General features: G+C 40.7%; 4 protein-coding genes across 6 annotated transcripts in view; 1 reads left to right on the forward strand and 3 right to left on the reverse strand.

Moving 5' to 3' along the window:
- The first annotated feature begins 876 nt into the window (after positions 1-876).
- On the forward strand, positions 877-42,774 carry LOC117405535 (relaxin receptor 2-like). Of its 2 annotated transcripts, XM_059030463.1 has the most exons (18): positions 877-1,108; positions 11,909-12,055; positions 13,154-13,231; positions 13,455-13,560; positions 15,050-15,121; positions 16,465-16,536; positions 17,194-17,265; positions 20,141-20,212; positions 24,712-24,786; positions 29,568-29,639; positions 30,423-30,494; positions 30,833-30,904; positions 31,210-31,281; positions 31,514-31,585; positions 32,847-33,076; positions 36,662-37,072; positions 37,512-37,730; positions 40,921-42,774. In XM_059030463.1, the coding sequence occupies exons 1-18, from the start codon at positions 1,018-1,020 to the stop codon at positions 41,172-41,174; spliced, it is 2,259 nt and encodes a 752-aa protein (XP_058886446.1). In that variant the 5' UTR covers positions 877-1,017; the 3' UTR covers positions 41,175-42,774. The 2 variants fall into 2 exon arrangements, with proteins under 2 accessions (XP_058886446.1, XP_058886447.1); XM_059030464.1 differs by lacking the exon at positions 29,568-29,639.
- A 9,260-nt stretch (positions 42,775-52,034) lies between these two features.
- LOC117406250 (uncharacterized) lies at positions 52,035-72,244 on the reverse strand. Of its 2 annotated transcripts, XM_059030465.1 has the most exons (38): positions 71,040-72,243; positions 70,841-70,959; positions 70,428-70,581; positions 69,875-69,999; positions 69,417-69,606; positions 69,082-69,206; positions 68,717-68,963; positions 68,502-68,626; positions 68,075-68,279; positions 67,834-67,955; positions 66,602-66,800; positions 66,396-66,520; positions 64,369-64,603; positions 64,164-64,288; positions 61,841-62,099; positions 61,634-61,758; positions 60,945-61,350; positions 60,740-60,864; positions 58,944-60,258; positions 58,741-58,862; positions 57,732-57,996; positions 57,528-57,649; positions 57,040-57,265; positions 56,835-56,956; positions 55,915-56,122; positions 55,697-55,818; positions 55,405-55,600; positions 55,208-55,329; positions 55,015-55,114; positions 54,697-54,819; positions 54,327-54,499; positions 53,988-54,085; positions 53,658-53,785; positions 53,239-53,419; positions 52,978-53,122; positions 52,759-52,834; positions 52,350-52,514; positions 52,035-52,192 (listed from the first exon to the last, which is right to left on the reverse strand). In XM_059030465.1, exons 1-38 carry the CDS (start codon positions 72,181-72,183, stop codon positions 52,062-52,064), a joined length of 8,295 nt encoding a protein of 2,764 aa, XP_058886448.1. In that variant the 5' UTR covers positions 72,184-72,243; the 3' UTR covers positions 52,035-52,061. The 2 variants fall into 2 exon arrangements, with proteins under 2 accessions (XP_058886448.1, XP_058886449.1); XM_059030466.1 differs by lacking the exons at positions 67,834-67,955; positions 68,075-68,279; positions 68,502-68,626; positions 68,717-68,963 and having other exon boundaries at positions 71,040-72,244.
- A 9,936-nt stretch (positions 72,245-82,180) lies between these two features.
- Positions 82,181-144,179, reverse strand: part of LOC117406249 (mucin-5AC-like) — an 84,218-nt gene continuing 22,219 nt past the window's right edge. The window contains exons 25-46 of the mRNA XM_059030580.1: positions 120,174-120,432; positions 119,970-120,094; positions 117,907-119,467; positions 117,703-117,827; positions 116,902-117,193; positions 116,704-116,825; positions 87,285-87,549; positions 87,078-87,199; positions 86,183-86,390; positions 85,963-86,084; positions 85,674-85,869; positions 85,477-85,598; positions 85,293-85,392; positions 84,955-85,077; positions 84,572-84,744; positions 84,258-84,355; positions 83,922-84,049; positions 83,502-83,682; positions 83,007-83,151; positions 82,810-82,885; positions 82,412-82,576; positions 82,181-82,297 (exon numbers count right to left, since the gene is read on the reverse strand). Of these exons, the coding sequence (XP_058886563.1) occupies positions 82,419-82,576; positions 82,810-82,885; positions 83,007-83,151; positions 83,502-83,682; positions 83,922-84,049; positions 84,258-84,355; positions 84,572-84,744; positions 84,955-85,077; positions 85,293-85,392; positions 85,477-85,598; positions 85,674-85,869; positions 85,963-86,084; positions 86,183-86,390; positions 87,078-87,199; positions 87,285-87,549; positions 116,704-116,825; positions 116,902-117,193; positions 117,703-117,827; positions 117,907-119,467; positions 119,970-120,094; positions 120,174-120,432 (4,701 nt within the window). The 3' untranslated portion in view covers positions 82,181-82,297; positions 82,412-82,418. The remainder of the gene's footprint in view (positions 82,298-82,411; positions 82,577-82,809; positions 82,886-83,006; positions 83,152-83,501; positions 83,683-83,921; positions 84,050-84,257; positions 84,356-84,571; positions 84,745-84,954; positions 85,078-85,292; positions 85,393-85,476; positions 85,599-85,673; positions 85,870-85,962; positions 86,085-86,182; positions 86,391-87,077; positions 87,200-87,284; positions 87,550-116,703; positions 116,826-116,901; positions 117,194-117,702; positions 117,828-117,906; positions 119,468-119,969; positions 120,095-120,173; positions 120,433-144,179) is intronic.
- LOC131737977 (uncharacterized) lies at positions 96,879-102,166 on the reverse strand. The gene is made up of 10 exons (XM_059030468.1): positions 100,961-102,166; positions 100,759-100,877; positions 100,329-100,482; positions 99,787-99,911; positions 99,326-99,515; positions 98,975-99,099; positions 98,621-98,867; positions 97,547-97,671; positions 97,118-97,324; positions 96,879-97,000 (listed from the first exon to the last, which is right to left on the reverse strand). Exons 1-9 carry the CDS (start codon positions 102,102-102,104, stop codon positions 97,118-97,120), a joined length of 2,436 nt encoding a protein of 811 aa, XP_058886451.1. The 5' UTR covers positions 102,105-102,166; the 3' UTR covers positions 96,879-97,000.

A 144,179-nucleotide genomic window follows, 5' to 3' on the forward strand; every position in this document is an offset into this window, starting at 1 on the left:
ATAGAACAAGGAAGAAGTGACATGATGAACTAAGAAATACAAGACAGGAGGACAAGATAATCTACATACATTTGAAAACATTTTAGTCATTTTTCTACATGATGCACTTCACGTCTCAAGTCTTATATAGTGCATATTACAAGAAATACTGTGTGTATTTATTTTATAGGGTGTATATTTCAATTGGCTATGTGTGGGGTCTGGAGTATAGTGGAGTATAGTAGGGTTTGACCTGTACAGACAAAAATAAATTACATCTTAATTTAGTGTATACAGCTGCTGTAGATTTTAATTGATAAATTAAAAGGTTTGCCAGAAAATAGCCATTTGAAAAAAGGAGATGTCTTTTTTATTGGAGTATATTCTTTACCTCTTGCTGCTGTCGCTGGATCAATGTACTGTGACAGTGTCAAGCAGGCTTGAGAAAGCGTGTGTGTCTGCAGCTGAAACTTCCTTAGGGATGAAAAGAAAGCTGTAGAGTCTGATACATAGACGTCAAATAGTATGTGAGAATGTAGTAAAAAAAAAAAAACAAAAAAAAAACCGTCAGCAGTTAAATAATTAGAATACAATTACAACTGCTTGTGGGATAAAAAAAAAAAAAAACCTCTACCTCGAAGGCAACGTTTTTCTATTTCAAAATATCAGTAAGCATGAAAAATGATACAGTATTTCAAAACTTAAAGGGGGGGGGGGGGGGGGTGTATTGATTACTCAAAATATTTGCTTGCGATTGTAAGTCGCCCTGGATAAGGGCGTCTGCTAAGAAATAAATAAATAATAATAATAATAACTGTATAGTCACATGTGTATTTTATGTTGACGTGTTTATAGTTAGTCAGGTCAGGTGACTGTTTTGGTTTCATCGGATTTTCGGTGTGTACTTGCATTTTGAGTTTTGTGATGTGCAGCTGCGGTGTTTTCGTGTGTGAGCATGCCCAGCAATGGAGAAGCGTGTTGCCTGTACTTGTTCATTGTGATCAGTGAGACAGCTTTGGAACTCGACAGCGCCAGAACATGGAATCGAACGCAGACCTAGACGTTTCCCTTATTTGTAATTTACCTGCGATGCTGCTATTATATCAGTTTACTCTTACACCACTTAAAGGTAAGACATTGTATTTATTAAGACTGTGATTGATTTATGATCTAAGAAAAGTTAAGCTGCAGCAGTGTTTTTTCTTCTTTCATTTTTCTTTAATTTATGATTAATTAAATAATCAGAAAAAAAACCTACAGATTCACAATGTATGGTGACATTGGGATTGAGACTATTTTTACATGAACATTTAAACTTTGGAAATATGTTGTTTTTTTTCAGAAGGAAAGGAAAAATAAATAAAGACAACGAAAGTTGAACCAGGTCCTGTTGAATTATGTAAATAACTGGTTAACAGTGCATTTTATTGCTGTCGTGTGTATTGATTTGGATGCTCACCTTGTATTGCTATACTTACTAGATTCCTTCATTTGATTCAAAGATTTTCTTCGCTTGTTAAAAAAAATAAAAATAAAATAAACTTTGCGTACTATACAGTAGTTCACTTAATTATTTAATAATATCAATTAAGCTTGAATAAAATATACAGGTATGTACAATACTTATATTAAGCACATTCAAACGTAGAACTTAAACAATAAAATAGTAACTAGTGTGCTATTTTGAAGTAATGATGCAGCGTAATTTTTGTTTGAGCATTTCCTATATGATTCTGTTATGTATGAAAAATATATCGATTTATCTGTAATGAATGCTGGTGGTTACTGTTCGTTTTTTTAAACAAAACAAAGCAACAACAAAAATAGATACATATGTTGGTACAGTATGGGCTGATTATGTTTAATACCGTATTATTGAAATGCTGTTTTCATAGTACATATGTGCTCTCATTTAGCAGTCAAAAATAGATGGCATGTTACTATCGATGATGTTCCTGTTGACTAATTGTTATCTTTCACATTGGACACTGCGCTTTCCTGAGTGTTGTTGTAGTGGCACTTTCATTTCTGAATGAAGAGCGTTGGTTCCCCCAGTGTGTAATGAAGGTTAAACTGTAATCGCAGGGAAGGAAGCGAAGTTAATAGCAAAAGTACCCCTGATTACGCGTATACTACAAACCCTCTACAATATAACACGCATTTAACCTTTAAATTAACCTAGTGCAAATGTTTTACTTGTTTGCTTTGTTTCACTCAGTAGTTGAAGCTTCATTTTTTACTTTTAAGCAGTCTAAAATATATTTTGAAATGGAATTGGGTATTTTCTATTCTAAAAAAGAAAGGTGTTACTGATTCTTAGTAGTTATCAGAGTTCTGTTGAAGTGAGCCTTTGGTAATTACCACTAACCAGACAATCTTGTTGATAGTTGTGAGGTTTTAAAAGTTGCCTGCAAATCCAGGATTTTATTCTAGAATTGTGCTGCTCTTAGAAGAACACAATGTTAATTCTGGATACCGTTTAAAATACAGGCACTTTAACTACATTGTAGCTGCACTGTATTTACACTACTGTGACATTATTTAATGTATTTACAACAAAATTACATGATCAGTAAAATAGCTTTGTTAATACATCTTTTATCCTCATAATTACAGAAATATGTGCTACTACTAAATGCTGTACAGTATTAGAAAATGTTAACTACAGTGTAATTACATGTAGTTGATGTACCTGTATTTGTATCCATACATTTTATGGCAGTATGGCAAATGTATTAAACAATATTAAACATATTTTTGGGGAACCTCTGTTTCTATTTTCTTTTAAAGAAAGTTTTTTTTTGCTGTTCTATTGTTCTTGTTATTGTTTATACAATGTCTCAGGGACACACAAGTTGACAAAGTAAAACATGCATTATGTATGTACCAATTACACGGAATCCCAATTATCATGATTCTTCTGCAAAAAAAAAAAAAATCGATAAATGTGAGTGATTCATTCTTCACTATTCTATAACAGGTATGGTATGCCCGAACCAATCTAGAATGGGTTAGAACCTTTCTAGAATAGATTTGATTTTCAATTTGTTCTGATAAATACTGATATAAGCAGTGCTGCCCATAATTATTTCAGTAGTTTTACCTGTTGAACAGAACAACAGGAACAACAAAGACAATAAGTACTTGCACTGTTGAGTGTCAGGGAATGGGTTAGAGGAAATGCGTAGTAAAGCATAGGAAAGTCATGGAAGCAATGTACAGTAAATCTCAGACAATCGCAGTGGTGGAAACTGTGATAGAAGCTGTGAACCTGCATTTCCAACACAGTAAGCTTGTATAGAGGGATGCCATGTGCATTGGTGTGTTGAAGTCAGAGTTAGTTCATTTTTGTGGTTTGGTTTATGGACATGTCTTCTGAGATGAGTAAGATGTGGAAAACATTTGATGACACAGATTCTAGATGCATTATTATTATTAATTTTTTTAGCAGATGCCCTTATTCAGGATGACTTACAATTGTTACAAGATATCACATTATTTTTACATGCAATTACCCATTTATACAGTTGGGTTTTTATTGGAGCAATCTAGGTAAAGTATCTTGCTTAAGGGTACAACAGCAGTGTCCCCCACCTGGGATTGAACCCACGACCCTCCGGTCAAGAGCCCTAACCACTACTCCACACTGTTGAGACATCCAATTATTACTCTTCACATTGGCTTGTGTTTTTATGGTTGAAAATAGTCCACGGGAAAATAATTCTCTGCATTGTGAAGGCTTAACTTTCCATGCAATGAAATGAGTTTAGAAGAATGTCTGGCACACTGGCACTGTGTGAAACCTATTAGTCATAACCCGCCCCCTGAGTGGTTCTGCAGTTAGAGGTAACAACTGGAAGTACCATTACCTACAACGGCCATTTATAATACTGAATTGTGAGACCGGCTTCTAAGCTTTTATTAGCCCAACCAATCACAAGCCAGGACTCATAGTTTCTGGAATTCTTACAAACTTGTGCTGATGCAACATATCTATTCCACGTTTAAGCTGTGTTTACTATAAAAAGATTCCAAATGGATAAAGCATTTTAACTGACCCTAGAGGTCTAAGCTCACTGCCATAATTCACTTATTTTTTTTCCTGGCTTAACGTGGCATTTTTCTGTCTGGTCACACAGTGGCTTTAAACCTTTATGTTGACATCTTTCAGGATAACTTAAATCAACAGAATCCTTCAGTAAAGAGCAAGCAATTTTTTGGTTTCTTTGTTTTAGTATTAAAAAAAAACTTGCAAATATTCCTACTCTGTATTCTTTACCATCTGGGATCTTTGTTCTAAACTAATGTATGCATGGCTGTGTTATTGCAAAGATCTTTCTTCTACATTGGATCAAGGGGAAATTATACAGGAAGAAACCCACATTGCTTTTCATCTTATCAGGGATTGTGTTCCTTTTTACCCTAGAGTGCTGGAGCACAGACACACACAGACATTAACAGACTGTTCCTTAGAATGTAGAAAAAGTGAGAGTTTAATTATTAGTATAGCAATTATATAACACTGCCATGAGCTGAAATTGAATTAATGACAACTACTTGTTAGACAGAAGCTGAAATAACAAATGCTTAAAAAAAAGACTATACTTATAAATATGATACAGGTCTGGTAAACTGTTAAGATCCAGATTTTTTAACCGGGTTCTCCTAAAATAAAGGAACTAACATTCAAATGCTGAACTACATTTGAATCCATCTAACGCATTTCTAAGATTTAATTTAGATTCAAACCTAAGTACTTAAAAAAAAAATACAGAAACAAATGAACATATTTGTGTCTTTTACCATAAAATGTTTCCTTGATCTTCACAGTTGGTTTATCTCTAATGATATGATTTCTCCAACACTTACAGTGTGATATTTTGTGATGATAGACTACACTCATTGACCCATATGCATAAAACATACCGTCTCTTTTAACATGCCAGTAATAGTGTTTAACATGGCAGTATTTCATCGGGTTTTTCATAAAGGCCATTTACCGTAAAAAAACATAATTCGTTGCAACGTTAGAATGACGTGCCCTTGGGGAGCAATTTTCTTATTAACATATATGTCTGATTCATTCATGTGTATGGTGCCGTTATTAACCCTTACAGGCATCATATTTACCATGTACCCCAGACCAAGTGGAGAAAAAGATGTGTTTTATCGGTCTAATATCCCAACACAATTGATCTGTTCAGCAACATGTATTTAAGCCAATAGTAATAATAAAAACACCTACATTTAATTATCCGATATTTAGGTCAATTATTTTGTTATTTGTAACACATACATAAAATTGTTAACTTGTCTGAACAGGATAGGCTACTTACTGTTTGGAAAACGTATTCATCAGGTTTGAACCCTATTCATTGTTCTAAGTGGAGACAATGGCAGGCTTTGGTGTGCTTGTGTGGGCTGTTCATCAAGATGAGGGAGATATCTTGGAAGATGATCCCTCCAGAAGAGTGGGAAGACCCTGCAGATTTCAGCTACGACTTGACCCTCTCGATTACTTTGCGTGATTCAAACAGGTAGCAACTTACAGGAGCACAATTATTCACCTTTGTGGAGAACGAGAACATGAGTGAAGAGTCAAAAGGCTGTTCCTGTATTAATGAAAGTTACAAACTCACTGCATGGTTTGAATTCTGATGCGAGCTAGTTTTTGCAGTTAGAAAACAACCACAAAACGCTATTTTTCATTCCTATATTGATCAATGTCACACAGCAAGGAGGTAGCACTTAGCTTTACAAAGTTATATTTCTTAATCTTGTCTTGTCCTGCGAAAACAGTTGTGACTGTTGTTTACTTTTTAACTACTGAAAACGTCTGGTAATTCATTTATTAAGCGTGTCAAACTGTTTTTTTTTTGTTTTTGTTTTGTTTTTATACAGTTTTTGCAGTATAAATACATTTAATTTTTGGCATATAAACAATGTACTGTATATTTACTGACTGTCAATCATTTTTCATTGTGAAGAGAAAATCACACAAATGTTAGAATTCAATAAAACCATGAACAGTAAATGAACAGTAACAACAACAAAAAAGTCAATAGAAAAATGAACTATATGGTGATAAAGCAGTAAACGCAAAAATGATGGGGTGATGCAATAAATGTGGCCACCACTGTTTAAGCAAGCAAACAAACAAATACGTAAATAAAAATGATTCATACAGTCAAGTAAGCCTCCTCTCGATCTTGTCCTATTAAAAATGGGCATGTAGGGATACACATTTCTTTGTTCCTAGCGCCTAGGCTTATTCAATAACAAGGCTCAGAACATATCCTGATGTAACTTTCACTATTATCTGCTGTATTATTGAATTGTGGTTTGTCACACTTGAGAATTATTGTATTTCTTGTTCTTATTGTATGACTTATATTGTAACACTTGAATGTATTTGTATTTGCTTGCGATTGTAAGTCGCCCTGGATAAGGGCGTCTGCTAAGAAATAAATAATAATAATAATAATAACGGCTGATTTGATTGCCCCACGGCTTATTATTGCCGTGAGACATCCCGAAAGGGAGACTGCATCATCTGTGGTGAGGCACCGACGTTAGAGCAGTCTGGCGCGTCGGGGTTAAAAAAGAAAAGACCACTAATATAAGTGTACAACAAAGAAAAGGTAATGAGACAAACGTGTTTCTTTTTTTCAGAAAGTAACTGTAACATTATTACTCAGATAAAAAATCTAACACTTTATATTATTACAGTACCGCGTTACGTAGGTAGTATGTTAAGCCCAACTCTGGAAGTAAAACTGTTAAGACAAACATTTCATATAAAACTAATCAATGCATTAATCAGGTGTGTTTGTCTACTTTGCTTTCTTATAATCCCTATTATCTAGTCTGGGGTAGTAATGTGAAATAACATTCATGTTCTTGTGCAGTATCAAGTTTCAGATTTAAAATATGGGTAGATCATGTATAAACCAGTCAGATGCCAAACTACTATAATATTATTATTCATTTAAATGCTTACGTTGTTTATTGCAACCATGAATTTATTGTATTTCTGAGTCTTGATGTTTTAAGCATTTACAGAGACAATGATATTCAGTTACTAGTACACATGGTACTAAATTCAGCACTTCAAAATTTACTGATGAAGTAATTTAAGAGCAAGTCATCCAAATGTTCCAGGTAATACTTCAAAGCAAGTTATTCAGGCATTGATAGTTCAGGAAGCAAAACAGAACTTAAATCAAAAGGGATAGACCCCTGGCAGAAGTCTGTGGATTTCAGTATTCCTATAAATAAAGAACTACAACAGTTAAGAAAAGAGTGCTGCTATTAAATTGGGTTTCTTTTTACAAAAAACAGAGCATTAAAGCACTGCTACCGAATGACCCACTTAAAGTACTCTATAACACACACAGAAACACTTAGAGTGATGATTAAGTGTTATATATTATAAATACCTATGGTATTGGAACAAACAAACCATGGGAAGCCATTTGTTAATAAAGAAGAAAACAGGTCAAACCAGAATCTATAGAAAAACAGAGGCAGATGGAAGCAACTGTTTTTATATAAATCAAAATGAACTGGAGCTCACTTTCAATAACTGCTTGCAGGAGGCACGTACAACTTAATACTTCAGAATTTTTGGATGAAAAAGAACACTTTTATATTATAGACATGCTATAAAATAGCTGTAACTAAGAGACGTATCAAGTGGCCCTCAACAATTTCTTGTTCTGATTAGGGTTTCTGGTTTTAACAAATGAGGAGGCTGTGTGGTCCAGTGGTAAAAGAAAAGGGCTTGTAACCAGGAAGTCCCCGGTTCAAGTCCCACCTCAGCCACTGACTCATTGTGTGACCCTGAGCAAGTCACTTAACCTCCTTGTGCTGTTTCGGGTGAGATGTAATTGTAAGTGACTCTGCAGCTGATGCATAGTTCACACACTCTTGTCTCTGTAAGTCGCCTTGGATAAAGGCGTCTGCTAAATAAACTAATAATAATAACACTTGAACACAGATAAAAGGTCCCCCAAAATGGAAATAATGAAACCAGTGTTTATCCTCTAATCACAAAAAGAACATTGGAGACTTATTTTGTTTTCCTTTAACACTGTTTATGATGCACTTTACTACATTTTGTTTCAGTAGTGGTTCAGTAAATGATGGCATTCCCATCTGTGTTGTTATTTGAGCAGTTCTTAGGATGTCTCAATACAGCAACAGTTTAGAATTTTTCGACAATACCAAAAAAAAAATGGTCAATTCATTTTTTGGATTGTATATAAAAAAAAGCTGTTATAAACACAGCTTTTTTTTTTACCATATTCAAGTCTATTTCTTAAACACCGAAAAAATAAATAACACTTTAAAGGAAACACATTTAATTATTTTCGGGCACTATACCTTTAGAAACGAAATCGCAGAGGGACAACATGAGTTTAACTGTTGATAATGTAAAAAGCAGATACAAAACTGAAATCCCTAACCAGTAATTCAAGTGTATTCTGACTTCTTCCTAACTCCCCCCCGCCCCCCCCCCCACACACACTTAAAACAGATAGTAGGCAAACACTGCATTAATTTTTTAAAATGAAAAACAAAAACAATTATGCATTGCAAATACCGTAACTAGGGCTTATAGTTTTCTGGTTTTATTTTTGATGTCTCTTTAAACATATTTTGAGCCAATTCGCTTTCTTAATCAAACACTAATTACCAAAGAAAGTTGTTTCTTTTTACCCTCATATCTTGATTGAGTTAACAAACGACGTGCATTGATCTCACCTGATTCCATTTGAACTGCATTTCATTCTGACTCTAATCGTCGAATTCAGTTTATTAAGTTCCACTGTGTTAGTCTCTAGTTGTGCGTCGCTAATTTAAACAATCTGGTATTCAGTTCAGGCTTAACAACTATTAATTAAGGTTTAAAGGGAGGGAGAGAGATGGAAAATAAAAACCAAAAACTAGAAGCCCTAACTGTAACGTATTGATTTGTAGCAGCAGTTGTGGTTCACAGTTCAAAGTAGCTTTGCCACTCCTTCTGTTCGTATGGCTGTTCTGTGTGACTTGGCATATAGTATTGGAAATCAATTCCATTTAACCTTACTGCTATAGAAAAACACAATCTGCTAAAACGTCTGCAGATATAAATGTAACAGTCTGGACTTATTTCTCTATGCTCTAAGACATCACATCATAGCTGTTTGTAATTAACAACTTACAAAACTGAAATGTTTGGAATTTTTTCCAAACATTTGGGTCACAATGTAAGCTGTGAAGAACCAAGGGTACCAGGATATCAGCTAAAAACTAGGTTGACATAAGTCCCCTCACACTAGCATGCCATTTTACTCAGCCTCACTCCCACATGCCAGGAATAAGGTCAATGGTCTCCCTGTTTCTGCACAGACAGTACAGAACAAACCACATATGTCTGTATTATGTACCAGATAGCAAACAAGGCTTATTTATACTGTGCCATGTGAACTTCAGTTAAGGCACTTGAGGTTTGTTCACTGTAATACAATTATACATTGGAAGTCACAACTTCAAAATTTGTCCATAGCTCTAGGTTAGAATGGTTTTGCCAAGTTGGGCCTTCTGATCACTCAACAGCTGAATTAATGCAGTAAAGATGTGAAAAGGTATTTAATGTGGATTATCTGCAGCAATACTAACGTGTAAGGATATGAATGGGCCTGTTAGTATTGTTGTGTAGGTGGTTGATGATAACGTTAGATTGCGGATGTAACCCTGGTTCCCTGAAAGAGAAGACGACCACCAACTAATACTTTTGGGATATGCCTGCCACAGGTCAGGTATTAACTGAGCATTTAATGTCAGAGCTGCCGATAGGCCCCTCCCAGGAGTGACGTCCTTGGTCCCACCTCCTGAGAGAACAAAGAGTCACTCCACGGAACTCACGTCCTCTTTTGCATCGAATCCGCGAGCAACCGATGCAACCTTGCAAGATTTGGTGGTCATCTTTTCTTTCAGGGAACCAGGGTTACATCCGTAACCAAACAGCACCTGTAGAACTCCTCTGTTTGTATCCTGGGACACTATCACCCTTCATTTAAATGTGCTTTATTTTGCTCTTATCCACCCCCTATTTTACTGCATTTAATCCTGTACTTCAGAATACTGTAATCTGCCAAGTGTTTAACCTGTAGTATTTTGTATTTAATCATATCCTGATGTAACTATCACTATTTAATCATATCCTGATGTAACTATCACTATTATCTGCTGTATTATTGAATTGTGGTTTGTCACACTTGAACAAAAGTTATTGTATTTCTTGCTCTTATTGTATTACTTGTATTGTAACACTTGAAATGTATTTGCTTACGATTGTAAGTCGCCCCGGATAAGGGCGTCTGCTAAGAAATAAATAATAATAATAATAATAACCTAACATTCCCTTTCAATTCGAAGACGACCACCAACCAATACTTTTGGGAAAAGTATACCAAAGCTGTTGTAAGGGAGCGTGAGTGGAGACAGCAGATGGGGGACATCTTGCTACCACAAAAACAAGTGTGCAATCTCAAGGACCCTTGTGCCTGATGAAGGCATAGAGGGATCTACCACATTAAGTCGGAAGAACCTGGTGAAAGTATGTGGAGTAGCCCAGCAAGCCGCAGTACATATATCAGCCAATGAGGCTCCTCTGAAGAGGGTAGAATGCACGGCCACCCGCCTAGGTGGGGGTAGGCCAGCATTAGTATATGTAGTTGAAACTGTGTCCACAATCCAGTGAGACAGCCGCTACTTCGAGAGGGCTTGACCCAGGGTTCTTACACCATGACAGATGAAGAGCTGGTCAGACTGACGCAGAGCTCTGGTTCTGCTAACATAACCTCTCAATGCCCGAACTGGGCAGAGGTAGTTTAGTCTCTGATCCTCCCCCGATGAAAACAGAGGGGGATGGAAAGCCTCTAGTTCCACTGACTGATTTAAGTGGAAAGCCGTAACCACTTTAGGGAGGAAAGCGGGGTTCGTACGTAACAACAACCTGTTTCTATCATCCCAAACACGCATACAGGAGCTGTGCACTGACAGAGCCTGTAGCTCACTGTCCCGGCTTAGCGGAGGTGATGGCTAACAGAAGACTGTTTTCATAGAGAGATACTTCAACTGGAATGCATAGGTTAAGACGGGGCCTTAGTGAGAGCCTCCAAAACCACATCTAGACTCCACTCGAGGAAGGTGTACTTTCTAGGAGGACGTAATCGCCGAGCACCCTTGAGAAAACGTGTCGCCAGGACATGAGCACCTGGGGACACCAAGTCCACGGGGAAATGGCACGCAGATGTTGCTGCCAAGTACACTTTCAGCATAGAGGGGGATTTACCTGCCTCTAGCAGTTCTTGCAGGAATTGTAAAATGACTGCTATCGGGCAAGAGATAGGATCATGACTCCTGGTTAGACACCAATCCTGAAAATACCTCCATTTGCACACGTACAATGACCTTGTGCAGTTTATTAACGACTGCGTTTGAGAGCCCTAAGGCAGACAGATGGTTCGTTCAGGAGCCAGACCCATAGTTGGAGTGCCTGGTTCTGAGTGCCAGAGAGTACCTTTCCCCTGACTGAGACAATCCAGGCGTAGTGGGATCTCCCAGGGCTGGCCCAAAGAAATCCATCATTGGCTGGAAAAGATAAGAGTAGGGACCTCATTTTTTCTTTATTTGTTTTCCACTCCTGGGGCTGTCTCCCCAGATTGACTATTCTTCCTCTGAGGAACAATGGATGGTACATTTGCATTTCTGGACACCTCTTATCTAGCACTTTAACAATACAAAAAAGAGACTTATACAGAATTGCAGAATACTGTATTAGGTCCAGCTAAAGTAGAGTTTATCATACATCTACGTTGCCAAGCTGTGCACTTTAGTAATGTGATCTAGATCTTAATAAAAATGTATTTCTTTCTTTCAGCAACTACAATGGTTGATAGCAGCCCTGTTGTTGTTGACTGCCCAGTTGGACATTTCCCATGTGGAAACCTTACAGTGTGCTTACCCCAGGTTTTACACTGCAACGGCATTGAAAACTGTGAAAATGGGGCAGATGAGGAAAACTGTGGTAAGGGAACTTGTTAATACCATTTGGTTGTTGGCTGTTACTTTTATTATATTTTTTTCATGCTGCTCGGCTGTGACCAGGGTTACAATCAAAAATAAAATATTTATCTCTTAATATCATCTCCAGTTGCTATGACTGTTTTCAATATAAACAAAGTACAGTCAATGCATTATCAACTGTCTATATAAACCACTTTACTGGCTGTTATAAACTGGTCTCATTATCATGGTCCACCAGTTTTTTATTTATGGAAATCTGCAGTGAATATATTTTCTAATAAAATAGAGTCCCTTAACCTATAGACCCCTTAAGCTGTAAAGTCTAGAAAGTCGGCTTACAGTACTTTCCACTCCAAACATAATAACTAAAAATACATTTAAAAAAAATTAATATACAAAAAAAAAAGTTTTATCTTGCCACCAGGAGAGATGTGTGAAAGAAAGTGAGTTTTCCTCTGCTGTTTAATAACAGGGTGTATAAGATATGTGTGGCTCAGTTAGGAGGAGTTTTTACTGAATAGAGAGAAATAGCCCCAAGTGATGTGTCTGAACATGGATCATAAAGAGAGGAGATACAATGGTTCTAAGTGGGTAAGGAACATTAATAATGAGGAAGTGAAGACATAAACACAGCAGGACTAGGTCCCATGTTTTATACATATCTTTACTCACACATACATTTTGTTTGTTACCCACGAAGAACCGTTGTGTTTTCTGTTTATCCCATGAGTAATTTACCATTTATTATAGATTTAATTAGTAAATCTTTGTTTTACACAGTTAACAGTGTCGTTGCTGTGGGGAACTCTGAATTTAAAACTTGGGGAAGCCACTTTTGTGACTGCTGCAAGCTGGCCATCGAAATGTAAAAAATACACGTAAATAAGCTTTTGAACACAGACCTTGGTTTTTTTCTAGTGGATCATAAAGGCACCTGGACGAAGAACCCATGCATGTTCTTCCCTTTGGTGTCCGATTCATTGAGGTTTTGCTGTATTTTATAACCTGCAATCTACAGCAATTGTGACACAGCAACAAATAATATGACCCCTTTGTTATGTACAGTACTGTCATGTTCTTTGTATGATTCATGATTTAGGAGATAACAGTGGATGGGCCGACTTTTTTGACAGGACGGTCAGGAAACCTGATCTCCAAGACTTTCCAAAGGATTGCTGTAAGTTATTCTACATGCACAAGTGTGCCATTGAAGATAGTTTTGAGTATTTATTTGGGTGCCTTTCATTAGTCTCATTTTAAATTTGTTTAAATTTGAACTGTCAAACAGACAATTGTGCAAACCCTATTTTTCAATGTCTTTTCTGCTGCAGCGCTGGTTAAAATGAATAACTGGAGTTAATGGTCGTACAGGATGTATCTAATTGCTTTTCTTTTTGTAGTTCTGCAACAGTATCCCGAAAGTTGTGAATGCATTGAAACAGAACTGGAATGTGTTGAAGTAAACTTAAAATCTGTGCCACTGGTTTCAACAAATGTAACTTTGCTGTGAGTATTTAAAGCCAAGGGGAACGGTGTCTGTGTCTAGTGTAACTGCTGATCCCATTAACGGTACTTTCTGTTTTAAGAAGAAATTAATGTACTAATGTGGATCTAATACAGTTGTTAAGAATACTGTGCAACTGTAACAAGAGTGAAACTGATTTGCACAGTTGTGCTAGCGTTTCAAAGCAATTTAGTCTGCTATTTCGATCTGGAGGCATTGTCATTTGTAACAAAGTCCTGGTTCCTTGGCTGCCGAACGCAAATACCTGAGCGTGTTGAAATGTATAGCTGCTGTATTTATCACATAGTTACTATGTAATTGCATTGTTATCAATGAGTACATATCTTTCTAATGTCTACCAGTACAGTATTTTATTTTTTTTATTTTTATTTTTTTTTAAATTTAGTCGTTTCCAATTATTTTTGATTATTTTCTCCCCAATTTGAAATGCCCAATTATTTTTAGGCTCAGCTCACCGCTACCACCCCTGCGCTGACTCGGGAGGGGCGAAGATGAACACACGCTGTCTTCCGAAGCGTGTGCCGTCAGCCGCCCGCTTCTTTACACTCTGCAGACTCACCGTGCAGCCGCCTCAGAGCTACAGCGTCGGAGGACAACGCAGCTCTGGGCAGCTTACAGGCAAGCCCGCAGGCACCCAGCCAGACTACAGGGGTCGCTGATGCGCGGTGAGCTGAGGACACCCTGGCCGACCTAACCCTACCTCCCGCTCGGCCAATTGAGCGCCGCCCCCTGGGAGCTCCCGTCCACGGTCGGCTGTGGAATAGCCTGGATTTGAACTCGCGACATCCAGGCTATAGAGCGCATCCTGCACTCTAGCGAGTGCTTTTACTGGATGCGCCACTCGGGAGCCCCACAGTACAGTATTTCTAAATCCCTGTTGAAATATATATATATATATATATATATATATATATATATATATATATATATATATATATATATCTATATATATCTATCTATCTATCTATCTATCTATATATATATATATATATATATATATATATATATATATATATATAAAGTAAGAATGGGTAATCAGGAAATATGCAAATTTCAGCATTACAAGAGCCAATCAAATCACGTGAAAGTCACCTAAAGGCTTCTACATTCACAGCGTTTTAAAAGTCAAAGTACAGAATCTGCAGATTTGTTTGGGGCTCATCAGTGCAGCGCAAATGTGCTTTGACTTCTGTATTTATATATATATAAATACAGAAGTCAAAGCTTCTAACATACCACATCTTTCACTTATGGTACGGCCAGTAACCAACAACAGTGCCTTGGACGATTTCAAAACCAAATAACCATTTTTAACTGTTGCAGTAAATTGGCATTTTAACTAGATGAACAAAGTCCCAACCATAATTACAGTGTCTAATACCTACTTATTAGCATAGCAGGAACATTTAATAAAAAAATACTACCCATTTGAATTATACAGCTACTACGTTTTAATTCTGATCATTACAGAACTCTTAAGAAGAATGACATCAGGAGACTGCCTGAAGAGGTCTTCATCAGATATTCAGAACTAAAGAAACTGTGAGTATCCAAGATACAGGCTTCTGAACTGCGATCAAAAGACTTTATAGAAAAGTACTGATGTCTACCAAACCTTATTCCCCTATCACCCACAGCAACATAGTGGATGCATGGCAAAGTACAGGCAAGCTTGACTAATCACAGCTAGGTAATGCACTGTTAAAACTATAGTTCTACAAGATGAAGCATGGTTAATGTGTATGGAAGCAAAATACCATGGTAAAGGAATTACTTGCATTTGTACATCTAAACAGTATTAAAATACCTTTTTAAGTTCCATTGGACTTCTCTGGAACCCTTGTTCACGTTTGGAATGGTGTCTGCATTGTTGAAATATGTGACATGTGTAATGTGGTGAACCTGTTGCAGCTGTTGACAGAATGCAACTTCTGTTAAAGATGTATTTGAAATAAACAAAGAAACAAACTAACAACTAAATAGTGTTACTTATATCGTGCATTATAAAGAATACAGGTGCAACTTCTATGTTGTTATAATGTCTTCTTAAAGTCTGAAGCAAGTTGTCTTTCCTTTTATAAAGTTCACCATGGTCATTTTGGCACCTTCTCCCATGCTTTTCCCATAGTTATACTGTACATTTACCATGGTTTACCATGGTTTGCCATGCTATACAATGCTTACCTAAACTATACCATGCTTTCATTATGCTTTATTACACTTTGCTATGCTTCTATTTTAGTCTGGAGTACCAGTGATAAAAACTGTGTATTCTACATAATAATGAGTATAGGTGTACTTTATATTGAAGATGTGCATGTATATATAAAATATGCAGGCTGCACCAATGCCATGACGTCCCTCTGTTTTCCATAATGATAGAATTGTTAACCCATTTAAACCGTATTGAAGGTGCATGTCCAGGAAAGCATACACTATGCTGTGTAGCCTAACCAAGGGAGGGTTTCATTTAAGTGGTATTATTATTATATCTGCTTCCAACATTTAAGATCAGATTGCTTTTGAGGCTGTAACTGCCGTGAGAAAAATAAGTAAAACAGGAGAAGAGTTGTACTTGTCCATAGAAGGCTTAGCTGGATATTTCATATCTGTGGGGAGTTCATTAAGGATAAAGAAGTTGAGGCATGAGAGTGCATCATAATAAGTGTTTTGTTACCAACACAGTTGTATTGTTTTTGTTCGTTAATTGTCTCTAAATTATGTTGGTTTGGTTTTTATTTAGCATATTAATTAAAAATGATTTTAAAATTTAAAATTTTAAATGGAAAGACTAAATAGCCTGATATCCTCTATTGACCAAATACTGATGTATGTGAAATCAACCGTAAATATATTATACAGCACATCTGATTACTTCTCAACAGATTCCTTCAGGATAACTGCATTAGAACTGTGTCGAGCAGAGCATTTGCTGGACTTTATGAACTTCGAACATTGTAAGTGGTTTAAATGTATACTGTATAATTGTCCGTTTTTAGATATGGAGTAATATGTCTTACCAGTTATCAGTAACACAGTGATTAGAACAAATTCACACTTTAAATTACAATTATTCCAGCATATTCTATAACACCAGTTTGAACTATGTTTATAAACCTAAATTAATCAAAGAGAAGGTTTACAGGAGTTTTGGAAATCCCCCCAAACAAGCTCTAAAATGGTAGTACATTTTTTTTTGTCGGTTTCACCACCCACATGGAGAAAAATAAGGGCAAAAGTCATCAAAATGTGCTTTTTACCCCTTTCTTACACTTTCTTACCACAGGTAGCATGAGATCTTCTTTTGTGTGCAGGTGACAACTGTCTTGGCACTATTTACACATCACCACAAATGGAGTAAACAACTCCTCATCGGATTACTTGAGCTCGAATGTTCACCACAGAGATTTTGTACTGATATTTAATAGAAACTGGAACAATTTGTTCAATGCTTCTTGTGCCAAATCAGGGTTTGGTAACAATGCTGCCTTATTTCCTATGTTCAGTTTATAAATGAATAATAGGGTTTTTGTTTTTTTTTGTTTGTTTTTTAAACATCTAATCATGTATCTAAATTATGTTAATTGTTAATAAAACCTTGCCATATTTCCTAGGTATCTTAGTAAAAACTGCATCACTTCCCTGAGTCCAGGTGTTTTTAGTCATCTTCATAAATTGCAATGGCTGTAAGTATGAAACACAAATGATAAATTAGCTTTTATAAGAAGTGCGCAAGATATGGGATATTTTAGCATTGTAAAATATTGATGTATAGAATGATGTATAGATATTATAATTGGTATACAAGGGTTATGGTAAAAATTGAATTACAATAAGAAACAATACCCTACATGATACAGTGTCAAAACTGTTTAGGCAGTTATATAAGTTTAAAAATCTGAATAAAGTTAAATATTAAAAAGTAAGAAGCTTCAAAAATGTATTTTTCTTCTTGCCTTTTTAGACAAAAATAAACACATATTTTAAACATTCCCTTAGGACTCAAAAGAAAAAATAATATATATTATATATATATATATATATATATATATATATATGGTCATTCTACAATTGTGGTGGCTAACAGTGTCTACTCCATTAAGGTGGTGCAAAAGAGTTTTCAAAATGCAAACAATTAAAGGGAGTCAATGTGTGTATCTTGATAATGTAGAATATATACAAATAAATGTGTCATAATTTTTCCCCCTCAAATAAGCACACTGGGGTATGGAACTGGATTGATCACTTAAATTTTGTACAATATTTGGACTCCTTCCAGTTTTAAACATTAGGCAGTACTCATATATGTTTAGTTTACTTAATAGACTATTTAAAAAATAAAAATAAATGTGTGTGTATATATATATATATATATATATATATATCTATATATATATATATATATATATATATATATATATATACAGTACTGTGCAAAAGTTTTAGGCAGGTGTGAAAAAATGCTGTAAAGTAAGAATGCTTTCAAAAATAGACATGTTAATAGATTATATTTATCAATTAACTAAATGCAAAGTGAGTGAACAGAAGAAAAATCTAAATGAAATCCATATTTGGTGTTACCACCCTTTGCCTTCAAAACAGCATCAATTCTTCTAGGTACACTTGCACAAAGTCAGGGATTTTGTAGGCATATAGTCAGGTGTATGATTAAACAATTATACCAAACAGGTGCTAATGATCATCAATTCAATATGTTGGTTGAAACACAATCATTAACTGAAACAGAAACAGCTGTGTAGGAGAATAAAACTGGGTGAGGAACAGCCAAACTCAGCTAAACAAGGTGAGGTTGCTGAAGACAGTTTACTGTCAAAAGTCATACACCATGGCAAGACTGAGCACAGCAACAAGACACAAAGTAGTTATACTGCATCAGCAAGGTCTCTCCCAGGCAGAAATTTCAAGGCAGACAGGAGTTTCCAGATGTGCTGTCCAAGCTCTTTTGAAGAAGCACAAAGAAACGGGCAACGTTGAGGACAATAGACGCAGTGGTCGGCCAAGGAAACTTACTGCAGCAGATGAAAGACACATCATGCTTACTTCCCTTCGCAATCGGAAGATGTCCAGCAGTGCCATCAGCTCAGAATTGGCAGAAAACAGTGGGACCCTGGTACACCCATCTACTGTCCGGAGAAGTCTGGTCAGAAGTGGCCTTCATGGAAGACTTGCAGCCAAAAAGCCATACCTCCGACATGGAAACAAGGCCAAGCGACTCAACTATACACAAAAACACAGGAACTGGGGTGCAGAAAAATGGCAGCAGGTGCTCTGGACTGATGAGTCAAAATTTGAAATATTTGGCTGTAGCAGAAGGCAGTTTGTTCGCCGAAGGGCTGGAGAGCGGTACACGAATGAGTGCCTGCAGGCAACAGTGAAGCATGGTGGAGGTTCCTTGCAAGTTTGGGGCTGCATTTCTGCAAATGGAGTTGGGGATTTGGTCAGAATTAATGGTCTCCTCAATGCTGAGAAGTACAGGCAGATACTTATCCATCATGCAATACCATCAGGGAGGCATCTGATTGGCCCCAAATTTATTCTGCAGCATGACAACGACCCCAAACATACAGCGAAAGTCATTAAGAACTATCTTCAGCGTAAAGAAGAACAAGGAGTCCTGGAAGTGATGGTATGGCCCCCACAGAGCCTTGATCTCAACATCATCGAGTCTGTCTGGGATTACATGATGAGAGAGAAGCAACTGAGGCTGCCTAAATCCACAGAAGAACTGTGGTTAGTTCTCCAAGATGTTTGGGCCAACCTGCCTGCCGAGTTCCTTCAAAAACTGTGTGCAAGTGTACCTAGAAGAATTGATGCTGTTTTGAAGGCAAAGGGTGGTCACACCAAATATTGATTTGATGTAGATTTTTCTTCTGTTCACTCACTTTGCATTTTGTTAATTGATAAATATAAACTATTAACATTTCTATTTTTGAAAGCATTCTTACTTTACAGCATTTTTTCACACCTGCCTAAAACTTTTGCACAGTACTCTCTCTCTCTCTATATATATATATATATATATATATATATATTGTAAAAACAGTGTCCCGAGATCGACATTTTGTTAAAAAAAAGCAGAAAAACAATAATCATTAAGCTCTTTGTGTGTCTGAAAAGATAAGACGTTAACAAATATTTTAAGATCCTGTATAATACAGAGTAAAGAATATGGTTTCAAAACGTTTTTCTAGCCTTAAATCCACCGCAATTGTAGAATGACCCATAAATGTCACCTTTATCTTCGTTTCTTCTGAAGAAGCTTTCCAAGCCGTTATTTATTATTTATTAAGCCTTACAAGCCATTATTTTTAAAAAAGTTATCAGTTGATTCCCAGAGATGTGATGATATATTTGTGGAAACTATTTGCACTTGTATATGTTGGAAATGTAACATTGTCTGGAATTTCAAGAAAATACAGTTTATCATCTCATCTCTTTTAAATATTTAGCATCAAACTACTTATGCGTTGTTTCTTAGTTACCATGTACCAAATATTTATGAGTAACAAAATCTTTTTGTTTGTTTGTTTTTTCACCTAGAATTCTTGATGAAAACCAAATAAAAATGATTTCTCAGCAGGTGTTTACAGGTTTAAAGTCTCTGTTTTTCTTGTAAGTATCAAACTTTAGACTTTAACAATATTAGATGTAGAAACTGTACTTTCTGATCAAAATTCAGATTTTTTTTACAATCATTTTCTAGCGCTATTACAGACATGATAAACCAAGTTTTTAGACATCACCATCAAGGGAGCTTATATGTTTTTTAGTAAATTCAAATTTGGCACCAAGCTGTATTCTATGATTCTGTCAGTGTGATACCATTAGAAGTGTAAAACAAGTTTCTGTGTAAATGAACTGCCTCCTTGTGTTAACCTCGGGCCATATCAATGAAACAGATCACATTTTCTTCCAATTTCCATTTTACTTCATGTTCACAGTCCATTCAATCAGAGATACATTCCCCTTACAGTATATCCCCAGTAATGCTTTGTTTTGTTCCCAAACACTTCAAGTGTTTTTATTTGTAATTTTATAGTAGTGCTTAAAAAAGGGGACAGCAAACATGGCCAAATAGAGCTTCCTTTCACCGCACAGTAAGCATTAAGCCCTGTGCTGTGAAAGGAAGCTCTATTTTATTTATAAAAATAGGGAGTTTTCAGTTTATAAATTACCTTTCTTCTTCATTAAGTATTTCTGTTGATCAATGTTTATCCTCTTGGATCCCGATTCTCCTTGGTGTGCTGTTTTTGACAGAGCACAGGGGAGGCAAACGGTATATTTTGCAGGCTACATTTTTTGCTTCGTGTAAACACACTGTTTTAATGTTTTGTTATGGTTTTGCCTATAAACGTTTTAAAATGTAAAAAAAATATAAAATAAAATAAAGTCATTCATAAGATGCCATAAGTCCAACATTAAAAATAAACAACTAAATAAATAAAACAGCCCCTACAGGAACATTGTTTTGAACCACCACAATCCGCTCAGCACTATTTACAACAGCTAACGTTAGCAGCGGTGTGACTGCAACAGAAGATCGTGGGCAGTTTGGATACTACAAAAAATGATTAATTAAATATAGGCTAGGTAATTGTTAGTTTAGTTTGTTTTATTCTCTATCAATGAAATTATATTCAGACAGTCATTTATGTATTTTATTTTAAATAAGGGCATTAGTAGGTTCCTGTGGCTGCGGGGCCATGAGAGGGGTTAAGTTCAACAACAACTCTAAATAAAATGTTACTGCTATTTAAGCACTGGTAATAATCTGAAGCAGTGGTATTGCAAAGTAACAGAATCCCGTTTTTACTTTAGAATTTTTTTTTCATTAAACACACGTTCTTTATTAAAATTAATTTTCAGCTTTCATATTGGGGTCAAGTAAGCTTATGTGTGTATAAATAATGACAATAGTTTAATCTACTGAATCGTAAGGTAATTAAACTGTTTGCTTATACTCTCCCCGCCACTCTGTGCACTGTCGCCCTGGTTAAAGATATAAATAATGTGCCCGATCCGAAGCAAGTGTAAAACTTGTGTGAATATTCAAGTAAAAAATACAAATATTTTAAAACTAGCAAGAAATGACTTGTTGCACCAGCAGCAGTTCCATTATTGTTTTACATTATCGTTTTGTCCTCTAACTCAATGGACCATATTTAGAAGTAAGCACAAAGGGCAAAGACACAATTTCTTAGAGCAATAAGACAATTTTAATGGTATGAAACAAGAAACAACTCTTGTCTGGTCCTTCCTGCAACTAAGTTTATACAGTTGAAATTGTTTTATTCAGCAAAAGAAAAAAAAAAAGTCTTTGCATTTGCTTCAGAGTGAAGTCTTTTTTTATATACCAAAACCGTGTATAAGAAAGTTTACAAATGAGAGGAGGCCATTCAGCCCATCTTGCTTGTTTGGTTGTTAGTAGCTTATTGTTACCAGAATCTCATCAAGCAGCTTCTTGAAGGATCCCAGGTTGTCAGCTTCAACAACATTATTGGGGAGTTGGTTCCAGACTCCAACAATTCTCTGTGTAAAACAGTGCCTCCTATTTTCTGTTCTGAATGCCCTTTTATCTAATCTCCATTTGTGACCCCTGGTCCTTGTTTCTTTTTTCAGGTCGAAAACGTCCCTTGCGTCGACATTGTCGATGCCTTTTAGAATTTTGAAAGCTTGAATCAGATCACTGCGTAGTCTTCTTTGTTCAAGACTGTTTAGATTCAATTCTTTTAGCCTGTCTGGACATCACATTCCTTTTAAACCCGGAATAATTCTGTTTGCTCTTCTTTGCACTCTTTCTAGAGCAGCAATGTCCTTTTTGTAGCGAGGTGACCAGAAATGAACACAATATTCTAGATGAGGTCTTACTAATGCATTGTAAAGTTTTAACATTACTTACCTTGATTTGAATTCCACACGTTTCACTATGTATCTGAGCATTTTTGTTGGCCTTTCTTATAGCTTCCTCACATTGCCTAGATTAAGACATTTCTGAGTCAACATAAACTCCTAGGTCTTTTTCATAGATTTCTTCTTCAATTTCAGTATCTCCCATATGGTATTTATAATGCAGATTTTTATTGCCTGTGTGCAGTATCTTACACTTGTTTCTATTAAATGTCATTTGCCATGTGTCTGCCCAGTTCTGAATGTTGTCTAGAGCATTTTGAATGACCTTTGCTGCTGCAGCGGTGTTTGCCACTCCTATTTTTGTGTCGTCTGCAAATTTAACAAGTTTGCGGACTGTACTAGAATCTAAGTCATTCATGAGGATTAGGAAGAGCAGAGGAACCTAATACTGATCCCTGTGGTACTCCATTGGTTACTTCGCCCCATTTTCAGGTTTCTCCTCTAATCGGTACTCAATGTTTTCTACATGCTAACCACTCCCTAATCCATGTGCATGCATTTCCTTGAATCCCTACTGCATTCAGTTTGAGAATTAATCGTTTATGTGGGACTTTGTCAAAAGCTTTCTGGAAATCTAAATAAACCACGTCATATGCTTTGTAATTATCCATTGTTGATGTTGCATCCTCAACTTGGGGAATAATTACTTTCTAAAGAACATTACTTGTTTTTCTTTGTTTGTTTAACACTTTCCTTTAATAAACTGCATGTGGGAATTCTAGGTGTAGCACGGTGCATGTATTTATATTTCATGCATGCTCATTTTATGTTGAAACATCTGCCCAATTTTGTTGGTTTACAATTACTGAAACCGTAACTTCACAACAGCAAGGTTTGCTTGGTTTCTTAGAGCTTCTTAATTGTAAAAAAAAAAAAAAAAAACATAATAAAAAAAAAAAACATTTGCGTCTCTACGCTCAGCAGTTAGTGTTTCATTTTGCCCCCCTACTGTTTAACAAAGTTAGGCGCCTATGATTGAGACACAAAATGCTTGATTTTGCCCCAGGAGTTTCAGTCAAAACGATCATTGGCCATTTTCACCCATATATATATAAAATGTGGGGGTTACTTTGCAACTTCTGTGACCCTTATCACCTGTGTAAAATGAACAGTACTCAAAACAGGCTGGTGCCTTTATATTTATTCATAAACAAAACAACCAAAATAAAACTCCACCTAGGAGCGCTAGCCAGACTTGAACAAGTTGTAACTAATAAACCGGACGGCTGAGCCGTTTACCAGTCACCCAGAACAACCCTCATACCCAGAATAAGTATTAAATACCTTTTCTCAGTCTTCACACATCTTAGGCCTGTTTCTATACTGCCTGCTTGATCATAGGAAGATGTCCCTCATTATATTATAGCCAACCCTGAGGTATGCGGGGGGATGCAGTCCTGTTACCCCTTTTAACCCTAAGGACTACATTTTTCCTTTGTGTAAATGACACGACTTTCTGTAGATGGCACGGGTTGATTCTATGATTGTATAACACCCCTCCCCCCGCCACCCCCCACACCCCAAAAAAGTGAAAAATGTCTAAAACTTTTGCAAAGCAGTATATATATATACGCTTGCATGTATAGTAAACAATAGCTGTAGTATGTAACGGTAAGTGAAGTTTTAATAACTTTCAGCTGGAACAATAAATTGCTGCTGGCATAACTAAGTCTACTGAGTCTAAATGGCACCAGCTATGTTGTAACTATGATTTATTTTCAAAAAAGGAATACGTTCACTTTGTTCAATTATTCATTTAGTCACACATTTTATTTTTTATATTTATTATGCAATATAGCCTCAGCAGAATTGGAACACAAAGTTAAACATGAGCTTTCCTTTTTAGGGAAAGTTATACCTTTTTTCTTTTACTGTTGTACTTGTTTCTGTTTTAATATTCATTTTAACTTTCATTATTCACTGCTTATTTCATGTTTTCTTTCTTTCTTTTTCTTTCTTTCTTCCTTTCCTTCTTTCACTTCTCTTCTCAAATGAGAGTACCCCTTTAAAAGTAATCTTACTGCGTTTACCATTATAAATAATGAGGGCCCTCTTAGCCAATAAAAGTTTATGATACTAATTTCTTCCAAACTCCCTGCATGCAATGGCATGTTATTGAAGCAAAGCATACATTGTCTCATTAAACAGTGATGTCATTTAAACAGGAGATTTAAAGGAATGTCTTTTTCTATTTTTTACAGGTCCATGGTAAACAATTCCCTTGAGCAGCTTCCTCAAATGAAAATGTGCTCAGAGATGCCCCGTCTTAACTGGGTGTAAGTGAACAGATCCCTTGTCTTATTTATGTTAGCTTGGTTAGACTGGTAAATCCCATGTGGAATATTTCCTGAGACATGCATTCATATAAATAGAGTTCTGACCATGTTTTATTTATAATATGTCTTTACTTAAGAATTTTATGAACAGTGCTAATTGTCTAACGAATGTACAAACCTGAATCATATACATGGTATTCTCTCGTGAACCTTGCATTAAATGTTTTTATCGTAGTTTTTGTTTATTTTATTTGAGCTTTGGCATGGTTTGGGAGGCAGTCATGAAATTGAATAAATAATGTGTGTTGAGTTCACCTGCTACCATTTCCCCAAGAATCACAAATGAGTGTTCTGCACCTTCTCAGGATAGTCTTTTATGAACTAAAGAAAAATCAACGGGGCAAAATGAAAGCACTACAGGCTTTCAAGGAGGTCCATAAATAGTCTTAAATATGCAATCATTGTATTGTAATAGTTTTCTAGCATGGATTGATGAAATGTGAGAAAAAGAACTAAGAACTCAAATACATTTCTAGTTTCAATTCTATGTTTTTGTTGTTGTTGTTGTTGTTGTTGTTGTTTTTACATATTTTTCCATTTTTACCAGACACAAAATTTACATTTTAATAGACATTTGATACTAAATACATAATCTGTAAAGTATCGGCAAACATAACATGGTGAAAAGAGTTGTTTGTGCTAGTGGAAGAATGCCAGTAACATATCTTCTGTGGTAACCTACAAATATTAAGTGAAAGCCTGTTTTTTATTACTAGCCACAAATTGTATTGTAATTATATGTTTGCTTTTGAATGTGTAATTCAGGGAGGCATCACATTCTTTACTGTAAAAGCTGGCTACATTTCCTCTATCTCCAACTAGCATATTAATTATTGACTAAATATTCTTTATATAATATTTACCTAACTGAAATACCAGTTAACATCGCTAAAAATATTTGATTTTTATTTTAAGAAAATCTAATTCCTAGATTCTAATGGGATTTATATTTAATTATTATTATTATTATTATTTATTTCTTAGCAGACGCCCTTATCCAGGGCGACTTACAATGTAAGCAAATACATTTCAAGTGTTACAATACAAGTAATACAATAAAAGCAAGAAATACAATAACTTTTGTTCAAGTGTGACAAACCACAATTCAATACAGCAGATAATAGTGATAGTTACATCAGGATATGATTAAATAGTGATAGTTACATAAGGATATGATTAAATACAAAATACTACAGGTTAAACACTTGGCAGATTACAGTATTCTGAATTACAGGATTAAATGCAGTAAGATAGGGGGCAGATAAGAGCAAAATAAAGCACATTTAAATGAAGGGTGGTAGTGTCCCAGGATACAAACAGAGGAGTTCTACAGGTGCTGTTTGAAGAGGTGAGTCTTAAGGAGGCGCCGGAATGTGGTCAGGGACTGGGCAGTCCTGACATCTGTAGGAAGGTATTTCCACCACTGTGGAGCAAGGGTGGAGAAGGAGCAGGCTCTGGAGGCAGGGGAGCGTAGCGGAGGTAGAGCCAGTCTTCTAGTGGAGGCGGAGCGGAGAGGTCGAGTGGGGGTGTAGGGAGAGATGAGGGTCTGGAGGTAGCTGGGTGCAGTCTGGTCAAGGCATCTGTAGGCTAGTACAAGAGTCTTGAACTGGATGCGAGCGGTGATCGGGAGCCAGTGGAGAGAGCGGAGTAGTGGAGTAGCGTGGGCGAAGCGAGGCAGAAAGAACACCAGGCAGGCAGCAGAGTTCTGGATTAATTTATTATTAATGTAGTTTTGTACCAATATAGCAACACTTAAAATAAATGTGTCCTTTTCTCTGTAAATTAAAGGCAAATATAAATGCAAATAGTAATAATGGAAACGGGCAATATGTTAAATTTCAGATAAGTTGACTTGAACCCTTAGGGTCATACAGACTTCTGACACTTACCCTGTATCTGGTCCAGTTGGTATTTTTCTTTAGTGATGCAAAGTATTTGTATCTTAGTTTATAAATAATTACTTAATGTATACCTACTATACATTCAGGTGTTATTAATGTATTAGTTAATATGTAATTACACTGTTATTCAATGTAATTACATAGTAAGTATTGTTAGTGATTCCTAATCTATAAAATAAATCCATCCATTCATTGTGTTAATAAGTAAATAAATCCATCCATTCATTCGTTCATCATTCAAGAGGAAATAACATAAATAACGAGTCATTTAACAGACAATGTTTCATAACACTTGTAAGTGGGTTACTTGAACCAGACTAGATAGCAATCTCATTTTTCATTGCTGTCCCAGAGGGTACAGGCAGGCTATTTTTGTCAAGTTGTTATGATAGCATTTAGTCATTTTAAAACAGAACTATCCTTTTTCCTTACTGTTGGCCAAGGTCAAATTATTTCAAGTATGCAGGCATTCACTCTTATAAATTCAGTTTCCCTAATTCCTGGGACAGTAAAGTTACCATTAGGATGTAATTAAGATCATGCAGTCTGTCGGTACAACAGGGGTTGTACCGACAGACTGGATAATTGCAAACATAATACTGATCCACAAAAATGGAGACAAAACCGAACCAGTTATCTACAGACCAATAAGTCTGACTTCTGTTATATGTAAACTTATGGAAAATTATCTATATGGTAACAGTATCCTGGGAGACAGTCAGCATGGTTTTAGAAAAGGGAGATCGTGTCTACCTAACCTGGTTGATCAGTATTAGGTCCTTTGGTCTTCCTAATCTACATTAATGACTTAGATTCTGGTATTCAAAAAAAAAAATATATGCAACAATATATATATATATATATATATATATATATATATATATATATATATATATATATATATATATATATATATGCAGCATTCAAAACTGGGCAGACACATGGCAAATTACATTTAATATAGAAAAGTGTAAGCTACTGCATGTAGGCAATAAAAATCTCCATTATAAATACCATAAGTCAGACACTGAAATTGAAGAAGGAATCTATGAAAAATATCTAGGAATTTATGTTGACTCAGAAATGTCTTAATCTAGACAATGTGGGGAAGCTATAAAAAGGCCAACAAAATGCTTGGATATATAGTAAAAAGTGTTGAATTTAAATCAAGGGAGGTAATGTTAAAACTTTACAATGCATTAGTAAGACCTCATCTAGAAAATTGTGTTCAGTTCTGGTCACCGCGCTACAAAAAGGACATTGCTGCTCTAGAAAGAGTGAAAAGAAGAGCGACCAGAATTTAAAAGTCATATCATATGCAAACAGGCTAAAATAATTTAATCTATTCAGTCTTGAACAAAGAAGACTAGATCTGATTCAAGCATTCAAAATTGTCGACTCAGGGGACTTTTTCGACCTGAAAAAAGAAACAAGGACCAGGGGTCACAAATGGAGATTAGATAAAGGGGCATAAAGAACAGAAAATAGGAGGCACTTTTTTACACAGAGAATTGTGGGGGAGTCTGGAACCAACTCCCCAGTAATGTTGTTGAAGCTGACACCCTGGGATCCTTCAAGAAGCTGCTTGATGATATTCTGGGATCAATAAGCTACTAACAACCAAATGAACAAGATGGGCCAAATGGCCTCCTCTCGTTTGTAACCTTTCTTATGTTCTTCTGATGTTCTTATGTACAATATATGCAATCCTCAGGTTTGGTCCTGGGTTGAGCCCATAGTAGACCACAACATTACAAGCAATTGCAACTGATTTTGTACCATTGTACTAAGGATTACCAGTATGAATTGGTTTACACTAGCACTGTCACTCGATTAAAAATTTTGTTCAGTTAATTTATGAGCATTAGTTGATTAATTGGTAGATTAATCAACTAATAAAGGTAACGATTTGGTAGCGGCCGTCATGATTAACGGGTACACAAATAAGAGAGATTTATTTTTGTTTGTTTTATTTTTGGATTGGTTTTGCACTCTACTGACTTTAGCTTTTAGAATTTAAAAAATAAAAGATTTGTCACCAAAATATTAAAAAATTTCACTGGAAAAATTCATTCCAAGGTAGAATGTGATTTTAAATTGAAAGAAATTGAAAGATCTGTAAACCGCGGTTTAAACTGCCACGGTTTTGAAACCGCAATCATTTTTCTATACCATGATTATCGAGCCTTCGGTGAGCCACTGTGTTCATGAGAACTAACTAATGAACACTGACATCGCAAGTTCTGAAAACTGCCATGCATGAGATGATCTGAGTAGGCTATTAAATAAGTGACGTCATATTTAATATAAACCGCCCTACTAAACAATGATCGCTAGCAAACGTGATTGTCAGTAAATGAAACACAAATACTCGAAAATATCAGCAAGAACAAGGCACTGTAACTTTTCATCACTGCCTCCCTATTAATTTACCAAACCAAAGTAATATTAGCTATTATCTATCTAAGTTCTCTAGATGCCACTTAACTTTGCAATGGTGTCATACCCACCTTAACATTTCTCCTTTCCTTTGTGTTCGTTGCTGTTATCATGCAGTCCAAAAAATAAATAAATACAAATTTGCGGGCGCCGTCTTCTCATCATTTAAGTTTTGAACTCTGCTGAGAGATCAGTGGGCGGGCACTGGATGTCTTAAAACACACTCGATTGGCTATTGCTAGGCAACACTTAACAAATTATTTGTATACCTTTGTCAGACATTTCCTTTTCCTTTTTTTTGCCTACTTACACCTATGGTAGTTTATGTCTTCATAGCAGTTGTCAAGTATTTTTGTATTTGTATTTCCTATTGTTTTCTAGGGACTTTGAAGGGAACCATATCAAGACTTTAGATTACTCTGCGTTGCTTATGTGTAATGAACTTACAGTTCTGTGAGTATGTTACTTATGCTGGTATCCTTTTTGACTGAGCTGAATTAGCTTTTACTTATTGACTACATTCAAACACCTATTTAAGAACACCCTGATTAAATTACTGCCTGTTTCTCACCTGTTAAATCCATGTATTCTGTACAGGGTGGGCAAAAGCCATGCTTGATGATTTTTTTACACAGGTTTCACCCTTTAAAGTTTACCCCATTATATGTGCATGCACAATTTGCCGTTTGCCATATTTACTGCTAATTTACGTGGTTTAACGTCTTTTTACCATTGTTTACTATTGACACAACAGGCTGTTTGCTATACAGTTTACTAAGTTTACTAAGTTAACTGTTACATGGGAATAACCTGTGTATTGCTATAAACTATTTAGAAAATGTATTTTATCAGCAGTAGTGACACAAATGGAGGTGTCTTGCTTTTATGTTCTCAACATTAGAACACATTCTTTAGAAGGAATTTATTGTGACAGACCTGATTTTGAATGGCAGCTTTTCACGGTCTGCTGAGCCCAGTTTAATATTTATTATATAAATTGTGGTTTCAATGGTTACATTTCCCAGTAGGAAATACATGTTGTACATGTTGTATGAAGACAATTAAATTACACTGGTAGAACAGGAAGAGAACTGTATCAAATCATTATATATTTTGTTATATACCAGAATTGTATTCATTAATAATTGTTGGGTTTTTTTAGACACACTGTTATAACTAATGGTTTTTAGTAAAAGTATATCTCATGAATGCAATTTTTTTTTTTATCTTTCACAGGTCACTGCGTAAAAATGAAATCTCTGTAATTACTGAAAATGCATTTCAACCACTGAAAAAGCTTGGAGAGTTGTAAGAAAACCCTTTATTGTGTATATTTTTTCAGTATTTACAAGACATAACATAACTACTGTTATGCAATATTTGCTTGGGTGTATTAGGAGCTTACTGAACAAGCACTTTTGAAGCAATGCATTTTAAATGGCACGACCATTACTTCTTTTCTATCCAATGTACTGCAACACATTGGGTCTAGTTAGGTCAAACTTCAGTCATCGGAAAATCCATTGTTTACTCTATTTTACTGAGACCTTCTCATTAGAGATAAGACATTGATGTGATATGTTGCATAAATGATGTGTTCCATAAACAATTACAATGAAATGCAGATCATGTCATTTGTGTTTCAGAGACTTGTCAAGCAACAGGATTTTAGAACTGAGTCACGATATTTTTAAAGATTTAGAAGTCCTTCAGATATTGTAAGTTATATGTTAACTTAGATACAAACATTATATACAGAATCTGTTTGTCTTATTTGTGTGTCTGTTCCCTAATATGACATGTTGACTTTCCCAATACTCATGACCCGTTTTAATGTCACTGGACTACTGACTATCTGAGCTATCACATTAATATGCTTAACCATTGGCCCCTTTGTACACTTTTGACATGATTCATATTTTAAACCCAGCACCTTACCATATGCTTTCTTACCAGCTGTATACTATGCATCTATGTATATATCTATATAACATGGTTGTCAAAATCTGTTTATTCTTTACAGGAATATGTCAGACAATCCTCTTAGTCATATACACATTGATCAGTTTGAGAATCTGAGCCAACTCCAGTCCTTGTAAGTACAACTAAAAACCTGCTTATAATTTTAGGCACATTCCCAGTCCCTGATTTGGGTCCACAGTCTTAGATATGGTGTGCTGAATGATACTAATTCAAACTAATTTACAAATTCAAAGATTGTACACGACCATCCCCTCTCTATTACTGCAAAAAAGACACAGAGAAATGCTTAGCAATGAGATGGGAAACTGTGAATACTTATCCAATTATTCTTTCTTGTTCCCCAGAGTCCTAGAAGGAATTGAAATTCTAAATATCCAAACCAGAATGTTTAAGCCCATGAAGAACCTGTCTCACATGTAGGTATTGTTATTGAGATTGTTACTGGTCTTTCCTACACAGTGCCACTGTTAAAACAGATGCTTAAAACAGGGCCATTTGTGTACCAAGGTTATGAGTCTAGACTATTTCTTTCTGTAAGAATGTGTAAAATAGCAGGGAGGATCTGCTGTCATTTATGGAAATTGAAAAGACCCTGTGATGGGGTACACCCTGCCCCTGTGTTTATTATTATTATTATTATTATTATTATTATTATTATTATTATTATTATTATTATTATTATTTTAATGTATTTTGTGTTAAAAATAATGCATTATTCTTATTGTTAATGTGGGTTTTGGGTTGGCAGGGAAGCAGACAATTATCTTCTCTGCCAACAATAACACATGCAGAATGTGGCTGTCTTCAAATTGGTTAATTGTTTGCTAACTTGAGGATGGCCACATGTATAAAAAGTATAGCAGCTGAGTGCTGTGGTTGATGAGAGAGAGAGAGAGAGAGAGAGAGAGAGAGAGAGAGAGAGAGAGAGAGAGAGAGAGAGAGAGAGAGAGAGAGAGAGAGAGAGAGAGAGAGAGGAGAGAGGAGAGAGAAAGAGGAACATAAATAACTAAGAAGACAGTTGTTACGCGTGCAGGATTTGCACCAGCACGGTACTTGTTTTACTTTTCCTTGTGTTTGTTTTGGCCAACGTGCCTTTTGTTTTGTGTACAAGTTGTTAGTTTGTTTGTTTGATTTATTTAATTTAATAAAAAAAAGAGTGCAGTGGCAACTCACCCCGCAGTACTTTGCCTGTGTTTATTTCCTGGTCTGTGATGTCACCACCAAGCCATCCATGACCAATTGGCTATTTTTTCCCAATTTGAAATACCCAAATCGAATCTGGCAAACCTAAGCAACAGATTTTTCTAAGCTACTAGGTGAGGCCCAGCCTGGGTCATCTGCACCTGCCCTCATCTGGCGCTGAACCAGTAAGGTTCACTGAAGCACGATTTGGTTAACTCCTACCTGCATCTGCGGCTTATTATTATTATTATTATTATTATTATTATTATTATTATTATTATTATTATTATTATTATTATTATTATTATTATTATTTTATGCAATAAAAAATATGTTATTCATTCTTGTTCAAAATAGTGTGTGCAGATGTATCTGGTAATGTTTCAAAACTAGTCTCAATCAACTGAAAGGGTTAAGTTATTTCTTACTAGGTTATTAAATAACAGCTATATTTTGGTAATGTTATGTTTTAATGTACGGATGGTCTCTTTTCAGCTATTTTAAGAAGTTTCAGTATTGCTCCTACAGTCCTCATGTTCGGAAATGCAAGCCAAATACAGATGGGATTTCTTCATTTGAGGACCTCCTGGCTAATATAATTCTCAGAGTGTCAGTCTGGGTCATAGCTTTCATCACCTGCTTTGGCAATGTATTTGTAATTTGCATGAGGTCCTTTGTAAGAGCTGAGAACAATCTTCATGCTATGTGCATCAAAGTCTTATGCTGTAAGTATACACTTTTTGTAATTTATATATATGTACAGGAGGGTTAGACTATAAAGCAGACTGCTTAATGTGAAGGGCTACTCACAGATACAGATACTTCCTCTTTGGCAAAAGTCTTCTGCAGCCCAGTCTTGTCAATGTTTTATATATACAGTGCCTATAGAAAGTCTACACCCCCTGAACTTTTTTCACATTTTGTTGCGTCAGTGCCTCAGGGTTTCATGCATTTAAATGAGGATTTTTTTCCACTTATCTACACACCATACTCCACACTGTTAAGGGGAAAAAGTTATATATTAAAAATACAAAACTGAAAGATCATAAGTCCCCACCCCCCTGAGTTAATACTTGGTGGAAGCACCTTTGGCAGCAATTACAGCGGTGAGTCTGTTGGGATAGGTCTCTACCAACTTTGCAGACCTAGATTTGGCAATATTTGACCATTCTTCTTTACAAAACTGTTCAAGCTCTGTCAAGTTCATAGGGGAGCGTTGATGGACAGCAATCTTCAAGTCATGCCACAAGTTTTCGATTGGATTTAGGTCGGGGCTCTGACTGGTCCACTCAAGGACTATACCTTTTTGTTCCTTAGCCACTCCAGTGTAGCTTTGGCTGTGTGCTTTGGGTCATTGTCATGCTGAAAGGTGAACTTCCATCCCAGTTTCAGCTTTCTTGCAGAGTGCAGCAGGTTTTCCTCAAGGACTTCTCTGTACTTTGCTCCATTCATTTTCCCTTCTATCCTGACATGTGCCCCAGTCCCTGCCGATGAGAAACATCCCCATAACATGATGCTGCCACTACCATGCTTCACAGTAGGGATGGTGTTCTTTGGGTGATGCGCTGTGTTGGGTTTGCGCCAAACATAACGCTTTGCATTGAGGCCAAAAAGTTCCATTTCTGTTTCGTCTGACCACCAAACCTTTTTCCACATGTCTGCAGTATCATTTACATGCTTTTTCGCAAACTCCATACGTGCTTTAAGATGAGGCTTTTTGAGTAATGGCTTCTTTCTTTCCACCCATCCATATGTTACACACTTGAAATAAAGACGACTCAAGTGTGTTGTAGAAAAGAAACCTCTTCGTTTATTTCTGAAAATCATAAAATGCATTGCTTTAGTACAGCGCCATATTATCAGTATCTCTCCTATTACAGGCAGCCTGCACTACTGATCAGAGCAGTAGTTGTTACGCTTTACTTTCAGTTTCAACACGAACGTCTTCGTTCTAATCGGCGAAGATTCTAGATAACCACAAACTCTATAATGATGCAACTAATCACATTAGAACATGTTCATTAAGGATTTAAAATAAACTGGCAAAACAAACACAGACAAGCAAATGAAAAGGAAGGCCTTTTATCATTCATGCAATCTAAGTGCAGGCTAATAAGAACCATGCGGTCTTCCATGCGGTAAGAATATTGTGTGTGTGTAAACATTTATTTATTCAAATAAACCGAATTTCTATTACTTCACATGTTCCTAACAACTTCAACGATAACAGCGATTAATTAGGGCCGGTTTGCTTACCTGAAAATCATAAAATGCATTGCTTTAGTACAGCGCCATATTATCAGTATCTCTCCGATTACAGGCAGCCTACACAACTGATCGGAGCAGTAGTTGTTACGCAATCCTGTAGCTCCCTCTACTGATGCAGTTGCACTGTCCTCCAGCAAACCACACTCTTATAAAAGCTTTTGCAATTCACCCAACATAACTTGAATGCCTAAATAAATATACTGTTTTAACAAAAAAATATGGGGGTGGGTATTTTACATACCTCCCACACATACAGGCCAGCTTTGTGTAGGGACCGGCTTATTGTTGATGTGTGAACACTGACTCCCATCTCAGACACAGAACTTTGCAGATCTCTCAAGGTCAATGTTGGCTTCAGAGTGACATCCCGAACCAGTTTCCTGCTTGCCCGGCTGCTCAGTTTGGGAGGGCTACTTGATCTGGGTAGTGTCTGGGTGGTATGATGCATCTTCCACTTCTTAACAATGGACTTCAGTATGCTGAGAGGGATAATCAGCGCCTTTGAAATGTTCTTGTACCTTCTCCTGCTCTGTGCCTCTCTACCATTTTATCCATGACTTGTTTCCAAAGCTCCTTGGTCATCATGGTTGCATTGTTGGATCACTATGTGAGTTGCAGCTTGACAGTTGCAGTCTTTACCTGAGGGAAATGATCTACAAGTTAAACCACTTTGAGTACACACAGGCTGAAACCATTTCACTAATTTTGTAACCTTTCAAACAAATAATTTGCACCTGAGCTGATTTAGGGCTGCAGTAGCAATGGGGTTGAATACTTATGCAACTGAGATCAATGTGTTTTTCCCTGTAAATCTTACTTATTTATATTCTATATGCATTTGTTTTTACTTTATCAATGTGGAGTAGTTTGTGCAGATTCTACATGTAAAGTCTAATTTGAAAGCGTTGTGGAGTACGCTCAGGTGCCAGCAAAATGTGAAAATTTTGCAGGGGAGTGAATACAAACCACTATGTATGTGTGTGTGTGTGTGTATATATATATATATATATATATATATATATATATATATATATGTACACACACACAAAAGATCAGTAATATTAAGGTAAGCATAAAACATTTTTCTTAGACTTGTGCCAATTTAATTTCAACATAAATACAACTTTATGTACTGTTGTGTTTTTTTTCCACAACACAAAAGTAAAACTAATCTCCATGAACTGTGTGATTAAAATCAGATTCCTGAAGCAGTGCTACCTGAACAGAATGTACTTCAACACAGCATACATTTAACAATTCAAATTCTTAGTAGATGACATCACATTTTAGCTTAAACACAGGGAATGGCTAAACATTTAGTACAGTAAACTATAATTTAAGCATGTTAACTTTATCTGTTCATGGATTTGTGTATCTGTATCAGTAAATAATCAATAAAACAAGGTCTACTAAGCTCTTAAATTCAGATGGCTTAGGATACCAGCATCACCGTAATCTTTCTGTAGCTGTCAGTCCCTGCTTTATTTCAACAATTTTAACAGCAGGCAAGCTGCGCCTGTGACCTCGAAGCTGTGAAATTAACCCATTCCCATGTCTTCGCTACCCGCTAGCCAATTAGTACTGCGAGGCTGCAGCTGTGTACCCACTCTCTTACAACTCCACCACTCTCCCGTGACTCTTGGGTTGAAAGGAAAATAGTGATTTTTTTTTTTGCACAGGGATAAAAGAGGTTGAACAGAATTATAAACACCTGCCTTAACGCTGTCACTAGGGTGTAAAGCCATCGTAGGTAGAGCGGGATTGCTGTCCTGAGAAATTGGGAATGGAAAGACTTGAAAAATCAGTAATTTGGGCTGTGTTGGAATACAGAAGCATCGGCTAACAAGTGCTGACTATAAACCCTCTATCAAAGTCTGCCAGAAGGGCTCTTGCCATTGTGACTGAAACTGATCATCAAGAGAAGACATGTCAGAGATGGAATTTGGATAATAAATAATCTGAATGTTTGGATAATTTGTTTATGTTGCTTGAACTTCCAACAGGTTTAGGCGATACCATAACATTCTGTGTTCTTAAAACAGGTGCTGACTGTTTGATGGGGGTGTACCTCTTCTTTGTTGGGGTGTTTGATGTGAAGTTCCGTGGGGAGTACAATAAACATGCCCATTTCTGGATGGAGAGCCTGCAGTGTCGCATTATAGGATCTTTAGCAATGCTGTCCTCGGAGGTCTCTGTTATGTTACTCACTTACCTGACTTTGGAAAAATACTTGGTCATAGTCTTCCCATTCAACAACATTCGACCAGGAAAATGGCAGACGGTGATAATGCTGGCAATGATTTGGGTATTTGGCTTTTTCATTGCTGTGATCCCACTGTTGAGCGAGGACCTCTTTGGCAATTATTACGGAAGAAATGGAGTTTGTTTTCCACTTCATTCCGACCGGCTGGAAAAACCTGCTGCAAAAGGGTATTCGACAGGAATATTTCTAGGTACGTAGCTAAAGAATGTGCTGCTTCTGTACTGTTGGAAGGAATGAACAGTGACAAAGTGGGTATTATTATTATAAACCACGACAGAAGCTGTTTACCAAATGAATGTAGTTGAAGTCACATGATACGTTATTTAAGGGTTAGAATTAAAAGTAATGGCGGCAAATATATGAATTACAAAACAATAGCTACAAATATACAAAACATTGCGTTCCTATGGTAACTGAATGGAATACTGAAAAGTGATACGGCTGAATCTGATGTGTCTGCTATAGTATATATGCAACATGTCATAAATTGTAAAGAATAGAGAAAATACATATTCTGCTAATCGTAAATGAAATTCCACTTGGAATGGTACAGTCAAGGTTGTCTTGTAAAATGACATTGCATGTTTGTTCCTCGTTTAACTAATCTTATCATCTTTGCATCCTCATAGGTCTCAATCTGATTGCCTTCCTCATCATTGTATTTTCATATACAAGCATGTTCTACTCCATCTACAAGACCGGGCTGCAGACCACAGAGATGCGCAGTCGCCTGCACACAGATGTTGCTGTGGCCAACAGATTTTTCTTTATAGTGTTCTCTGATGCCCTCTGCTGGATACCTATTTTCCTAGTGAAAGTACTATCCCTGCTTGATGTTGAGATTCCAGGTACAGTAACTGAGTCTTTTTGAAGTGCTGTACATTGGTTGGACAGACACCAGGGATGTTTTTAGGCATCGCCAAGACTCAAAAAAGATGAATTAGCTGAACTTGCAAAAGAAAAGTTCACCAAACATCTCACGGGTCTTGCTGATATAGGTAATGGGTATTGTAGTCAGATTCAGGAAGTGATCACAAGCTTACACCAAGGCCTTTAGTGGGATTGTTATGGTCTAATTCCACTCTTTAGCTATATAGTAATCCTGTATGGCATTTTCACCCTGAGGTGATTTATTGAATTACAAATGGATAGTAACATTGCTGTATACAGCAATACAAATACAGTGCAATGAGGTCAGTGAAGAATCAGGTTAACAATGTAAAGAGTGGCAGTAATATGATGTGCACTGTTCATTTAAATAGACTCCATTGATGCGGATGCTGACCAGATTTACTGCAATAAAGTACCTTGGAGTCATGTTCTTTATCATTAGCTTGCACACTCACATAGCATTGGATTTGCTAACTCCATGTTACATAATTCTAGCCTATTAATTAGTGTTTTATATAACATTTAGTTTTAAAGAGAAATGTAGAATTAGGGTTTGTACAATAAACAGAAAGCCCACTGAAGTGCACTTTTGTGTACATTGGCTATTACTTCTCTTTCGTTTGTAATGCAAATGGATTCCCTAACATGAATTCTGTAAAAAGCTGCCGTTCCAAGCGAGTCAGTTTGACAGACTGATAGGATTTATAGTAGGTGTTAGATTTACAGGTACCTCAGTAAGACTGTGCAAATTCCTGATGTTTACTCCTGAGGAACAGTCATGATGACTTAGTCTGGAAAGCCTTCACCAGATGTCCAGCCCCAGCTTCCTTGAGGGAAGGAGGGAATCAAACTAGACATGAAAATATATTTGAGCTAGATTTCTGAGATATCCAGTAGTGTTGATATACTGGATTTAGTTTGAAAATTATTCCACTGAGTAGCATGTAATGGATGTTGATTTTGATTAAATGTTTTCACACTGGGGAGGAAACATCAAGGTTCTTGGTTATTAGCCCAGATTATCTCCAGTTGGGTGCTGAATATCAAAGAGGTTTGATGAAAAGATAAAAGTCTTCAAACACGGAGCTCTGAGCAGTTGAAAAGGAGGCCATACAAAATAAGATAAATTGAATATATGGCAGGATTAACTAAGACATTTCTTTACTAAAGCACATTGTTCATTTTTATTTTGGGCAATGCGCAGCGTACACCAGGGAGACACAAGGGCCGAAGCCGCAGCGGGCATGCTGAAAGGCAAAACACAGCAAAAACAAATGGGGGAGAACACTGTATAGGGGTTTTAATCTTGGCATTTTCTATTGATTGTTTAATCACATCTGTTTGCTAGTGTTATTAAATTTTGTTGAAAGACAATTACAAGTAATACAAAGTATTAACATAATGCTATTGTAGCCGGCCGATCAGTCAAAGAAAACCCCTTCCAGACTGATGTTTGTGAAACCAATCCAGGTAACGTTTGTTCTTGACTCTCCCAGATAACAGTAACTTGATTATGCCTTTTCCGATTATACAAACAGGAATATGAACTCATAGAAGCTGCCAAAGTAACGCACTGACTACAAGCTTGTACTACAACACAAATGTTATGTAACATACATATATTTAATTACATGTAATTTGAGCGTTTGAAAATATTTGCTTACATGTAATTGGAAGTTAGGCAAAGTGAGTCTTAAAATATTAACCTTGTTTTTAATTGCTGTTTGAGGTGTTTTATGGGTTGGTAGGGCTCACACCTGGCTCTTTTTAAATTGAATGTTTCATTGGAAGGGAAGGGGAGGGAGGGATAACTAAAAATGGAGAGTTTTCTTTTTCTTTTTATTCACTGGTGCTGAGGATGGGTTAAGTATACAGACCTGCCAACTCTCCCGTATTCACCAGGAGTCTCCCGTCGTTTTGACCCTTCTCCTGGACATCTCCCGGGACAGATTTTTCCCCATATTTTGCTCAAAACTCTACTGTTAAACCCTCTTATGTCAGTAAATCTTTAATGTCTGCAAAATTCATGTCCGGTGTGTGGTTACTGCAATCCCTATCTGTACCGAGCAGGGTTTAGGACCCAGGGGAGCCCTGTGGCAGGCAACTGCACACCCCCTTACTCCCACTCCCGATTTTGTTTTTTCAGAAGTTGACAGACATAAGTGTATCGTGCTTTTAAAGGTGAAGAAAGGGGGAAGATGTGTGTCTGATTGTTTGGAATGTCAAGATGTACCAGTCTTTGTTTGTTTGATTCACTCTTGTTTGCATGTTTTTATGATTGACTAATTGCATTTTTTTGTATAATAAAGTAGCATTTGAAATAAATGTTTTAAAAAAAAAACATGTCCAGCATTGGAAATTACTTTAGCTTTCTTCAGCATGTGTTTTAACAGTCTTAACAGCAAACACTAACTATATACACTAGTTAAATCACTAAGCCAGACAGTTTTTCAGACAAATATGTTTTTTCAATATTCGTTTTCTGATACCGTCTGAAAGAAATGCATTGAATAATAAGACAAATCTACTTACTTGTGAAGATGGTACGATTATAGTACTGCAAGGAAAAGGAAAGGGAAGCACCAGTGAGTAAATGTTGCAGTCCTTTTCTTCATTCTGGAGATATTGTGAAATGTTGGGTATACCTTCCAGTAAGTTTTTACTATCGCACTCAGATAGACTAAATTACTGATCAATTGTTTTTCAATCAATCAAAGCCTTTTATTGTGCAGGGTACAATATATGGTCTTCATAGTACTACTGACCTGTGAGGGCATTCCTTCCAACACTAGTCTTGATGCACACTAATATAAAATCCACCACAGTATGTGTTTCAGTCCAGTTATTTCTGATATGAACTTGTGGATGTGCAATTTGCATGAGAGCTGCTGGTTACTTTGCATATAATCTAAAATGACCTTGCTAAAGTGCCAGTTTTATCTTACTGTACATTCTCCACTTTCAAACTTAAAGGAATTCATTTATGAAGTACAGTAACTAAGTTATCTTGCTAATTTTCAAAACGGTAGGCTTAGAAAATTACTGTATATATCCTATATCTTTATATTGGAAAATAAGTCTTAATGAAACTGTACTCAGGTCTCTATCCTATTTCACTGTTTTCTTTTGTTTGTTTTATTCATCTAGGAACAATAACTTCATGGGTGGTGATATTCATACTCCCAATCAACAGTGCCCTCAACCCAATCTTGTATACTCTGACCACAAGTTTCTTCAGAGAGAAAGTGGAACTATTGCTGTGCACATGGCAGAGGAATTCAGCTCATAGAAAAGGCAGAAAAAGTCTGTCTAGTTCAGGCAACTATACAGACAGTTCAAGGTTTTCCTTAGGAGTTCTGCAACGATTATCTATCGGAGAGGTGAATTCAAGACGTGGATGACAAAAGATATTGAAAGAAAAGAAAAGACAAACTTTACGTTTTTTGCATCTCCACGGAGCAGGGGTGCACATGAGCCAGACACTGCTGGTGGTTGGTTTCATCTGCACTGTGCCATTACTTTCCAGGCTAGCTGTGTCATGATTCCTGGACCCAAGAAGCAGCCAAGGGGAGAAGCATCTTTCTAGAAAACAACTCAAGAAAGCACATCAGCTCTTAAAAATGTGAATGTAGAAGCTAATTCATAGCAGTTAAAGACAATACTGTTTACAAGTGGTGCAATTTATAGATACGTATGTTCCTTTAACTAACTTTTGTTAAAATAAACATTTCCCTCGGTGGAGAAGTTTGATATATCTGTGGGATCTTTCATTGAAAGATGAATATATTTTGTTCATTTTTGTTCAAAACACAGTACAGCCATGCTATAAAGGTTAGGGTCCAAGCCTTTTGATAGTTATATCGAGGGGTTCGTTATAGCGAAATGACAATCAAAATGAACGATAAACTGTTCAAGTAAGTTAATGAGATGAGATTGTGAATAAAAGTACCTGTTCGTCCCATGTATGCAGTATTCTGCCTTTGCTTTAGCCTATTCATTAAAGAATTAAAATGCAGTACAAAAATCAAAAATCCCAAATTGAAGTTGAACTTTTATTCAAAATCGTGAATTGTTTCAAAGTGTACCAAATCTTAATCCAACATGCAAGAATCCCAAACTGAGCTTTTATTCCAAATCAACCCAACATGAAAAATCCATCAGATCCTCAAGTTTTTTGTTGTTTTTTCTTTAATCAATTTTGCTTTGCCGCATGGTTGCTGAACAAGCCAAAAAACAGAGTGCTTTTTGACAACCTATGTTCACAACAGAAATATGCCTGCATTATTCTTTTTTCAAACTATCAATATAGTTTCCAGCTTTGTTCAACATAAAATGATTTTTGTTTCGGAGGCATAGTTACACAGCGCGTGCTTTTTATTAAGACAAAAGAGTTGATTTCATTGCGAAGGTGGCATCCTGTGTGTACAGACCAGGATGTTGACAGTGTGTGTTTATATTATGATTTTTTTTTAATTTGGGGTCCAGGGGTCAGGTTCGTTATAGCCGAAGGTTCGTTATAATGAAGGGCGTTATAGTGAGGTAGTGTGTGCACAGAAAGACTAGAATGTAAGTAAAAAAGTGAAACTAATCTCCAGGAACTGTTTGATTCAAATCACATTGCAGTGCTACCTGAACCTAATATACGTCAACGCGGCATACATTTAACAATTCAAATTCTTAGTAGCTGAATTTCTCCTGTCGGTATAAGATGTGTGTGTGGGGGGAATATTGGGTTAGCATGTGGGAATGTGGCTGGAGCCGTAAATTGAATAAGTGATGATTAGTTAGGCTCCAGTCACAGGTGTATAAAAAGGGTAATCACGGGTGTTAATGTTGGAGTCAGTGTTGGTGATATAAATGTGAAGGAGTGTGTTGCTGTGCTGTCCTGTCCTGTATGTTTGTAAGTTTTTGTAGCCCTTTTGTTTTGGCCACTGCACCTGTTTATTTGTTAATGTGTTTTATGTGTCTGTTCTGTAAATAAACATGCACATTAGTGCTTAATCTGTAGCTTCTTACTTCTGAGTCTCTCTTCCTGTCAATAACAACTTGGGCCGTGATGCTACCCTGTCACACTTGGTGTTAGAAGCAGGATAGTGCCCCTGGAGACTCAGACAAGAACTGCAGGTTTATTTAAAAAAAATGGAAAAGGAACGCATGGACGAGCAGCAGTGCCAGTTGGAGGCATAAGGGGCTCCATGGGCATGTTTATGGGGAGTGCCCATATCCTTCCCCTCTGCCCATTGCTTCCCTACGGTCAGCCTCTCCGCTTATCTGCATGCCAATGTATAGGCAGGGGTATCTCGAAAGGCCAAAGAATGTCGTGTAAAATATGTATAATGTAGTAGTGCTGTCTCGTCCATGTTTTAATAAATCTATCGCATGAGTTTCCTGACTAAACAAGGGTAAATGAATGGGAAACTGAAGTGACATACGGCAGAATCCAATTTGTCTACTATAACATTTATGAAAGATGTCAAATATTGAAATATTGTAAAGAATTAAAATAGTGTAAAGAACAGAGTTCTTTAGACGGGCTGGTCTGACAGTTCTTTCCCAGGGTCGGGATGTCGGGCAGTTTGGATGAAGGCGAGACTCTGTTGCAAGAACGCATTGACGTGGAAGGGAAACAACGTGGCAGCCGCAGAGTGCAGAGGCGTTTGCACTCGTTTACCAAGGGGTCATGTGTGACGGCATAAAAGGGGGTGGAGAATCACAGTCTGTTCCTTCCTGTTGGTTTTGCATTTTAACCTAGAAGGACTGAGAGAAACCCCAGAGAATGTAGCAGTTTCGTGAGTGTTTTGTTTTGTCTGTTAGTAATTGTCTTGTTTGTCAGCTAACACTTTTCCGTAGCTGTCGCCTTGGGACACAACAAAGCCGGAACAACACTTCACCACTGTCATGAAATAAACTTGTTTCACCCACCACGAGCACTACTGCACGCACCCAGGACTGGTGACTGTGTTTGTATTATTGAGGGGCAGATACAGTGCCTTGCATAAGTATTCACCCCCATTGGACTTTTCCACATTTTGTAGTGTTACAACCTGGAATTAAAATTGATTTAATTGGTATTTTTACCATTTGATTTACACAACATACTTAACACTTTGAAGGTGCAAAATATTTTTTATTGTGACACAAAAGTTAGTTAAGCAAAGAAAAAAGACATTTGTTGGTTGCATGAGTATTCACCCCCCTGAGTCAATACTTGGTAGAAGCACCTTTGGCAGCAATTACAGCTGTGAGTCTTTTGGGTAAGTCTCTACCAACTTTGCACATCTGGATCCTGCAATTTTTGCCCATTCTTCTTAGCAAAATTGCGCAAGCTCTGTCAAGTTGGATGGGGACCGTTGGTGAATTGCAATTTTCAAGTCTTGCCACAGATTATTATTATTTATTTCTTAGCAGACGCCCTTATCCAGGGCGACTTACAATTGTTACAAGATATCACTTATTTTTACATACAATTACATTAATTTTTACATACAATTACCCATTTATACAGCTGGGTTTTTACTGGAGCAATCTAGGCAAAGTACCTTGCTCAAGGGTACAGCAGCAGTGTCTCCCACCGGGGATTGAACCCACGACCCTCCGGTCCAGAGTCCAGAGCCCTAACCACTACTCCACACTACTGCCCTCCACACTCTTGCAGACTGAAACAGGTTTTCCTTTAGAATTTCCCTATATTTGGCGCCATCCATCTTGCCCTCAATCCTGACCAGTTTCCCAGTCCCTACCGATGAAAACCATCCCCATAATATGATGCTGCCACCACCATGCTTCACCGTGGGGATGGTGTTCTCAGGGTGATGAGCAGTGCTGGCTTTGCGACACACATAGCATTTTGTGCTTAGGCCAAAAAGTTCAATTTTGGTCTCATCAGATCAGAGAACCTTTTTCCACATGTTTGCTGTGTCTCCCACATGCCTTTTGACAAAATCCGAACAGGATTTGATATGAGTTTTTTTCAGCAATGGCTTTCTTCTCACCACTCTTCCATAAAGCCCAGCTTTGTGGTGCATTATTATTATTATTATTATTATTATTTATTTCTTAGCAGACGCCCTTATCCAGGGCGACTTACAATCGCAAGCAAATACAAATACATTCAAGTGTTACAATATAAGTCATACAATAAGAACAAGAAATACAATAATTCTCAAGTGTGACAAACCACAATTCAATAATACAGCAGATAATAGTGAAAGTTACATCAGGATATGATTAAGTAGTGATAGTTACATCAGGATATGATTAAGTACAAAATACTACAGATTAAACACTTGGGAGATTACAATATTCTGAGGTACAGGATTAAATGCAGTAAAATAGGGGGCAGATAAGAGCAAAATAAAGCATATTTAAATGAAGGGTGATAGTGTCCCAGGATACAACAGAGGAGTTCTACAGGTGCTGTTTGAAGAGGTGAGTCTTAAGGAGGCGCCGGAATGTGGTCAGGGACTGGGCAGTCCTGACATCTGTAGGAAGGTCGTTCCACCACTGCGGAGCAAGGGTGGAGAAGGAGCGGGCTCGGGAGGCAGGGGAGCGTAGCGGAGGTAGAGCCAGTCTTCTAGTGCAGGCGGAGCGGAGAGGTCGAGTGGGGGTGTAGGGAGAGATGAGGGTCTGGAGGTAGCTGGGTGCAGTCTGATCAAGGCATCTGTAGGCTAGTACAAGAGTCTTGAACTGGATGCGAGCGGTGATCGGGAGCCAGTGGAGCGAGCGGAGTAGTGGAGTAGCGTGGGCGAAGCGAGGTAGAGAGAACACCAGGCGAGCAGCAGAGTTCTGGATGAGCTGGAGCGGACGGGTGGCGGACGCAGGGAGGCCAGCCAGGAGGGAGTTGCAGTAGTCTAGGCGGGAGAGTACCAGGGCCTGGACCAGGAGCTGGGTAGCATAGTTGGTGAGGAAGGGTCGGATTCTTCGGATGTTGCTCAGGAAGAATCTGCAAGTGCGTGCCAGAGTGGAGATGTGCTGGGAATAAGAGAGGCAGGGGTCCAGGGTGACTCCAAGGTTTTTAGCTGAGGAAGAGGGAGAGAGTGTGGTAGATTCCAGAGGAACAGAGATAGAGAGATCAGAGGAGGGGGAGGAGGAGGGAAAGAAAAGGAGGTCAGATTTAGAGAGGTTGAGTTTGAGGTGATGCGAGTGCATCCAGGAGGAAATAGCAGACAGACAGGTAGAGATACGGGAGGAGATGGTGGAGTCAGAGGTGGGGAAGGAGAGGAAAATCTGAGCATCATCAGCATAGAAATGGTATGAGAAACCATAGGATGCGATGAGGGGGCCCAGGGAGCGGGTGTAGAGAGAGAACAGGAGAGGACCCAAGACTGACCCTTGGGGGACTCCAGTCAAGAGAGGGTGAGGTGTGGAGGTTGCTCCACGCCAGGTTACCTGGTAAGTGCGGTTGGAGAGGTAGGAGGAGAACCAGGCCAGAGCAGTGCCAGAGATCCCCAGGTCAGCAAGAGATGATAGTAGAATAGAGTGATCAACAGTGTCAAAGGCAGCAGAGAGGTCGAGGAGAATTAGGACAGAGGAGAGAGAGGCAGCTCGGGCACACTTAAGTGAGTTGGTGACAGAGAGAAGGGCGGTTTCAGTGGAGTGAGCAGAGCGGAAGCCAGATTGGAGAGGGTCAAGCAGAGAGTGGTTGGACAGGAAAGCAGAGAGCTGGCGGTGTACAGTCCGCTCGAGGGTTTTGGAGAGGAAGGGTAGGAGGGAGACAGGACGGTAGCTCTGGAGGGAGGTGGGGTCGAGGGTAGGTTTTTTGAGGAGGGGAGTGATAGAGGCTTTTTTGAAGGCAGAGGGGAAGATGCCAGAAAGTAGAGAGGTGTTGAGGAGGGAGGAGATGAAGGGGAGTAGAGCAGGAGCAGCAGCTTGAAAGAGGTGAGTGGGGAGGGGGTCCAAGGCACACGTGGTGGGTTTGTGACCCTGGAGCAGGGAGGAGAGGTCAGAGTCTGAGAGGGGCAAGAAGGTGGAGAGGGAGGGCGAGTTAGTAGGGGATGTAGTGGGTGTAGGGGTTGGAGCAGGAGGGGGTGCGGGGGAGGGAGAGGTGTTAAAGAGTTTGCGGATATCTGAGATTTTAGAAGAGAAGAAGGAGGCAAAGTCGTCAGGGGAGATAGAGGAGGGAGGAGGAGGGGGGGGGAGGGTTTAGGAGGGAGGAGAAGGTAGAGAATAGTTTACGTGGGTTGTTAGTGGAGGCTTGGATTACAGATTGGAAATAAGCACATTTAGCAGAGGAGAGAGTAGAGGAGAAGGAGGAGAGAAGAGTGCGGTAAAGGTCTAGGGCAGCAGGGAGTTTGGTTCTCTTCCATTTCTTTTCAGCAGATCGCAGTGTGATTCTTGCCGAGCGGAGCACAGAGGAGAGCCAGGGATGGGGAGGGGAGGGGCGAGCGGGTCGGGAGGTGAGGGGACAGAGGGAGTCGAGGGAGGAGGTGAGTGAGGAGAAGAGGGTGGAGGTAGCAGAGTCTACAGAGAGTTGTGAAAAGGAGTCGATAGGAGGGAGGTGAGAGAGAGCAGTGGAGGCAAGGACAGAGGGGGAGAGAGAGCGGAGGTTACGGCGAGAGGTGACAGTGGGGGTAGGAGGAGCAGGGAGAGGGGGGAGAGACAGAGAAAAAGAGATGAAATAGTGATCAGAGAGGTCCAGGGGGGTGACAGAGAGGTTGGAGGGGCAGCAGGCCCTGGAGAAGGTGAGGTCCAGTTGACGGCCAGCTTTGTGGGTAGGAGGGGACGGAGAGAGACAGAAGTCGAAGGAGTGAAGGAGAGGGAGGAATCCAGCAGAGTGGCTGGGGTTGGAGAGATGGATGTTGAAGTCACCCAACAGGACAGTCGGGGTAGACAGAGAGGGGAGGGAGGAGAGTAGATAGTCGAGTTCATCCAGAAAGTGAGTGAGAGGCCCAGGGGGGCGGTACAAAACAATGAGCAGGAGTTGACAGGGAGAGGTTAGTTGGACTGCATGAAATTCAAAGGTAGTGACAGAGAGGGAGGTGAGATCAGAGGGGACAGAAAAGAGTAAGGAGGGAGAGAGGAGAAGACCCGTCCCACCTCCCCGTCCGGTGAGACGCGGGGTATGGGACAGGACGTAGAGAGAGGACAGGGCAGCAGGAGTAACAGTGTTATCAGGGGACAGCCAGGTTTCAGTGAGAGCAAGGAAATCGAGCGAGAGGTGGGAGGCAAAGGCAGAGATGAAATCAGCTTTGTTAGCAGAAGAGTGACAGTTCCAGAGTGCACCAGAGAGTGTGCGGGAGGGGGGGAGAGGCAGAGAAATGAGGTTAGAGGGGTTGGAGGAGCAACAGCGGAGGGAGGGCAGAGGACGAGGACGGGAGGACAGAACAGGGATGTGAGAGACAGTCATAGCAGGACAAGCAAGACAAAAGGCACAGTAGGAGCAGTGGGGTGGAGGATACAGACCTGACTAGTAGATGGCTTCTTCCAGAGCGCTGGTAGGTTCGGATCTAGTCGAACAGCGTCTCAGCGCAGGCCTCCCCTCGCTGGACTCCCACAGCTAGACTCCCGGCTCTTTTGTTGAGGCTCTTGTGTTGGCTGGCGCTTCGTGCTGGCGCTAAAATAAGCTGCTTGAATAAATGTTGTTACCCCTGCTTGGCAAAAGAACCAACTAAACTGTGTGGAAACCAATCAAATAGCAAAATCAACTGCTAATCAATTTAGCCACTCACCTGGTACTAATCACACACAAACTCAGCCAATTCAAACACCACCTTACAATGTCACCAAATGTAGTAGTTACAATTACAAAAAGCAGGAACTTATCTATCTGCCTCTCTCCCTGGTTCCCTAGGGTTATAATCCGGTCTCAGCTGTGGATCTCTCCATTTCCTTCAGAGTTACCATTGGCCTCCTGGTTGCTTCTCTGACTAATGCCCTCCTTACCTGGTCACTGAGTTTTAGTGGACGGCCTTCTGTAGGCAGAGTCACGGTTGTGCCATTTTCTTTCCATTTGTTAATAATGGATTTAACTGTGCTCCAGTGGATGTTCAAAGTTTGGGATATTTTTTTTATAACCCAACCCTGATTGGTGCTTCTCCAGAACTTTATCCCAGACTTGTTTTGATAGCTCCTTGGTCTTCATGATACTGTTTGTTTAGATATGTTCTCTAACAAACTCTGGGGCCTTCCAGAAACAGGTGTATTTAATCCGAGATCATGTGACACTTTAATTGCACACAGGTGGACTCCATTCAACTAATTATGTGACTTCTGAAGGCAATTGGCTGCACCAGAGCTTATTTAGGGGTGTCACAGCAAAGGGGGTGAATACTTATGCAATCAAGACTTTACAGTTTATTTGTAAATAATTTTGAAAAATATGTAGTTTTTTCCCCACTTTGACATTATGGACTATTTTGTGTAGATCAGTGACAAAAAAATCCTAATTAAATCAATTGCAGGTTGTAACACTACAAAATGTGGAAAAGACCAACAGGGGGTGAATACTTACGCAAGGCACTGTATTAGTGTTTATTTGGGTGCAATCCTATTGTTTACCCCGTGCAGTACACACCGGATTATAATCATCTCTGTCTGTTTCATTCACGCACTGCATCACTCCTGGACCTGTACCCAATCAACCACTTTCACAGTCCTATCTACTGTACTTTATATTAATTGTCAATAATATTGTATAGCCTAGATAGGCTACCTGTACACAGCCTATATCAGCCTAACATTATTTCAGTGCTACATTTTAAATGCACAACATAAATATATGAAAACATCAGAAATAGCCAAATTGTGAAGATCCCAAAAAGCTAAAGTCAATGTTACCAAATGCAAAGAAAAGAAAAGAAATAGCCCCTAGTATTAATCATAATAACCTTTAATTGCTTATGATCCAACCTGCAAAACAAGACCGTACATCCCTTAAAAAAAAAAACAAAAAAAAAAAAAAAAAAAAAAAAACCCACCTATTCAGAAATGCTACTCAACTAATTAGTTTGTTTTATCATTTTTAAAACCATAAACATGTTGCATAATCAAAGTAAAAAGACACAAATAAAATTACAAAGTGAATGATTACAACTATATATATATATATATATATATATATATATATATATATATATATATATATATATATATATACTTTTTTTGAGTAAATGTTTTTCTATTTGTACGAAAAGAAACATTTATGAGAATAAACCATTAGTTAATAAAAAGGAGCTAGCTTTAATTCACCTATACCGTTACAATAGAGTATACAAATAGCTTTATAAGTACCACAATATTTCAACAATATGCAAATGATGTAATGGTGTGAAACTTGTACATCTGTTGGGTTCAGTTAATTGTTTCAACTGGTTAAAGAGTTCTAACAAACTGAAAAGACCTGAAGACTCTGTCAATGTGTGTGTGAACATGCAGCCTGGGTCTGCATTAACCTTTGCTACTTTTTCCAAAGCAGGAGGAACACATTTGAGCCATTCTTGGCCTTTAAAATTACCTAACAATAATTTCTGTAATTGTATACATTAAATAAAGCAAATTTGAGTTAATTACATTAAGACATGGTTGAGTATATTACACTATTTACTATTATATAGAAATATATTCTATATCTCATGTAACTTGTTTGCCTTCTTAGAGTAGTCACTTATACAATGCATACTTAAGACATTTTCTGTAAACGGATCCAAGAGACACCGATGAACATATAGTTAAAGTAATCGTGTCTTGGCTCCGATTGCAACATTATACACTTTCCTACAAGACACCATTATTGAGATCTATAGTAAATTGTTTGCAACTGTGTTCTGAAGGAAGTAATTCCAGCTGGTGTAGGTTATGAACAATGCAAATCCAGACAGCATAGCATGCTGATTGCACCAAGCAGACAAACACAACCCATCCTATTTACTATACCTTCTCCAGCAACAGAAAAAATGCACAAAAAAGTAAGTGTATTATTTCAAGTAGAGGCTTACACATCATTTGTATAACACACATACCTGTAACAGACATCTGAAGGTGAAGTATTCAGAGACTACTGGAAGTGTGGGAACACACATCTTGGTATGAATACAAACAAAGCAAGACAAAAGAATCTGAGATTTCCATGGGAGGCCTGGCCAACTGCTAACCTTCGTGTAAATGTTGCAATCCCCATCATACAATGCAACATGGCACACTTTAAAATCCATTTTTTTTGTATGTAGAGACCACCCCACCCCATGAAGAATTATGAGTTACATGCCCACATCTGTGGCCCAGGGGCCTGAACTAGGATAGATCTAAACCTTTACATAAATGCATCCAAAACTTCTATTCTTTACAATCTGCATCAGAATAGCTCCAGGCTCCACATTCCTGTTTTTTGTAGAGAAGTCAAGTCAACTTGCACTCCTTAAGGTAAGCTTTACCTCCCTCCAAGCCATTTGGTGTCACATGCTGAAGTGTACCACATTAGTGGATGGCACCATCTTGTTTGGTTAGGCTTTTGACTGGAATAACTTTAATACTTGTGGAAGACTGGTATCTGAAGTACCAAGTGTCACGTCATTGTTCCGTATGAATTTCAGAGACAGCCAAAACAGATGACAAACACTAGTGCCACATGTATTCCAGCTGAATGACCACACAAGATCATACTTTGATAGTATATAACCCCCCCCCCCCCCCCCCCAAAAAAAGCTTCCAAAACTTTGGCATGCAAATGTGTTACTTATGTAAAACTAGTCCTGCGAAATGACCGAGTCATCACATGACTGCCCTCAAATTTCAAAGCCCTGTCACAGCACAGAAGTAGCAGCCACTCTAGTTGCGGTTGTCCAGCACCAAACAGGGAATTGTACACAGTGTCAAGATGGCACGATTGCTCTTTTAAAAAAAGAGCTCTACACTTGCATACTTCACAGCAGTTTATTGGCCCTTTGTCATGGCTGCTACACCATTTCAGATACGATACACTTCAAGTGTTGGATCAAGTAATTTAATATTTGGATAAACATACTAGTGAAACCTTATGGCACAGCAAATCAATGTTTCTGGTGTTCCAGAAAGTGGCAATGTATCAACTCCTTTAGTGGCACCAGCTGAAGTGGTCTTGAATACTCAATGCAGCCGTTACTTCAGGGCATTAAAACACAAACCTCAATGAAAACAAAAAGCAGCAAATCTAATAGTGTACTGTAAAAGTCAGTTTCTCTAATCCTACTTGACTTATTGTGCCCCCCACCCCCCCCCCACAAATATTTGGGGAAGAAAATGTAATGTAGTTGGCAGGGGAAATAAAAACCCACAAGGAGGAGACAGAATTTCAACAAGATAAAGGTTTATTCAAGTTAGAGACTGCTTCTCTGGGACCTGACAATTTTCAAGACAACCCATTTTTTGAGGAAGAGCATTACAACAGATACAGAGACCAGCAAACCAAGCAGCCCCAGGAGACCATGGAAGTGCGTCCAGTGCTTCTCTGCAAGAGGAAGAATTATTACTGGCAAAGCATTTGGTGATCAAGTGAGGAATAAATGAAGCTTCAGCCCAAACCAAAATAGAGCAACCTCCGTCTTCAAGAGAATACATGGAAAGGATAGTCCTGCTTTAATACACATGATCTCAAAATCACTTACCAGTTTGTTCATGGGGCACATTCTCATCCAAAATGAAGGTTCCTTCACCGACAGCGATGAGGCCGGTATGACCAGAAGCAGCTCGCTTAACTACGTTTGATTTCCCAGGACAGGGCTTTCCTGCACAGCGCCCTCCCACACCAAGATCTACTGGAACAGGCATATCTGTGGAAGGAGAGAGTTATCTGGAACAACATTTATCAAATGGTATAACTATTGCCCAAAACTTGTTAACCAGGGGAGCAGAACTTAACACAAAACCAAACAAATACTTCAAGGGGAGTCTCAAGTGCAAGATGGAAGAATTCATGCAATAAATGCAAGGCTTGACCTAAAAATAGCCAAACTTCAAAAAAGGACCAACATCCTTGGAAATGGTGGGTCCAGGTAGTGCTTTTTAGGAACATACCTCTCCCATCAAAGCATCCTTCATTACAAACACGGCGTTCAGGAGAACAGACTTCAGTTGAACACATAAAATAGATCTGAAAAGAAAGTAAATGGCGTTAGAGCAGCTGTAGATCTGCATTTGTCTAAAATATACAATTTCTGACTAGGCATTTGGAGGCAAGCATGAGTATACGATTGGACCACTAAAAAAAAACAAAAAAAAACAAACCCAACTCACTTCCTCATCCAAATGCTGCTTGGTCTTGTAGTCCAGGAACTGGAAGCTTTGTATTTCAAAGCGTCGAGTGTGCTTGGATACAGGCATGTTATTGTATTTCACATGGAGGCCAGCAGCACTGCTGTAATCCAGGATGTTGGGACAACTGTGGGGTAGAAATCCAGAAGGGAGTCCAGCAATTTGGTCACTGGTCATATCTGGCATGTTGCTTTGTCCAGACATCAGGATACCTGAACACTGTCAATTATGCAGGATACTCACCCTTCATAGAGGATCACCCAGGCAGCTTGAGAGGACTGGGGATAGGCAATGCAGTAGTGGACCAGCAGAACTACATTGGGGTTAGGAGGGTTTACAAGCTGCACTTCCAGGTACACCTTGCTTCCAACCAAGAAGCTCAGGGGCACGTGGGACTGAGGGTAGAAGCTGGTATAGCTGGTGTCTGCAAGAGACAAGTGCTTTAGAATAGCCAGACACCAAGTACATTGTTCTTAATACACCAGCCACTGAAAGACTTCAGCCAGTCAAATCTAGCAGTCACTATGGGACATGATGCCAACATAGAGCTACAGCGCCACAAGACCAAATGGGAGAAGTTATACTGAAAGCCATTACCTTGGTCATCAAGTACACTATTTTACTATAGTTAATAACAAAGGTTAGACATCATGTCCAATTACCTGTGGCAATCCTTAACCGAACCCCAAGTGAGCCAAAAGCCAAGGCTGCTGATGGAGGCGGTGGGTTCACCATCAAGTAACCAGTGCTGGCCAAACTTCCTTTAGAATAGCGACATTCCACATGGAAACTGCAGTGCAGAGAGGAGACAGTGAAGAGAAAGAATCAATTTAGTTACCAGTTGGCACAGACATTCCATTCAGTGACAAAACCATACTCCGATCATGGAGTCCCAACCCACCCATTACAACCAGCAAAGTATGCTGTAAAATAGGTTTCTTTCAGTAAGAGGAGTAACTGGCTGCCTGTTCCCAGCTGGTAAAAGAAATTACCGATAAGGGCCATCTCTCGTAATTTTTCCATACACCTGCTGGTTCCCCCGAACCAAGCCATGAACTTCAGCAAGATAGATTGTAGTCTCTGCCACCGTCTACAAGGAAAAAAAAAAAAAAAAAAACCACACACACACCTTATGGGTGAGAACACTGAAGCAGATAGGAATGTCAATCACCTGGGCCAGCCCAAAACTAGTGGTATTGCATTAGGTTAGCACCCTACCCCCACCCCCCCTTAAACATACGGCTATAAGGACTGTAGCCTAAAGTCCTAGTACTAACCTTTGTGGTAAAGTAGTGACAAAATTGCAAACCCCAGAGGAGGCGTGAACTTACAAAGACATGTGTCCCACAGCCAGTCACAGGAAATTTGAAGATGGCAAAGTCTGGCGTGCAGATGACTGGGGCACATGATTGGTTTCCTGCAATTACTAGACTGCCAGGATCGATTTCTGGCTTGGTTGAGGTGCGGTATACAGAGAATACAAAATGGCCATCTGCAGTGCACGCTGAAAAAGCAAAGAATTACTTTAATGCAAATAGTGAAACCTTGTGAAAATCTAATTTACCTGAAGGACCAGGTCTCCTATATAGGAGGTCAATTCTCTCATTGCCATCCCCAAACACTCCACAAGTTTTCCTAGACAAGCTATTCTGGATTCTTATTAGATGAGCAGTATTCCATCAGAGTAAAACCAAGCCATACCTTCCAAAGGATAGTAACACTGGGAAGTTGTTGCATCCACACAACATCCATTGGCCACACACAGTTGTAGATCAGCATTAGGTGGACCACAAGCAACCTGCTGACTTCTTGGTATCTTGCACCCTGCAAAACAGTAAACTTTAAAATGTTTCAGGTTGTATAGGGAAGACCCTGTAGTGTAGGTTTTACCATCTCAGGTAGGGAAATCCAACTGATGTGGTCAAGAGGCACATTGTATTTAAGTGAAAGCAACACGAAGCAGCACCAGACTTGAGCATTCCTGCATTACAAATAAGTGTCCAGTGAATAAACACTCACCCTCATGTGGTACTAGACCAGGAACAGGACACTTGGCCTGTATAGCTCCTCGCTCCCCAGTAAGAGTGGTGTAAAGGACTCTCAGGATGTAGAAGTTGTTCTAGAAGCAGAAAGAGAGTTGCTCATTCCCGACAGTATTTTGATCACTCCCAATACAAAATGGGGATTACAGCTGCAATTGCCCTCAGCTTACCAGTATCTTGACATTACAGGCATTGTAAGGAGCGGTCAAGATGTTCTTGCCATTCCCCTTCACCAAACTGTAGCCACAAGTCTTGGGAGCACTGGTAACAGCTACCAAGTTGTTGGATTCATCTACAACAGATGCCACATTTAGAGCATGCTTTCTGTTTTACAGCACCCAAATTACTGTGTACCAAGCCAACTCACCCATTAACTGGATATCTTGTAGCAGTCCCTCAGGAAGTTCCACTGTCATGCAAGTATCACTGCAGAGGACAGAAACCCCAAAGGGAGGGAGTGGCGACCCCGTTGGTAAAGCTGCACTGGTTGGACATTTCATCTGCACCGGTACCCTTCTCCCAGTAAGGGTTACATATGCTAGAGTCAGGACATAATTTCCATTCTGGAAGAGAATTAAAAGGGAGGGGGAGAGAGAACAAGTGAGGATATTTACATGCATAGGAATTAAAAGCAACAGTACAGAAAGCTAAATATTTACCAGCATCTTCACATCACAGGCTGTGTAAGGGGTTGTGAAGATGTTCTTTCCTCTCCCATGCACCAAGCTGTATCCACACTCTCTGGTATCATCTTTGACAGTTACCAGAGTGTTGGATTTATCTGCAAGAGAAAAGGTTGCCATGACTGGGTTTCCAGGGTTATCCTCATTGCCAAGCAATTTGGGAGGGAAGTTATCTGGGCCAAGGCACAGCTTACCTATCAGGGCTACTTGTTCAATTGGTCCTTCAGGCAGCTCCATTGTCATGACTGAGGCTTTGCAGACAGTGGGTATTGTTGGTTTTCCAATAGTGGTTGTAGAGGAAAGTGTTTTTGTGGGTGCTGCAGCACTGGTTGGGCATTTCATGTGAACATAAACTTGTTGCCCAGAAGTTGTATAGCGGAGGGTCAAGATGTAGTTCTCATTCTAGAACAAGGAGGAAGTTGGCCTCAAAATGTATAAATCAGGAAACAAGCAAATTGCAGGCTTGGGGTAGTAGTCCAGACACATTTCGGTCATGTCAGCAGGTGTCAGAAATGACATGCTTTCAAGCAAAAACCAGAAGATCTACTTGGCACACTTCAGAACTATGAAGCCCAACATTTTGCAACAATGCCTTCAATTTGATGCCATATCCCACCGAAGTGGGACAACACTTCCCTGGACTAGTTTCAAACAAATGTTTACATTCCAAGCCTGCAATGTGTTGCTGAAGTCTCAGGATGGAGCTGCGCTTTGGTTCAAAACAATACTGCCACCAAGATGCATTACGCTACATCCAAATCTGACATCACTTCAAATTTCTATGGATTTGGTTTAATCATTTCCTGGAGAAGGAGTTTGGTCAAGAAATGGCAGGTTACCGGTCTGCCTGTGCTCTACTTCTCCAAACCAACCATCTTGGATAGAACCTTGGGCTAAGCAGCCCTAAAAGGGTTCAAAATTCTCATGTCCAAGCTTAGTCTGTCCATTGTTTATTATGTAATTACCCAAATTTAAAAAGCAACATACAATGGCCCATGTAGCTTCATGCAATTAACCAATATGCAAATAAGTTGAGTCTACTCATATAAAAACGCACATGTACCATTGTTCAGGTTTGTTATAAAACATCCCACAGCACCATCCCCATGATTACCAGTATCCTGACATCACAGGCTTTGTAGGGGGTTATGAAAAGGGTCCTTCCGCTTCCCTGCAGCAAGGTGTAGTTGCAGTACACGGGAGCCTTGTTGACGACTACCCATTTGTTGGAATAATCTACAAAAAAAATAAAAATAAAAACGATTCCCCTTACTGTGCCAAGGACAAATTTGCAGGGGTCTAGCAAAAGCCCAACTCACCTAGAAGCTCCACTAGGTCTAAAGGGACCTTAGGCAGCTCCACCATCATGCCGGAGGAGTTGCACACCACATCTGGTGCTGGGGGGGTCCTTGTTGATTTCCTGGTCGTGTGTGTAGTTGCAGGTGCTTTTGTTGGTTCTCCTGCACTGGTTGGACATTTCATCTGCACATACCCTACTTTACCATCAATTGTTGTATAGCGCAAGGCCAAGAAGTAGTTCTCATTCTAGAATTCAATTTGCATATAAAAGAAAGTAAAAAATCAAATATATCACAAGCAAAAACTGGAACCAGCTAATCCCCAATGAGGGTCTTGAGTAATTCATACAATATTAGGAAATCCAAGAGCCGTACAAGTCAGGGTATGTGAAACCAGCCCCCTCCTCCCCTTATGGTATTAGACCATTAACCTTGCAGAAACACCTTCACAGTTGTGCATTTACAATCCAAGTTTGAACAGAAGTCGCTTATTTTGTTAAATGGATTACCAGAATCTTGACATCACATGCTGTGTAGGGGGTTTTGAAGAGGTTCCTTTCTCTGCTCTGAATCAAGGTGTAGTTGCAATTCTCAGGAGCATCAATGACAGCTACCCACTTGCTGGATTCAGCTACAAGGAGAAAAAGTGCATAAAATTCCCTAGTGCCCTTGTTCAATTCATCCACATAGGAGCAAAAAAAAACCCAACTCACCTAGAAGCTCTACTAGTACCAGAGGTTCCTTGGACAGCTCCACCACCATACTAGAGGCTGTGCAGACCACAGTTGGCTCCCTGCTAGTGGAGCTCATAGTTGTCTTTGTAGCGATTCCGGTGGTCCTAGTTGGTTTGGTTCGCTCCCATGTAGTGGTTGTTGGGCTTTTTGTGGGTTCTCCAGCACCAGTAGGGCATTTCATCACCACATACCCTTTTTTGCCACCAGTTGTCAGATACCATATTTTCAAAACATAGTTGTTATTCTAGAACAAAAGAAAATGTAATACCAAATTGATTACAATGGTTTTAATTATCATACAAGATAGAAATATGATCTTGCACTTAATTTAATAGAAGGACAGAGGAAAGCAGAGCAAGTTGGCCCAATCATACCATTGCCTAAAAACTTTGCATACTGAGCAAAGAAACTTCATTCAAAATATATATATATAAAAATGGACAGAGACATGTTTTTGGTTTCTTAATTCATTTGACAATGACATGCTTCAGTGACTGACTTAAGCATATGCACTTAGTGACAGTTGATTGGACACTGGATATGGAGTGATTTCAGCTGTTATTGCAAGCTTGAATAAAAGAAGAAATTACAGAACAATGCCACGTTGGTCAAGAGAGCAGTGCCTTTGTGCAATCGGCATGCTGGAGGCTGGACTAGGGCAGCGTACGGTGGCTCACTGTCTTGGGTGCTCACAGCCGGCAATTTCAAACCTGGCGAGGACGGTAGAACCAGACACTGTCCACGATCTGGGTAGACCAAGAGTCACAACACCTGCCCAAGATTGACAGATCATTTTGCAGCATCTTCATGATGTCAATTGTTAAAATAAGCACAAAAAAAGGTCACTGCACCTGCTCAGACAGACCACAGCTCGAGAATTTTACCCAAATATTTCTTTTCATGCTCAGTATATGAAGCTTTAATAAAAAAAGCAGAGAGAATACAGGACAGTGTTGAGTATCTAGGTGAGCTTGGACAAAAGGATTACCAGTATTCTGACATCACAGGCTGTGTAGGGGGTTATGAAGAAGTTCCTTCCCCTTCCCTGTGACAAGGTGTAGTTGCAGTACTTGGGAGCATCAATGACAGCTACCCACTTGTTGGATTTATCTACAAAGAAAAAGGGAATTACCAGGTCTCCAGTAGTGTCACACAATGCTCCTCAAAATAACCAACAAAAGCCTAACTCACCTAGAACCTTAACTAATGTTAAAGGCTCTCTGGGCAGCTCCACCACCATATTGGAAGCTGTGCAGACCACATTTGTAGGGGCCTTGGTAGTCTTCCCGCTGGTGGTCCTGGAGGTCGGCTCCCCAATGGTGGTCCTGGAGGTCCTCCCGCTGATGGTCCTCCTACTGGTGGTTCTGGTCGGCTCCCCAATGGTGGTCCTGGAGGTCCTCCCGCTGGTGGTTCTGGTAGTCTTCCTGCTGGTGGTCCTCCCGCTGGTGGTCCTCCTACTGGTGGTTCTGGTCAGCTCCCCAATGGTGGTCCTGGAGGTCCTCCCGCTGGTGGTCCTCCTACTGGTGGTTCTGGTCGGCTCCCCAATGGTGGTCCTGGAGGTCCTCCCGCTGGTGGTTCTGGTAGTCTTCCTGCTGGTGGTCCTCCCGCTGGTGGTCCTCCTACTGGTGGTTCTGGTCAGCTCCCCAATGGTGGTCCTGGAGGTCCTTCCGCTGGTGGTCCTCCTACTGGTGGTTCTGGTCGGCTCCCCAATGGTGGTCCTGGAGGTCCTCCCGCTGGTGGTCCTCCTACTGGTGGTTCTGGTCGGCTCCCCAATGGTGGTCCTGGAGGTCCTCCCGCTGGTGGTCCTCCGGCTGGTGGTTCTGGTAGTCTTCCTGCTGGTGGTCCTGGAGGTCCTCCCGCTGGTGGTCCTCCTACTGGTGGTTCTGGTCGGCTCCCCAATGGTGGTCCTGGATGTCCTCCCGCTGGTGGTCCTCCTACTTGTGGTTCTGGTCAGCTCCCCAATGGTGGTCCTGGAGGTCCTCCCGCTGGTGGTCCTCCTACTGGTGGTTCTGGTCGGCTCCCCAATGGTGGTCCTGGAGGTCCTCCCGCTGGTGGTCCTCCGGCTGGTGGTTCTGGTAGTCTTCCTGCTGGTGGTCCTGGAGGTCCTCCCGCTGGTGGTCCTCCTACTGGTGGTTCTGGTCGGCTCCCCAATGGTGGTCCTGGAGGTCCTCCTACTGGTGGTTCTGGTCGGCTCCCCAATGGTGGTCCTGGAGGTCTTCCCGCTGGTGGTCCTCCTACTTGTGGTTCTGGTCAGCTCCCCAATGGTGGTCCTGGAGGTCCTCCCGCTGGTGGTCCTGGAGGTCCTCCCGCTGGTGGTCCTGGAGGTCTGCACCCCAATGGTGGTCCTCCCACTGGCGGTTCTGGTCGGCTCCCCAATGGTGGTCCTGGAGGTCTTCCCGCTGGTGGTCCTGGTAGTCTTCCCACTGATGGGAATTGGACATCTCATGTGCATGTAGCCTCCCTTAGCAGTGGTTATGTAGAGTAAGGTTAAGATGTAGCTTCCATCCTGAAAGTGAAGGAAAAGAACTAGTTGAAAGTGGAAGGACGGTATGCTTATGTTTTTCCATTGCAGAGCTACTGGACGGTGAAAGTTACAAAATTTGCCAAAAGATGCACAAAACGGTATTCAAAAAAAATAGAACAGTACAGCCGTTTTGTAAATATCTAGGAAGGTCTAAACAATTACCAATTATAATTCACTTTGTTAATTAGTTCTATTGAAAGGGGGCGGGGGGTATAATATGATTTGCCAAACAGATCTCATTTAAGGATAGTTCTCTAGTTTGGGTGCAGAAACAGATTGTGCAGCTTGGTTCTTGCTCAGCTTGACAAATAGCCAGTGGAGAACCACCTGTACCCATACCAAGCACTCACGGGTCACATGTGCTAGTAGAGAAGGGCTATTCGTCAGCAAAATCAAGAGAAATAGTTTTATGTAAGTTGTAGTATTAGAGATCAAACTCCAGCATACAATGTACGATTCCTACCTGTATCCGGACATCACAAGCCCTGTAGGGGGTTGTAAAGAAGTTCTTGCCGCCTCTTCCCTGCACCAAACTGTAGTTGCAGTAACTGGGAGCATCACTGATATCTACCCATTCATTGGACGGACCTACACAAAAACAAAGTTACATTACCTACCAAGACGGATCAGTTCCCTCCCAAAAGTATTTGGGCCAAAATCAAACTCACTCAATACTAGAATTTGAAGTAGCTCAGAGGGCAGTTCTACAGTCATGCTGGAGGCTCTGCAGAGAGCAGTGTCAGGGAGAGTTGGCATTGTAGGTTCCCAAATAGTTGTCATTTCTCCACCAGTGGTTCCGGCCAGCTCCCCACCAGAGGGGCTAGTAGTCTCTGTTGGCTCCCAACCAGTGGTGGTCCTGGTTATTGTCTTCCCACTGGTGGTCTTCCTGCTGGTTGTTCTGGTCGGCTCACCAATGGTGGTCCTGGAGGGAGGCTCCCCGCTGGTGGTCCTGGAGGGAGGCTCCCCGCTGGTGGTCCTGGAGGTCCCCCCGCTGGTGGTAATTGGACATCTCATGTGCACGTAGCCTCCCTTAGCAGTGGTTATGTAGAGTAAGGTTAAGATGTAGCTTCCATCCTGAAAGTGAAGGAAAAGAACTAGTTGAAAGTGGAAGGACGGTATGCTTATGTTTTCTCCATTGCAGAGCTACCAACGTCCGAGTTACAAAATTTTGGGTGCTGAAACAGATTCTGTGCAGCTTGGTTCTTGCTCAGCTTGACAAATAGCCAGTGGAGAACCACCCTTACCCATACCAAGCACTCACGGGTCAGATGTGCTATTCTTCAACAAATCAGAGAATAGTTTTATGTAAGTTGTAGTATTAGAGATCAAACTCCAGCATACAATGCAAGATTCCTACCTGTATCCGGACATCACAAGCCCTGTAGGGGGTTGTAAAGAAGTTCTTGCCGCCTCTTCCCTGCACCAAACTGTAGTTGCAGTAACTGGGAGCATCACTGATATCTACCCATTCATTGGACGGACCTACACAAAAACAAAAAGTTACATTACCTACCAAGACGGATCAGTTCCCTCCCAAAAGTATTTGGGCCAAAATCAAACTCACTCAATACTAGAATTTGAAGTAGCTCAGAGGGCAGTTCTACAGTCATGCTGGAGGCTCTGCAGAGAGCAGTGTCAGGGAGAGGTGGCATTGTAGGTTTCCAAGTAGTTGTCATTTCTCCACCAGTGGTTCCAGTCAGCTCCCCACCAGAGGTTCTAGTAGTCTCTGTTGGGTCCCCACCAGTGGTGGGACATCTAATGTCCAAGTACCCTCGTTCATCAGCAGCAGTTATGTAAAGCAAGGTCAACATGTAGTTCCCATTCTGAAAGTGAAGGGACACAACAAGTTGAAGACTGGAAGGACTTTATTCCACGACAGTGTACATCTCATCTGCTTCAACTCTGGGAGGCTTCCATAGCTGGCAACCATCTTGGCTCAAAACTTGATTTTAGTGTGGTGTTACAGTAAATGTTTAATGTACTCAATCCCACCCATATCCATGCGTCCACTACTTTAAAACATGTCTTTAGCGGCACACACATGAAATTGTGAAAGGTACCAGAGACCGTGAACGTATCAAAATGCATTGTGAGAAGTTTGTTCACTGGGGCAGCGAGTAGTCATATGGTAACCTGAATGCATGCTTGCCACAGGCATAACCCGGGTCCTAAAATGGTGACAGACAGCAATTGTGCTGCAGTAACGGAGACTTTAGAACCCGAAACGTTAGCGAGAAATTACCAAGGAGAAGGGACTAAAGCAAGGAAGACTCCCAGTAAATAAAAGGGGAGTCGACAGGTCCGAGGGCAGGTGAACTTGCTTTTAACTCTGGGAAGGATTAAAACAGCTCAATGTATTACTTGGCGTGAAGGATACACAGAGGAGAATACGGTGAATTGCCTGAAGCTTTACAATACAGGAGACAGTTATCCAAACCAATTGTGACCAATGCTAGTTTGCATAATCTATTCGTATGGATAAATGGGTAGTCACAATTACTGTAATATATAGAATAAAGTTCACCCAAGTACAGATTAACCCGTTTCATATCGCCTCGCTTATCACGACTTGAACCCACCACTCACCACAGGTTCTTTGAGAAGTTCTGAATATCAAACCTGCTTCGGTCACATTTTGTGCAGCCAGTCAAATGCTTCATGGCCGGCCTTTACAAAGTAACCAAAAGGATGTAATTTCCAATACACTCTACAACAAATCATCTTGTTGCCAATCTGTCAAGGTTATACAAATGCACATAAAGTGCAATACCCAACTGATGGTGCAGTTGAATTCATGCCATATAAATGACATTCCTTTCAACTAATGACAAAAAAAAGCCTGTACTAAACTATGCATTTGTTTAAATGTAATAACGACAGTGTACAGTATTAAAACACTTCTAATTCACTGTTAGTTCTGACTTGTAATGTGCCATCAGTCAAACATGAAAACTATTTACATCACAAATTAGGCCTGATGGAGAAGTAGGTTCCTCTGTACTTGCTACACAAGTACCTATGGATATTTAGCTAGTAATATATTTACTTTTTTTTTTTTTTGCAGACACCCTTATCCAGGGCAACTTAGTCGTAAACAAATACATTAAGAAACACAGTACAAGTATAAATACAATTGCAAGATAAAATACAATGACTTCAGTTCAAGCAAGTTCTATTCCATCACATTAACAGACAAGATTTAATGCAATTCAGGTATTACCTTAATACACAGTGGTGTTCCAATTTTCACAGGGTTGGATAGTGGATTTTACTGTTTTACTAGTTTAACTACACAAAGTTTTACTGTTTAACTACACAATGTACAGGTATGTTTATTTTACTATTTGTGGACTACTGTGGAGCTACAGTTGGATCAAAATTGAGCACCCTTCATTACCTTTTTCAACTTCATATGGGGTTTCTTGGTTGAACTTGCCTTTTTTATTCAGCAAATCAGAACATTCATTGTCGAGCTGTGGTACAGGATTTAACGGAGGCTTCAGTTTTATTCTGAAATGTGTTTAGCACATCCCCTACAGTTTGTCAGATTCATTGTCAGTCATAACTTGACTGAATTACCATTTACCAGGTGAAGGGCTAGTTAGAAAAGGTGTACGCATATATGTATGTGGCCATTTGCTCAGGAGTAAAAGTAACATTGAGCAGGTTTCACTCAACTTAATGAATGAACATTGGTTAAATCTAGAAGGGGATGGAAATAGGCCACAGCTGTACATTGTGGAACTGGCACATCAAGATTATGTAGTTGGGTACTAAACCACTTTCACCAAATTTCAATTCCATTTTCTGCCTTCAAATACAAGTGAAGATTAACAATGCTTTTTTCTACAGCTCAAATGGAGGATTAGCATATAATGTATTCCTACCTGAATCCGGACATCACAAGCCCTGTAGGGGGCTGTAAAGAAGTTCCTTCCTCCTCTTCCCTGCACCAAACTGTAGTTGCAGTAACTGGGAGCAGCATTGACATCTACCCATTCGTTGGACATGTCTACAAAGAAACCAGATTGACATGAGCTACCAAGACTAATCAGTTCCCTCCAAAAACCTGTGAGCCGAATTCAAACTCACTCAATAACAAAACTTGAAGTGACCCAGAGGGTAGGGCTACAGTCATGCTGGAGGCTTTGCAGACAGGAGTGGGAGGGAGAGTTGGTTTTGTAGGTTTCCCAGTAGTCCCTGGCTTCCCAATAGTTGTTGTCCTAGTAGTATGGGTTGTTGTCTCTACTGCTGGACAAGTCATTTGCACCATCCCTCTTACCCCAGTTGCAGTTGTGTAGATTATAGTCAAGACATAGTTTTTATTCTGGAAAGAAAAAGGTAGACAAAAACATAGTCATTGACACCAAGCGATTACAGTGGGGAACACTCCTCAACTTTGATTTAGTTGAAATCAAAATGTGCTATACAACACATTCAAAGCTCAACTTGCCAATAGACCTGCAAGAAATGGCAAAATTACTAGTGGACTAAAGGCCAGCCATATGGCTCTACAACTTCTAGTTAACCCTTTAATAACCAGGATATTGTAAACATGACCATACTGAAGTGGGCTTTTAGGACCATGATCGTGTAAACTATAAAAAGGGATTAGTGCCCATTATTGCTTATAAAGACCCTGAGTAAACATGTATTATGTCACTGCAATCACTCCGGTAAACAATGTCTTAACTGCCCCTATTTTTCAACAATATTCAGGCAGTATTGCAAGGTCCTTTGGGTCATAGAATAGTGGGTTTATACATGTATCCAAGCAGAATTTAAAAAAAAAAAAAAAAAAAAAAGCGCATCTCATGAATAGTCATACTTGCCCCTGGCATCAGATAATGGCAGCCATAAGGAAACAAGCTGGCTGCTACTGCATCAGCGCTCAGAGAATCACAGACATTGGCAGAGATTTTTTCAGATGTTAGTAATAGTACAATGACTTTGATCACATTGAGGCATTTGGTGATAAAATGAGTGATCAGGAGATGATTGATCGGTATGTACGACTTAATTTCTTAGCATATGTGAACTCTATACCTAACAAAAGGGTGGGGCGGGGCTGGAGATGCCTAGTGAGTGCTTTGTTGATATGCAGGGCCTTTTTAAACCATTTGACTGGGGGGGGGGGGGGGAATTTAAAACAGCACATCTAAAATTAACTGCGCGTGTGAATATAGAATTCGACCTGATGTGCACTTAATAAATCGACTGCAAAGGGTTAAAATGTTCTCCAGACACTGTTCTCTGAAGCTGTCCACACTGTAGACTCACTGTTCAGCCAGATCAGAGCTACGGCGTCGGAGGACAAAGCAGTCCTGGGCAGCTTACAGGCAAGCCTGCAGGCGCCTGTCCAGACCGCAGGGGGTCGCTGGTGCACAGAATAGCGAAGTCCAGACGACAGGGCGCATCCTGCACTCTACGCAAGTGCTTTTACTGAATGCGCCTCTCAGGAGGCAAAGAGCTGTTTTTGAGGTTCCTCAGAAAGCTGTCATGTTGGAAGCTTCAGTAGGAAAGATAAGGTATTCTTTGTCTCTAGTGGTAGTTTTTTTTTTGTTTTTTTTTTTGGGTTCACTAGCACCACTTGGGCATTCCATTTCCAAACGTCCCAATATACCAGTGGATGCAAGAGTATTGTTAGGACAATTGATCTGGATATAAAAAAGCTGGGGTTAGGGTCATTTGTATTTAGAACATCTGTTTCCACAAGTTGTTTTTGGTCTCCATGTGCTGTCCATACAAAAGACCACGACCCCCCCCCCCCCCCCCAAAAAAAAGAAGTTCCCCCAGAAATTGCAGCTGTCAGAGTGGAGCACTAATCAATAATCCATTTTCTGCCACAATGCAGTGCCAGAAGTTCCCCTAGGTTCTTTGATCTACATATTGCGTATTAATGATCAAATACAGCACAGGTCCAGAATGCAGGCGCTTACTCGTGAACTAACATTGCAGCACATGTATGCTTAAATAAAAACCTGGAAATTTATACAGGAAGAGGCCTCCATAATCTTAATGCCTTTCTTCATTAGATATGCACAGAACATGGAACCCAATACTATGGGCCCTGCTCATTTATATCATGTTTCCCAGATCGGAGGGTTAGTCATCATTACCAGTATCCTGACATGACAGGCCTTGTAGGAGGTTATGAAGAGGTTGCTTCCTCTTTCCTTCATCAGTGTGTAGTTGCAGTTCTTTGGGACATCCTTTACAGCTACCCATAGCCCATTGGAATTATCTACGAAGTAGACAAGTTTCCATGAGATTACCAGAACAAATTGTATATATTTTATTTATATAAAACCTAAAACATCCTCACTCATTATCTTGACTTGTTCCAGAGGCCCCTCAGGCAGCTTCACCATCATGCTGGAAGCTCTGCAGACAGGAGTTGGAGGAATGGGTTTTGTAGAGGGAGGGGGTTTTGTTGGTTCTCCAGTGGTAGGGCATTCTATCTGCACTGATGCAAAGTCTCCAGAATAAGTTGTATAGATAATGGCCAGGACATAGTTTCCATTCTAGATGTACAAGAGGGGAAGGAGGAGACAGTGGCAAAGTATTAAAAGCATTAGGTTGGACAAAATGCCACTAAGCTAAAAGTTGATTTGATACCATTAATATAATTCATTAAAAGGAGGCAAGACCACTTGGCCCATCTAAGCCAACTGAATTACTCGACCAACAAAACTCAGTGACCACTATAAAATTCCAAGTAAAAACGTCATACCAATTTTGCTATCAAGTAGAACTAAATGAAGGATTTAGCAGTATCACCACAAGGTGTGTAGGGGGTATAAAGATGCAACATTACAGCCATCAGTTCTGAAAGTTGATGACCAGAACAGTATGTACAGAAATGTCAAACAAAACCAAATGAAACCTCCAGAATCAAATGCAAGGGACATGTAGATGAATATACGTGTCCCCAGAAACTGATACTCAAGCTAAACGTTAATACCAACTTCCATGACAATTAGACAAGAAGTTCTCCAAACAAATGCAAAACAGTGACAGGTAGACAGCTGCCTCTATCCCCATAGTGTCTAGTCCCTGTCCGACACCATTTCTAAAAAGAGGAACAAAGACTTCATGCCAGAAGCAAAAAGCAGGGTCATTCAGGACTTTTAAAATTGAGAATCTTTAAGAAGTTCTCAGGCCAGTGTTCAAAACCCTAAAAATGCAAGTGCTGGCTGAAGGCAGACATGCTTTTAAAAAGTTACCTTCAGATACACCAGCCCCACTTCACCAAAACATTCCATAGAGTTACAGAGTTCGAATATACCCTAAACGTATAGGTGCTTTTAAGTTAGTTTTCACCAGATACAGAGTGTAGTTGACTATAGCACAGAGCAGTGTTGCACAATTTTTAAATACCACCCCCCTTTTTTTAGCACACATTTTGTCGTGCCCCACCCCGCTAAAGCTTTAGACCATAACTATTTTAACAGTCCCCCCCCCCCCCTTAGGTGACACTGCACGCCACCCTAGGGGTGCGCAGCCCCAAGTTTGCGCACCATTGGCATAGAGTACACGAACACCAAAGAGAATTACCAAGATCTTGGCATCACAGGCACTGTAGGAAGCCGTGAAGAGGATCTCTCCTCTTCTCTCCACCAAGCTGTAATTGCATGACTTGGGCGCATCAAGGACTTTAACTGGCCTCTTGAGTTCATCTGAAACACAAAAAGTATCCATGAGTTCACATCCAGGTTAGGACTAGCCCTTGATAGTTTCTAGTTTAAGTACCCCACTGCAAAAAGGTTCTAGTTCCCAAATCAACCTTGCAACACACCTAGTACAAAGACTTTTTCTAGAGATCCTGTCGGCAGCACCACAGTCATGTTAGAGGACCTGCAGACAGGAAAGGGTTTCCCCACAGTGGCTGGAAGAGGAGGCAATTCTGTAGGGCTTCCAGCACTGGTTGGGCATTCCATCCGCACAGACCCTCGATTCCAAGTAGCTGTCCTGTACAGGACAGTCAGGACATACCGACCTCCCTAGTAGGAACATAAATGACCAAGGCGTGTAAAAGCATATACAATTTCTCACAAGTACCACTGCCATGCAAGGATGTACAAACAGAATGTCCAGTAAAGTCCTATTCAACTTGGACAAAAATGTTAGCTCAAGGTCAAACTGAAATATTAAATGATTACATATCAAGCTACCCCCCAGGTAACCACGAAAAGGCGTTCTAGTGTCACTTGAAATGTACTTGCCACTTGCTCAACAAAACAGCCAGTGTAGGAAGTTGTAAAGATTATTTTCTCCAGATGCAGAGAGAGATTGTAATGGCATTGTTCTGCCAAAGCACTAGTCACAGTGATTTCTTTGCCAGAAAGATCTGCAATAAAAGGAGAAGTCATTACAGCAAGCCAGTCTTTGAACTTCCACTACAGCTTTAAGCCAAAAACAGGGAACACAAAACCCTCACCTTTCACTCCAATCCCCCACCTAGGACCATTGGGTAGAACTACGGTCATGCCATGCTTCTTGCAGATGGTAGCAGACACAGCTACAGGAATTACTGTAGACAGTACACTGGAAGATACGTCTTGAGTTGTAGGAGGCTCAGGTTGGCAAGATGGTTTTGGCTCCCCACCCGCATGGCAAAGTGCAGAGACCTCTCCCATTACATGATCAGCATGCTGGAATTGGAGGCTCAAGGCAAAGAAACCATCCTTTTCATAGAAAAAGAGAGAAATTCTGTTCTTGGCATATTCAGTATTGCTTGTACTGAATAAGTTTACTGGAAGCATGCAGCAACATTTAATGAAACCATGGCCTCAATATTCTTACCACAAATGCAATTTGACAGCTTTGGAAGGAAGCAATCAAGATTACGTGTCCAGTCTTCATTTGAAAGAGTTGATAATTGCATTGCTTGGCAATACTACCAACAGGTATTGCCTTGCCAAAACCATCTGCAGAAGACAAATTCCGTGAGAGTTCCCTGCACAGCAAGTTTTTCTAAATGCTTATACGAGACAAGGTCTGTTCGTGGCTTCAGTTAGACAGAAATCTAAAACATCTGAAATTGAACATGTGAATGGTTCACAACTTCAATTTCTGTGCCAATCAGTAAGGGGTGGGTTGACACCATCAGAATTCAGAGAAACAAAGATGCAGCTTACCTCTCACTTTGACTTCATTAAGACTTCCCTTGGGTAATGTGATTATCATGCCAGACTTGCCACAAAACACAGACGGCAAAGACGCTTCAGGTGGGACTGTGACATTAATTCCTGTCCTACAAGACATGAGTGCCTGTCCTAGCTTCCCTGGAGCCACTTGATAGTAGATGTTATAGAAGTAACGATCCATCTAGGAGGGTCAAAAATAAATAAGTGTCACTGGAGTTTTAATCTTCAAAAGTACTGTTCCTCTGGGTAGGAAGACCATCCTAGTTTCAGATTACAGTAGGGAACAGCCAAAATGAGTGCAACAATTCCAATATTTAAATAGGAAAATCTATCATTTTCTATGGGCACACAGGTGAAATACTGTATTGGTCCATTCTTCCTAGATTACAATGCAGGCTGTATACAGAGCATGATGTTTCCTATACTGGTGGAAAGCAGGATACACGTACCAATCTCCTCACGTGACATCCATTGTATGAAGTAGTGAAGGTGATCCTTCCCTCTGAATCACTCAATAGTTGATATTTGCATTTAACAGCAACTTCATGAATGGATACCCATTTGTTGAATTTATCTACAATTAGAAATTTAGTGAGATCTCCTGATCTATTAAATAGGCAGCATTTCTCAATTAAACTACACAGCAGGGAGAGGAAGCCAGCTACAGAATAAATCTTGTATTTAGTAACTGCTACCAAACATTCACAACCCCCCCTCCCCCCCATATCACCTCCCGTCACCCACAGATCCCAGTATAATCCATCCCTGAAGAGCACCCAAGCCTAGCCACCACACCAGTACTTTAAAAACTGAAATCTAAAATACTCTTAAAGTGTGCTAGAGTCCTTATGTTCAAGGACATTTACTACTTGAAACATGTACTATAGCATACATGCAACAATTTCAAATGCATGCAAGGCGTTGCAGCAAGGTACGGTGAAGCAAATACACCCATACATTCCAAAGTAGGATGTCATTTAGTGCCAGGCAGGAACAACTCACTTTTTACACGAAGCGCTTCTATTGGTCCTGCTGGGAGTTTGATGGTCATGCTACTCTTACCACAGATTGTAATAGGTCTATCAGGTGTGGGAATTGGACAGGACATATGCACATAGTTGTTTCTCCACATCAGGGTCAAGACATATTGCCCACCCTGCAAGCAAAGGTAAAACGTCAAGTTGAATGGGAATGTTCTAGACAGCATCTGATCGTAAAGCGTCTCAATAAAGATGAAAGCAGATACTCTAGGTTGACAAAAACCACAACAACATTTAAGAAATTAAGTTAGTTGTGTATGTGGAAAAGCAGTCCTGTGGCATTTGGTTTGTTAGTTTAACACTTACTGTACAAGGCCAGCAAGTGCGTATCTGATGGCATAGTAGCAGACTTAATGTTATAAATTTAACTCTTACCCATGCCTTCACATGGCAACCTTTGAAGGCAGTTGTAAAGTGGACAACTCCATTTTTCTCAAACACCTTGTACTTGCACCTCTGTGTAACTTTGCTTACTTCAACTAACATGAAGGCGGCTGTGGGGGAAAAGTTACAATGAGATGTGATAACCGTACCTCTTCCAGAATTAAACAGATACCAAGTTAAGAACCCTTACCTCGCACTTTGAGGTCTGTCAGTCTTCCACCAAACAATTTGATGGTCATGCCTGCAACACCGCATGTAGTTGCTGAAGCCAAGGTGGTTGGCTCTCCTGTGCTATGGGGAGGAGGGTTTTCTGGGGTAATAGGTAGATTAAATACACCATAGAGCCCTACAGAGGCATCATAGATGCTGCTTGGCACCCTGGGACCTCCAGAGAGATCAGGAGAGTTGAGTGCACTGGCAATCTTAAGAGCTGGAGAAAGAGCTTCATCCAACTGCAGATTTATATCAGTAAGCACAGAACGGTCAAAAGAAGAAACATGCATTCCATTAAGGTCACCAGTAACTAGGTCCTCACGATGATAGGAACGCACATCAGGATGCAAAGTATCAGTGCCTTCCTTTTCAAGCTCTGCAAAGGCAGGAGAATCATAGCCTAGGGTTTCAGAATAGTCACCAGACTTGTGGTCAGAAGAATCAAACTCTTTGCCAAGTTCACCTATACCCACTTCTGCTGCAAGATTAATAACCGAATCATTGACTGCTAGAAGATCAAGGGTAGCGGTATTAGACACATTTTCTTTATCTGAAGTAGCTGAATGAGCATATGCAAAGACTTGAGGGAAGTCCACATCAGGGTCATTACTCCGATCAGTAAAGAGTACATGTTTCACATCTCCTTCAGATTCTGAAGCCATAGGGTACTCAGCAACAAAAGGGACAGAGGTCTTGGTCAAATCAGAATTGAAGTCATCACTATCTGGATTGAAAAAGACAGGTTGTTCAAGTGCATTCTCATCATACCTATAATGCTGGCTGAAATCAAAAAGCCCATCATTTGCAGCATCAGGCTCAGAAAACACATGATCAAGAGACTGCCTCTGTTGATCTGCAGAATAACCAGCAATCTTAGAAAGTTCACCTTTTCCATTTGGTGAAAAGTAATCCTGTTTAGAAAAAAGGTCCTCAGCATAAGGAATGGCTAAATCAGTAGGCAAGCTCAAGTTCCCTCCAAGATCCAAGTTTCCTGTCCCTGACATGGAATTTGCAGCCGCTTCATCCTGCAGGGGATCATGAGCTGAAGCAAGAGCTTGTGTAAGCCTCAAGACCCAGGTCAATAAGAAGAAAGGCAGCATCGCCTGCCCTCTCCGTAACATCGTTATTGTAAATAAAGTACAACCAAAAACAACACAAAAAAAAGCAGTCAATATGTCTGTGGTCTACGGGCGCGGGTGTTTAAACTGTGAGGCTTCACGTGTTTTAATTGAATTTGTAATTGGCAAGCCAATTGCTGCCGTTGAATTATCAGCATTCTTAGATCATTAGTAAAGCACTGCTAGACTCAATTCTGCACGAGAGAAAATCACCTCATTTAATTTTCAAAAAATGTCAGTATGCTGAGAAACGTGTGTAGACGTGCCCTATACTTAAAAGATGAAAATAGCATCGCATTAGATATAGGAATGAACGTAATGAAAGAATCAATAAAAATGAAGAAGCAATGGTTCTTGTAAACGATAGTCACCAGTGCTTAATTTGTAAACAAAGAGGTGCCGGGGCGCAAGCAATGATAATAATATCGATAGACCGCATATTCAAAACCATAACAAGTTTATTTGAAAGAGCATGTACAAGTATTAGATTTTATAATCGCATATTCTACATCATATACAAAGTAGTAGTATGTGCAGAAAAATAAAGGGACGGGGGGCAGTGGGGGTCGACGACTATGTATTTTGCCCGTCCACTTTTTAGTGTTATAGTTTGAAAAAAAAAAAGAAAAAAGATACACCGCACCCTACTGGTTTGACCCACGGTCCGCGCTGTAAGGTATGCAGGAAAGCGTTTAATTTCAACATCCCTAAGTAACATGTTCCTGTTATTAAGCAGTAGTAATAGTCGGAAGCAGTGGTATTTAAAAATAACAAAGGCCAGTTTTCACTACAGTGAAGGAGGCTACAATTTTCTTTTCATTAAAAACGTGTTGTTTATTGAAATTCATGTTCAGCTTTCATACTGAAGCATGTTGTGTACTCATTCAATCAAGCAGTAATGTAAGAATCTGCTTATATCGTTCAAGACGTTCTTCAAAGCAACTAAACTGATTTGTATATATTTAAAAAAAAAAACACACACACACAATAGAGTCGTGGTCCTTCTTTCGCAGCAAGTGTCATCTTTGTGGGACGTAGCTGAAATCGTAAAGTAATAAAATGTCCCTGGTTAAAGAAAACGCATTTGCGAGCAAAACACTTTATGACATTTTTAACTAGCTGAAGAGGTGTCGGGGCTATGCCTCGTACCCACTGAATCCATGAGATGTTGTAATAGATCATCGATAACTTTAAAACACATTCTATCAGTGTAAGAATATGTAGTACACTGAAAGACAAAACATAATAAGGGGATGTTTTACGCACTGGGTTTCCATTGACAAGACTGTCAATGTCTCAAAAGTGATGAATAAGATGAATTTGCCAAAGAGGGCCAGCGGTATCGTCAGCAGCTAAGGATGTGCTCTAGTGTTTTCTTTATTAAAACATATATTAATGTTCACGCACACACACACACAGAGAGAGATTATATATATATATATATATATATATATATATATATATATATATATATATATATATATATATATATATATATACACACACAGTACTGTGCAAAAGTTTTAGGCAGGTGTGAAAAAATGCTGTAAAGTAAGAATGCTTTCAAAAATAGACATGTTAATAGTTTATATTTATCAATTAACAAAATGCAAAGTGAGTGAACAGAAGAAAAATCTACATCAAATCAATATTTGGTGTGACCACCCTTTGCCTTCAAAACAGCATCAATTCTTCTAGGTACACTTGCACAAACATGGAGAACTTGGAGAACTAACCACAGTTCTTCTGTGGATTTAGGCAGCCTCAGTTGCTTCTCTCTCTTCATGTAATTCCAGACAGACTCAATGATGTTGAGATCAGGGCTCTGTGGGGGCCATACCATCACTTCCAGGACTCCTTGTTCTTCTTTACGCTGATGATAGTTCTTAATGACTTTCGCTGTATGTTTGGGGTCGTTGTCATGCTGCAGAATAAATTTGGGGCCAATCTGATGTCTCCCTGATGGTATTGCATGATGGATGAGTATCTGCCTGTACTTCTCAGCATTGAGGAGACCATTAATTCTGACCAAATCCCCAACTCCATTTGCAGAAATGCAGCCCCAAACTTGCAAGGAACCTCCACCATGCTTCACTGTTGCCTCTAGACACTCATTCGTGTACCGCTCTCCAGCCCTTCGGCGAACAAACTGCCTTCTGCTACAGCCAAATATTTCAAATTTTGACTCATCAGTCCAGAGCACCTGCTGCCATTTTTCTGCACCCCAGTTCCTGTGTTTTCGTGCATAGTTGAGTCGCTTGGCCTTGTTTCCACGTCGGAGGTATGGCTTTTTGGCCGCAAGTCTTCCATGAAGGCCACTTCTGACCAGACTTCTCCGGACAGTAGATGGGTGTACCAGGGTCCCACTGTTTTCTGCCAATTCTGAGCTGATGGCACTGCTGGACATCTTCCGATTGCGAAGGGAAGTAAGCATGATGTGTCTTTCATCTGCTGCAGTAAGTTTCCTTGGCCGACCACTGCGTCTACGGTCCTCAACGTTGCCCGTTTCTTTGTGCTTCTTCAAAAGAGCTTGGGCAGCACATCTGGAAACCCCTGTCTGCCTTGAAATTTCTGCCTGGGAGAGACCTTGCTGATGCAGTATAACTACCTTGTGTCTTGTTGCTGTGCTCAGTCTTGCCATGGTGTATGACTTTTGACAGTAAACTGTCTTCAGCAACCTCACCTTGTTAGCTGAGTTTGGCTGTTCCTCACCCAGTTTTATTCCTCCTACACAGCTGTTTCTGTTTCAGTTAATGATTGTGTTTCAACCTACATATTGAATTGATGATCATTAGCACCTGTTTGGTATAATTGTTTAATCATACACCTGACTATATGCCTACAAAATCCCTGACTTTGTGCAAGTGTACCTAGAAGAATTGATGCTGTTTTGAAGGCAAAGGGTGGTCACACCAAATATGGATTTGATTTAGATTTTTCTTCTGTTCACTCACTTTGCATTTAGTTAATTGATAAATCTAATCTATTAATATGTCTATTTTTGAAAGCATTCTTACTTTACAGCATTTTTTCACACCTGCCTAAACCTTTTGCACAGTACTGTATATATACAGTATATATTGCACCATGCATTATTAAGGTTGTGTGAGTAGGCTATTTGTAACTTTGCAAAGTAGCTTACTAAAGTCTAAAATGGAAGTACTGAAGATCACATTTACACTCTTAGCTAGGTCAATAAGATATGGTGTTAAGTATTCTGCAATCTCTCTGTATATAATTTGCTAATTAGTTAGTTAATTTTACAAATAACTGGAGTTAAAGAATAACTACATACCTTGGTTTGGGGGTTTGCAAACATACTGTGTAGCATGCATGTGAGTTTAGATTTTGATAACTTTTTTGTTTTGTTTTTGTGTTTTTAGGGTACAGTAATTGGTCTTCATAGTTTGATACCCCTGACATGAAATGCACACTAATCTTAAAATCCACCATAGTATAGTATAGTTTAAGTTCAATTGTTTCTGAAATTAACTCGCTAGTGTACAGTAACTAAAAGGTCTTAGTTAGCTTGCTAATCTCCAAAAGTTCTGACTGTAGGCTTGTTATATATTCTATTTTTTATATTGGGAAATTAAAGTCTTAATGAAACTTTACTTATGTCTCATTATTCTATTCCATTGTGGGGATTTTAAGCTTCCAGGAACAATATATTTTGTTTTGTGTTTATTTGTAATAAACTCATATTTTAAAAAGTTTTTTTGCCAGGGTGAATCAGGCCGCAAGCAACCTTGTTTTCTACAGTATTGTGACGGGGTACACCCCGCCCCTGTGTGTATTTTGTGTTATTTTATATTGTTTTTGTTTCTATTGTATGATTTAAATGTATTGTTTAATGTGTAAAAACACAATGTTTTGTTAATAATTTGGCCTCTCCTTACTCCCCCCGCACTTTTTCAAAATGCATGCATGCCACCCTAGCTCCCTTGCAGCCTGGACGACTGGTCGATCTGTCCCAGAGATTGAATTTCCTCTGCCCGGTGTGGGCATTGAGATGCTACGTGGATAGGACAGGAGCTTTGCGTCATACTGACCAGCTTTTTGTCTGTCACGGTATATGGACCCTAGGACAGCCCCTCTCGAAGCAGTGACTGTCATATTAGATTGCGGACACAGTCTCGACTGTGTATGATGGTCCTGGCTTACTCCCACCTGGGAGGGTAGCCGCACATTCCACTAGAGGGTTGGCTACATCTTGGGCCCTCTTTAGAGGTGCCTCGATGTCTGATATATGTCATGCGGCTAGCTGGGCTACGCCGCATACGTTCTCCAGGTTCTATCGCCTTAACGTGATAGATCCTTCCTTGCCTTCAATAGGCACGAGGGTCCTTGGGGTTGCACGCTCGCACCGCTAACCTTGGGTTAGGCAGTTCTGATGCGTAATTTGCAAATGAGTTCGTTCATTTTACAAATAATTTGACTTAAAGAAGGAATACATACCTTGGTTTGGGGGTTTTAGATACCGGTATCTGTGTTTGCAAACACAGTGTGTGGCCTGCAGGTGAGTTTAGATTTTGATTACTTTTTAAAATGTTTTTTGTTATGTGCAGGGTACAGTATGTGATCTTCATGGTTTGATACCACTGATATCAAATGCACTTTAGTCTTGATGCACACGAATATAAAATCCACCACAGTATGTGTTTCAGTCCAGTTATTTCTGATATGAACTTGCAGATGTGCAAATTGCATGAGAGCTGCTGGTTACTTTGCATATAATCAAAAATGACCTTGCTAAAGTGCCACTTTTATCTTACTGTACATTCTCCACTTTCACATTTGAAAAAATTCATTTATGAAGTACATTAACTAAGTTATCTTGTTAATTTTTGAAATGTCCAACGGTAGGCTTGGATAATTACTATATATATCATATATCTTTATATTGGAAAATTGAAGTCTTAATGAAACTGTACTCAGGTCTCATTATCCTATTTCCTGGGTTTTTTTTGTTTTTTGTTTTATTCATTCAGGAACAATATCTTCATGGGTGGTGATATTCATACTCCCAATCAACAGTGCCCTCAAATCAATCTTGTATACTCTGACCACGAGTTTCTTTAGAGAGAAAGTGGAACTGTAAACCTTTTGTTTTGGCTACTGCACCTGTAAATAATCGTGCGCATTAGTGCTTAACCTGCAACTTCTTCCTTCTGAGTCTCTCTTCCTGTTAATAACAACTTGGGCCGTGATGCTACCCTGTCACACTTGGTGTCAGAGTGGGAAATATTCTAAAAAGAATAAAAAACATTCTGTTATTCATAAATTAATTTCCACTTGGAGTGGTAGAGTCCAGGTTGCTTAGTAAAATTACATTGCATGTTTTCCCCTTGTTTAATGAATCTGGAAAATGATTTAATCCACGATCTTATCATTACAATTGCTGTGGCCAACATATTTTTATTTAGTTCTCTGACGCCCTCTGCTGGACACCTATTTTCCTAGTGAAAGTACTATCCTTGCTTAATGTCGAGGTTCCAGGTTCAGTAACTGAGTCTTTTTGAAGTGCTGTACACTGGTTGGACAGAAACCAGCATTGTGTAGCACAAATGCTTTTCATCACCACAAGGCATTTGTCTTGCAATTGGAATCCTGTACGTCTCTGTTAAGTTTACTGCCAATACCCACTGCAAACTGACCCTGTACTTTTAGAAAAACAACAAGCAATTGTCTGTTATTACCCTGCCTGACAATAGTAGAACTACACTAAATTTTGTCTGATTTGACGGGGAAAATATACTTTTCTCAGTTTCCCGCTGCTTCCTCACAGGTGTAATCCAATGCTAAATTCAGTATGAAAGGCTATGTATGCTGTCACTGTAAGAGTAGTGCTGGGGGAGGGCTCTGTCTCCATATCCCCTGCTGTAATTCAATCCTTTAAGGAAAGGGTGGATGCTGTGTGGATACCTGTTTTCAGGATGGTGATTTGTTGGCTCATTAAATGGGTAACTTTAACAGTGATTTGACTTACTAAGATATTCAGCAGATGTGGGTTTAGACTCATTCCCTAGTCTTCTATTAGCCATGGGGGAATACAGTGTATCTATCTGCAACCAGCTGCTGTCAGCTCTGTGTGTGAATTAATATACAAGAGGAAAGGATTACACTGTGTTAAGGTTTTACAGTTTGTTCCAAATATTCCCAAAGTTGTTGTGGGTCAGGGATTGGTGGTAAAGTATAACAGGTGAGATTTATTAATTGGAGGGCCAAAGTTAATCTATTTTAAACCTCATACCGCAACAGTGGCACAGTCCTCTTCTCCTTCACAGTCGTGTTAAAGACCAAATGTGACTTGGAGCTGAATGAAACCGAGCAAAAGACTCAACATTCTCAAACCTAATTCACAGTTTTTAGAGGTATGAATACACCTGTATTAACTAAAGTCAATTTAAGATGTTTCTTAACTACAGTTTTATAATTGAACAGGCCATGGGGAATATTAAGAACTAATTATGCTCTATAAACTAGTGATTAACTAAAACATGTGTCACGACACTCCAATTGCCGGATCTCAAACCATTAAGACAGAGTGCGATAGAGTTAACTGACAAGCACATGGTTTACTGTAAACTTTGCCAAAGTCCAGGATGAATGGCCGTGTTCCAGTTCCAGTTCCAGACCACTAGCACATATATGTTTTAAATGTGTGCTTTGCCCCAACCTGTAAGTTAAGTCCTTGTGACAGAAATACAATGATTCTTGGTTGTAAATCTCCCTCCCGACCTGTGAGGGCGCTAAGCAGCGAGAACAGAGTTCTTTGGACGGGCTGGTCTGACAGTTTTTTACTAGGGTCGGGATGTCGGGCAGTCTGGATGAAGGCGAGACTCCTTTGCAAGAACGCATTGACCCGGAAGGGAAACGACGTGGCAGCCGCAGAGTGCGAGGCGGTAGCACTCGTTAACCAAGGGGTCATATGTGACGGCATAAAAGGGGGCAGAGAATCACGGTCTGTTCTTTCCTGTTGGTTTTGTATTTTAACCTAGAATGACTGTGAGAGACCCCAGAGAACGTAGCAGTTTCGTGAGTGTTTTGTTTGTTTTGTTCTGTCTGTTAGTAATTGTCTTGTTTGTGAATCACCACACAGCTAACACTTTTGCTCTGTGTATCAATAGAAGACAGGTTTATTGTTTTCAAACAGTTTCTGATTACAAGTGCTACAGATAAGTAAATAACTTCATCTTCCTGAAAACTGTTTTCAATATGTAGTTGCAGATTTTGCATCATGTTTTTTCCACATACTTTTTTGTTTGAGTAACTGTTTTTCTATTTGTGTGAAAAGAAACATTTCTAAGAATAAACCATTAGTTAAAACAAAAAAAGGAGCTAGCTTTAATTGACCTATACCTTTACAATAGAGTATACAAATAGCTTTATAAAAGTACCACAATATTTCAACAGTATGCAAATGATGTAACGGTCTGAAACTTGTACATCTGTTGGGTTCAGTTAATGGTTTCAACTGCTGAAAGAGTTAAAACAAAGTGTAAAGACCTTAAAGACTCTGTCAATGAGTCTGTGTTTGTGAACATGCAGCCTGGGTCTGCTACTTTTTCCAAAGCAGGAGGAATACATTTGAGCCATTCTTGTCCTTTAAAATTACCTACCTGTAATTGTATACATTAAATATAGCAAATTTGAGTTAATTACATTAAGACATGATTAATGAGTATATTACATTTACTATTACATAGAAATACATTCTATATCTCTTGTAACTTGTTTTGCCTTGTTAGGGTGGTCACTTATACAATGCATACTTGATAATTTGAAACATTTTCTGTAAACGGATCCAAGAGACACAGATGAATACAGTTAAGGTAATCGTGTCTTAGCTCCGATTGCATCATTATAGTTTCCTACAAGAGACTATTAATGAGATCTATAGTGAATTCTTTGCCACTCGGTTCTGAATGAAGTAATTCCAGATGGTGCCGGTTATTAACACTTTCAGTCAATGATGTCCCTCTATCTCTTTAATTTGCTCATCTGCTTTCCCATGAGGAGTGAGAGAGCATATGCCATTGCAAACCCAGACAGCATAGCATGATGCCTACACCAAGCAGACAAACACAATCCACCCTATTTACTATACCTTCTCCAGCAACAGAAAAAAATGCACAAAAATATAAGTATTACTTCAAGTAGAGGCTTACATCTTTATTGTTGAACAGCTTATTGAAAAGTGAGAATACACAAATACAGCCACTGTAAAAAAAAACCCTAAAACCATCTGCAGTGCACTGCAAAATGTCTATTGACAAAACTTGTTTTAACAAATGTTTTGTTAAGGAGTGTTAAAGACCATTTTGATTACATAAATCACACATGCAGTTCTTAATCCTTTATGAACAGTTTTTACTGTTTTTTAAAAAGCATTCATTTACAAGAGTTTTGATGAAAGCCCATTGCCAGAGTTTTTTTTTTTTTTTTTAAACCACAGCAGTATATTAGATCCGCAGCCATGTCGACCAATATAATTCAGAATGTATTCTATTGATTGTGTACTGTATCTTTTTACTGCATCCACTGTATTATCTAGTCAACGTAATCCCTTATTTTGTTGTGTGTACTTTTACTGGTATGAAAGGATCATTAAAAAATAAATAAACTTGTACCAGTAATGCAAATCTGAAGGTGAAGTATTCACCAGAGACTACTGGAACTGTGGGAATACACACATCTGATTAGGAATACATCAAAGAAAGCAAGACAAGAGAAAATTTGAGATTTCCATGGGAGGCCTGGCCAACTGCTAACCTTCATGTAAATCTTGCAATCCCCATCATACAATGTAACATAGCACATACTTGAATCCAATTATATATATTTTTGTCCTTGTTTTTTCTGTATGTAGAACCCCCCACCCCCCCCCCCATGAAGAAATATGAGTTACATGACCACATCTGTGACCCAGGGGCCTGAACTAGGATATCAAAACCTTTATAAAAATAAATATTATACATCCAAAACTTCTGTTCTTTACAGCCTGTATCCGAATAACTCCAGGCTCCACATTCCTGTCATTTTTTTTGTAGAGAAGTCACTCAACTCACACTCCTCCAAGCCATTTGATGTCCGTGCAGTGTACCACATTAGTGTATGGCACCATCTTGTTTTGTTAGGCTTTTTACTGGAATAACTAATACTTGTGGAAGACTCTGGTATATGAAGTAGTAAGAAAGTGCCATGTCATTGTTCTGTATGAATTTCAGGAGACAGCCAAGACAGATGACAAACACTAGTGCCACGTGTATTCCGGCTGAACATGACCACACAAGATCATATTTTCTGATTGTATATAGATCAATCCTCCTCCCCCCCCCCCCCCCCCCCAAAAAAAACCACTTCAAACATTGGCATGGAAATGTGTTATTATGTAAAACTAGTCCTGCGATACGACCGAATCATCAGATGACTTGTCTGCCCTCAATTCAAAGCCCTGTCACAGCACAGAAGTAGCAGACGCTCTAGTTGCGGTTGTCCAGCACCAAGCATTCAGGGAATTTTAGGCAGTGTCAAGATGGCACGACTGCCCTTTTAAAAGAAAAGCTCGACACTTGCATACTTCACAGCAGTTTATTGGCCCTTTGTCATGGCTGCTACACCATTTCAGAAGAGACATTTCAAGTGTTGGACCAAGTAATTTAATATTTGGATAAACATACAAGTAGCGAACCCTTATGGCACTACTGAATTGCACTGCAAGTCAATGTTTCTGGTGTTCCAGCAAGTGGCAATGTGGTCTTGAGTACTCTCAAAACAATGCAGCCATTATGTCAGGGCATTAAAACACAAAGCAGCAAATCTAATAGTGGACGGTAAAAGGCAGTTCCTCTAATCCTACTTGACTTATTGTGGGGGGGGGGGGGGGGGGGGGGGGGGGGGGGGGGGGGTTAATTTAGTTGGCAGGGGAAATAACCCTGCAAGGAGGAGACAAATTTCAAGATCAAGGTTTATTCAAGTTAGACTGCTTCTCTGGGACCTGACAATTTGCAAGACAACCCTTTTTTTTTTTTTTTGAGGAAGAGCATTATAACAGATACCAAGACCAGCAAACCAAGCAGCCCCAGGAGACCATGGAAGTGCAGCCAGTGCTTCTCTGCAAGAGGAAGAAAGAAAATAGTTACTGGCAAAAGCATTTTGGTGATCAAGTGAGGAACACATGAAAAGGATAGTCCTACATTAAAATACACATGATCTCAAAATCACTTACCCATTTGTTAATGGGGCACATTCTCATCCAAAATGAAGGTTCCTTCACCGCCAGCGATGAGGCTGGTATGACCAGAAGCAGCTCGCTTGACTACGTTTGATTTCCCAGGACAGGGCTTTCCTGCACAGCGCCCTCCCACACCAAGATCCACTGGAACAGGCATATCTGTGGAAGGAGAGAGTTATCTGGAACAACATTATCAAGTGGTATAACTATTGCCCAAAACTTGTTAACCAGGGGAGCAGAACTTAAACCAAACAAACACTTCAGGGGAAGTCAACAGCAAGATGGAAGACTTCATGCAATAAATGGAAGGCTTGACCTAAAAATAACCAAACTTCAAAAGGACTAACATCCTCGGAAACTGTGGGTCCAGGTAGTGCTTTTCAGGAACATACCTCTCCCATCAAAGCATCCTTCATTACAAACACGGCGTTCAGGAGAACAGACTTCAGTTGAACACATAAAATAGATCTGAAAAGAAAGTAAATGGCGTTAGAGCAGCTGTAGATCTGCATTTGTCTAAAATACCATTTCTGACTAGGCATTTGGAGGCAAGCTTGAGTATACGATTGGACCACTATAAGAGACTCACTTCCTCATCCAAATGCTGCTTGGTCTTGTAGTCCAGGAACTGGAAGCTTTGTATTTCAAAGCGTCGAGTGTGCTTGGATACAGGCATGTTATTGTATTTCACATGGAGGCCAGCAGCACTGCTGTAATCCAGGATGTTGGGACAACTGTGGGGTAGAAATTCAGAAGGGAGGTCAGACAGCTGCCAACTAGGAGGCTTGACGTGCATGGCAGCCATATTGCCACTTCTAGCAGCTACAACAATCTAAATAGCTTGCAAAGAGTTACTTTAGGTGTTTGCAGCCAATAGTATTGGATCAGAGCCCCTCCCTTAACCTGTTGCTGAACACACTAATCCTATACAAAAAACACAGCTCAAATACAAGTAGGTGCTGATGTAGCCGTTGAGTGGGTAAGTATGAAGGGTTGACCTCCAAAGGAAAGGTCAGCAATTTGGTCACTGGTCATATCTGGAATGTTGCTTTGTCCAGACAAATGGAGACATCAGGATACTCACCCTTCATAGAGGATCACCCAGGCAGCTTGAGAGGACTGGGGATAGGCGATGCAGTAGTGGACCAGCAGAACTACATTGGGGTTAGGAGGGTTTACAAGCTGCACTTCCAGATACACCTTGCTGCCAAGCAAGAAGCTCAGGGGCAGATGGGACTGTGGGTAGAAGCTGGTGTAGCTGGTGTCTGCAAGAGACAAGTGCTTTAGAATAACCAGATGCCAAGTACATCGCTCTGAATACACCAGCCATTGAAAGGAGACTTCAGCCAGTCAAATCTAGCAGTCATTATGGGACATGATGCCCAACATAGAGCTACAGCTCCACAAGACCAAATGGGAGATGTTGAAAGTCATTACCTTGGTCATCAAGTACACCATGTTCTTATTAAATACAGTAAAAAGGTTAGACATCATGTTCAATTACCTGTGGCAATCCTTAACCGAACCCCAAGGGAGCCAAAAGCCAAGGCTGCTGATGGAGGCGGTGGGTTCACCACCAAGTAACCAGTGCTGGCCAAACTTCCTTTAGAATAGCGACATTCCACATATAAACTGCAGTGCAGAGGAGACAGTGAAGATAAAGAATCAATTTAGTTACCAGTTGGCACAGATGTTCCATTCAGTGACAACCATGGAGGCCTTTTACTCCGATCATGGGGGTCCCAACCCACCCATTACAACCAGCAAAGTATGCTGTAAAATAGGTTTCTTTTTCAGCAAGAGGGGTAACTGGCTGCCTGTTCCCAGCTCGTAAAATTACCGAAAAGGGCCATCTCTGGTAATTAGTCCATACACCTGCTCGTTCCCCCTAACCAAGCCATGAACTTCAGCAAGATAGATTGTAGTCTCTGCCACCGTCTACAGAAAAGAAACAAGCTTGTGGGTGAGAACACTGAAGCAGATAGGAATGTCAATCAACTGGGTCAGCCCAAAACTAGTGGTATTGCATTAGATTAGCACCCTACCACCACCCCTTAAACATACAGCTATAAATAAGGACTGTAGCCTAAAGTCCTAGTACCAACCATTGTGGTAAAGTAATGACAATTGCAAACCCCAGAGGAGTGACCTTACAAAGACATGTGTCCCACAGCCAGTCACAGGAAATTTGAAGATAGCAAAGTCTGGCGTACAGATGACTGGGGCACATGATTGGTTTCCTGCAATTACTAGACTGCCAGGATCGATTTCTGGCTTGGTTGAGGTGCGATATACAGAGAATACAAAATGGCCATCTGCAGCGCACGCTGAAAAGCAAAGAATATACTTGAATGCAAATAGTGAAACCTTGTGAAAAAGTCTGTTTCCCTGAAGGACCAGGTCTCCTGTACAGCAGGTCAATTATAAAGCTCCTCGCCCTCCCCAAATACTCCACAAGTTTTCCTATACAAGCTGTTCAGTTAATCTGGATTCTTATGAGATGAGCAGGGCTATATCAGAGTAAAACCAAGCCATACCATCCAAAGGATAGTAACACTGGGAAGTTGTTGCATCCACACAACATCCATTGGCCACACACAGTTGTAGATCAGCATTAGGTGGACCACAAGCAACCTGCTGACTTCTTGGTATCTTGCACCCTGAAAAACAGTAAAACTTAAATGTTTCACATTGTATAGGGAAGACCCTGTAGTTTAGGTTAATATCTTTGGTAGGGAAATCCGAGACAGACGTTGTCAAGAGGCACATTGTATTCAAGTAAAAGAAACATGATTCAGCAACAGCATTTGGCAGACAAGCAGCACCAGACTTGAGCACTCCTGCATTATGAAGTGTCCAGTGAATAAACACTTACCCTCACGTGGTACTAGACCAGGAACAGGACACTTGGCCTGTATATCTCCTCGCTCCCCAGTAAGAGTTGTGTAAAGGACTCTCAGGATGTAGACGTTGTTCTAGAAGTGGAAAGAGTTGCTCGTTGACAGTATTTTGATCACCAATACAGATGGGGAATACAGCTGCAATTGCCCTCTGCTTACCAGTATCTTGACATTGCAGGCCTTGTAAGGAGCGGTCAAGATGTTCTTGCCGTTCCCCCTCACCAAACTGTAGCCACAAGTCTTGGGAGCACTGGTAACAGCTACCAAGTTGTTGGATTCATCTACAACAGATGCCACATTTAGAGCATGCTTTCTGTTTTACAGCACCCAAATTACTGTGTACCAAGCCAACTCACCCATTAACTGGATATCTTGTAGCAGTCCACCAGGAAGTTCCACTGTCATGCAAGTATCACTGCAGAGGACAGGAACCCCAAAGGGAGGGAGCGGCGACCCTGTTGGTAAAGCTGCACTGGTTGGACATTTCATCTGCACCAGTACCCTTCTCCCAGCAAGGGTTACATATGCTAGAGTCAGGACATAATTCCCATTCTGGAAGAGAATTAAGGGAGGGGAGCGAACAAGTGAGGTTATTTACGTGCATAGGAATTTTAAAAGCAACAGTACAGAAAGCTAAATATTTACCAGCATCTTCACATCACAGGCTGTGTAAGGGGTTGTGAAGATGTTCTTTCCTCTCCCATGCACCAAGCTGTAGCCACACTCTCTGGTATCATCTTTGACAGTTACCAGAGTGTTGGATTTATCTGCAAGAGGAAAGATTGCCATGAGATTGGGTTTCCAGGGTTATCCTCATTGCCCAGCAATTTGGGAGGGAAGTTATCTGGGCCAAGGCACAGCTTACCCATCAGGGCTACTTGTTTAATTGGTCCTTCAGGCAGCTCTATTGTCATGACGGAAGCTTTGCAGACAGTGGGTATTGTTGGTTTTCTAGTAGTGGTTGTAGAGGAAGGTGTTTTTGTGGGTGCTGCAGCACTGGTTGGGCATTTCATGTGAACATAAACTTGTTGCCCAGAAGTTGTATAGCGGAGGGTCAAGATGTAGTTCTCATTCTAGAACAAGGAGGAAGTTGGCTTCAAAATGTATAACCAGGAAACAAGCAAATTGCAGGCTTGGGGTAGTAGTCCAGACACATTTTGGTCATGTCAGCAGGCGTCAGAAATGGCATGCTTTGAAGCAAAGACCAGAAAATCTACTAGGCCAGTGTTTTGCAACAATGCCTTCAATTTGATGTCCCATTTCAGTGGGATAACACTTACCTGGACTAGATTCAAACAAGTCAGTTTACATTCCAAGCCTGCAATGTGTTGAAGTTTCAGGATGGAGCTGCGCTTTGGTTCAAAACAATACTGCCACCAAGATGCATTATGCTATGTCCAAATACCTGATGTCACTTCAAATTTCTATGGATTTGGTTTAATCATATTTCCTGGAGGAGTTTGGTCAAGAAATGGCAGGTTACCCATCTGCCTGTGCGCTACTTCTCCAAACCAAAACTATCTTCGATAGAACCTTGGGCTAAGTAGCCCTAAAACAGGGTTCAAAATGATTACATGTCAAAGCTTAGGTCTGTCCGTTGTTTATTATGTAAGTTACCCAAATAAAGCAACATACAATGGACTCTGCAGCTTCATGCAATTAACCAATATGCAAATAAGTTAATTCTACAAATTTATATATAAAAACATACCATTGTTCAGGTCCGTTTTAAAATCCCACACCTCCCTCCCCATGATTACCAGTATCCTGACATCACAGGCTTTGTAGGGGGTTATGAAAAGGGTCCTTCCACTTCCCTGCAGCAAGGTGTAGTTGCAGTACACAGGAGCCTTGTTGACAACTACCCATTTGTTGGAATAATCTACAAAAAAGGAAAGAAAAGTTACCCTAAGATACTGACTGTGCCATGGACACATTTGCAGGGGTCTACCAAAAGTCCAACTCACCTAGAAGCTCTACTAGTACCAGAGGTTCCCTGGACAGCTCCACCACCATACTAGAGGCTGTGCAGACCACAGATGGCTCCCCACTAGTGGTTCTCATGGTTGTCTTTGTAGCGATTCCGGTGGTCCTGGTCGGTTTGGTTCGCTCCCATGTAGTGGTTGTAGTTGGGGCTTTTGTGGGTTCTCCAGCACTGGTGGGGCATTCCATCACCACATACCCTTTTTTGCCACCAGTTGTCAGATACCATATTTTCAAAACATAGTTATTCTAGAACAAAGAAAATATGTAATACCAAATTGATTTCAATGGTCATACAAGATGGAAATATGAACTTGCACTTATTTCATTTAATAGGAGAGGAAAGCAGAGCAAGTTGGCCCAATCATACCATTGCCTAAACTTTGTATACCGAGCATCAAAAGAAACTTCACTATTACTACACATTTTCAAAAAATATATACAAAATAGACATTGACAAAATGTTTTTGGTTTCTTGAATCATTATTCTTGACCATGACATGCTTCAGTGACAGACTTAAGCATATGCACTTAGTGACAGTATTGGACACGGGATATGGAGCGATTCCAGCTGTTGAATTGCAAGCTTGAATAAAAGAAGAAATTGCAGAACAAACAATATGCCACGTTGGTCAGTGCCTTTGTGTAATCGGCATGTTGGAGGCTGGACTAGGGCAGCGTACGGTGGCTCACTGTCTTGGGTGCTCACAGCCGGCAATTTCAAACCTGGCGAGGACGGTAGAACCAGACACTGTCCACGATCTGGGGAGACCAAGAGTCACAACACCTGCCCAAGATTGACAGATCATTTTGCAGCATCTTAGTGAAGTCAATTGTGAATCAGCACAAAAAAAAAAAAAGTCACTGCACCTGCTCAAAACAGATCAATCACATCTAGTGAATTTTACCCAAATATTTCTTTTGATGCTCAGTATATGAAGCTTTAATAAAAAAGCACAGAAGTTTATTGGTTGTGAGAGCATACAGTATGGTGTTGAGTAGTTAGGCGAGCTTGGACAAAAATGATTACCAGTATCCTGACATCACAGGCCGTGTAGGGGGTTATGAAGAAGTTCCTTCCTTTCCCGAGACAAGGTGTAGTTGCAGTACTTGGGAGCATCAACGACAGCTACCCACTGGTTGGATTTATCTACAAAGAAAAAAGGGAATTACCAGTCTCCATTAGTGTCACACGAAGCCCCTCAAATTAAACAAGCCTAACTCACCTAGAACCTTAACCAGTCTTAAAGGTTCGTTGGGAAGCTCCACCACCATATTGGAAGCTGTGCAGACCACATTTGTAGGGGCCTTGGTAGTCTTCCCACTGGTGGGAATTGGACATCTCATGTGCATGTAGCCTCCCTTAGCAGTGGTTATGTAGAGTAAGGTTAAGATGTAGCTTCCATCCTGAAAGTGAAGGAACAGTACTACTTGAAAGCGGAAAGATGTTATGCTTATGTTTTTCCCCCATTGCAGAGCCAAGCTACTGACGTCACACGCAGCAAAAGTTACTAAATTTGCCAAAAGATGCACAAAACTGTATTAAAAAATAGAAAAGTACAGCTGTATTTTGTAAATATCTAGGAAGGTCTAAAAACAAATTGCCGATTATAATTGACTTGGTTAAATTAGTTCTATTGAAGGGGGTGGGGGGGGGGGGGGGGGGGGGGAGAGATTAATATGACTTGCCAAAGAGATCTCATTTAAGGATAGTTCGATTTTGTTTGGGTGCTGAAACAGATTCTGTGCAGCTTGGTTCTTGCTCAGCTTCACAAATAGCCAGTGAAGAACCACTTGTACCCATACCAAGCACTCACGGGTCAGATGTGCTAGTGAGCGGTATTGGTGAGCAAAAACAGAGAATAGTTTTATGTAGGTTGTAGTATTAGAGATCACACTCCAGATTAGCACAAATGTACGATTTCTACCTGTATCCGGACATCACAAGCCCTGTAGGGGGTTGTAAAGAGGTTCCTGCCGCCTCTTCCCTGCACTAAACTGTAGTTGCAGTAACTGGGAGCATTACTGATATCTACCCATTTATTGGACAGACCTATACTAAAAAAAATTAATAATAAAAAAAAAAGTTACCAAGACGGATCTGTTCCCTCCCAAAAGTATTTGGGCCAAATTCAAACTCACTCAATACTAGAACTTGAAGCAACTCAGAAGGCAGTTCTACAGTCATGCTGGAGGCTCTGCAGAGAGCAGTGTCTGGGAGAGTTGGCATTGTAGGTTTCCAAGTAGTTGTCATTTCTCCACCAGTGGTGGTTCTGGTCAGCTCCCCAATGGTTGTCCTGGTGGTCTTCCTGCTGGTTCTGGTTTTCCCGCTGGTGGTCTTCCTGCTGGTTGTTCTGGTCTTCCCGCTGGTTGTTCTGGTAGTCTTCGTTGGCTCCCCAATGGTTGTCCTGGTGGTCTTCCTGCTGGTTGTTCTGGTCTTCCCGCTGGTGGTTCTGGTACTCTTGGTTAGCTCCCCAATGGTTGTCCTGGTGGTCTTCCTGCTGGTTCTCCTGGTGGTCTTCCTGCTGGTTGTCCTTGTCCTCCCGCTGGTTGTCCTGGTGGTCTTCGTTGGCTCCCCAATGGTTGTCCTGGTGGTCTTCCTGCTGGTTGTTCTGGTCTTCCCGCTGGTTGTCCTGGTGGTCTTCCTGCTGGTTGTTCTGGTCTTCCCACTGGTGGTTCTGGTACTCTTGGTTGGCTCCCCAATGGTTGTCCTGGTGGTCTTCCTGCTGGTTGTTCTGGTACTCTTGGTTGGCTCCCCAATGGTTGTCCTGGTGGTCTTCCTGCTGGTTGTTCTGGTCGGCTCCCCAATGGTGGTTCTGGTTGTCTTCCTGCTGCTGGTCTTCCCGCTGGTGGTCTTCCTGCTTGTTGTTCTGGTTTTCCCGCTGGTGGTTCTGGTAGTCTTGGTTGGCTCCCTAGTAGTGGTTTTTATTGGACAAGTCATGTGCACGTAGCCTCCCTTAGTGGTAATGTAGAGTAATGTTAAGATGTAGCTTCCATCCTGAAAGTGAAGGAACAGAACTACTTGAAAGTGGAAGGACGTTATGCTTATATTTTTCCATTGCAGAGCTACCGACATCACACGCAGTGAAAGTTACTAAATATGCCAAAAGATTTGCACAAAACGGTATTAAATAGAACAGTACAGCTGTATCGCTAGATTTTGTAAATATCTAGGAAGGTCTAAAAACAATTGCAGATTATAATTGACTTGGTTAAATTAGTTCTATTGAAGGGGGGGGGGGGGGCTTGGGGGGGTGGTGAATATAAAATTTGCCAAAGATCTAATTTAAGGATAGTTCTCTAGTTTGTTTGGGGTGCCGAAACAGATTCTGTGCAGCTTGGTTCTTGCTCAACTTCAAATAGCCAGTGGAGAACCACCTGTACCCATACCAAGCACTCACGGGTCAGATGTGCTAGTGAAGGGTTATTAGTCAGCAAATCAGAGAAAAAATAGTTTTATGTGGGTTGTAGTCGAGCTCAAACTCCAGATTAGCATACAATGTACGATTCCTACCTGTATCCGGACATCACAAGCCCTGTAGGGGGTTGTAAAGAAGTTCCTGCCGCCTCTTCCCTGCACCAAACTGTAGTTGCAGTAACTGGGAGCATCATCGATATCAACCCATTCATTGGATGGACCTATGAAAAAAATAGTTCCATTATCTACAAAGACAGATCTGTTCCCTCCCAAAAGTATTTGGGCCAAATTCAAACTCACTCAATACAATCAGAACTTGAAGCAACTCAGAGGGCAGTTCTACAGTCCAGAGGGCAGTTCTACAGTCATGCTGGAGGCTCTGCAGAGAGCAGTGTTAGGGAGAGTTGGCATTGTAGGTTTCCAAATAGTTGTCATTTCTCCACCAGTGGTTCTGGTCATTTCTCCACCAGAGGTTCTAGTAGTCTCTGTTGGCTCCCCACCAGTGGTTCCAGTCAGCTCCACACCAGAGGTTCTAGTAGTCTCTGTTGGCTCCCCACCAGTGGTGGGACAGCTAATGTCCAAGTACCCTCGTTCATCAGCAGCAGTTATGTAAAGCAAGGTCAACATGTAGTTTCCATTCTGAAAGTGAAGGGACACAAGTTGAAGACTGGAAGGACTTCATTCCACGACAGTGTACATCTCACCTGCTTCTCAACTCTGGGAGGCTTCCATAGCTGGCAACCATCTTGCCTCAAAAGCCGAGTTTAGTGTTACAGTAAAAGGTTTAAAATGTACTCCAAATCCCACCCATATCCATGCTTCCCCGCTTTGTTTTAAAACATCTCTTTAGCAGCGCACACATGAAATTGTGAAAGGTACCAGAGACTGTGAACGTATCAAAATGCATTGCGAGAAGTTAAACGTTAGTGAGAAATTACCAAGGAGAAGGGCCTAAAGGAAGACTCCCAGTAAATAAAGGGGAGTCAACAGGTCAGAGTGCAGGTGAACTTGCTTTTAAACTCTGGGAAGGATTAACAGGATACACAGAGGAGAATACGGTTAAGCGTGCGAAGATTTGCTTTACAATACAGAGTCAGTTATCCAAACTAATTGGGACCAATGCTAGTTTGCATAATCTATTCGTATGGATAAACGGGTATTCACAATTACTGTAACTAATGTATAGAATAAAGTTTACCCAAGTACAGATGAACCTGTCTCATATTGCCTCCCTTATCACAACTTAAACTAACCACACACCATAGGTTCTTTGAGAAGGTCTGAATATCAAACCTGCTTTGGTCACATTGTGCAGCCGGTCAAATGCTTAATGACCAGCCTTTACAAAGTAACCAAAAGGATGTCATTTCCAATACACCCTACAACAAATCATCTTGTTGCCAAAATCTGTCAAGGTTCTACAAATGCACATAAAGTGCAATACCTAACTGATGGTGCAGTTGAATTCATGCCTTAAAAAAATGACTTTCCTTCCAACTAATGATACCAAAAAAAATGGCCTGTACTAAACTAAGCATTTGTTTAAATGTAATAATGACAGTGTACAGTATTAAAACACTTCTAATTCACTGTTAGTTCTCGCTTGCAATGTGCCATCAGTCAAACATGAAAACTGTTTACATCAAATTACGCCTGCACAGCAATCCTGATGTAGAAGTAGGTTCCTCTGTACTTGGTACACAAGTACCTATGGATATTTAGCTAGTAAACCTAGCTTTTTAAAAAAAAAAAAAAAAAAAAAAAAAAAAAAAAAAAGACCCCTTTATCCAGGGTGACCTACACTCAAACAAATATATTAAGACTTAGTAAATATATGCGACTTAGTCGTAAACAAATATATTAATCACAGTACAAGTAAGAATACAATTAAGAGCAAGATAAAAATACAATGACTTCCGTTCTAGCAAGTTCTATTCCATCACATTAAACATACAAGATTTAATGCAATGCAGGAATTACGGTACCTACTGCAATTCACACAACATACCAAACTTTGTATTGGATTTTCAATCTCAGTACACTGCCAAATTACACAACTTCAGGAATCATTAAAACCTCAAACACATTCAGTAAAGTGTTTCTATACTCTGTTAAGGCATTGGAAGAACGTGCAATTGGAAAGTTCTTAGCTGCTCAAATACAGGATCTCCAGCCCTTCCTGACAAGATAAAACCGTCCCGTCATTTAATTTGCTTAACTGCAACAATTTAAAAAGCACACAATGCTCCATCTAAGGTTTTGGTGGTCTGAATTCCTGACCTTGCATTTGCCTCAGTCCGACGGTAATTTGGCAGCTAAATCTCAGCCATTTTAGCAGAAGCCATGTTCACAATATGCATTCCAGGTATGTACTGTCGTTTAAAGATCAGATAATTTACTGCTGTACCGAGGAACTGTTTTGAATTGCATATTTTGGACTGGGTTTATGATTCCAGATTGTGATTTAAATAGTTTTGAAATAAAGACTCAGCCCTTCCCAAGATAGTTCGGGACAGAGTTTAGTTAGGGCTCAAAAGGGAGCTAGGTTTTGTTTCCAATTGGTTTCCCCCCCCCCCCCCCCATTTGTCATAAAAGAAAATAATGTACTGGAACACAAACTGTGTTGGTATCGTTGAACGAGTGCTGGCAAATAGCTAGCAATCCTTTTGCATTACTAAATTATCCAGAATTTTAGGAATGAGAATATATATACACATCGTAAAGCTTCAAATAAATCGCCAGTCTCCAATAAGTGTGTCTGCTGGGAAATATGGTCAATAAATACCGGAGGTCTTAAATGCTAGGTTATGACTACTGAACAATTAAGAAATGTTTACCAATTTAGCGTTTATTAATATCAGTAAAGTTAATGTGCCGTACATTTGTGCTGCAGGCCTACCTTAATACACGGTTGTGTTCCAATTCAATGGGTTGGATAGTGGATTTTACTGTTTTATTACTACAATACATTCTGTTATTACCCATTCTTATTACAACCTTTTAATGACATTGCAGGAATGTTGCAATTTGTCATTTCTATAGATGTGTGCATGCAGCTTTTTCCTGATTGCATCTGAAGTATTTGCAGATGTTTGTGATCTTGCAGAATAAAACAGAGTTTCGAAATAAGCGCCGGGGCTCCTGGCAAATTTAGCAAGTAAACTTATCTATAGCGTAAATCATGTAATCAGGGCTGGATTAAGGCATCGGCAAACTGGCATGTGCCTAGGGCTTGAACTCAAGGAGCGGCCCCAAAACGGTTGTGTCTTGCATAAAGCTTCAGCCTCCTGGGTTTCATATTCCACGCAAATACCGTTCAGAAACAAGCATTCACATCAAGCGATCATTTAACTACACAATGTACAGGTATGTTTGTTTTACTATTTGTGGACTACTGTGGAGCTACAGTTGGATCAAAATTGAGCACCCTTCATACTACATTTTTTCCCCCAACTGCCTATGGGGTTTCTTGGTTGAACTTGCCTTTTTATTCAGCAAATCAGAACATCCGTTGTCGAGATGCGATACAGGATTGAACGTAGGCTTCAGTTTTATTCCGAAATGTGTTTAGCACATCCCCTACAGTTTGTCAGATTCATTGTCAGTCATAACTTGACTGAATTACCATTTACCAGGTGAAGGGCTAGTAAGAAAAGGCTAGAATGTATAGAGGTGTGCGCATATATGTATGTGGCCATTTGTTCAGGAGTAAAAGTAACATTGAGCAGGTTTCATTCAACTTCATGAATGAACACTGGTTAATTCTATAGGGGGATAGAGATCAGTCACAGCTGTACATCGTGGAATTGGCACATCAGGATTATGTAGTTGGGTACCAAACCGCTTCCACTAAATTAATTCCATTTTCTGCCTTCAAATACAAATGAAGATTAACAATGCTTTTGTCTACAGAGCAAAGCGAATTACCATACAATATTCCTACCTGTATCCGGACATCACAAGCCCTGTAGGGGGCTGTAAAGAAGTTCCTGCCGCCTCTTCCCTGCACCAAACTGTAGTTGCAGTAACTGGGAGCAGCACCGATATCTACCCATTCGTTGGACAGATCTACAAAGAAACCAGACTGACATGAACCAGCAAGACTAAATCAGGTCCCTCCAAAAATGTTTGAGCCAAACTCAAACTCACTCAATAACAAAACTTGTAGTGACCCAGAGGGCAGGGCTACAGTCATGCTGGAGGCTTTGCAGACAGGAGTGGGAGGGAGAGTTGGTTTTGTAGGTTTCCCAGTAGTCCCTGGCTTTCCAATAGTTGTAGTCCTAGTAGTATGGGTTGTTGTCTCTACTGCTGGACAAGTCATTTGCACCATCCCTCTTATCCCAGTTGCAGTTGTGTAGATTATAGTCAAGACATAGTTTTTATTCTGGAAAGTTAAAGGGTAGCCACAAGAACATAGTCATTGACACCAAGCGATTACAGTGGGGAACACTCCTCAACTTGGATTTACGTTAAATCAAATGTGCTATATTCAAACAAAGCTTAACTTACCAACAGACATAAAGAAATGGCAATTACTAGTAGACTAAAGGCCAGCCATATGGCTCTGCAACTTCTAGTTAACCCTTTAATGACCAGGATATTGTGAACACAACCATACTGAAGTGGGCTTTTAAGACGTGATCGTGTAAAGACGATTAAAAAAATATGAGTAGTGTCCATTATTGCTTATAAAAGACCCTGAGAATAAACATTTACTATGTCACTGCAATCACTTGGGTGAAACAATGTCTCATCTGCCCCTATTTTTCAATAAAATATTCAGGGCGTATTGAAAAGTTCTTTGGGTCACAGTGTGTACACATGTATCCAAGCCGAATTACAAAAAGAAAAAAAAAACCAATCCGAAATGGCGTTACTGCAGAGTTCATACGGTTTCTGAAGTACTTTAAAATGTTCTCCAGTGTTCTGAAAATGACGCCATTTGCAAGATGCTATTGTTAAAAAATGAAATAAAAAAAAAAAAAAGGTTTGTAGTGAATTTATAGGAAGAGAGTCAAGTACAGCGAAAAAGCACCTGGTCCTGGGGGCGGTGTAAAGAGCTATGAAGATGTTGACCACACATTAGCAATGTTCTGACATCGTAGATTACACAATGGCTGCACACCCTGATTAAGTTACTGCAGTGAAAGGGACAGACAAGGTTTCTTTCACCCCACCCCCTTATTCACAGGTCACCAATTAGTTATTTCTTATTTTCGCCCCAATTTAGTAGTGTTCAATTATTTTGTTTGGCTCAGCTCACCGATACCACCCCTACGCTGACTCGGGAGGGGCAAAGACAAACACACGCGGCCTTCTGAAGCTGTCCACACTGCAGACTCACCGTGCAGCCAGCTCAGAGCTACGGCGTCAGAGGACAACGCAGTCCTAGGCATCTTACAGGCAAGCCTGCAGGCGCCTGGCCAGACCACAGGGGTCGCTGGTGCACAGAACAGCCTGGACTCAAACCAGCAATGTCCAGACTATAGGGCGCATCCTGCACTCTACGCGAGTGCTTTTACTGGATGCATCAAATACAGCACAGGTCCAGAATGCAGGTGCTTACTCCTGAAATGGCATTACAGCACATATGTATGCTTAAAAAAAAAAACACCGGAAAAGTTAACCAGCAGGAGGCCACCATAACCTTAATGACTTCCTTCATTATGTATGCAAGGACCACTTGTATACATAATGGTCAGGACATAGTTTCCATTCTACATGTACAAGGGGAGAAGGAGGAGACAGTGGCAAAGTATCAAAGCATTCGGTTGGACAAAAAGCCACTCTTGATTAGCTAAAGTTGACTTGATACCGTTAATACAATTCATTTTTGGAATGAATGCCATTTGGCCCATTTAAGCCAATTGGATTACTCAACCAACAAAACACACTGACCACTATAAAATTCAAAGTAAACTGGCATGCCAATTTTGCCATCAAGTAGAAGTAAATGAAGGATTTAGCAGTCTCATCACAAGGTGTGTAGGGGGTATAAAGATGCAACGTTAGAGCCATCCGTTATGAAAGTTGATGACCAGAACAGCATGTACAGAAATGTCAAAAACAAACAAAACCTCCAGAATCAAATACAAGGGACATGTAGATGAATACACACGTCCCCACTGGCATAGAGTACACAAACACCGAGGAAAATTACCAAGATCTTGACATCACAGGCACTGTAGGGAGCTGTGAAGAGGATCCGTCCTCGTCTCTCCACCAAGCTGTAATTGCAGGAATTGGGCGCATCAATGACTTTTACTGGCCTCTTGAATTCATCTGAAACAAAACGTATCCATGAGTTCACATCCAGGATAGGACTAGCCATTGATAGTTTCTAGTTCAAGTACCCCACTGCAAAAAGGTTATAGTACCCAAATCAACCTCGCAACACACCTAGTACAAAGACTTTTTTTTTAGAGATCCTGCCGGCAGCACCACAGTCATGTTAGAGGACCTGCAGACAGGAATGGGTTTCTCCACAGTGGCTGGAAGAAGAGGCAATTCTGTAGGGCTTCCAGCACTGGTTGGACATTCCATCCGCACAGACCCTCGATTCCAAGTAGCTGTCCTGTACAGGACAGTCAGAACATACCGACCTCCCTAGTAGGAACAAATGACCAATACTTGTAAAAGCATATACAATTTCACACAAGTACCACTGCCATGTAAGGATGTACAAACGGAATGTTCAGTAAAGTCCTATTCAACTTTATGGATGAAAATGTTACCTCAAGGTCAAACTGAAATATTAAGAGATTACAGATCAAGCTAGCCCCCAGGGAACCACAAAAAGTGTTCTAGTGTCACTTGAAATGTACTTGCCACTTCCTCAACAAAACAGCCAGTGTAGGTAGTTGTAAAGATTATTTTCTCCAGATGCAGAGAGAGATTGTAATGGCATCGTTCTGCCAAAGCACTAGTCACAGTGATCTCTTGGCCAGAAAGATCTGCAATAAAAGGAGACATCATTACAGCAAGTAGAAATGCGGGTTCACACTGGGCATACGATTCAGACGGACCACCTTGCGTTCAAAGCGTAGACGCTGCGGACGAGTTGGGAGATTAACTTCTCAGCGTCAAGTTGGTGGCATCACTCACATTTCAGCCAACCACATGCCTCTTTCCTTTAGAATTTAAAGTAATACAATTTACCGTTTATTGTTTGAAATAAAATTACACTTACAGATGTAGCAGAAAAGAATTAAGCATGTACAGTATCAAACAGATAATCAGAATGAAAACCAACAGCTCAGGAATTTAAACCGTGTTTGATGTGCATCTCAGCAGCCTACTGAAAGTGGGATGGTTAAATTAAACAGGTTGTTATCTGAAAGTCTGAGCAAATGTCAACGATCTTACCAACCATGAAACTGAATGGTGGCATTTGCCGTCAGTGAATTTCTCTTTTGGATCATTTTTTTTGGCTCTGCAGTTATACCATGTACAAATTAAAAGCAGTTGTGTGCAGGACTCGCCGAACCTCCAGAAGTTGTCTTTTTTTAAACTAGTCAGAATAAATTAAACCGAGGGAGAAGATTGCTCAGTGTGAACTACAGCCTGCGTCCATCTGGATCTTATACCCAGTGTGAACCTGCCTTCAGTATTTGAAATTCCATTACAGCTTTAAGCCAAAAATAAAGGGAACAAGCATAAGACACATTCACCATGCATTGGTTAACCAAATATACCAGCTAATCGGGCATCAGTACTCTGATAGTCACCAGTTGTTTGAATAGCTTTCCAAGAGCCAAGAACAGTGGGCAATATTGTGATCAGTGCTGTGGAATGCCCACCCTAAGCTACCAAGGGGAGTGAATGAATAAATGTCAATCTGTATGTGCCTCCATTAGTCAACTCACTGGTGGGAGAAAGAAAAAGAAGCCACACAACCCTCACCTTTCACTCTAATCCCCCACCAAGGACCATTGGGTAGCACTACTGTCATGCCATCCTTGTTGCAGATGGTAGCAGACACATCTGCAGGAATTACTGTAGACAGTATACTGGAAGTTACTTCTTGAGTTGTAGGAGTCTCGGGTTGGGAAGTTGGTTTTGGCTTCCCACCCGCATGGCAAAGCACAGACGCCTCTCCCATTACACCATCAGCATGCTGGAATTGGAGGCTCAAGGCAAAGCAACCATCCTTAAAAGAGAAATTCTGTTATTGGCATATTCAGTATTGCTTGTACTGAAGCAGTTTACTGGAAGCATGCAGCAACATTTAATAAATCATGGCCTCAATAGTCTTACCACAAATGCAACTTGACAGCTTTGGAAGGAAGCAATCAAGATGATGTGTCCAGTCTTCATTTGAAAGAGTTGATAATTGCATTGCTCGGCAATACTACCGACAGGTATTGCCTTGTCAAAACCATCTGTAGAAGAAATGCCATGAGTTCCCTGCACAGCAAGTTCTTTCTAAATGCTTATTATACAAGGTCTGTTCGAGGCTTCAGTTGTACTACTCCAGTAGTAGCCAGCCAGCCAAGAACCATATGCAATTGAACATGCGAATGGGTCACGACTTCAATTTCTACGTCAACCAGTAAGGAGCGGTGGGTTGACACTATCAGAATTCAGAGGAACATAGATGCAGCTCACCTCTCACTTTGACTGCATTAAGACTTCCTTTAGGCAATTTGATCATCATGCCAGACTTGCCACAAAACACAGAAGGCAAAGACTCTTCAGGTGGGACTGTAACATTAATTCCGGTCCTACAAGACACGAGTGCCTGTCCTAGCTTCCCTGGAGCCATTTGATAGTAGAGGTTATAGAAATAACGATCCATCTAGGAGGGTCAAAAATATAAATAATGGCGTCACTGGAGTTTTAATCTTCGCAGTATCCTGTTCCTACAGGTAGGAAGGCCATCCTAGGTTCACATTATAGAAGTGAACAGCCAAATTGAGTGCAACAATTCCAATATTGAAATGGGAAAATAAACCCATTATATAAATTTCACACATCATTTTGTATTGGTCCATTCTTCCTAGGTTACAATGCAGGCTGTATACAGAGCATAATGTTTCCGATACTGGTGGAAAGCAGGATACACGTACCAATCTCCTCACGTGACATCCATTGTAGGAAGTAGTGAAAGTGATCCTTCCCTCTGAATCACTCAACAGTTGATATTTGCATTTAACAGCAACTTCATAAATGGATACCCATTTGTTGAATTTATCTACAATTAGAAGAAATTTAGTGAGATCTCCGGATCTATTAAATAGGCAGAGTTTCTCAATTGGCTACACAGCAGCGAGAGGAAAACAGCTACAGAATAAATCTTACATGTAGTTACTCAGAACTGCTACCAAACATTTGCAAAAAACTAATCCATCGCTCATCTCACCCACAGATCCCAGTATAATCCATCCCTCAAGTGCACCCAAGACTAACCACCACACTACCACCAGTACTTCAAAAACTGAAATCGAAAATGCTCTTGAAAAGGGTGCTGTAGTCCTTATGTTCAAGGACAGAAGAAACATGTACTGTAGCATACATGCAACAGTTTCAAATGCATACAAGGAGTTGCAGCAAGGTATATGGTGAAGCAAATACACCCATACATTCCATTTAGTGCCAGGCAGAAACTCACTTTTTACACGAAGCGCTTCTATTGGTCCTGCTGGGAGTTTGATGGTCATGCTACTCTTACCACAGATTGTAATAGGTCCATCAGGTGTAGAAATTGGACAGGACATATGCACATAGTGGTTCCGCCACATCAGGGTCAGGACATATTGCCCACCCTGCAAGCAAAAGTAAAAAATGTCAAAGTTGAACGGGACTGTTCTAGCCAGCATCTGAGATTGTAAAGAACCTCAATAACGATGAAAGCAGACGCTCTGTATTTGACAAAAACCACCCAAGTTGAAGAACATTTAAGAAATTAAGTTAGTTGTATATGTGGAACAGCAGTCCCATGGCATTTGCTTTGTCAGTTTAACATTTATACTGTACAAGGCCAGCAAGTGTGGATCCGATGACGTAGCAGACTTTAAAAAAGTTATGAATCTAAATCTTACCAGTGCCTTCACATTGCAACCTTTGAAGGCAGTTGTAAAGTGGACCACTCCATTTCTCTCCAACACCTTGTACCTGCACCTCTGCGGAATCTTGCTTACTTCAACAAATATGAAGTCGGCTGCGGGGGAATAGTTACAATGAGACTTGATAACCGTACCTCTTCCAGAATTAAACAGATACCACGTTGGCAAGAACCCTTACCTTGCACTTTAAGGTCCGTCAACCTTCCACCAAACAATTTGATGGTCATGTCTGCAACACCGCATGTAGTTGCGGAAGCCAGGGTGGATGGCTCTCCTGTGCTATGGGGAGGAGGGTTTTCTGGGGTAATAGGTAGATTAAATACACCATAGAGCCCTACAGAGGCATCATAGATGCTGCTTGGCAAACCGTCACCTTCAGAGAGAACAGGAGAGTTGCGTGCACTGGCAATTTTAAAAGCTGGAGAAAGAGCTTTATGCAACTCCAGATTTATATCGGTAAGTACAGAGCGGTCAAAAGAAGAAACGGGCATTCCAGTAAGGTCACCAGTAACTAGGTCCTCACGATGATAGGAATGCACATCAGGACGCAAAGTATCAGTGCCTTTCTTTTCAAGATCTGAAAAGGCAACAGACTCATAGCCTAGGGTTTCAGAATAGGTACCAGATTTATAGTTGTCAGAAGAATCAAACTCTTTGCCAAGTTCACCTATACCCACGTCTGCGGCAAGATTAATAACAGAATCATTATCTTCTAGAAGGGTAGCAATATTAGACACATTTTCTTTATCGGAAGTAGCCAAATCAGCATATGCAAAGACTTGAGGGAAGTCCGCATCACGGTCATTACTCTGATCAGTAAAGAGTACATGTTCCACATCGCCTTCAGATTCTGAAGCCATATGGTACTCATCAGCAACAAAAGGGACAGAGTTCTTGGTCAAATCAGAATTGAAGTGATCACTATACAGATTGGAAGAGACAGGCTGTTCAAGTGCATCCTCATCATACCTAGAATGCTGGCTGAAATCAAAAAGTCCATGGTTTGCAGCATCAGACTCAGAAAACACATGATCAAGAGACTGCCGCTGTTGATCTGCAGAATACCCAGCAACCTCAAAAAGTTCACTTTTTCCATTTGGTGAAAAGTTATCTTGTTTAGAAAAAACATCCTCAGCATAAGGAATGGCTAAATCAGCAGGCAAGCTCAAGTTCCCTCCACGATCCAAGTTTCCTGTCCCTGACATGGAATTTGCAGCCGCTTCATCCTGCAGGCGATCATGAGCTGAAGCAAGAGCTTGTGTGAGCCTCAAGACCCAGGCCAATAAGAAGAAAGGCAGCATCGCCTGCCCTCTCCGTAACATCGTTATTGTAAATAAAATGCCACCAAAAAAACCACACACAAAAAAGCAGTCAATATGTCTGAGTTCTACGGGCGCGGGTATTTAAGTTGTGAGGCTTAAAGTGTTTTAATTGAATTTGTAATTGACAAGCCAATTGCTGCCGTTGAATTATCAACATTTTTAGATCATTGGTAAAGCACTGCTAGACTCAATTCTGCACGAGAGAAAATCACCGGATTTAATTTTCAAAAAATGTCAGTATGCTGAGAAACGTGTGTAGACGTGCCCTATACTTAAAAGATGAAAATAGCATCGCGTTAGATATAGGAATGAACGTAATGAAAGAAACAATAAAAATGAAGAATCAACGGTTCCTGTAAACGATAGTCACCAGTGCTTAATGTGTAAACAAAGAGGTGCCGGGGCGCAAGCAATGATAATAATATCGATCGACCGCACATTCAAAACCATAACAAGTTTATTTGAAAGAGCATGTACTAGTGTTAGATTTTATCATCACGTATTCTACATCATATACAAAGTAGTAGTATGTGCACAAAAATAAATTAAAGGGACGGGGGGCAGTGGGGGTCGACGACTATGTATTTTGCCCGTCCACTTTTTTTTGGTTCTGTGCATATGCACTATTATTGTGTTTAGTGTTATAGTTTGAAAAAAAAAAAAAAAAGATACACCGCACCCTACTGGTTTGACCCACGGTCCGCGCTGTAAGGTATGCAGGAAAGCGTTTAATTTCAACATCCCTAAGTAACATGTTCCTGTTATTAAGCAGTAATAATAATCGGAAGCAATGGTATTTAAAAATAACAAAGGCCAGTTTTCACTACGGTGAAGGAGGCTACAATTTTCTTTTCATTAAAAACGTGTTGTTTATTGAAATTCATGTTCAGCTTTCATACTGAAGCATGTTGTGTACTCATTCAATCAAGCAGTAATGTAAGAATCTGCTTATATCGTTCAAGACGTTCTTCAAAGCAACTAAACTGATTTGTATATATTTAAAAAAAAAAAAACACACACACACACACACAATAGAGTCGTGGTCCTTCTTTCGCAGCCAGTGTCATCTTTGTGGCACGTAGCTGAAATCGTAAAGTAATTAAATGTCCCTGGTTTAAGAAAACGCATTTGCGAGCAAAACACTTTATGGCATTTTTAACTAGCTGAAGAGGTGCCGGGGCTATGCCTCGTACCCACTGAATCCATGAGATGTTGTAATAGATCATCGATAACTTTAAAACACATTCTGTCAGTGGTAGAATATGTAGTACAGTGAAAGACAAAACATAATAAGGGGATGTTTTACGCACTGGGTTTTCATTGACAAGACTGTCAATGTCTCAAAAGTGATGAATAAGATGAATTTGCCAGAGGGCCAGCGGTATCGTCAGCAGCTAAGGATGTGCTCTAGTGTTTTCTTTATTAAAACATATATTAATGTTCACACACACACACATGCAAGCACGCACGCACGCACACACACACACACACACACACACATATATATATATATATATATATATATATATATATATATATATATATATATACACACACACACACACACACACACACACACACACACACACACACACACACAGTGCTGTGCAAAAGTTTTAGCCAGGTGTGAAAAAATGCTGTAAAGTAAGAATGCTTTCAAAAATAGACATGTTAATAGTTTATATTTATCAATTAACAAAATGCAAAGTGAGTGAACAGAAGAAAAATCTATCTATATATCAAATCAATATTTGGTGTGACCACCCTTTGCCTTCAAAACAGCATCAATTCTTCTAGGTACACTTGCACAAACATCTTGGAGAACTAACCACAGTTCTTCTGTGGATTTAGGCAGCCTCAGTTGCTTCTCTCTCTTCATGTAATTCCAGACAGACTCAATGATGTTGAGATCAGGGCTCTGTGGGGGCCATACCATCACTTCCAGGACTCCTTGTTCTTCTTTACGCTGATGATAGTTCTTAATGACTTTCGCTGTATGTTTGGGGTCGTTGTCATGCTGCAGAATAAATTTGGGGCCAATCTGATGCCTCCCTGATGGTATTGCATGATGGATGAGTATCTGCCTGTACTTCTCAGCATTGAGGAGACCATTAATTCTGACCAAATCCCCAACTCCATTTGCAGAAATGCAGCCCCAAACTTGCAAGGAACCTCCACCATATTTCACTGTTGCCTCTAGACACTCATTCGTGTACCGCTCTCCAGCCCTTCGGCGAACAAACTGCCTTCTGCTACAGCCAAATATTTCAAATTTTGACTCATCAGTCCAGAGCACCTGCTGCCATTTTTCAGTCCAGTTATTTCTGATATGAACTTGCGGATGTGCAAATTGCATGAGAGCTGCTGGTTACTTTGCATATAATCAAAAATGACCTTGGTAAAGTGCCACTTTTATCTTACTGTACATTCTCCACTTTCACATTTAAAAGAATTCATTGATGAAGTACATTAACTAAGTTATCTTGCTAATTTTTTAAATGTCCAACGGTAGGCTTGGATAATTACTATATATAGCCTATATCCTTATATTGGAAAATTGAAGTCTTAATGAAACTGTACTCAGGTCTCATTATCCTATTTCCTGGGTTTTTTTTTTGTTTTATTCATTCAGGAACAATATCTTCATGGGTGGTGATATTCATACTCCCAATCAACAGTGCCCTCAACCCAATCTTGTATACTCTGACCACGAGTTTCTTCAGAGAGAAAGTGGAACTGTAAACCTTTTGTTTTGGCTACTGCACCTGTAAATAATCGTGTGCATTAGTGCTTAACCTGCAACTTCTTCCTTCTGAGTCTCTCTTCCTGTTAATAACAACTTGGGCCGTGATGCTACCCTGTCACACTTGGTGTCAGAGTGGGAAATATTGAAAAAAGAATAAAAAAAAAATTCAGTTATTCAGAAATTAATTTCCACTTGGAGTGGTAGAGTCCAGGTTGCTTAGTAAAATTACATTGCATCTTATCATTACAATTGCTGTGGCCAACATATTTTTATTTAGTTCTCTGACGCCCTCTGCTGGACACCTATTTTCCTAGTGAAAGTACTATCCTTGCTTGATGTCGAGGTTCCAGGTTCAGTAACTGAGTCTTTTTGAAGTGCTGTACACTGGTTGGACAGACACCAGCATTGTGTAGCACAAATGCTTTTCATCACCACAAGGCATTTGTCTCGCAATTGGAATCCTGTAAGTCTCTGTTAAGTTTACTACAAATACCCACTGCAAACTGACCCTGTACTTTTAGAAATACAACAAGCAATTGTCTGTTATTACCCTGCCTGACAATAGTAGAACTACACTAAATTTGGTCTGATTTGACGGGGAAAATATACTTTTCTCAGTTTCCCGCCGCTTCCTCACAGGTGTAATCCAATGCTAAATTATTATTTGTTTGTTTATTTAGCAGACGCCTTTACCCATGGTGACTTACAGAGACAAGGGTGTGTGAACTATGCATCAGCTGCAGAGTCACTTACAATTACATCTCACCCGAAAGATGGAGCACAAGGAGGTTAAGTGACTTGCTCAGGGTCACACAATGAGTCAGTGGCTGAGGTGGGCTTTGAACCAGGGACCTCCTGGTTACAAGCCCTTTTCTTTAACCACTGGACCACACAGCCTCCTATTTTTCAGTATGAAATGCTACGTATGCCGTCACTGTAAGAGTTGGGGTGGGGGAGGGCACTGCCTCCATATCCCCTGCTGTAATTCAATCCTTTAAAGAAAGGGTGGATGCTGTGTGGATACCTGTTTTCAGGATGGTGATTTGTTGGCTCATTAAATGGGTAACTTTAACAGTGATTTGACTTACTAAGATATTCAGCAGATGTGGGTTTAGACTCACTCCCTACAGTCTTCTATTAGCCATGGGGGAATAAAGTGTATCTATCTGCAACCAGCTGCTGTCAGCTCTGTGTGTGAAATAATATACAAGAGGAAAGGATTACACTGTCTTAAGGTTTTACAGTTTGTTCCAAATGTTCCCAAAGTTGTTGTGGGTCAGGGATTGGTGGTAAAGAATAACAAGTGAGATTTATTAATTGGAGGGCCAAAGTTAATCTATTTTAAACCTCATACCGCAACAGTGGCACAGTCCTGCTCTCCTTCACAGTCGTGTTAAAGACCAAATGTGACTTGGAGCTGAATGAAACCGAGCAAAAGACTCAACATTCTCAAACCTAATTCACAGTTTTTAGAGGTATGAATACACCTGTATTAACTAAAGTCAATTTAAGATGTTTCTTAACTACAGTTTTATAATTGAACAGGCCATGGGGAATATTAAGAACTAATTATGCTCTATAAACTAGTGATTAACTAAAACATGTGTCATGACACTCCAATTGCCGGATCTCAAACCATTAAGACAGAGTGCGATAGAGTTAACTGACAAGCACATGGTTTACTGTAAACTTTGCCAAAGTCCAGGATGAATGGCCGTGTTCCAGTTCCAGTTCCAGACCACTAGCACATATATGTTTTAAATGTGTGCTTTGCCCCAACCTGTAAGTTAAGTCCTTGTGACAGAAATACAATGATTCTTGGTTGCAAATCTCCCTCCCAACCTGTGAGGGCGCCAAGCAGCGAGAACAGAGTTCTTTGGACGGGCTGCTCTGACAGTTTTTTCCTAGGGTCGGGATGTCGGGCAGTCTGGATGAAGGCGAGACTCCTTTGCAAGAACGCATTGACCCGGAAGGGAAACGACGTGGCAGCCACAGAGTGGCGAGGCGGTAGCACTCGTTAACCAAGGGGTCATATGTGACAGGTTTATTGTTTTCCAACAGTTTCTTATTACAAGTGCTACAGATAAGTAAATAACTTCATCTTCCTGAAAACTGTTTTCAATATGTAGTTGCAGGTTTTGCATCATGTTTTTTCCACATACTTTTTTTTTTGAGTAACTGTTTTTCTATTTGTGTGAAAAGAAACATTTCTAAGAATAAACCATTAGTTAAAACAAAAAAAGGAGCTAGCTTTAATTTACCTATGCCTTTACAACAGAGTATGCAAATAGCTTTATAAAAGTACCACAATATTTCAACAGTATGCAAATGATGTAACGGTCTGAAACTTGTACATCTGTTGGGTTCAGTTAATGGTTTCAACTGCTGAAAGAGTTCAAACAAACTGTAAAGACTGAGTCTGTGTTTGTGAACATGCAGCCTGGGTCTGCATTAACCTTTACTACTTTTTCCAAAGCAGGAGGAATACATTTGAGCCATAAATATAGCAAATTTGAGTTCATTACATTTTAAGACAGGATTAATGAGTATATTACATTTACTATTACATAGAAATACATTCTATATCTCTTGTAACTTGTTTTGCCTTGTTAGAGTGATCACTTATACAATGCATACTTGGAGACATTTTCTGTAAACGGATCCAAGAGACACAGATGAATACATAGTTAGGTAATCGTGTCTTAGCTCCGATTGCATCATTACAGTTTCCTACAAGAGACTATTATTAAGGAGAGCTATAGTGAATTCTTTGCCACTCGGTTCTGAATGAAGTAATTCCAGATGGTGCCGGTTATTAACACTTTCAGTCAATGATGTCCCTCTATCTTTTTAATTTGCTCATCTGCTTTCCCATGAGGAGTGAGACAGCATAGCATGCTGCCTGCACCAAGCAGACAAACACAATCCATCCTATTTACTATACCTTCTCCAGCAACAGAAAAAATGCAAGAAGTGTATTATTTCAAGTAGAGGCTTATATATCATTTTTATCTTTTTATTGTTGAACAGCATATTGAAAAGTGAGAATACACAAATACAGCCACTGTAAAAAAACCCTAAAACCATCTGCAGTGCACTGCAAAATGTCTATTGACAAAACTTGTTTTAACAAATGTTTTGTTAAGGAGTGTTAAAGACCATTTTGATTACATAAATCACACATGCAGTTCTTAATCCTTTATGAACAGTTTTTACTGTTTTTTTTTTTTTGTTTTTTTTAAAGCATTTATTTACAACAGTTTTGATTAAGGCCAATTGCCTGAGGTTTTTTTTTTATATATATTTTTCAAAACCGCGGCAGTAGATTAGATCCACAGCCATGTCGACCAATATAATTCAGAATGTATTCTATTGATTGTGTACTGTATATTTTTAGTGCATCCACTGCATTATCTAGTCAACGTAATCCCTTATTTTGTTGTGTGTACTTTTACTGGTATGAAAGGATCATTAAATAAATAACTCGTACCAGTAATGCAAACCTGAAGGTGAAGTATTCACCAGAGACTACTGGAACTGTGGGAATACACACATCTGATTAGGAATATATCAAAAGAAAGCAAGACGAGAGAATTTGAGATTTCCATGGGAGGCCTGGCCAACTGCTAACCTTCGTGTAAATGTTGCAGTCCCCATCATACAATGTAACATACCACATACTTCAATCCAATTATATATATTTTTGTCCTTGTTTTTTCTGTCTGTAGAACCCCCCCCCCCATGAAGAAATATGAGTTACATGACCACATCTGTGACCCAGGGGCCTGAACTAGGATATATCAAAACCTTTATATAAAAAAAAAAAAAAAAAAAAAAAAAAATATGCATCCAAAACGTCTGTTCTTTACAGCCTGTGTCCAAATAGCTCCAGGCTCCACATTCCTGTCATTTTTTGTAGAGAAGTCAATCAACTCACACTCCATAATGTAAGCGCTACCTCCCTCCAAGCCATTTGGTGTCACATGCTGAAGTGTACCACATTAGTGGATGGCATCATCTTGTTTTGTTAGGCTTTTTACGGGAATAACTTTAGTACTTGTGGAAGACTGGTATATGAAGTAGTAAGAGTGTCATGTCATTGTTCTGTATGAATTTCAGAGACAGCGAAGACAGATGACAAACACTAGTGCCACGTGTATTCCCGCTGAACATGACCACACAATCATATTTTTTTTATTGTATATATCAATTCCACACCCCCCCCCCCCCCAAAAAAAAACCCCACACTTCCAAACATTGGCATGCAAATGTGTTGCTTATGTAAAAAACTAGTCCTGCGATATGACCGAGTCATCGGATGACTTCTGTCTGCCCTCAATTCAAAGCCCTGACAGCATAGAAGTAGCAGCCGCTCTAGTTACAATTGTCCACCACCAAACATTCAGGGAATTGTAGGCAGTGTCAAGATGGCATGACTGCCCTTTTAAAAAGAAAAAGGGCTACACTTGCATACTTCACAGCAGTTTATTGGCCCTTTGTCATGGCTGCTACACCATTCCAGAAGCGATACATTTCAAGTGTTGGACCAAGTAATTTAATATTTGGATAAACAGACAAGTAGCGAACCCTTATGGCACTAGTGAAGTACACAGCAAGTCAATGTTTCTGGTGTTCCAGCAAGTGGCAATGTATCAACTCCCTTAGTGGCACCAGCTGAAGTGGTCTCGAGTACTTTAAAAACAATGCAGCCATTACATCAGGGCATTAAAACACAAACCTCACTGAAAACAAAAAGCAAATCTGCTAGTGTACGGTAAAAGGCAGTTCCTACTTGACTTATTGTGCCCCCCACAAATATTTGGGGGAAGTAGTTTAATTTAGTTGGCAGGGGAAATAACCCACAAGGAGGAGACAATTTCAAGATCAAGGTTTATTCAAGTTAGAGACTGCTTCTCTGGGACATGACAATTTGCAAGACAACCCATTTTTTTGAGGAAGAGCATTAGAAGAGATACCGAGACCACCAAACCAAGCAGCCCCAGGAAACCATGGAAGCGAGTCCAGTGCTTCTCTGCAAGAAGAAGAAAATAGTTACTGGCAAAGCATTTTGGTGATCAAGTGAGGAACAAATGAAGCTTCAGCCCAAGCCAAAATTAGAGCAACCTCCATCTTAAGAGAAGACATCAAAAGGACAGTCCTGCTTTAATAAACATGATCTCAATCACTTACCCGTTTGTTCATGGGGCACAGTCTCATCCAAAATAAAGGTTTCTTCACCGACAGCGATGAGGCCGGTATGACCAGAAGCAGCTCGCTTGACTACGTTTGATTTCCCAGGACAGGGCTTTCCTGCACAGCGCCCTCCCACACCAAGATCTACTGGAACAGGCATATCTGTGGAAGGAGAGAGTTATCTGGAACATTATCAAGTGGTATAACTATTGCCCAAAACTTGTTAACCAGGGGAGCAGAACTTAAACCAAACAAATACTTCAGGGGAAGTCTCAAGAGCAAGATGGAAGACTTCATGCAATAAAATGGAAGGCTTGACCTAAAAATAACCAAACTTCAAAAGGACTAACATCCTCGGACACTGTGGGTCCAGGTAGTGCTTTTCAGGAACATACCTCTCCCATCAAAGCATCCTTCATTACAAACACGGCGTTCAGGAGAACAGACTTCAGTTGAACACATAAAATAGATCTGAAAAGAAAGTAAATGGAGCTAGAGCAGCTGTAGATCTGCATTTGTCTAAAATACCATTTCTGACTAGGCATTTGGAGGCAAGCTTGAGTATACGATTGGACCACTATAAGAGACTCACTTCCTCATCCAAATGCTGCTTGGTCTTGTAGTCCAGGAACTGGAAGCTTTGTATTTCAAAGCGTCGAGTGTGCTTGGATACAGGCATGTTATTGTATTTCACATGGAGGCCAGCAGCACTGCTGTAATCCAGGATGTTGGGACAACTGTGGGGTAGAAATTCAGAAGGGAGTCAGACAGCTGCCAACTAGGAGGCTTGACGTGCATGGCAGCCATATTGCCACACTAGCAGCTGCGGCAATCTAAATAGCATGCACAGATTTACTTCAAGTGTTTGCAGCCAATAGTATTGGATAATCTGAGCCACTCCCTTAACCTGTTGCTGAACACACTAATCCTACACAAAAAACAGCGCAAATACAAGTAGGTGCTGATGTAGCCATTGAGTGGGTAAGGGTATGAAGGGTTGATCTCCAAAGGAAAGGTCAGCAATTTGGTCACTGGTCATATCCGGCATGTTGCTTTGTCCAGACAAATGGAGACAGCAGGATATTTGAACACTGTCAATGATACAGGATACTCACCCTTCATAGAGGATCACCCAGGCAGCTTGAGAGGACTGGGGATAGGCGATGCAGTAATGGACCAGCAGAACTACATTGGGGTCAGGAGGGTTTACAAGCTGCACTTCCAGATACACCTTGCTGCCAAGCAAGCTCAGGGGCAGATGGGACTGTGGGTAGAAGCTGGTGTAGCTGGTGTCTGCAAGAGACAAGTGCTTTAGAATAACCAGACACCAAGTACATCGCTCTGAATACACCAGCCATTGAAAGGAGACTTCAGCCAGTCAAATCTAGCAGTCATTATGGGACATGATGCCCAACATAGAGCTACAGCTCCACAAGACCAAATGGGAGAAGTTATATTGAAAGCCATTACCTTCATCAAATACACCATGTTCTTATTAATACAGTGAAAAAAAAGGTTCAATTACCTGTGGCAATCCTTAACCGAACCCCTAGCGAGCCAAAAGCCAAGGCTGCTGATGGAGGCGGTGGGTTCACCACCAAGTAACCAGTGCTGGCCAAACTTCCTTTAGAATAGCGACATTCCACATATAAACTGCAGTGCAGAGGAGACAGTGAAGATAAAGAATCAATTTAGTTACCAGTTGGCACAGATGTTCCATTCAGTGACAAAACCATGGAGGGCTTTTACTCCGATCATGGGGGCCCAACCCACCCATTACAACCAGCAAAAGTATGCTGCAAAATAGGTTTCTTTCAGCAAGAGGGGTAACTGGCTGCCTGTTCCCAGCTTGTGTAAAAGAATTACCGAAAAGGGCCATCTCTGGTAATTTGTCCATACACCTGCTGGTTCCCCCGAACCAAGCCTTGAACTTCAGCAAGATAGATTGTAGTCTCTGCCACCGTCTACAGAAAAGAAAACACAAACAAACCCAAAAGCTTGCGGGTGAGAACACTGAAGGAGGATTGTCAATCAACTGGGCCAGCCCAAAACTAGCAGTAATGCATTAGATTAGCACCCTCCCACCACCCCTTAAACACAGCTATAAATAAGGACTGTAGCCTAAAGTCCTAGTACTAACCTTTGTGGTAAAGTAGTGACAAAATTGCAAACCCCAGAGGAGTGAACTTACAAAGACATGTGTCCCACAGCCAGTCACAGGAAGTTTGAAGATGGCAAAGTCTGGCGTGCAGATGACTGGGGCACATGATCGGTTTCCTGCAATTACTAGACTGCCAGGATCGATTTCTGGCTTGGTTGAGGTGCGGTATATGGAGAATACAAAATGGCCATCTGCAGTGCACGCTGAAAAGCAAAGAATATACTTGAATGCAAATAGTGAAACCTTGTGAAAGTCAGTTTCCCTGAAGGACCAGGTCAATTATAAAGCTCCTCGCCCTCCCCAAATACTCCACAAGTTTTCCTTATACAAGCTATTCAGTTAATCTGGATTCTTAGGAGATGAGCAGTGCTATATCAGAGCAAAACCAAGCCATACCATCCAAAGGATAGTAACACTGGGAAGTTGTTGCATCCACACAACAGCCATTGGCCACACAGAGTTGTGGATCAGCATTAGGTGGACCACAAGCAACCTGCTGACTTCTTGGTATCTTGCACCCTGCAAAACAGTAAATGTAAATGTTTCAGGTTGTATAGGGAAGACCCTGTAGTTTAGGTTTTACCATCTCAGGTAGGGAAGTCCTCAACTAACGCACATTGTATATCGAGTAAAAGCAACACGATGCAGCAACAGCATTTGGCAGAGAAGCAGCACCAGACTTGAGCACTCCTGCATTATGAAGTGTCCAGTGAATAAACACTTACCCTCACGTGGTACTAGACCAGGAACAGGACACTTGGCCTGTATATCTCCTCGCTCCCCAGTAAGAGTTGTGTAAAGGACTCTCAGGATGTAGACGTTGTTCTAGAAGTGGAAAGAGTTGCTCGTTGACAGTATTTTGATCACCAATACAGATGGTGAATACAGCTGCAATTGCCCTCTGCTTACCAGTATCTTAACATTGCAGGCCTTGTAAGGAGCGGTCAAGATGTTCTTGCCGTTCCCCCTCACCAAACTGTAGCCACAAGTCTTGGGAGCACTGGTAACAGCTACCAAGTTGTTGGATTCATCTACAACAGATGCCACATTTAGAGCATGCTTTCTGTTTTACAGCACCCAAATTACTGTGTACCAAGCCAACTCACCCATTAACTGGATATCTTGTAGCAGTCCCCCAGGAAGTTCCACTGTCATGCAAGTATCACTGCAGAACACAGAAACCCCAAAGGGAGGGAGCGGCGACCCTGTTGGTAAAGCTGCACTGGTTGGACATTTCATCTGCACCAGTACCCTTCTCCCAGCAAGGGTTACATATGCTAGAGTCAGCATATAATTCCCATTCTGGAAGAGAATTAAGGGAGGGGAGAGAACAAGTGAGGATATTTACATGCATAGGAATTTTAAAAGAAACAGTACAGAAAGCTAAATACTTACCAGCATCTTCACATCACAGGCCGTGTAAGGGGTTGTGAAGATGTTCTTTCCTCTCCCATGCACCAAGCTGTATCCACACTTTCTGGTATCATCTTTGACAGTTACCAGAGTGTTGGATTTATCTGCAAGAGGCAAGATTGCCATGAGATTGGGTTTCCAGGGTTATCCTCATTGCCCAGCAATTTGGGAGGGAAGTTATCTGGGCCAAGGCACAGCTTACCTATCAGGGCTACTTGTTCAATTGGTCCTTCAGGCAGCTCTATTGTCATGACGGAGGCTTTGCAGACAGTGGGTATTGTTGGTTTTCTAGTAGTGGTTGTAGAGGAAGGTGTTTTTGTGGGTGCTGCAGCACTGGTTGGGCATTTCATGTGAACATAAACTTGTTGCCCAGAAGTTGTATAGCGGAGGGTCAAGATGTAGTTCTCATTCTAGAACAAGGAGGAAGTTGGCGTCAAAATGTATAACCAGGAAACAAGCAAACTGCAGGCTTGGGGTAGTAGTCCAGACACATTTTGGTCATGTCAGCAGGTGTCAGAAATGACATGCTTTGAAGCAAAGACCAGAAAATCTACTAGGCCAGTGTTTTGCAACAATGCCTTCAATTTGATGTCCCATTTTAGTGGGACAACACTTCCCTGGACTAGACTCAAAACAAATCAGTTTACATCCCAAGCCTGCAGTGTGTTGAAGTTTCAGGATGGAGCTGCGCTTTGGTTCAAAACAATACTGCCACCAAGGTGCATTATGCCATGTCCAAATACCCGACGTCACTTCAAATTTCTATGGATTTGGTTTAATCATATTTCCTGGAGAAGGAGTTTGGTCAAGAAATGGCAGGTTACCCATCTGCCTGTGCGCTATTTCTCCAAACCAAAACTATCTTCGATAGAACCTTGGGCTAAGCAGCCCTAAAACAGGGTTCAAAATGATTACATGTCAAAGCTTAGGTCTGTCCATTGTTTATTATGTAAATTACCCAAATAAAAAAGCAACATACAATGGACCATGCAGCTTCATGCAATTAACCAATATGCAAATAAGTGCATTCTACAAATTTATATATAAAAACACATACCATTGTTCAGGTCCGTTTTAAAATCCCACACCTCCCTCCCCATGATTACCAGTATCCTGACATCACAGGCTTTGTAGGGGGTTATGAAAAGGGTCCTTCCACTTCCCTGCAGCAAGGTGTAGTTGCAGTACACAGGAGCCTTGTTGACAACTACCCATTTGTTGGAATAATCTACAAAGAAAGAAAAAAGTTACCACAAGATACCGACTGCCATGGACACATTTGCAGGGGTCTACCAAAACTCCAACTCGCCTAGAAGCTCCACTAGGTCCAGAGAGTCCTTGGGCAGCTCCACCATCATGCCGGAGGAGTTGCACACCACATCTGGTGCTGGGGGGGTCCTTGTTGATTTCCTGGTCGTGTGTGTAGTTGCAGGTGCTTTTGTTGGTTCTCCTGCACTGGTTGGACATTTCATCTGTACATGCCCTACTTTACCATCAATTGTTGTATAGCGCAAGGCCAAGAAGTAGTTCTCATTCTAGAATTCAATTTGCATATAAAAAAGGTTTAGGGTAAAAGGAAAGTAAAATCACAAGCAGAAACTGGAACCAGCTAATCCCCAATGAGGGTCTTGAGTACTTCATACAACATTAGGAAATCCAAGACCAGCACCCCCCCTCCCCCATCTGTTTTGTGAGCACTACTTTGGGTTCATTCTCTACCCATCCCCCCCCCCCCAATGGTATTAGACCACTACCTAGCAGAAAACACCTTTACAGCTGTGCATTTACAGTACAAGTTTGAACAGAAGTCGCTTATTTTGTTAAATGGATTACCAGAATCTTGACATCACATGCTGTGTAGGGGGTTTTGAAGAGGTTCCTTTCTCTGCTCTGAATCAAGGTGTAGTTGCAATCCTCAGGAGCATCAATGACAGCTACCCACTCGCTGGATTCAGCTACAAGAGAAGAGTGCATAAAATTCCCTAGTGCCCTTAAGTTCATCCACATAGAAGCAAAACACCCAACTCACCTAGAAGCTCTACTAGTACCAGAGGTTCCCTGGACAGTTCCACCACCATACTAGAGGCTGTGCAGACCACAGTTGGCTCCCCACTAGTGGTTCTCATGGTTGTCTTCGCAGCAATTCCAGTGATCCTTGTCGGTTTGGTTTGCTCCCATGTAGTGGTCGTAGTTGTTGGGGCTTTTGTGGGTTCTCCAGCACTGGTGGGGCATTCCATCACCACATACCCTTTTTTGCCACCAGTTGTCAGATACCATATTTTCCAAAACATAGTTGTTATTCTAGAACAAAGAAAATATGTAATACCAAATTGATTTCAATGGTCATACAAGATGGAAATATGAACATGAACTTACTTCATTTAATAGGAGAGGAAAGCAGAGCAAGTTGGCCCAATCATACCATTGCCTAAACTTTGTATACCGAGCATCAAAAGAAACTTCACTATTACTACACATTTTCAAAAAATATATAAAATGGACATTGACAAAATGTTTATGGTTTCTTGAATCATCATTATTCTTGACCATGACATGCTTCAGTGACAGACTTAAGCATATGCACTTAGTGACAGTTTATTGGACACGGGATATGGAGCGATTTCAGCTGTTGCAAGCTTGAATAAGAGAAGAAATTGCAGAAGAAACAAACAATATGCCACGTTGGTCAAGAGAGCAGTGCCTTTGTGCAATCGGCATGTTGGAGGCTGGACTAGGGCAGTGTACTGTGGCTCACTGTCTTGGGTGCTCACAGCCGGCAATTTCAAACCTGGCGAGGACGGTAGAACCAGACACTGTCCACGATCTGGGGAGACCAAGAGTCACAACACCTGCCCAAGATTGACAGATCATTTTGCAGCATCTTAGTGAAGTCAATTGTGAATCAGCACAAAAAAAAAAAGTCACTGCACCTGCTCAAAACAGATCACATCTAGTGAATTTTACCTAAATATTTGATGCTCAGTATATGAAGCTTCAATAACAAAAAAACACAGAAGTTTATTGGTTAGGAGAGAGCATACAGTATGGTGTTGAGTAGTTAGGCGAGCTTGGACAAAAATGATTACCAGTATCCTGACATCACAGGCCGTGTAGGGGGTTATGAAGAAGTTCCTTCCCCTTTCCCGAGACAAGGTGTAGTTGCAGTACTTGGGAGCATCAACGACAGCTACCCACTGGTTGGATTTATCTACAAAGAAAAAAGGGAATTACCAGTCTCCATTAGTGTCACACGAAGCCCCTCAAATTAAACAAGCCTAACTCACCTAGAACCTTAACCAGTCTTAAAGGTTCGTTGGGAAGCTCCACCACCATATTGGAAGCTGTGCAGACCACATTTGTAGGGGCCTTGGTAGTCTTCCCGCTGGTGGTTCTGGTTGGCTCCCCAATGGTGGTTCTGGTTATGGTCAAGCTCCCGCTGGTGGTTCTGGTTGTCCTGGTCAGCGCCCCAATGGTGGTCTTGGTAGTCTTCCCACTGGTGGGAATTGGACATCTCATGTGCACGTAGCCTCCGTTAGCAGTGGTAATGTAGAGTAAGGTTAAGATGTAGCTTCCATCCTGAAAGTGAAGGAACAGAACTACTTGAAAGTGGAAGGACGTTATGCTTAGATTTTTCCATTGCAGAGCTACCGACATCACACGCAGCGGAAGTCACTAAATGCCAAAAGATTTGCACAAAACGGTATTAAATAGAACAGTACAGCTGTACCGCTAGATTTTGTAAATATCTAGGAAGGTCTAAAAACAATTGCAGATTATAATTGACTTGGTTAAATTAGTTCTATTGAAGGGGGGTGGGGGGTAATATAAATTTGCCAAAGAGATCTCATTTAAGGATAGTTCTCTAGTTTGTTTGGGGTGCCGAAACAGATTCTGTGCAGCTTGGTGCTTGCTCAACTTCACAAAATAGCCAGTGGAGAACCACCTGTACCCATACCGAGCACTCACGGGTCAGATGTGCTAGTGAAGGGGTATTAGTCAGCAAATCAGAGAAAAACAATAGTTTTATGTAGGTTGTAGTAATTAGAGCTCAAACTCCAGATTAGCGTACAATGTACGATTCCTACCTGTATCTGGACATCACAAGCCCTGTAGGGGGTTGTAAAGAAGTTCCTGCTGCCTCCTCCCCGCACCAAACTGTAGTTGCAGTAACTGGGAGCATCACCGATATCTACCCATTCATTGGATGGACCTATAAAAAAAATAGTTCCATTATCTACAAAGACAGATCTGTTCCCTCCCAAAAGTATTTGGGCCAAATTCAAACTCACTCAATACTAGAACTTGAAGCAACTCCGAGGGCAGTTCTACAGTCATGCTGGAGGCTCTGCAGAAAGCAGTGTCAGGGAAAGTTGGCATTGTAGGTTTCCAAATAGTTGTGGTTTTGGTCAGCTCCCCAATGGTGGTTCTGGTTGTCCTTGTCCTCCCGCTGGTTGGCTTCCTGCTGGTTGTTCTGGTAGTCTTGGTTGGCTCCCCAATGGTTGTCTTCCTGCTGGTTGTCCTGGTGGTCTTCCTGCTGGTTGTCCTTGTCCTCCCGCTGGTTGGCCTGGTGGTCATCCTGCTGGTTGTCCTGGAGGTCTTCGTTGGCTCCCCAATGGTTCTGGTGGTCCTGGTAGTCTTCGTTGGCTCCCCAATAGTTGTCCTGGTGGTCTTCCCACTGCTGGTCTTCCTGCTGGTTGTCCTTGTCCTCCCGCTGGTTGGCTTCCTGCTGGTTGTCCTTGTCTTCCCGCTGGTGGTTCTGGTAGTCTTTGTTGGCTCCCCAATGGTTGTCCTGGTGGTCTTCCTGCTGGTTGTCCTTGTCCTCCTGCTGGTGGTCTTCCTGCTGGTTGTCCTTGTCCTCCCGCTGGTGGTCTTCCTGCTGGTTGTCCTGGTGGTCTTCGTTGGCTCCCCAATAGTTGTCCTGGTGGTCTTCCCACTGCTGGTCTTCCTGCTGGTTGTCCTTGTCCTCCCGCTGGTTGGCTTCCTGCTGGTTGTCCTTGTCCTCCCGCTGGTGGTTCCGGTAGTCTTCGTTGGCTCCCCAATGGTTGTCCTGGTGGTCTTCCTGCTGGTTGTCCTGGTGGTCTTCGTTGGCTCCCCAATAGTTGTCCTGGTGGTCTTCCCACTGCTGGTCTTCCTGCTGGTTGTCCTTGTCCTCCCGCTGGTTGGCTTCCTGCTGGTTGTCCTTGTCCTCCCGCTGGTGGTTCCGGTAGTCTTCGTTGGCTCCCCAATGGTTGTCCTGGTGGTCTTCCTGCTGGTTGTCCTGGTGGTCTTCGTTGGCTCCCCAATAGTTGTCCTGGTGGTCTTCCCACTGCTGGTCTTCCTGCTGGTTGTCCTTGTCCTCCCGCTGGTTGGCTTCCTGCTGGTTGTCCTTGTCCTCCCGCTGGTGGTTCCGGTAGTCTTCGTTGGCTCCCCAATAGTTGTCCTGGTGGTCTTCCCACTGCTGGTCTTCCTGCTGGTTGTCCTTGTCCTCCCGCTGGTTGGCTTCCTGCTGGTTGTCCTTGTCCTCCCGCTGGTGGTTCCGGTAGTCTTCGTTGGCTCCCCAATGGTTGTCCTGGTGGTCTTCCTGCTGGTTGTCCTGGTGGTCTTCGTTGGCTCCCCAATGGTTGTTCTGGTGGTTCTGGTAGTCTTCGTTGGCTCCCCAATGGTTGTCCTGGTGGTCTTCCTGCTGGTGGTCTTCCTGCTGGTTCTGGTCTTCCCGCTGGTGGTCTTCCTGCTGGTTGTCCTGGTGGTCTTCCTGCTGGTTCTAGTAGTCTTGGTTGGCTCCCTAGTAGTGGTTTTTATTGGACAAGTCATGTGCACGTAGCCTCCCTTAGCAGTGGTAATGTAGAGTAATGTTAAGATGTAGCTTCCACCCTGAAAGTGAAGGAACAGAACTAGTTGAAAGTGGAAGGACGTTATGCTTGTTTTTCCATTGCAGAGCTACCGACATCACACGCAGCGAAAGTTACTAAATATGCCAAAAGATTTGCACAAAATGGTATTAAATAGAACAGTACAGCTGTACCGCTAGATTTTGTAAATATCTAGGAAGGTCTAAAAACAATTGCAGATTATAATTGACTAGGTTAAATTAGTTCTATTGAAAGGGGGGGGGGGGTGTATGTAGATTTGCCAAAGAGATCTCATTTAAGGATAGTTCTCTGTTTGGGGTGCCGAATCAGATTCTGTGCAGCTTGGTTCTTGCTCAACTTCACAAATAGCCAGTGGAGAACCACCTGTACCCATACCGAGCACTCACGGGTCAGATGTGCTAGTGAAGGGGTATTAGTCAGCAAATCAGAGAAAAACAATAGTTAGTTATGTAGGTTGTAGTCGAGCTCAAACTCCAGATTAGCACACAATGTACGATTCCTACCTGTATCCGGACATCACAAGCCCTGTAGGGGGCTGTAAAGAAGTTCCTGCCGCCTCCTCCCTGCACCAAACTGTAGTTGCAGTAACTGGGAGCATCACCAATATCTACCCATTCATTGGATGGACCTATAAAACAAATAGTTCCATTATCTACAAAGACAGATCTGTTCCCTCCCAAAAGTATTTGGGCCAAATTCAAACTCACTCAATACTAGAACTTGAAGCAACTCCGAGGGCAGTTCTACAGTCATGCTGGAGGCTCTGCAGAGAGCAGTGTCAGGGAGAGTTGGCATTGTAGGTTTCCAAATAGTTGTCATTTCTCCACCAGTGGTTCTGGTCAGCTCCCCACCAGAGGTTCTAGTAGTCTCTGTTGGCTCCCCACCAGTGGTGGGACATCTAATGTCCAAGTACCCTCGTTCATCAGCAGCAGTTATGTAAAGCAAGGTCAACATGTAGTTTCCATTCTGAAAGTGAAGGGACACAAGTTGAAGACTGGAAGGACTTCATTCCACGACAGTGTACATCTCACCTGCTTCTCAACTCTGGGAGGCTTCCATAGCTGGCAACCATCTTGCCTCAAAAGCCGAGTTTAGTGTTACAGTAAAAGGTTTAAAATGTACTCCAAATCCCACCCATATCCATGCTTCCCCGCTTTGTTTTGAAACATCTCTTTAGCAGCGCACACATGAAATTGTGAAAGGTACCAGAGACCGTGAACGTATCAAAATGCATTGCGAGAAGTTAAACGTTAGTGAGAAATTACCAAGGAGAAGGGCCTAAAGTAAGGAAGACTCCCAGTAAATAAAGGGGAGTCGACAGGTCCGAGTGCAGGTGAACTTGCTTTTAAACTCTGGGAAGGATTAACTGGATACACAGAGGAGAATACGGTTAAGCGCGCGAAGATTTGCTTTACAATACAGAGTCAGTTATCCAAACTAATTGGGACCAATGCTAGTTTGCATAATCTATTCGTATGGATAAACGGGTATTCACAATTACTGTAACTAATGTATAGAATAAAGTTTACCCAAGTACAGATGAACCCGTTTCATATCGCCGCCCTTATCACGACTTAAACCCACCACTCTCCACACACCACAGGTTCTTTGAGAAGTTCTGAATATCAAACCTGCTTCGGTCACATTGTGCAGCCGGTCAAATGCTTCATGGCCGGCCTTTACGAAGTAACCAAAAGGATGTCATTTCCAATACACCCTACAACAAATCATCTCGTTGCCAAAATCCGTCAAGGTTCTACAAATGCACATAAAGTGCAATACCTAACTGATGGTGCAGTTGAATTCATGCCTTATAAAAAAAAAAAAAAAAAAAGACACTTTCCTCCCAACCAACGATACCAAAAATGTCCTGTACTAAACCAAGCATTTGTTTAAATGTAATAATGACAGTGTACAGTATTAACACTTCTAATTCACTGTTAGTTCGCTTGCAATGTGCCAGTCAAAACATGAAAACTGTTAGTCACAAATTATGCCTGAACAGCAATCCTGATGTAGAAGTAGGTTCCTCTGTACTTGGTACACAAGTACCTATGGATATTTAGCTAGTAACCATTTTTTTAAAAAAATCAGACCCCTTTATCCAGGGTGACCTACACTCAAACAAATATATTAAGAATCACAGTACAAGTATGAATACAATTAAGAGCAAGATAAAAATACAATGACTTCCGTTCTAGCAAGTTCTATTCCATCACATTAAACATACAAGATTTAATGCAATGCAGGAATTACGGTACCCACTGCAATTCACACAACATACCAAACTTTGAAAATCAAATACAAATCTCAGTACAACTGCCAAATTACACAACTTCAGGAATCATTAAAACTTCAAAAACACATTCAGAAAAGTGTTTCTATACTCTGTTAAGGCATTGGAAGAACATGCAATTGAAAAGTTCTTGGCTGCTCAAATACAGGATCGCCAGCCCTTCCTGACAAGATAAAACCGTCCCGTCATTTAATTTGCTTAACTGCAACAATTTAAAAAGCACACAATGCTCCATCTAAGGTTTTGGTGGTCCGAATTCCTGACCTGGCATTTGCCTCAGTCCGACGGTAATTTGGCAGCTAAATCTCAGCCATTTTAGCAGCAGAAGCCATGTTCACAATATGCATTACAGGTATGTACTGTAGTTTAAAAGATCCGATAATTGACTACTGTACCGAGGAACTGTTTTGAATGGCATATTTTGGACTGGGTTTACGGTTCCAGATTGTGATTTAAAGAGTTTTGAAATGAAGGCTCAGCCCTTCCCAAGATAGTTCAGGACAGAGTTTAGTTAGGGCTCAAAAGGGAGCTAGCTTTTGTTTCCACTTGGTTTCCCCATTTGTCATAAAAGAAAATAGTGTACTGGAACACAAACTGTTGGTATTGTTGAACGGGTGCTGGCAAATATCTAGTAATCCTTTTGCGTTGCCAAATTATCCAGAATTTTAGGAATGAGAACATGTACATAGTAAAACTTCAAATAAATCTCCAGTCTCCAATAAGCGCCAGGTCTGCTGGGAAATACGGTCAATAAATACTGGATGTTGTAAATGCCAAGTTATGAATACTGAAAATTAAAGAAACGTTGGCCAACTTAGCGTTTATTAATATCGGTAAAGTTAATGTGCCGTACATTTGTGCTGCAGGCCTACCTTCATACACGGTTGTATTCCAATTCAGAGGGTTGGGTAGTGGATTTTACCGTTTTATTACTGCAACACATCCGGTTATTACAACCTTTTAATGATGTTGCAGGAATGTTTTAATTTGTCGTTTCTATAAGTTTGTGTGCAGGCAGCTTTTTCACAATTGCATCTGAAGTATTTGCAGATGTTCGTGATCTTGCAGAATAAAACAGAGTTTCGAAATAAGCGCCGGGGCTACTGGCAAATATTAAGTACATTTTTACGTAATAGATCAATCATGTAATCAGGGCTGGATTAAGGCATCGGCAAACTGGCATGTGCCTAGGGCTTTAACTCAAGGAGCGGCCCCAAAACGTCTGTGTCTTACATAAAGTTTCAGCCTCCTGGTTTCATTTTACACGTACATAAACAAGCCTTCACAACCAGTGACCTTTTTTTTGGGGGGGGGGGGGGGGGGGTTGGGTTGAGAATTCTGCTGTGTTGGCGTGAAATCAAAAGGATACAGAAATTCCAAAATTTAACAAACAAATCTTGCATGCCAAGAAATATGCAAGAGTCAAAACCCACCTCATCAAATCATGTTTTGTCGATTTTGCGTGCAGTAAATAAACCATTTAACTACACAAATGTACAGGTATGTTTGTTTTACTATTTGTGGACTACTGTGGAGCTACAGTTGGATCAAAATTGAGCACCCTTCATACTACATTTTTTCCAACTTCATATGGGGTTTCTTGGTTGAACTTGCCTTTTTATTCAGCAAATCAGAACATCCGTTGCCGAGATGTGGTACAGGCTTTAACGTAGGCTTCAGTTTTATTCCAAAATGTGTTTAGCACATCCCCTACAGTTTGTCAGATTCATTGTCAGTCATAACTTCACTGAATTACCATTTACCAGGCGAAGGGCTAGTAAGAAAAGGCTAGAATGTATAGAGGTGTGCGCATATATGTATGTGGCCATTTGTTCAGGAGTAAAAGTAACATTGAGCAGGTTTCATTCAACTTCATGAATGAACATTGGTTAATTCTATAGGGGGATGGAGATCGGTCACAGCTGTACATCGTGGAATTGGCACATCAAGATTATGTAGTTGGGTACTAAACCGCTTCCACTAAATTTCAATTCCATTTTCTGCATTCAAATACAAGTGAAGATTAACAATGCTTTTTTCTACAGATCAAAGGGAGGATTACCATACAATGTATTCCTACCTGAATCCGGACATCACAAGCCCTGTAGGGGGCTGTAAAGAAGTTCCTGCCGCCTCTTCCCTGCACCAAACTGTAGTTGCAGTAACTGGGAGCAGCATTGATATCTACCCATTCATTGGACAGATCTACAAAGAAACCAGATTGACATGAACCACCAAGACTAATCAGGTCCCTCCAAAAATATTTGAGCCAAATTCAAACTCACTCAATAACAAAACTTGTAGTGACCCAGAGGGCAGGGCTACAGTCATGCTGGAGGCTTTGCAGACAGGAGTGGGAGGGAGAGTTGGTTTTGTAGGTTTCCCAGTAGTCACTGGCTTTCCAATAGTTGTAGTCCTAGTAGTATGGGTCGTTGTCTCTACTGCTGGACAAGTCATTTGCACCATCCCTCTTATCCCAGTTGCAGTTGTGTAGATTATAGTCAAGACATAGTTTTTATTCTGGAAAGTTAAAGGGTAGCCACAAGAACAGTCATTGACACCAAGCGATTACAGTGGGGAACACTCCTCAACAGACATGAAAGAAATGGCAAAATTACTAGTAGACTAAAGGCCAGCCATATGGCTCTGCAACTTCTAGTTAACCCTTTAATGACCAGGATATTGTGAACACAACCATACTGAAGTGGGCTTTTAAGACGTGATCGTGTAAAGACGATTAAAAAAATATGAGTAGTGTCCATTATTGCTTATAAAAGACCCCGAGAATAAACATTTACTATGTCACTGCAATCACTTGGGTGAAACAATGTCTCATCTGCCCCTATTTTTCAATAAAATATTCAGGGCGTATTAAAGTTCTTTGGGTCACAGTGTGTATACATGTATCCAAGCCGAATTGCAAAAAGAAAAAAACACAATACGAAATGGTGTTACTGCAGAGTTCATACGGTTTCTGAAGTACTTTAAAATGTTCTCCAGTGTTCTAAAAAAGGTTTGTAGTGAATTTATAGGAAGAGAGTCAAGTACAGCGAAAAAGCACCTGGTCCTGGGGGCGGTGTAAAGAGCCATGAAGATGTTGACCACACATTAGCAATGTTCTGACATCGTAGATTACACAATGGCTGCACACCCTGATTAAGTTACTGCAGTGAAAGGGACAGACAAGGTTTCTTTCACCCCACCCCCTTATTCACAGGTCACCAATTAGTTATTTCTTATTTTTGCCCCAATTTAGTAGTGGTCAATTATTTTGTTTGGCTCAGCTCAGATACCACCCCTGCGCTGACTCGGGAGGGGCAAAGACAAACACACGCAGTCTTCTGAAGCTGTCCACACTGCAGACTCACCGTGCAGCCAGCTCAGAGCTACGGCGTCAGAGGACAACGCAGTCCTGGGCAGCTTACAGGCAAGCCCGCAGGCGCCTGGCCAGACCACAGGGGTCGCTGGTGCACAGAACAGCCTGGACTCAAACCAGCAATGTCCAAACTATAGGGCGCATCCTGCACTCTACGCGAGTGCTTTTACTGGATGCATCAAATACAGTACAGGTCCAGAATGCAGGTGCTTACTCATGAAATAGCATTACAGCACATATGTATGCTTAAAAAAAAACACACCGGAAAAGTTAACCAGCAGGAGGCCACCATAACCTTAATGACTTCCTTCATTACAAATGCACAGTAAATGGAACCCAATACTATGGGCCCTGCTCATTTATATCATGTTGCCCAGATGAGGGCTAGTCATTACCAGTATCCTGACATGACAGGCCTTGTAGGAGGTTATGAAAAGGTTTCTTCCTCTTTCCTTCATCAGTGTGTAGTTGCAGTTCTTTGGGACATCCTTTACCGCTACCCATAGCCCATTAGAGTTATCTACAAAGTAGACAAGTTGCCATGAGATTACCAGAACAATGTATATATTTCATATAAAATCTAAATAATCCTCACTCATTATCTTGACTTGTTCCAGAGGTCCCTCAGGCAGCTCCACCATCATGCTGGAAGCTCCACAGACAGGAGTTGGAGGAATGGGTTTTGTAGAGGGAGGGGGTTTTGTTGGTTCTCCAGTGGTAGGGCATTCTATCTGCACTGATGCAAAGCCTCCAGAATAACTTGTAGACATAATGGTCAGGACATAGTTTCCATTCTACATGTACAAGGGGAGAAGGAGGAGACAGTGGCAAAGTATCAAAGCTTCGGTTGGACAAAATGCCAATGCCAGTTGATTTGATACCGTTAATACAATTCATTAAAAAAGGAATGAATGCCATTTGGCCCATTTAAGCCAATTGGATTACTCAACCAACAAAACTCAGTGACCACTATAAAATTCAAAGTAAACTGGCATGCCAATTTTGCCATCAAGTAGAAGTAGATGAAGGATTTAGCAGTCTCATCACAAGGTGTGTAGGGGGTATAAAGATGCAACGTTAGAGCCATCCGTTATGAAAGTTGATGACCAGAACAGCATGTACAGAAATGTCAAAAACAAACGAAACCTCCAGAATCAAATGCAAGAGACATGTAGATGATTACACGCGTCCCCATTGGCATAGAGTACACAAACACCGAGGAAAATTACCAAGATCTTGACATCACAGGCACTGTAGGGAGCTGTGAAGAGGATCCGTCCTCGTCTCTCCACCAAGCTGTAATTGCATGACTTGGGCGCATCAATGACTTTTACTGGCCTCTTGAATTCATCTGAAACAAAACGAATCCATGAGTTCACATCCAGGATAGGACTAGCCATTGATAGTTTCTAGTTTAAGTACCCCACTGCAAAAAGGTTCTAGTACCCAAATCAACCTCGCAACACACCTAGTACAAAGACTTTTTCTAGAGATCCTGCCGGCAGCACCACAGTCATGTTAGAGGACCTGCAGACAGGAATGGGTTTCCCCACAGTGGCTGGAAGAGGAGGCAATTCTGTAGGGCTTCCAGCACTGGTTGGGCATTCCAGCCGCACAGACCCTCGATTCCAAGTAGCTGTCCTGTACAGGACAGTCAGGACATACCGACCTCCCTAGTAGGAACAAATGACCAATACTTGTAAAAGCATATACAATTTCACACAAGTACCACTGCCATGTAAGGATGTACAAACGGAATGTCCAGTAAAGTCCTATTCAACTTTATGGATGAAAATGTTACCTCAAGGTCAAACTGAAATATTAAGAGATTACAGATCAAGCTAGCCCCCAGGGAACCACAAAAAGTGTTCTAGTGTCACTTGAAATGTACTTGCCACTTCCTCAACAAAACAGCCAGTGTAGGTAGTTGTAAAGATTATTTTCTCCAGATGCAGAGAGAGATTGTAATGGCATCGTTCTGCCAAAGCACTAGTCACAGTGATCTCTTTGCCAGAAAGATCTGCAATAAAAGGAGACATCATTACAGCAAGTAGAGATGCGGGTTCACACTGGGCATACGATTCAGACGGACCACCTTGCGTTCAAAGCGTAGACGCTGCGGACGAGTTGGGAAGATTAACTTCTCAGCGTCAAGTTGGTGGCATCACTCACATTTCAGCCAACCACATGCCTCTTTCCTTTAGAATTTTAAAAGTAATACAATTTACCGTTTATTGTTTGAAATAAAATGACACTTACAGATGTAGCAGAAAAGAATTAAGCATGTACAGTATCAAACAGATAATCAGAATGAAAACTAACAGCTCAGGAATTTAAACAGTGTTTGATGTGCGTCTCAGCAGCCTACTGAAAGTGGGATGGTTAAATTAAACAGGTTGTTATCTGAAAGTCTGAGCAAATGTCAGCGATCTTACCAACCATGAAACTGAATGGTGGCATTTGCCGTCAGTGAATTTCTCATTTGGATCATTTTTTTTTTTTTGGCTCTACAGTTATACCATGTACAAATTAAAAGCAGTTGTGCAGGACTCGCCGAACCTCCAAAAGTTGTCTTTTTAAACTAGTCAGAATAAATTAAACCCAGGGAGAAGATTGCTCAGTGTGAACTACAGCCTGCGTCCATCTGGATCTTATACCCAGTGTGAACCTGCCTTCAGTATTTGAAATTCCATTACAGCTTTAAGCCAAAAATAAAGGGAACAAGCATAAGACACATTCACCATGCATTGGTTAACCAAATATACCAGCTAATCGGGCATCAGTACTCTGATAGTCACCAGTTGTTTGAATAGCTTTCCAAGAGCCAAGAACAGTGGGCAATATTGTGATCAGTGCTGTGGAATGCCCACCCTAAGCTACCAAGGGGAGTGAATGAATAAATGTCAATCTGTATGTGCCTCCATTAGTCAACTCACTGGTGGGAGAAAGAAAAAGAAGCCACACAACCCTCACCTTTCACTCTAATCCCCCACCAAGGACCATTGGGTAGCACTACTGTCATGCCATCCTTGTTGCAGATGGTAGCAGACACATCTGCAGGAATTACTGTAGACAGTATACTGGAAGTTACTTCTTGAGTTGTAGGAGTCTCGGGTTGGGAAGTTGGTTTTGGCTTCCCACCCGCATGGCAAAGCACAGACGCCTCTCCCATTACACCATCAGCATGCTGGAATTGGAGGCTCAAGGCAAAGCAACCATCCTTAAAAGAGAAATTCTGTTATTGGCATATTCAGTATTGCTTGTACTGAAGCAGTTTACTGGAAGCATGCAGCAACATTTAATAAATCATGGCCTCAATAGTCTTACCACAAATGCAACTTGACAGCTTTGGAAGGAAGCAATCAAGATGATGTGTCCAGTCTTCATTTGAAAGAGTTGATAATTGCATTGCTCGGCAATACTACCGACAGGTATTGCCTTGTCAAAACCATCTGTAGAAGAAATGCCATGAGTTCCCTGCACAGCAAGTTCTTTCTAAATGCTTATTATACAAGGTCTGTTCGAGGCTTCAGTTGTACTACTCCAGTAGTAGCCAGCCAGCCAAGAACCATATGCAATTGAACATGCGAATGGGTCACGACTTCAATTTCTACGTCAACCAGTAAGGAGCGGTGGGTTGACACTATCAGAATTCAGAGGAACATAGATGCAGCTCACCTCTCACTTTGACTGCATTAAGACTTCCTTTAGGCAATTTGATCATCATGCCAGACTTGCCACAAAACACAGAAGGCAAAGACTCTTCAGGTGGGACTGTAACATTAATTCCGGTCCTACAAGACACGAGTGCCTGTCCTAGCTTCCCTGGAGCCATTTGATAGTAGAGGTTATAGAAATAACGATCCATCTAGGAGGGTCAAAAATATAAATAATGGCGTCACTGGAGTTTTAATCTTCGCAGTATCCTGTTCCTACAGGTAGGAAGGCCATCCTAGGTTCACATTATAGAAGTGAACAGCCAAATTGAGTGCAACAATTCCAATATTGAAATGGGAAAATAAACCCATTATATAAATTTCACACATCATTTTGTATTGGTCCATTCTTCCTAGGTTACAATGCAGGCTGTATACAGAGCATAATGTTTCCGATACTGGTGGAAAGCAGGATACACGTACCAATCTCCTCACGTGACATCCATTGTAGGAAGTAGTGAAAGTGATCCTTCCCTCTGAATCACTCAACAGTTGATATTTGCATTTAACAGCAACTTCATAAATGGATACCCATTTGTTGAATTTATCTACAATTAGAAGAAATTTAGTGAGATCTCCGGATCTATTAAATAGGCAGAGTTTCTCAATTGGCTACACAGCAGCGAGAGGAAAACAGCTACAGAATAAATCTTACATGTAGTTACTCAGAACTGCTACCAAACATTTGCAAAAAACTAATCCATCGCTCATCTCACCCACAGATCCCAGTATAATCCATCCCTCAAGTGCACCCAAGACTAACCACCACACTACCACCAGTACTTCAAAAACTGAAATCGAAAATGCTCTTGAAAAGGGTGCTGTAGTCCTTATGTTCAAGGACAGAAGAAACATGTACTGTAGCATACATGCAACAGTTTCAAATGCATACAAGGAGTTGCAGCAAGGTATATGGTGAAGCAAATACACCCATACATTCCATTTAGTGCCAGGCAGAAACTCACTTTTTACACGAAGCGCTTCTATTGGTCCTGCTGGGAGTTTGATGGTCATGCTACTCTTACCACAGATTGTAATAGGTCCATCAGGTGTAGAAATTGGACAGGACATATGCACATAGTGGTTCCGCCACATCAGGGTCAGGACATATTGCCCACCCTGCAAGCAAAAGTAAAAAATGTCAAAGTTGAACGGGACTGTTCTAGCCAGCATCTGAGATTGTAAAGAACCTCAATAACGATGAAAGCAGACGCTCTGTATTTGACAAAAACCACCCAAGATGAAGAACATTTAAGAAATTAAGTTAGTTGTATATGTGGAACAGCAGTCCCATGGCATTTGCTTTGTCAGTTTAACATTTATACTGTACAAGGCCAGCAAGTGTGGATCCGATGACGTAGCAGACTTTAAAAAAGTTATGAATCTAAATCTTACCAGTGCCTTCACATTGCAACCTTTGAAGGCAGTTGTAAAGTGGACCACTCCATTTCTCTCCAACACCTTGTACCTGCACCTCTGCGGAATCTTGCTTACTTCAACAAATATGAAGTCGGCTGCGGGGGAATAGTTACAATGAGACTTGATAACCGTACCTCTTCCAGAATTAAACAGATACCACGTTGGCAAGAACCCTTACCTTGCACTTTAAGGTCCGTCAACCTTCCACCAAACAATTTGATGGTCATGTCTGCAACACCGCATGTAGTTGCGGAAGCCAGGGTGGATGGCTCTCCTGTGCTATGGGGAGGAGGGTTTTCTGGGGTAATAGGTAGATTAAATACACCATAGAGCCCTACAGAGGCATCATAGATGCTGCTTGGCAACCCGTCACCTTCAGAGAGAACAGGAGAGTTGCGTGCACTGGCAATTTTAAAAGCTGGAGAAAGAGCTTTATGCAACTCCAGATTTATATCGGTAAGTACAGAGCGGTCAAAAGAAGAAACGGGCATTCCAGCAAGGTCACCAGTAACTAGGTCCTCACGATGATAGGAATGCACATCAGGACGCAAAGTATCAGTGCCTTTCTTTTCAAGATCTGCAAAGGCAACAGACTCATAGCCTAGGGTTTCAGAATAGGTACCAGATTTATAGTTGTCAGAAGAATCAAACTCTTTGCCAAGTTCACCTATACCCACGTCTGCGGCAAGATTAATAACAGAATCATTATCTTCTAGAAGGGTAGCAATATTAGACACATTTTCTTTATCGGAAGTAGCCAAATCAGCATATGCAAAGACTTGAGGGAAGTCCGCATCACGGTCATTACTCTGATCAGTAAAGAGTACATGTTCCACATCGCCTTCAGATTCTGAAGCCATATGGTACTCATCAGCAACAAAAGGGACAGAGTTCTTGGTCAAATCAGAATTGAAGTGATCACTATACAGATTGGAAGAGACAGGCTGTTCAAGTGCATCCTCATCATACCTAGAATGCTGGCTGAAATCAAAAAGTCCATGGTTTGCAGCATCAGACTCAGAAAACACATGATCAAGAGACTGCCTCTGTTGATCTGCAGAATACCCAGCAACCTCAAAAAGTTCACTTTTTCCATTTGGTGAAAAGTTATCTGGTTTAGAAAAAACATCCTCAGCATAAGGAATGGCTAAATCAGCAGGCAAGCTCAAGTTCCCTCCACGATCCAAGTTTCCTGTCCCTGACATGGAATTTGCAGCCGCTTCATCCTGCAGGCGATCATGAGCTGAAGCAAGAGCTTGTGTGAGCCTCAAGACCCAGGCCAATAAGAAGAAAGGCAGCATCGCCTGCCCTCTCCGTAACATCGTTATTGTAAATAAAATGCCACCAAAAAAACCACACACAAAAAAGCAGTCAATATGTCTGAGTTCTACGGGCGCGGGTATTTAAGTTGTGAGGCTTAAAGTGTTTTAATTGAATTTGTAATTGACAAGCCAATTGCTGCCGTTGAATTATCAACATTTTTAGATCATTGGTAAAGCACTGCTAGACTCAATTCTGCACGAGAGAAAATCACCGGATTTAATTTTCAAAAAATGTCAGTATGCTGAGAAACGTGTGTAGACGTGCCCTATACTTAAAAGATGAAAATAGCATCGCGTTAGATATAGGAATGAACGTAATGAAAGAAACAATAAAAATGAAGAATCAACGGTTCCTGTAAACGATAGTCACCAGTGCTTAATGTGTAAACAAAGAGGTGCCGGGGCGCAAGCAATGATAATAATATCGATCGACCGCACATTCAAAACCATAACAAGTTTATTTGAAAGAGCATGTACTAGTGTTAGATTTTATCATCACGTATTCTACATCATATACAAAGTAGTAGTATGTGCACAAAAATAAATTAAAGGGACGGGGGGCAGTGGGGGTCGACGACTATGTATTTTGCCCGTCCACTTTTTTTTGGTTCTGTGCATATGCACTATTATTGTGTTTAGTGTTATAGTTTGAAAAAAAAAAAAAAAAGATACACCGCACCCTACTGGTTTGACCCACGGTCCGCGCTGTAAGGTATGCAGGAAAGCGTTTAATTTCAACATCCCTAAGTAACATGTTCCTGTTATTAAGCAGTAATAATAATCGGAAGCAATGGTATTTAAAAATAACAAAGGCCAGTTTTCACTACGGTGAAGGAGGCTACAATTTTCTTTTCATTAAAAACGTGTTGTTTATTGAAATTCATGTTCAGCTTTCATACTGAAGCATGTTGTGTACTCCTTCAATCAAGCAGTAATGTAAGAATCTGCTTATATCGTTCAAGACGTTCTTCAAAGCAACTAAACTGATTTGTATATATTTAAAAAAAAAAAAACACACACACACACACACAATAGAGTCGTGGTCCTTCTTTCGCAGCCAGTGTCATCTTTGTGGCACGTAGCTGAAATCGTAAAGTAATTAAATGTCCCTGGTTTAAGAAAACGCATTTGCGAGCAAAACACTTTATGGCATTTTTAACTAGCTGAAGAGGTGTCGGGGCTATGCCTCGTACCCACTGAATCCATGAGATGTTGTAATAGATCATCGATAACTTTAAAACACATTCTGTCAGTGGTAGAATATGTAGTACAGTGAAAGACAAAACATAATAAGGGGATGTTTTACGCACTGGGTTTTCATTGACAAGACTGTCAATGTCTCAAAAGTGATGAATAAGATGAATTTGCCAGAGGGCCAGCGGTATCGTCAGCAGCTAAGGATGTGCTCTAGTGTTTTCTTTATTAAAACATATATTAATGTTCACACACACACACATGCAAGCACGCACGCACGGACACACACACACACACACACACACACACACACACACACACATATATATATATATATATATACACACACACACACACACACACACACACACACACAGTGCTGTGCAAAAGTTTTAGGCAGGTGTGAAAAAATGCTGTAAAGTAAGAATGCTTTCAAAAATAGACATGTTAATAGTTTATATTTATCAATTAACAAAATGCAAAGTGAGTGAACAGAAGAAAAATCTATCTATATATCAAATCAATATTTGGTGTGACCACCCTTTGCCTTCAAAACAGCATCAATTCTTCTAGGTACACTTGCACAAACATCTTGGAGAACTAACCACAGTTCTTCTGTGGATTTAGGCAGCCTCAGTTGCTTCTCTCTCTTCATGTAATTCCAGACAGACTCAATGATGTTGAGATCAGGGCTCTGTGGGGGCCATACCATCACTTCCAGGACTCCTTGTTCTTCTTTACGCTGATGATAGTTCTTAATGACTTTCGCTGTATGTTTGGGGTCGTTGTCATGCTGCAGAATAAATTTGGGGCCAATCTGATGCCTCCCTGATGGTATTGCATGATGGATGAGTATCTGCCTGTACTTCTCAGCATTGAGGAGACCATTAATTCTGACCAAATCCCCAACTCCATTTGCAGAAATGCAGCCCCAAACTTGCAAGGAACCTCCACCATATTTCACTGTTGCCTCTAGACACTCATTCGTGTACCGCTCTCCAGCCCTTCGGCGAACAAACTGCCTTCTGCTACAGCCAAATATTTCAAATTTTGACTCATCAGTCCAGAGCACCTGCTGCCATTTTTCAGTCCAGTTATTTCTGATATGAACTTGCGGATGTGCAAATTGCATGAGAGCTGCTGGTTACTTTGCATATAATCAAAAATGACCTTGGTAAAGTGCCACTTTTATCTTACTGTACATTCTCCACTTTCACATTTAAAAGAATTCATTGATGAAGTACATTAACTAAGTTATCTTGCTAATTTTTTAAATGTCCAACTGTAGGCTTGGATAATTACTATATATAGCCTATATCCTTATATTGGAAAATTGAAGTCTTAATGAAACTGTACTCAGGTCTCATTATCCTATTTCCTGGGTTTTTTTTTTGTTTTATTCATTCAGGAACAATATCTTCATGGGTGGTGATATTCATACTCCCAATCAACAGTGCCCTCAACCCAATCTTGTATACTCTGACCACGAGTTTCTTCAGAGAGAAAGTGGAACTGTAAACCTTTTGTTTTGGCTACTGCACCTGTAAATAATCGTGTGCATTAGTGCTTAACCTGCAACTTCTTCCTTCTGAGTCTCTCTTCCTGTTAATAACAACTTGGGCCGTGATGCTACCCTGTCACACTTGGTGTCAGAGTGGGAAATATTGAAAAAAGAATAAAAAAAAAATTCAGTTATTCAGAAATTAATTTCCACTTGGAGTGGTAGAGTCCAGGTTGCTTAGTAAAATTACATTGCATCTTATCATTATAATTGCTGTGGCCAACATATTTTTATTTAGTTCTCTGACGCCCTCTGCTGGACACCTATTTTCCTAGTGAAAGTACTATCCTTGCTTGATGTCGAGGTTCCAGGTTCAGTAACTGAGTCTTTTTGAAGTGCTGTACACTGGTTGGACAGACACCAGCATTGTGTAGCACAAATGCTTTTCATCACCACAAGGCATTTGTCTCGCAATTGGAATCCTGTACGTCTCTGTTAAGTTTACTACAAATACCCACTGCAAACTGACCCTGTACTTTTAGAAATACAACAAGCAATTGTCTGTTATTACCCTGCCTGACAATAGTAGAACTACACTAAATTTGGTCTGATTTGACGGGGAAAATATACTTTTCTCAGTTTCCCGCCGCTTCCTCACAGGTGTAATCCAATGCTAAATTATTATTTGTTTGTTTATTTAGCAGACGCCTTTATCCAAGGCGACTTACAGAGCCCAGGGTGTGTGAACTATGCATCAGCTGCAGAGTCACTTACAATTACATCTCACCCGAAAGATGGAGCACAAGGAGGTTAAGTGACTTGCTCAGGGTCACACAATGAGTCAGTGGCTGAGGTGGGCTTTGAACCAGGGACCTCCTGGTTACAAGCCCTTTTCTTTAACCACTGGACCACACAGCCTCCTATTTTTCAGTATGAAATGCTACGTATGCCGTCACTGTAAGAGTTGGGGTGGGGGAGGGCACTGCCTCCATATCCCCTGCTGTAATTCAATCCTTTAAAGAAAGGGTGGATGCTGTGTGGATACCTGTTTTCAGGATGGTGATTTGTTGGCTCATTAAATGGGTAACTTTAACAGTGATTTGACTTACTAAGATATTCAGCAGATGTGGGTTTAGACTCACTCCCTACAGTCTTCTATTAGCCATGGGGGAATAAAGTGTATCTATCTGCAACCAGCTGCTGTCAGCTCTGTGTGTGAAATAATATACAAGAGGAAAGGATTACACTGTCTTAAGGTTTTACAGTTTGTTCCAAATGTTCCCAAAGTTGTTGTGGGTCAGGGATTGGTGGTAAAGAATAACAAGTGAGATTTATTAATTGGAGGGCCAAAGTTAATCTATTTTAAACCTCATACCGCAACAGTGGCACAGTCCTGCTCTCCTTCACAGTCGTGTTAAAGACCAAATGTGACTTGGAGCTGAATGAAACCGAGCAAAAGACTCAACATTCTCAAACCTAATTCACAGTTTTTAGAGGTATGAATACACCTGTATTAACTAAAGTCAATTTAAGATGTTTCTTAACTACAGTTTTATAATTGAACAGGCCATGGGGAATATTAAGAACTAATTATGCTCTATAAACTAGTGATTAACTAAAACATGTGTCACGACACTCCAATTGCCGGATCTCAAACCATTAAGACAGAGTGTGATAGAGTTAACTGACAAGCACATGGTTTACTGTAAACTTTGCCAAAGTCCAGGATGAATGGCCGTGTTCCAGTTCCAGTTCCAGACCACTAGCACATATATGTTTTAAATGTGTGCTTTGCCCCAACCTGTAAGTTAAGTCCTTGTGACAGAAATACAATGATTCTTGGTTGCAAATCTCCCTCCCAACCTGTGAGGGCGCCAAGCAGCGAGAACAGAGTTCTTTGGACGGGCTGCTCTGACAGTTTTTTCCTAGGGTCGGGATGTCGGGCAGTCTGGATGAAGGCGAGACTCCTTTGCAAGAACGCATTGACCCGGAAGGGAAACGACGTGGCAGCCGCAGAGTGGCGAGGCGGTAGCACTCGTTAACCAAGGGGTCATATGTGACAGGTTTATTGTTTTCCAACAGTTTCTTATTACAAGTGCTACAGATAAGTAAATAACTTCATCTTCCTGAAAACTGTTTTCAATATGTAGTTGCAGGTTTTGCATCATGTGTTTTCCACATACTTTTTTTTTGAGTAACACTTTTTCTATTTGTGTGAAAAGAAACATTTCTAAGAATAAACCATTAGTTAAAACAAAAAAAGGAGCTAGCTTTAATTTACCTATGCCTTTACAACAGAGTATGCAAATAGCTTTATAAAAGTACCACAATATTTCAACAGTATGCAAATGATGTAACGGTCTGAAACTTGTACATCTGTTGGGTTCAGTTAATGGTTTCAACTGCTGAAAGAGTTCAAACAAACTGTAGACTGAGTCTGTGTTTGTGAACATGCAGCCTGGGTCTGCATTAACCTTTACTACTTTTTCCAAAGCAGGAGGAATACATTTGAGCCATAAATATAGCAAATTTGAGTTAATTACATTTTAAGACAGGATTAATGAGTATATTACATTTACTATTACATAGAAATACATTCTATATCTCTTGTAACTTGTTTTGCCTTGTTAGAGTGATCACTTATACAATGCATACTTGGAGACATTTTCTGTAAACGGATCCAAGAGACACAGATGAATACATAGTTAAGGTAATCGTGTCTTAGCTCCGATTGCATCATTACAGTTTCCTACAAGAGACTATTATTAAGGAGAGCTATAGTGAATTCTTTGCCACTCGGTTCTGAATGAAGTAATTCCAGATGGTGCCGGTTATTAACACTTTCAGTCAATGATGTCCCTCTATCTCTTTAATTTGCTCATCTGCTTTCCCATGAGGAGTGAGACAGCATAGCATGCTGCCTGCACCAAGCAGACAAACACAATCCATCCTATTTACTATACCTTCTCCAGCAACAGAAAAAATGCAAGAAGTGTATTATTTCAAGTAGAGGCTTATATATCATTTTTATCTTTTTATTGTTGAACAGCATATTGAAAAGTGAGAATACACAAATACAGCCACTGTAAAAAAACCCTAAAACCATCTGCAGTGCACTGCAAAATGTCTATTGACAAAACTTGTTTTAACAAATGTTTTGTTAAGGAGTGTTAAAGACCATTTTGATTACATAAATCACACATGCAGTTCTTAATCCTTTATGAACAGTTTTTACTGTTTTTTTTTTTTTTTTTTTTAAAGCATTTATTTACAACAGTTTTGATTAAGGCCAATTGCCTGAGGTTTTTTTTTTTATATATATTTTTCAAAACCGCGGCAGTAGATTAGATCCACAGCCATGTCGACCAATATAATTCAGAATGTATTCTATTGATTGTGTACTGTATATTTTTAGTGCATCCACTGCATTATCTAGTCAACGTAATCCCTTATTTTGTTGTGTGTACTTTTACTGGTATGAAAGGATCATTAAATAAATAACTTGTACCAGTAATGCAAACCTGAAGGTGAAGTATTCACCAGAGACTACTGGAACTGTGGGAATACACACATCTGATTAGGAATATATCAAAAGAAAGCAAGACGAGAGAATTTGAGATTTCCATGGGAGGCCTGGCCAACTGCTAACCTTCGTGTAAATGTTGCAGTCCCCATCATACAATGTAACATAGCACATACTTCAATCCAATTATATATATTTTTGTCCTTGTTTTTTCTGTCTGTAGAACCCCCCCCCCCCCCATTAAGAAATATGAGTTACATGACCACATCTGTGACCCAGGGGCCTGAACTAGGATATATCAAAACCTTTATAAAAAAAAAAAAAAAATAGTATGCATCCAAAACGTCTGTTCTTTACAGCCTGTGTCCAAATAGCTCCAGGCTCCACATTCCTGTCATTTTTTGTAGAGAAGTCAATCAACTCACACTCCATAATGTAAGCGCTACCTCCCTCCAAGCCATTTGGTGTCACATGCTGAAGTGTACCACATTAGTGGATGGCATCATCTTGTTTTGTTAGGCTTTTTACGGGAATAACTTTAGTACTTGTGGAAGACTGGTATATGAAGTAGTAAGAGTGTCATGTCATTGTTCTGTATGAATTTCAGAGACAGCGAAGACAGATGACAAACACTAGTGCCACGTGTATTCCCGCTGAACATGACCACACAATCATATTTTTTTATTGTATATATCAATTCCACACCCCCCCCCCCCAAAAAAAAACCCCACACTTCCAAACATTGGCATGCAAATGTGTTGCTTATGTAAAAAACTAGTCCTGCGATATGACCGAGTCATCGGATGACTTCTGTCTGCCCTCAATTCAAAGCCCTGACAGCATAGAAGTAGCAGCCGCTCTAGTTACAATTGTCCACCACCAAACATTCAGGGAATTGTAGGCAGTGTCAAGATGGCATGACTGCCCTTTTAAAAAGAAAAAGGGCTACACTTGCATACTTCACAGCAGTTTATTGGCCCTTTGTCATGGCTGCTACACCATTCCAGAAGCGATACATTTCAAGTGTTGGACCAAGTAATTTAATATTTGGATAAACAGACAAGTAGCGAACCCTTATGGCACTAGTGAAGTACACAGCAAGTCAATGTTTCTGGTGTTCCAGCAAGTGGCAATGTATCAACTCCCTTAGTGGCACCAGCTGAAGTGGTCTCGAGTACTTTAAAAACAATGCAGCCATTACATCAGGGCATTAAAACACAAACCTCACTGAAAACAAAAAGCAAATCTGCTAGTGTACGGTAAAAGGCAGTTCCTACTTGACTTATTGTGCCCCCCACAAATATTTGGGGGAAGTAGTTTAATTTAGTTGGCAGGGGAAATAACCCACAAGGAGGAGACAATTTCAAGATCAAGGTTTATTCAAGTTAGAGACTGCTTCTCTGGGACATGACAATTTGCAAGACAACCCATTTTTTTGAGGAAGAGCATTAGAAGAGATACCGAGACCACCAAACCAAGCAGCCCCAGGAAACCATGGAAGCGAGTCCAGTGCTTCTCTGCAAGAAGAAGAAAATAGTTACTGGCAAAGCATTTTGGTGATCAAGTGAGGAACAAATGAAGCTTCAGCCCAAGCCAAAATTAGAGCAACCTCCATCTTAAGAGAAGACATCAAAAGGACAGTCCTGCTTTAATAAACATGATCTCAATCACTTACCCGTTTGTTCATGGGGCACAGTCTCATCCAAAATAAAGGTTTCTTCACCGACAGCGATGAGGCCGGTATGACCAGAAGCAGCTCGCTTGACTACGTTTGATTTCCCAGGACAGGGCTTTCCTGCACAGCGCCCTCCCACACCAAGATCTACTGGCACAGGCATATCTGTGGAAGGAGAGAGTTATCTGGAACATTATCAAGTGGTATAACTATTGCCCAAAACTTGTTAACCAGGGGAGCAGAACTTAAACCAAACAAATACTTCAGGGGAAGTCTCAAGAGCAAGATGGAAGACTTCATGCAATAAAATGGAAGGCTTGACCTAAAAATAACCAAACTTCAAAAGGACTAACATCCTCGGACACTGTGGGTCCAGGTAGTGCTTTTCAGGAACATACCTCTCCCATCAAAGCATCCTTCATTACAAACACGGCGTTCAGGAGAACAGACTTCAGTTGAACACATAAAATAGATCTGAAAAGAAAGTAAATGGAGCTAGAGCAGCTGTAGATCTGCATTTGTCTAAAATACCATTTCTGACTAGGCATTGAGGCAAGCTTGAGTATACGATTGGACCACTATAAGAGACTCACTTCCTCATCCAAATGCCGCTTGGTCTTGTAGTCCAGGAACTGGAAGCTTTGTATTTCAAAGCGTCGAGTGTGCTTGGATACAGGCATGTTATTGTATTTCACATGGAGGCCAGCAGCACTGCTGTAATCCAGGATGTTGGGACAACTGTGGGGTAGAAATTCAGAAGGGAGTCAGACAGCTGCCAACTAGGAGGCTTGACGTGCATGGCAGCCATATTGCCACACTAGCAGCTGCGGCAATCTAAATAGCATGCACAGATTTACTTCAAGTGTTTGCAGCCAATAGTATTGGATAATCTGAGCCACTCCCTTAACCTGTTGCTGAACACACTAATCCTACACAAAAAACAGCGCAAATACAAGTAGGTGCTGATGTAGCCATTGAGTGGGTAAGGGTATGAAGGGTTGATCTCCAAAGGAAAGGTCAGCAATTTGGTCACTGGTCATATCCGGCATGTTGCTTTGTCCAGACAAATGGAGACAGCAGGATATTTGAACACTGTCAATGATACAGGATACTCACCCTTCATAGAGGATCACCCAGGCAGCTTGAGAGGACTGGGGATAGGCGATGCAGTAGTGGACCAGCAGAACTACATTGGGGTCAGGAGGGTTTACAAGCTGCACTTCCAGATACACCTTGCTGCCAAGCAAGCTCAGGGGCAGATGGGACTGTGGGTAGAAGCTGGTGTAGCTGGTGTCTGCAAGAGACAAGTGCTTTAGAATAACCAGACACCAAGTACATCGCTCTGAATACACCAGCCATTGAAAGGAGACTTCAGCCAGTCAAATCTAGCAGTCATTATGGGACATGATGCCCAACATAGAGCTACAGCTCCACAAGACCAAATGGGAGAAGTTATATTGAAAGCCATTACCTTCATCAAATACACCATGTTCTTATTAATACAGTGAAAAAAAAGGTTCAATTACCTGTGGCAATCCTTAACCGAACCCCTAGCGAGCCAAAAGCCAAGGCTGCTGATGGAGGCGGTGGGTTCACCACCAAGTAACCAGTGCTGGCCAAACTTCCTTTAGAATAGCGACATTCCACATATAAACTGCAGTGCAGAGGAGACAATGAAGATAAAGAATCAATTTAGTTACCAGTTGGCACAGATGTTCCATTCAGTGACAAAACCATGGAGGGCTTTTACTCCGATCATGGGGGCCCAACCCACCCATTACAACCAGCAAAAGTATGCTGCAAAATAGGTTTCTTTCAGCAAGAGGGGTAACTGGCTGCCTGTTCCCAGCTTGTGTAAAAGAATTACCGAAAAGGGCCATCTCTGGTAATTTGTCCATACACCTGCTGGTTCCCCCGAACCAAGCCTTGAACTTCAGCAAGATAGATTGTAGTCTCTGCCACCGTCTACAGAAAAGAAAACACAAACAAACCCAAAAGCTTGCGGGTGAGAACACTGAAGGAGGATTGTCAATCAACTGGGCCAGCCCAAAACTAGCAGTAATGCATTAGATTAGCACCCTCCCACCACCCCTTAAACACAGCTATAAATAAGGACTGTAGCCTAAAGTCCTAGTACTAACCTTTGTGGTAAAGTAGTGACAAAATTGCAAACCCCAGAGGAGTGAACTTACAAAGACATGTGTCCCACAGCCAGTCACAGGAAGTTTGAAGATGGCAAAGTCTGGCGTGCAGATGACTGGGGCACATGATCGGTTTCCTGCAATTACTAGACTGCCAGGATCGATTTCTGGCTTGGTTGAGGTGCGGTATATGGAGAATACAAAATGGCCATCTGCAGTGCACGCTGAAAAGCAAAGAATATACTCGAATGCAAATAGTGAAACCTTGTGAAAGTCCGTTTCCCTGAAGGACCAGGTCAATTATAAAGCTCCTCGCCCTCCCCAAATACTCCACAAGTTTTCCTATACAAGCTATTCAGTTAATCTGGATTCTTAGGAGATGAGCAGTGCTATATCAGAGCAAAACCAAGCCATACCATCCAAAGGATAGTAACACTGGGAAGTTGTTGCATCCACACAACAGCCATTGGCCACACAGAGTTGTGGATCAGCATTAGGTGGACCACAAGCAACCTGCTGACTTCTTGGTATCTTGCACCCTGCAAAACAGTAAATGTAAATGTTTCAGGTTGTATAGGGAAGACCCTGTAGTTTAGGTTTTACCATCTCAGGTAGGGAAGTCCTCAACTAACGCACATTGTATATCGAGTAAAAGCAACACGATGCAGCAACAGCATTTGGCAGAGAAGCAGCACCAGACTTGAGCACTCCTGCATTATGAAGTGTCCAGTGAATAAACACTTACCCTCACGTGGTACTAGACCAGGAACAGGACACTTGGCCTGTATATCTCCTCGCTCCCCAGTAAGAGTTGTGTAAAGGACTCAGGATGTAGACGTTGTTCTAGAAGAAGTGGAAAGAGTTGCTCGTTGACAGTATTTTGATCACCAATACAGATGGGGAATACAGCTGCAATTGCCCTCTGCTTACCAGTATCTTAACATTGCAGGCCTTGTAAGGAGCGGTCAAGATGTTCTTGCCGTTCCCCCTCACCAAACTGTAGCCACAAGTCTTGGGAGCACTGGTAACAGCTACCAAGTTGTTGGATTCATCTACAACAGATGCCACATTTAGAGCATGCTTTCTGTTTTACAGCACCCAAATTACTGTGTACCAAGCCAACTCACCCATTAACTGGATATCTTGTAGCAGTCCCCCAGGAAGTTCCACTGTCATGCAAGTATCACTGCAGAACACAGAAACCCCAATGGGAGGGAGCGGCGACCCTGTTGGTAAAGCTGCACTGGTTGGACATTTCATCTGCACCAGTACCCTTCTCCCAGCAAGGGTTACATATGCTAGAGTCAGCATATAATTCCCATTCTGGAAGAGAATTAAGGGAGGGGAGAGAACAAGTGAGGATATTTACATGCATAGGAATTTTAAAAGAAACAGTACAGAAAGCTAAATACTTACCAGCATCTTCACATCACAGGCCGTGTAAGGGGTTGTGAAGATGTTCTTTCCTCTCCCATGCACCAAGCTGTATCCACACTTTCTGGTATCATCTTTGACAGTTACCAGAGTGTTGGATTTATCTGCAAGAGGAAAGATTGCCATGAGATTGGGTTTCCAGGGTTATCCTCATTGCCCAGCAATTTGGGAGGGAAGTTATCTGGGCCAAGGCACAGCTTACCTATCAGGGCTACTTGTTCAATTGGTCCTTCAGGCAGCTCTATTGTCATGACGGAGGCTTTGCAGACAGTGGGTATTGTTGGTTTTCTAGTAGTGGTTGTAGAGGAAGGTGTTTTTGTGGGTGCTGCAGCACTGGTTGGGCATTTCATGTGAACATAAACTTGTTGCCCAGAAGTTGTATAGCGGAGGGTCAAGATGTAGTTCTCATTCTAGCACAAGGAGGAAGTTGGCGTCAAAATGTATAACCAGGAAACAAGCAAACTGCAGGCTTGGGGTAGTAGTCCAGACACATTTTGGTCATGTCAGCAGGTGTCAGAAATGACATGCTTTGAAGCAAAGACCAGAAAATCTACTAGGCCAGTGTTTTGCAACAATGCCTTCAATTTGATGTCCCATTTTAGTGGGACAACACTTCCCTGGACTAGACTCAAAACAAATCAGTTTACATCCCAAGCCTGCAGTGTGTTGAAGTTTCAGGATGGAGCTGCGCTTTGGTTCAAAACAATACTGCCACCAAGGTGCATTATGCCATGTCCAAATACCCGACGTCACTTCAAATTTCTATGGATTTGGTTTAATCATATTTCCTGGAGAAGGAGTTTGGTCAAGAAATGGCAGGTTACCCATCTGCCTGTGCGCTATTTCTCCAAACCAAAACTATCTTCGATAGAACCTTGGGCTAAGCAGCCCTAAAACAGGGTTCAAAATGATTACATGTCAAAGCTTAGGTCTGTCCATTGTTTATTATGTAAATTACCCAAATAAAAAAGCAACATACAATGGACCATGCAGCTTCATGCAATTAACCAATATGCAAATAAGTGAATTCTACAAATTTATATATAATAACACATACCATTGTTCAGGTCTGTTTTAAAATCCCACACCTCCCTCCCCATGATTACCAGTATCCTG

Source organism: Acipenser ruthenus, chromosome 9 (genome assembly GCF_902713425.1).
Source record: "Acipenser ruthenus chromosome 9, fAciRut3.2 maternal haplotype, whole genome shotgun sequence".
Taxonomy (NCBI): Eukaryota; Metazoa; Chordata; class Actinopteri; order Acipenseriformes; family Acipenseridae; genus Acipenser; species Acipenser ruthenus.

Excerpts from the sequence above, each read along its gene's own strand:
- LOC117405535 (XM_059030463.1), top strand. The coding sequence starts at position 1,018 with ATGGAATCGAACGCAGACCTAGACGTTTCCCTTATTTGTAATTTACCT. Across the intron at positions 1,109-11,908 it reads TACTCTTACACCACTTAAAG|CAACTACAATGGTTGATAGC; the intron begins GTAAGACATTGT and ends TCTTTCTTTCAG. Across the intron at positions 17,266-20,140 it reads CTTCATAAATTGCAATGGCT|AATTCTTGATGAAAACCAAA; the intron begins GTAAGTATGAAA and ends TTTTTCACCTAG.
- LOC117406250 (XM_059030465.1), bottom strand. The coding sequence starts at position 72,183 with ATGTTACGGAGAGGGCAGGCGATGCTGCCTTTCTTCTTATTGACCTGG. Across the intron at positions 70,000-70,427 it reads AGAAGCGCTTCGTGTAAAAA|ATAAATTCAACAAATGGGTA; the intron begins GTGAGTTGTTCC and ends TTCTAATTGTAG. Across the intron at positions 53,420-53,657 it reads TCGGTTAAGGATTGCCACAG|ACACCAGCTATACCAGCTTC; the intron begins GTAATTGGACAT and ends TGTCTCTTGCAG.
- LOC131737977 (XM_059030468.1), bottom strand. The coding sequence starts at position 102,104 with ATGTTACGGAGAGGGCAGGCGATGCTGCCTTTCTTCTTATTGGCCTGG. Across the intron at positions 99,912-100,328 it reads AGAAGCGCTTCGTGTAAAAA|ATAAATTCAACAAATGGGTA; the intron begins GTGAGTTTCTGC and ends TTCTAATTGTAG. Across the intron at positions 99,516-99,786 it reads GATGTCACGTGAGGAGATTG|ATGGATCGTTATTTCTATAA; the intron begins GTACGTGTATCC and ends TGACCCTCCTAG.